At 45.5% G+C, this 121,896-nt stretch overlaps 3 protein-coding genes across 19 annotated transcripts; all 3 read right to left on the reverse strand.

Annotated features, from left to right (window-relative positions):
• Positions 1–6,889: 6,889 nt before the first annotated feature.
• On the reverse strand, positions 6,890–23,714 carry LOC308068536 (uncharacterized protein). Its single transcript, XM_080399323.1, has 5 exons — positions 23,553–23,714; positions 23,460–23,504; positions 23,329–23,355; positions 22,522–22,650; positions 6,890–21,546 (listed from the first exon to the last, which is right to left on the reverse strand). Exons 1-5 carry the CDS (start codon positions 23,703–23,705, stop codon positions 21,439–21,441), a joined length of 462 nt encoding a protein of 153 aa, XP_080255449.1. The 5' UTR covers positions 23,706–23,714; the 3' UTR covers positions 6,890–21,438.
• A 13-nt stretch (positions 23,715–23,727) lies between these two features.
• Positions 23,728–58,517, reverse strand: SLC25A48 (solute carrier family 25 member 48). 7 transcript variants are annotated; one of them, XM_080398481.1, is made up of 8 exons: positions 47,822–58,517; positions 45,894–45,937; positions 41,803–41,874; positions 40,996–41,248; positions 39,526–39,774; positions 38,158–38,291; positions 34,965–35,094; positions 34,254–34,392 (listed from the first exon to the last, which is right to left on the reverse strand). In XM_080398481.1, exons 1-7 carry the CDS (start codon positions 47,865–47,867, stop codon positions 34,972–34,974), a joined length of 921 nt encoding a protein of 306 aa, XP_080254607.1. In that variant the 5' UTR covers positions 47,868–58,517; the 3' UTR covers positions 34,254–34,392; positions 34,965–34,971. The 7 variants fall into 7 exon arrangements, with proteins under 7 accessions (XP_080254604.1, XP_080254607.1, XP_080254605.1 ...); XM_080398479.1 differs by having other exon boundaries at positions 45,894–58,517; XM_080398478.1 differs by lacking the exon at positions 34,965–35,094 and having other exon boundaries at positions 23,728–34,392; positions 45,894–58,517.
• Positions 58,518–65,459: 6,942 nt separating this feature from the next.
• On the reverse strand, positions 65,460–104,276 carry LOC308068246 (uncharacterized protein). 11 transcript variants are annotated; one of them, XM_080398522.1, is made up of 7 exons: positions 97,410–104,271; positions 89,157–89,230; positions 75,910–77,225; positions 74,495–74,571; positions 73,519–73,688; positions 67,391–67,684; positions 65,460–66,334 (listed from the first exon to the last, which is right to left on the reverse strand). In XM_080398522.1, the coding sequence occupies exons 4-7, from the start codon at positions 74,520–74,522 to the stop codon at positions 65,978–65,980; spliced, it is 849 nt and encodes a 282-aa protein (XP_080254648.1). In that variant the 5' UTR covers positions 74,523–74,571; positions 75,910–77,225; positions 89,157–89,230; positions 97,410–104,271; the 3' UTR covers positions 65,460–65,977. The 11 variants fall into 11 exon arrangements, 8 of the variants coding, with proteins under 8 accessions (XP_080254648.1, XP_080254646.1, XP_080254647.1 ...); XM_080398520.1 differs by having other exon boundaries at positions 75,910–82,815; XR_013929909.1 differs by having other exon boundaries at positions 67,391–68,143; positions 74,491–74,571; positions 89,157–104,276.
• Positions 104,277–121,896: the final 17,620 nt, after the last annotated feature.

Here is a 121,896-nt window from a genome sequence, read left to right on the forward strand (position 1 = left end):
TCTAAATTGAAGTACTTCACGTCTAGCAAAATTATGTTACATTACTCACTATGGGATGCAAAGCCAGAAAAAGGTTCCATTGGTTACAGAGCATAAAATTTTTACCAAACACGAATCCCTAATATTTACTGTGAAAATGTGAATGCTTATTTCATTCTGAATGGTTAAACTATGAACAGTATCTATTTTAAAACACAACTGAAGTTAAATAAATTATAGTTCCACGTGATATAATCCAGGTAGTATTCAATGAGAGGTTTACTTCACATATACCTCCAAAGAATGTGGAAGTTCCTGTCAAGTTACCAGCACCCTTCTGGTATCTGAACATCCATCCCACTGTTGAGTCATCCTGTATGTGTGCCTGGATTCCTTAACCAGAAGGCAGGGACGGGTCCCAGAAGATGAACTGACCTGTGAAGCCACCAACCAAAGAAAGTGTTCCGCAATGTCTGAGAGACCCACAGGAGTGACTAAAATCAGTTTGGGAACAAAGACTGAGATAAACAGTACCCACTGCACTGCAGGGCAGATGTGGAAGCAGAACTAAGGAATGTGACAGGCAAATTAGTTTTACCAAACATTACCTGAAAACTACTGTTTAACTAATGGTAAGGTGTAACTGTCATCACAAATCTAGTTTTTGCATTATCTACAATTTTAGTCACATCAATACTCTCATGCAACACAGATACACCTCTGGATTCTTGAATATTACCTATAGAAATTACAAATCTGGTTAAGAAATGTTAATTTTTTTCAGCTTACCATACACTAAAAACGCATAAATCAAAATAGTCAAAGATACGACATCTTATGTTTTAAAATTTAAGGACTCCTGGCTTTAAATGTTACTCACTTTTACTTCGTAGCATGTTTACTGCATCATAATAATCTTGACAGTAAACAACTATTTTGGCTAATTAAACTATCTGGGAAAAAAGATACCAATGATGTACGAGTATCCGCCCATATATAAATATGAAAAACCTACCCTGTATATTAGTGTGAAAGAGTATCTTGGTCTGCTATAAGAAAGTATATGCAAACCCTCCAAATTCAGTTACCCAGTTTACATTATTCAAAAATGGTTTAATGGAAAGCTATGGGAACAGCAACACACACCTTACTAAATCATGACAAACTTGAAATGAAAAAATAGATTTAGAAACTGAAAGTATTTACAGTGTTGTGTTCAACATCTTTAGAAACCTTCTAACACTAAACATTTTTATTTTTCTTTAGAAGATAGGAGACACGAGGCTTTAGATTCTCCCAGATCATATCATCATCTTTTGAAAAATTACCCAGTTAATATCAGCTTTTAGGTTGTAAATTCTAACATGGGTGTAATACACGTGTTAGTTATGAATACAAGAGAAGCAGCCCCCACCTCCTAAGCAAAAACTCAAGTCCCAAAATCTGTGCAAGTAATGCTGTTGGTCAGCTCACGCATCAGAAAATTTAAGAGCTGTGTCTTTAGTCATGCTTGCCTATAATTAGAAAGTTTATGTACATTAGTAACTCTGTAGATAGCATCTGAAGAAGTTTGTAATTTATGGTGGCCTTGTATTGCAGTCTACAAGTATTACATGTTCTGTGAAGTGAGCAGACTGTCTCTTTGCAATTTCTGCATGGTACACCAAATTCATTTGCAAAACTGCTGTCAGTCGCTAACACATAAAAGGTAGGTTTATAATGACACATGTAAACAGAATACATAAATAACACTATCCTTGAGAGGGCAAAACACTGAGATGCAATTTAAAGATTCAGCGCAGAAGTGCACTAAGTGTAAGTTTATAAACCACATGACATATTTTGAAGCAGCTTTCTTACCTGAAGAATGCTTCCAAGTTACAATAGGCAATAAATGAATGAACTGAGGCAGGTGCGGCCATGGGGCACTCACAAGCATCCGTTTGCTTTCCCCTCCTGTCCACATAAAATGCCACAATAACCTTCATTAGTTTTGAGAAAAAATAAACCTTGTGTTACATCCATACAAAAATGATAGGGGAAAATGCTGACATCAATGTAAACATTTTCTTGCTTTAATAAAAGAGCTTGAGGGCATCATCTTAACACAATGTATCTTACCTCACACTGCAAATACAGTGGGATTAACAGAAATGTGAGGTCAGATTAAGTACAAAACTATGGGAAACAAGTGTTGCAACTGCATTCATTGTACCGGCCAAAAGTACAATGTAAACTAAGTTATTCTATGTTTGCGTTATTATTACCATTAGTAGTGAAGTTTGGTAAACAATACTAGCTGTAACTACTGATATAATCTAAAAGTCATGGAAAACACAGGCGGGGGGGAAAACCCAAAATGTTTTTTCTGCCTTTTTCCCTTCATTGGCAAGGTTGTCTACTGGCCTAGGGAACTATGTGACAGATGATCAAATCACAGAGGCCACGTGTTACAGCCTCCTACCACCAAAGGTGCAGCAGGCTTCAGTCACCAGCTGGTACAGCCCTGGGCATACCGTCACATGGCAAGGAGCAAGACAGGAGCCACAGCCCACCAACAATAAACCACCCAGCCTGCAGCCTCCTCCCTGTTTATGAGCTCCCAGAAAATAGATGACAGTCTGTACAACCTGGCAGTGTATCACAAACTATCACATCAAGGTGGCTGAGATTCGAAGCCCCTTGTCTCCCTCCACATCATTTTCATTTAATACTGCTTCACATACAAGTTTGTGTTTCAGTGTCTTCCATCATAAAGTAATCCTTTAAAGCTTTACCCCCAAAAATATCACAAAGTTTGCTTTTATAAAAACACACCAAATAACTGAAATCTTCCTCATGATAAACTTTCATTCCGGGGGGGGGGGGGGGGGGGGGCACAAGAAGAAGAGTATACCCTTCCACCTGTCCTAAACTCAGGATTCTTCCCAACACCTCTCAGTGTGGCTGCAGGCAAAACAATTGTTAATGGTAAAATTACAAGTGAGAATTAAGAAATGGATAGTAATATCCTTTTATAGTAGGAAATGTATCAAATACAGTTCTATTAATGTAGTTGATAAAAACTAGCTACAATGTTCAGCTGGCTTCTAAATTTCACAAAGGTTTGGACTGGTTACCTGTAACAGCTGAATACTTCTTCCTAACCACAGAATACCTCCTGATGAAGTGAGCTTCTCTTTCACATACCTGTCCTAGAACCCCTCAGTGCAGAAGGAATTTTATACTTTCACATTTCAGAGAGAAGCAGCAAAACTTTAGATACTACATTTAAAAACCAAAAAAAGTTACTGAAGGTTCTTGTTAACAAAAAGACATTAAGTAGGTGTACAGTCTAATAATGCTTCCTCCAAGTGTCCAAGGCCAAAAGAACCATCCATCCAAAGCAGCTTAAACCATGTCAGCTCATATAAGCAGAAGTGTTTATAATTAATAACTAGTTATCAGAAATGCAATAAAATACAAGCTTCTTATGTAAATAACTGTTAGTCTAAGGCAGAGTTACCCAGATTACTATCAAAGACAAACAGCAACACAGTCATTGAATTGAAACATTTTGATGGTTTCTCAAATCTATTCATATCCTCACTTGTGTAGAGCAAAGTATCAAATATTGATGCACAACCCTATATAGCTGTTTTCCCCATAAACATTTTGATCTCGGTGTCCTGTGATCAAGTATTCTGCACAGCTGCATGTTACCCTACTCAAACAAACTCAATTCCACAAAAACCAACAGGGATGGAGAAAAATCCAAGTTAAATAACTGTTTCTGCAGCTTATCCTGGTAACAGAACCATAAACTTCTGCTAAAGTTAAGATGTTAACATCTGTCCCATGACATGGGGTCTCGGCAGGGGATTCTGAGAAGTGGTCAGCAGTGGCTCAGTTAAGCAAGCAGCTGCACACTACTTCCCATGCTACAGTGTCAGTTGCAAAGAAGTGGGTTTATTACTATAACCCAACATATCACAGATTCAAGCCACAAAGAAATAACTGCTTCCTCCAATTTGTCGATTTGCCCTTTCAGTTCCCAACACCAAGACTCAGCAGGAATTAATAAAACACCATAACACCAGGTTTCTAATAGAGACAGTAAAAAACCCCAGACAAACCAAAACCAAAAACCAACCACAAACCAAAACAAATCCAGCAGAAATGAAGTTCCCGAGAAGCAAGAAACCTTTCAAATAACTAAGCCTGGAAACTCACTGGGATAAAGTAAGCATTGTCATAATTAAGCTTTAACTTTCTAACACTTGGAAATTAATATTTACAGATCTGTCTTTAACAGCTGCAGCATTTGTCACATTAATCATAGTGTCTATAAGATATCACAGTTCAGTGAAAATATCAAGGTCACCCACTCACACCACCAAGGAATTCAGAGTCCGGCTGGGGAACAAGAGCAGCAGACACCGTACACGAGAAAAGCAGCGCTGGGAAGATGTTGCAGCTGCTGATGCAGCTTCAAATTCAGATGCTGAGTGTGGTTCAAACACAGATCAAAAATGCATTTTAAGCTGAAGCCTCAGAAGATCTAGTCCTTCAGTGTGACAGGCTCCAAGATTAAGCTTTTTTCTTTGTTTAGGACACAGCAATCTTGTAATGTGTGGCATTTTTGCTGCTGGACAGGATTATTGCTGGTTTTTTAAATCCATCCTCATTTTTCTCAAAGCTGAGCCTCTGTCTCAAAGGGGTTTATTACATTTTCAGTATGTGCATGGTAAAACCTCTAAGACTCAAGACTAACAGCGCTCAGCTGAACACCTTCATCCTTGCATTAGTTTTAACTGAAGAAATACAAACACATCGTCCCTTTTAGTCTTATTTAAGCAGCAGAATCCAGCAATTTGTGGTCTACTGATGTACTATTTTCAGAAGCCACCCACACCCGGCACCCACACCCGGAGCGCCCTCGGACCACGACCACCAGCCAGGCCCCCGCCCTGTTTTACTACACAACGCGTCTGAAGCTCCAGCTCTGCCAGTTCTCCTGAGGGCTTGCCCAAGCGTGACACCGGCAGGCAAAAAATATACATATATTCTACAAGTTCTCTAGAAATGTTTTGACCCGACTTTAACAGGCCATTTAAGTTCTTTACATTGGAAAAGGCCCTCCTCTTCCAACCGACGGCTGGGCATCCCCAGCTGCGATGCCCAGCGGCTCCCCCCCTGCGTGGGGACAGCCAGGCCATCTCAGAGGGCCCAAACCCGACGATAAAGCACATCCAGCTCTTCCTGAGGTTTGGAATTTCTGTTCCACCTGAAGCTCCAGCAGCAGGCGGCTCTGAGGGAACGCGGCCCGGGGCAAGGCATTACCTGTATCGGAGGTGTCCTCCGGCGGGGAGGCAGCGCGGCCAGCTCCCTGACCTCCCCTCAGGCCGAGGGCGGGAGTTTACAAACGCCACACGTACGCGGGAGCCCTGCCGAGGTCAGGCTTCCTCACGGCTCAACAAGAATTAAGGTCTCCAGGCGCGGCGTCCCGCCGCCCCCCGGCCGCCCCCGGCAGTGGCGGGGCCCAGCCCGGGCGCAGAGCGCAGGGGAGGGGGAGGGAGGGAGGGGAGGTGCCCCGAACCCTCCCGGCCCGCCGAGGGGAGGAGCCCCGGCCGCCGCCCCAGCGCGCAGGCGCAGTGCCGAGCCCCGGCCCCGGGCGGCGGGCGCCATTTCGCGCCCGGGCGAGCCTCGGCCGGCGGCTAAGATGGGGAGGGCGGGCGGCGAGGGGAGGCCTGCGCCTGTGGAGCCGGCTGTGCCGCCTGCCCGGCAGGGAGAGGTTCCACCATCGCCCCCCCGGTCGGCCAGCGTTCTCCCCTGCCTCCCCAGAGCCGCAGGGGTGGTTGCTTCTCCTGGGCAGGTCTCCTGAGGACCTGTCTCCCACTTAATTTATGCCTTGTGTATTGTGCTTCATTTTCCCTGACATGAAGTACCTGTAACCCCATTATCTTCCTTGAGCTGGGGCAGCTTTGGCCTTTGTAAAGTGCCCTGTGAGCCTTCTCAGACACAGCCTCCCGCTGCCAGAGCTGGGTCTGAGGCAGTGTTGTGGCCTGCAGGGTCAGAATGGATGTGGGAGCAACACTGTTTTGCTGACTGGATACCAAGCAAAAATGAAGTCAAAGATGAGAATAAATGTAGTATATTCTATTACAATACAAGGGAATATAGCATGCAATACGGTAAAGGGAAACTACCAGTTATTATGCACAATATGATAAAAAGCAATAGGAGCAAAGCATCAGATCATTCTTGCAAATGAAGAATCATTCTTGTTACAGAGACTAAGGAAGGGATTGATCACCAATTACCACTTTAATTAATCACCCAGGCCTGCACTTTGGCTGGGAGTCTCATTGTAGCCAGTGCCAGGAGTCTCTCGGTAACTGGGAAAATTCCTGTGTGGTGCGTCCACCCATAGGTGAGGCTTATGGCCCAGTCCCAGAGCTTGCCCATCTTTACACTCAGTGTAAAACAAAAATAACTTACATACCTAGTGTGTGTAAACTTTTTACGTTTAGGCTAAGTGCAGACGTGCACTATCTCGTGATCTGTAAGGTTCACACTTGCCAGGGACGTTGGGCAGATGTCCGAGCGCAGTAGACTTACCACCATGACAAGGCCACACACAATATTATTGTCTGGGTGGTCCTGCTCGTATCTCGCTTGCTCAGGGGGCACAGGACAAACACCACCTGCTGTCCTTGAGCTCCTCGAGTTCACTGTCCAAGCTAAATGATTCCTAATTAAAGATAATGACTTTTTCATAAGCAGTAATCAATAAATTTCTATCACAAACACCCTCTCTGCAGCCTTCCATTTCTGCCCCCCTCAAGGGAAGCCTCTGCCAGCCTAGGCTGGTCAGTCTGCAGCTGACTGCTTACACTTCAAAAGAAGTGTAAAAAAAAAAAAAAAAAAAAAAAAAGGAAGATGGAATACAAACACCTTTTGCTGATTGTTAGCTACCTGTTGGCCTAAAAGGGCCTCATTCTGAACAGCAAGGCTTTCCCCACTTGCTATGTGTATCCTCACTGCCTGTCTCTTCAAAACACCCTGCCAAGGGCAGAATGCGTCTTACGTCCAAACCAGAGATCCCAAAAGTATACCTCTTCATTTACAACCTAAATCATAACAAAAAAATTTTTGCAGATTTTATCAGTGCAAACATACTGCATAACAACCCATTGCTAGTCAGTGTTTCTTTATGATTCTAGTTATATCTGAACAATTGGGGGTTTATTACCAACTGCTGCAAAACACTCGCAACCACAGATTTCCTGGCTCTTGCATATAATAATAATGAACCAGTAACAAGCCTTTATAGCATCTTTTAATGAAGAGATAATACTAAACTCGTGAAGCATTTCAGTGGTAGATTGCATTCACCCTATATAAAACCAAAGCTGGCCAAATGCAACTGAGTATTTGTGTGACATCAAAATACAGTTTCTTCACAGAGATCTGGAAAACTAAGAAATGAGACCTAATGAAACAAACTGAAAGGAATATTTATCATACAGTAACTGTGACATCTTCAATGTATAGTTTCCTCAAGAATGACAAAATAACCACATACTTAAAATCAATTTAGTTTAGAAAATTACCAAAACTACTCTTACCTGTATGGTTTTCAACTGTTTCACTCAGACTCTAAAGGAAGTAGAAGATTAAGTTCTAGTTAATTTTTTCAAGTCTTTTGTTCCTAATATATGTGTTTTAACTGATTTTTCAGTAAATGCTACTACAAAAAGCACCTTTACCTTAGGAGTTACTAACTGTAGACAGTAATAGAGGATTGATTGTAAATAGAGATTAATGCAGATTTGCAGCTAGTATCTAAAGTCATGGGTTTCTTTGGTGCCTTGCCAATAACCGTTGGGCTGCTGTACAGGAACAGGTTCAAATGTACTTCAGAAAGATTCGTATAGACTAATCTCTGAGGCTTTCTGCATAGATAAGTTTCCTCTGCTGATCTAGTCTAGCAAAGACATTTTATAGCTAATTTAAAATGGAGAAGTATAGAACAGTATAAAAGAATACTATGCACTTTATAGCTATAGTAATTATTTCGGTAAAATGCTTATGGGTATATACAAACAACAACAAAAAAAATAGCTGTGGATTTGTTAGTACTGGAAGGAAATAAGCACAAACATGGGCACACACCAGGAGCTTCTGTCTTCTACTCATCTTCTAGGTACCACATTAGGTGCCTGGCACAGAGGTGCTGCGAGCATCTCCAGATCCTTCATCTCGTACACAAGATGGAAAGAGCTGAAGGCAAACTGCACTGCTGGATACAGGCCCTCCTTACCTAACCTGTTACTGGGGGCTGCTCCTGTCATCCAGCCTCTCAAAGTCAAGCTTAGCCTTTCTGCTGTGGTTGTCTCTGCCAGAGACAGATTTACAGAAAGAGATATTCTACTCACCTCTCACGTCTATGGTGGTTACAGGAATATTTTGCATAGTATTTCACACAGGTTTCATAATATACTCTTTCTGTACTTTGATCAAGAGTGATGTTCACATTTTTTATCATTGGGATTTGAAGTAGTAATCAAGATAAACAATTTGAGTAAACCCATGAGTTAATTTATGTAAGAAAGCTTTCAGGAAATCAAGTTTCCTGAGACTGAAGAAAGAATGTGTCCATTCAGAATCATGACACCATTGCACTTGGGAGATTTGCAAGAGCTGTGTGAAAAGTCAAGACTAGTCTCTTGAGATTATTGGCCAATTTCAAACTAGTTTTTAAGCAGAAGGGCTCCAGAAGCAAGAGGACAGGGGGTGGGGAACGGGTGTGGGTTGGGGGTGAGGGGAACGGGGGGGTGGGGAAGGGGGGGGGGCGGCAGGAATCATGAAGGAAATAAAGTCAAGCATGTTTGTTGTCAGATCAAGTAGGAAACCTGCACTATATTGTGCTGTACAATAGTTTACACAGGTAGTTCTCACCAAAAAAAAAAAAAAAAAATCACCGCCAGCTTTTTTTGATACGCTAACTTGGCATAACTGAATTTCATAGCAGGACTTCTACATTTTAATGCAGGCCCTACTTCGTTTTCACCATGACCATGACTCTGTCAAATCCACATAACCAAAGGATTCTCATGGTTGCACGCTTGCTATCTTGAACTCTTGACAGGTAACAGTGGAGGCCAGTTGCGTGGGCTTCGACTAAAGTTTTACACAGGCACCATCATTTCCATGCTGAACGATACTCAGAGCCAGGCTAGCTTATCTTTGAAAGTAGTTGCATTTGTATCAGTGTGCTAAACCAAAAAAGTACCATGTTGTAGCTTCTCCTTTTAAAAGATTCATTTTAGAAAGAACCATGTATTCCACAAACAGTATTGAAAACACAACGACATACTGTCATTCTTAATTTAAAACTCAGATACTTGAACTTTGTGATCAAACACGGCAGTTCTAACAATTTAAACGTCACGGATCAGACTAGAGCAGTAAATGATGATCATGCCCAGAAAGTAGGTTAGTATGTCATGTTTGCTGGAGGCTTGTGAGCTGCTCTGCTAGACACCAGCTGCTGCACAGGCAGGCAAAAAGAAACAACCTGTCTTAGGAATAGAAATCACCCAAGTTCCTTTGTAAAAGTTTCTGTAAGCTGCACTGAATATGAAATAAAATTAGTGAAAACAATAGCCTGTTTACATGCCTGCTTGCAGATGCCTTCCTTTATAAGAGATAAAACATGAGTTTATATGGACAAATCTTTATGAGACAATATTAAGCTTTTGGAAATGCAATAACAGTCTAATATTCTGTCTCCAGAAATAAGCATGAATCACTAAAGGGAGTAACTCCAAGTATGTTGTAATCTTACCCTTTTGTTTGATGGTGTGAGTATATAAGGTAGTTGGTTTTTATGTAAGATATATTATACTTGCTTTATACATATATGCTAGACCTATGTCTTTCAGGCAAAACTAATAATATGTAAAGTTAGCAGTGCCCATTAAAATGCAAAACAATTGTAAGAGTACTGATATAGATGCTGTTTGTACTTTCTGTGGAAAGAGCCACCACAAAGGCATACTAAGAATTTTTTACTTGCCTGAAAATAAATTATTTAGAATAGAGATTCTGTATTCCTGTGGTATAATACAGGCTTGTTATTAAAATCCCATTGAACCAGTGTTTTAATCTCAAAAATAAAAATACATGTATATGTCATCTTTCATTAGCAGAGAGTGGTTATTCAGTCATTGACATTTTGAACAAGTTTTCAGTCAAGGCATCATGAGGGCTGGCTGGGAGCCCAGGGGGTACCACAGCCAGCTGGGCAGGGGTCTCACCAACCAGCTCAGGTTGGTCCAACCAACCTTACCAACCAGCTCAGCGAGGCAGGTCCAGAGACAGCAGCTACATTCAAGCAAGAGTCCAACATCAGCGGGCAAGTCCCTGGTGATGAGGCAGGTCTGAGGTCAAGGTCCTTGGCCAGGCAGGGAGGTGGCAGAGCCTGCGGCATTGCTCAGGGGGCAGTAAGGGGCCAGGGCTGAGCTTCAGTGGGCACCTGGGGCCCAGGGACAAGGGTGTGGATGAGGCTGCTCAGGGTCATTCATTCCTATTAAGGTATTAATGTATTAGGGGCCTGACACTTTCCATAGGTAACTCTGCCCACTAATCCATAAAACAGAGATTATTTGATTCTTTGATTTAGTATTTTCTGAGCAGCATTAAAATAAATTGCCAGCTCATTTGACTTCTGTTTACTGGTGTTGATAATAGATTGTCGTTCTGGGGAAAAGAAAAAATTCTCTGATTCAGACTTTTTGTGTCATTAGCTGTTTGGTAAATACCACAGTGTGGCTGACTTGAGTAATGAAATCCTCAGAAATGACTGTACCCACTTAGGTTCTGATAAATGTCTTTGGGTTGAGCAGACAATAAATTGTCTTGAAGGTGTCGCCTGTAATAACTGCAGTTCTGATTGCCTGCTTTAACAAATAAGTGCCCTCCATGCTGAAGAAAACACAAACCTTGGAGGACTAAGGCTGTCCAAAGTAGGCAGCTGAAGGTTTGATTTGATCAGAAAAACAGCTGATAATAGAAATAACTGATAATAAGTTAACACCTGAAGTAGCAACAAATATTTTGAGTTTTAATACTAGAAAAAGCTTTGTAGTTTTATGGTTGAGTTATGGCTCAAACAGGCTAGCTGTGAAAGCTGTGGAACACTGAAAGATTTCAGAGGAAGCAAGCAAGATTTTGGTCAAGGATGATACCTAGACATACGAAACTCTGTTTGAGGTCAGAGGGATTCAATGACCATTTAGTTCCCCCTCGGTCCTATGTTCCGTTCATTCATGCACTCTTTATGTCCATATCTTCTTTTTCTGCTACTGGCAAGTGCTCGTTTTTTTCACAGATTTGAGAAAATCGGTTCACCCAGTTGGCAGGAGGAGGAAGTGGGTTTGTTGCAGTTCCTCTGCCAGGGGAGAAATCTATAACAACAATAAAGCTTATAAAAGGGGTTTTGACCAGTGTCCTCCAACCTTTTTATTTTGTCTGTGGGGCCTAGGATTCATGCATAGATAAAATAATATTTTAGCTTTAGCAACCTTATCTTCCTTTTTGATTCATATTCATGACAATCTTTTCCAGTGACATGTTTCTACTAATTCTTTTCTGTACTGTGCACAGATGGTGTAAAGTAGGGGGGGATTTTAATGTTAGGTCAATGGCCAGTGAACAAAAAAAATCAGAACTGACATGTTCTCTGCAATTTGAATTGGTTTTTTGCTCTCTAAAGGTCTGGGTGTTTTAATATATATATTGTGTTTACGTTCACATAATGCTATAGCATCACTTGGTCACAAGAGGGAACTCACATATCAGTCTCTACGATCTGGTTTTCCTATTAAAACTGAGGACTCTGCAGACTAATAAAGAGGGGGGTTTGGAATATGTATATGTGTGAGACATGTAAGTGTGCATACATAAATCTATGCATATTTATATGCCCATGCTTTTTAGTTACCAAAGAAGGGAAAGCATTCATAGAAATAAGGAACAATAACCCCAGCAAGCATGACAGCAGAAGGAGCCTTAGGATGGCCCCAAAATAACTTTCTTATACTCATGGGTATATATCTTACACTCATGAGTATATGCTCATGGGTTATGGCTTATCTGTGTTCCCACACTGTGGTTGTGTAAATCTCAAAACTAACTCTAACATACGGTATCAGGGCACAGACGGAGCAGAACATGTGCCCTCCCAGCAGAGCCTGACCAGCAGGGATTACTCTCACCGTTAGTTTTGAGCAGCCTTGAGTTTTAACTTTCTGTTTTGAGCCCAGGATTGCCTTTCACCTTTGCAGAGAGTCCCTTGCCAGCCAAAACTTGACTGTACTTGGGATCTATCCCAAAATTCATAGTATTAAATGTACATGCATATCATTTGGTTGTTAACTGTGCTTATTAAAGGAGAAGACTCAAATACTAATTAACTTGCAACTTCTGCTAGATGCCAGTGGCAGCAGCATGGATGGTATCCAATCTGTTCGAGGCTCTTTTTTTTTTTAAATAAATAAACCTATAAATCCAGAGCTTTCTAACCTTAATTACATTGTCATTGTATTAACATTGAATTAACATTGTCCTCAGAACTTGTTGTCACGTGTCTTCCTACAGTGATGTTCCCACTGGTCAAGCAACCAGCCAGCAATCCTGCTAGTGTATTTGTAATTTCCTTCCAGAAAACACGTAATAACTGGCCCTAATACACTGAGTACAGTGTGGAAAGTTCTTTGAAACATCGCTGGTGTTTCTGTACAACTGCTGGAGAAGACAGCCTGCATGCAGCTTACAAGATAACCCCTGACAGTTCAGTAGCTGAATTTGGATCTAGATTTGCTGACATTTGAGTTGTAGATGAGCAGTGTGGTTGATTTCCTAGGAATTGGTAGCCACCTTCCTGTGTGGAAGTGAACTACCTTGTCTCACTCACCCCTGCGGTGTGCCTGGTCCCTCACAGATTCATTAGGCACTGCTATTTCAAGCACAAATTGTAGTGGCCCTTTAGCTTATCCCATGGCTGTGAAGCAGTGCAAACCCACTACACTATGCTAGCATGAGGCAGTCCTGGTTGATTTATCTTTCAGATGTATCATCCATTTTGCAAATTTTCCGTTTTGTCCTCTGACCTTGTGAGTTCTCTAGTTCCCTTCAAGTTTTCTTGCTGTACAACTGCTCCCCTTCAGGTACAGCATCATGAAGAACATCCCCACTGTGGCTGATGGCACTGCTACAGCTGCGGTGGATGTTGGGCCACACATCGGTGATGTGCTGCAATGAATTTGGGGCCCTTTAGAAAAGAGGAGGTGTCCTGCAACATAGGGCTGATTCCTAGAAGAACTGTTAATGTATTTTGTTTTGCATCTGGGTGTAGATGTTTGGAGAGATGTGCAAGTTTCAAGAAGCACAGAGTGGATTCTGTGAAGCTGATTCTTGTTCATGCAGTGAAAGAAGCCATAGACAGGAGAAGGCAGCTCTCCTAACCTGAGCTTGCTTACTGAACCACGAATCACATGGGTGTCTGTCAGGTTTGATAGATGGTAGGGCTGCTGGTCTTGAAACTTCTAAGAGAAGGTGACATGTAACTAATCATTATCCATAATCTGCACGTCTGATTTATTAAACAATCTAATTATTAATTTAATTGCAACACACCTGCATACCATTGTTCTGTTTGTTTAACTTGGCGGGTTAAGAAAGTTTGCACAATCTAATTTTGAAGATCTTAAAAGTCTGGGGTTGGTCCAAGAAAATTACAAATAATAAGATCAGACCTCAAGCCAGGTGTACAGTCACGAACATGTCTCATGCTGTTAGGAGTTACCACATGGGACCGCAACCTGGATGTGAGCACAAACACACTGTCGGAAAGATCAAGACACTCTCAAGGCTGTGTCTTTTAGCTGCTATATTTTTGTGTGCTGTTGCTGATTCTGGACACGGTTTGTGTCTCAATATACTTTTAGATGCACTTTACAAGTGTATGTGTGTCTTTTTGTAATAAATACAGTCAAATTACAGGACTGGATGCTCCTTGGAAAAGAGTGTGTGATAGGATACTGTTGTTATTCTGTGAGGCTGGGCTCTAGCCAATGTAATCTTTGTGGGTTAATCTGCAATAACTGGTCTTCCAGCTTGATCAGGAATTTTGGTAGGGGTGACTGCAAATATAGTTACCAAAATGTGAAGTAAAACCAAAGCATGGTAATAACTGAACATTTCACAATGGAGCCAGAAGAATGCCAGCTGTGAACCATGAAGAACCATGTGGCAGTGTTTGGTTCATTCCAAGAAACTTTGAGGAAATATTGAATGGGAACAAAAAGCTTTTAGTCTCCATTATTAATTCTCTTCAGTTTTTTTCAGAATACCTCATTCAAAACCAGGAGTTTTTCCTTAGTTTTCAGTTGCTGGAAATTAAAAAAATGTTTTTGTAAATTTTCCAGCAAGAATATTAATAGCTAGATACTGCTTGGAAATATTTCTACTTTGAGGACACAGACCTTTAGATTTTACATTTATTATGAAAAAGATTGAGCTAGATCTTGTAAGAATTCATTGTAGATGCATCCATTATGTTTTTCACATCAGACAAGACTTGTAAGGAGTCATAGTTATGTCAGTTTTCCTTTCATTAGTGGTCAATATGAAGAAGATGAAGCATGTTGCCGCAAGTACTTACCCGGGTGTTGATTGAAAAGATACCTTTAATGAATACATGTAGAATTGGCCCTTGTGAACAGAAAAACTGATGTCTTGTCCAAGTACAAATTCGTGATATGCCTAAACTTACTGAGGGTACTCAGTGCGGGTACAGTCCTGTTCGTCTTCGCCCTCTTCCAGCTGCATGAAGAGTCAGATGGAAAATGGAAGATTATTTTTAGTCTGGACAGTTTTGCATCCCACACAGCCCTGTGATTCCTGCATAGGAGACTGTTTAGCACAGACCAGTTGTTCCAAAGCCCCAGGCATTTTCTAGTCACTGGATCACCTCCTGGGGACGGCAGGTAGCAAAGCTGTCAACACTGGTCAGGATTTCCTAACCACCACTTCCCTGGAGAATTTTTGAACCTTCTGTTGATGCTGTAGCCAGTCTACTTGCCAAGAACTTCAGTTACTTTGTTTATGTCAGGAATTCTGTCTGCATTTTGACTAAGTACATTTTAAATGTCTTCATAAGGTGTTTGTATTCAAGAGAACGACCTCTGCTAGGGCATGTCATTTTGATAAAATATCTCTAGTATCAAATAAGCATCAGACTAGACTTCCATATGCCTCTGCTGACTACTTTCTGATGCATCTCTTATAGATACAATCAGACAGAGGGTTTCCTCTTTCATTTTTTCATAGTTCCTCTTCCTTAAACAAGAGTAGGATAAAATTCCCTGTTCGTTTCTGTAGCTGGGATTGCCTTGCTCTCTGCAGTCGTGGGGCTGGCAGCAGAGCACTTCTGCCGTATTCACCTCTTGCCGTGCTTTACCCACACTGCTCCGCTTCCCAGGTGGTTTCCCCTCCTGCAAGGGGATTTCTCAGTTTACTTCCTGGAAAACTCTGTTTCCCCATAACCAGGTTGTTCCAGTGCCTAAGCATTTTCTGCCTGCTGGACCCCTCCAGGAGGCAGTTAGAAGGGAAGAAAATTATCAGCAGTCATTGGGATCTTCTGGTCTTCTACTCTGTCCTGAGGTTTGACACAAAGCCAAGCTGGTGCAGGATGGCAAGAACAGCTCCAACAGCAGTGCTGAGCGCTGGCTCCCACTAACCCAAGAAGTCTGTTAGGTTCTTGCCACTTTTTTCCCCTCATCTTCATGTCCTATGTAAATGAGGAATGAGGGCATTGTATTGAAATGTGCATAATATGTACTGTAGACACATAGCTTTTCCTAATTGCACATAGATCAATAAGAGGATTCTTGAAATGGTGAAAACTGCATTAAATTATCCTTCACCTGCCCATCTTGTCCTCCGTAGCCCATTGATATCACAGAGTTTGCAAGGAGAGGGAGATCGTACTTTAAAACAACCTACATTTCCTTTCCCTCTTCCCCAGAACAGTTGCACAACTTTTTCTGCCTCAGTCAGCCACCAGAGAAGGGGATCACTGGGCCCTAAATGCCTGCTTTTGTAAACCATTGTGTTTAGGGGTGCAGGTGATACTGATTAAATGCATTTTTTCACTTTTCCTTCCTTGGGAACACCATAGCCTTTATTTCTAATTGCACTATGCTGCTGAAAATACCTTGTGGTCAATGGGGATCTTTAAGCCTCATGCTTTCCTTTCTATTGCATTTTACTTGATAATATTATGTCAGGTGTATGGAAGCACAGCAGAATGAGAGTAAGAAAGGGTTTTTGCCACTGTGGAACAATCTTATATCTCAATGGCTGATTTATATCCTGCCTGAAGTCGATGTCAGACAGAACATCTCTCTTCTCTCCCACAGGCTGCTTGCAAAGTCAGAAGTAGGCTGATCATTATCTACATCTCTTAAGTCATGATTTCCCTCTTCTTTTGCTCTTTTACAATTCCAGTTTTGTGGGGAGTCAGGGGAAACTCCCCTCACTCCTGGGCTTGTTGTTGACCTATTACTCCTGGAAAATATTTATTTAGTCTGAAAGTTATCAAATTAAAAACTAGCAATATAAATGCAATAAAGAAATCAAGGGCATCTGTTTCTTGTGAGGCCTCTTGTTGCTCTTTCTGACATGAGTAAAAATAAATCTCACTGATATTTTACATGGAAAAATATCTTTAATGGAGTTTCTTACTGTCACTTTTTTCTAATTATAACCTGGTTTAAACTTAAGGATTGTTTCATGTATGATTATGCTACTAGATTTAAGATAGCAGAAACAATTCAGACACGTTGCTCATTTGTAAGTGTCTTGGATTTTTAAAGCCCATATGTGAATCAGGAAAAAAGACCATTATAGCAATGTAGGTGTGGTGTTAGTGAAGAAGCGTTTTGCCTTCTTGTTCCAGTCCTGTCGCTCCTCTGGTTGCCTGAGCCATGCGGCTGTTGCTTAGCTGTAATCCATCCTGTGTCCCAGCAGGAAGAAGGCAACATTTGTCTTGTGTCTTGTAACAGCAGTGTGAACATTTAGGCTTATTTACAGAAGTTCACTTAAGACAACCAAAAATTACTGTTTGACCTGGTGCTTGGTATGCAACTTCCACTACCGAGTGCGTGTCCATGAAGATGCTGTTATTTATAGATCACCATGGTTGCTTCCATGAGAGATGCACGTAAAACTCCTGGGAATTTTTAGTTCTAACTTTTGGAGATTTTTTTAGTTGATTGAATCAGAAGTGGGAGACCAACAGAGAAGATGGGAAGGGAGCTATAACCAGCTGTGGGCAGGTATAGATTTATCTGGGGGGGAAACAGACTGGAAATGGTAGTTACTTTGGCTTTAGTCTTCCCAGCAGCACCACCTGATACTGTGTGTGCTGTCATTTGTGCCTTGGCAATGTTAAACCCTGGTGTGTATTGAGCCCTGCAGGCAAGTGCTGTCAGTCTTCAATTGTAAAATGCACAGTGATGCGGAGGAAGATTTCTGTCTCCTCAAAGTCTTCTTTCCTTACTTTTCTGTAAAGCTAAGAAGAGTGAGGCTTGTCCACATGCCTCAGGAGGGTGTTGTGAGGATTAGCCAGATAAGATCAGCTTTCTTAAACAAATATGTAAAACTTCCTTTAAATACCGTGTGTGATTTATTACTGGGGAGCGTTAAATGACAGCCCAGTGCCTCTCCTTCCCATAGCATGGCTTATACCAGGCTTGTTCTTACAGGGGTGCAAGAAGCCCAGGAAAAAACAAGAACATAACAGATGCACTGGGGCAGTTCTAGTCCCTCCACAAATACCTTCTAAACCAGTGTTCACCTGTATGTCATTGGAGACAGCTTCTTATTAGATTGTTGGCACTGCTTAGGGCTTGGGCTTGTCCTGCAGCGGGTCGTGGAGTTATATCAGGGATAGCGGACTGGAGCACAAGAGCTTTGGCTCAGCTGCTGTACTTCTGCCTTGGTAAAGCATCATAGCAGAGACTCAAGCATATAAAGCTGTCCCAGCCAGGTTTCTGAAGACAAGACTAAAAGTTTTGTAATAGCAATGCTACTAAGTGGATGCCTGAATGAAGAAAATACTCCTGTGGAACTGCAGACCTTGTGAATGGGTTTCTGGCTGACTGCTGTTCAGCAACAGAAGCTTTCAAAGCAAGGGTTGTGTGCTGGATGGTGCAGCAGAATTGGGAGGATTCTTACTTGCTGAACAGTAACTTCTTGAGTGCCTTTGGGTCACTCATAGCATACAGTTTAGCATTACTTCTTGCTAATGGAGAAAATCATATAGCTGTGGTGATATGTGGTGTGGAATTGCTCTGCACATCCCCAACACTTAATTCTCATGAGACAGATGTTCCTGAAGAAAGATGTCTACAGAGGTAATGGTGCTGCTTTCCAGTATGAAGAAAGCAGCCACCCCTGCCCTGCATCCTCAGATATCAAGGGTTTCTGTCTCAGAAATCATAAAGCAAATAACATTCAGAGCCTCCTTTTCCTGATGTGAGCTGTAGAAGCAAGGCAAGTGGGGAGCTGTACGTACTTGAAAACAAGCACACGCCTTGCTGTGGACACGAATGGTTGGAAGAAGAGCTTCTTCCTAAAATCACAGTTGATTATCAATTCTCCATTGCAAATCTCTTCCACAATATATTTTTGTTGTGCAGACAAGCCATCTTGTACACCAAATGTCTGACCTTCTTCACATCCTCTCCATCGGAGTGTAGCATGTCATGTCTCTCTATAGAGAGCTGCTAGGGAAAGATAATTGAGATAACAGGAAAAGGTACTTGTTATACTAATTGAGTAACTCAATGGTTACATTCCTTTTGGTTTAATCTGGCAGTTTTACACTCCTATTATGAACCAAGCTCAAGAGAGAAAGAAGAGGCCCATGAGCATCTGCTGGGTCCCACATCTGCTCAGGGGCTGGCCCAGGGCTGGCTGCAGGGGTGGTCGGTGCTGCCAGGAGACATCCCACCCTTCCCCCAGGGCTTCCCTGGGGCTCGCAAAGCCTCGCAGGCTGTTAGAGTCCCACAGAGAGAAGATCTGAATATGCCTGTGGGCAGGCAGAGGGCTGAAATACTCGAGGATGGAGGACTACCATGTTTCCTGGACTCTAGATCGCAGGGGTTTGGGGGAGGTCACCAGTGCAAGCAAACAGTTTGCACTAGCTCAGAGATGCAAAGAGTAGGTGTAGAGACAGCTGCAGAGGCACTTCTTTCAGGCTGCACAATTCTACACCGAATGTTTTTGGCACATGATTATCATTTCTCTCACGCAGATTACAAACCGAGCCATCAGATGAGCAGATATTTTGCAGATGTATCTTCTGCAGTTTAGTAAGTTTGGTTGTTTTTTTCAGATTCTGTGCAAGAGTTTCCTATTACTGGCTCGCAGAAGTGATTTGACTGGAATCTGACTGACTACATTTGACTCTTGCCAGCTTATGCTGGGTAGAACTGAATTTATGTAGCTTTTTCTTGTGTCACAATTTCATAATTACTGTATCTATTTCATAAACCTAAGTCCTTTTCAGAGTAGAAGTACTAGACAAAGAATTTTCTTGTTCTTTAAAGTTGCTGAAAACACAGGTTAGAACAGCTGTCTGCAGCCCTAGGACCTGGGAATTCTTTTGCTCATCTATAAAAATAAATCAGCATTTTTCAGATTTTACACTTGCTACAGATTATGATTAGACACAGTGCTGGTAAGCGGCACACACAAAGGTATGAAAAGCAAAGCATCATGGAAACACTGAAATAGCTTGGACTTGCAACTGGAAAATAATATCAAGATGGAATGTCAGTATTTGGTGAGGCAATATTTGGAAACTTTAGATCTGAAATCATAGATTCAATTAGATCTATGGATGTTAATGAGCCTTTTTCTTCTGTTCAAGGCCAGGAGCATGCATAAGCATTCTGTTGATTTATCAGAAATGTGGATGACTCTGCTTTATACTAGAATACAAAAAAATGGTTATTTAGGAGAAAGCTGTCTGAGCTGAATTTGGAGCAGAAATTGTAGGAAGATATGAAAACATGAGAAGAGTTAAATAGTTGTTTTATTTCTTGGTTTCATCTGCCTAGGCATTATCACAGAAACAGTCTTTGTATTTTAATATTTATTATCTTCTTGTCATAGTTGAAGCAGGCGGCATAAACACATCAAGAAATGCATTTGATCTGATATACTTTACAGAAGTTTAACTCCTTTTATGTAGCTGTATCAGATGCATTTTCTGTGATCTAGTTCTGTCTTTTCCCCCAAGCCCATATTAATGGAAGCCTTAAGAATTCTAATGTAGTTGATGAGCATTTGTCATGCTTTTGATCTTAGAACATGTTCATCCCACCAATATCACACTTTACGCTGCAAAAAGAAAGGGAATTATATGCTTGCACTTGTTCCTTGAAGTCTGAAAAATCCAGTATATTCCAGTGGAGGTGGCGAAGAAATTACTTTGTTTGAGGTCTTTTAAGATTCTCCATCTCAAAGGCCCTGTTAAAATGCTTCGTATCTTTTGTTCCTCTCTGAGGCACAAAGGAGATGAAGTCTGACCTTCTGTCACCTGGTCGGGATTTTCCCTTGTGTGGAGAGATCTAAGAAACTACTAGCAAGGCTGGAATAGGTGGCAGAGGTGTCTCCCCTGATATGTGGGGGTTTTTTCCGGTAAAGCTCCCTTTTTGCCTCTTCTCTTTCTGTTGAGCTGAGTGGAGAGGTGGCAGAGTGTATCTGAGCTCCTGGCATTCTTCAAAGACAGCGTTAAATACATCCTGAGAAAGAAACAGTTGTGCACAATGTTCCAAGTACACAAACCCATTAACTTGTAATTAACCTTGGGTATGGTCTTGCTTTTGTATGTTAAGGTGTTCATGAGTTCTCTACTACTGACTATTTAGAAGAGAAAAAACAAACAAGGCTATGGGCAGGAAAATCTGCAACCTTGCAAGAAAGAAGCTAAGTGACTTATTCATGGTGTGCAGTTATTATTAAAAAAAAAAAATATGCAGGAAGAAAACCCAGAATTTCTGTTTGAATCTCAAGTCCACAAATATTCCTGGGGCTACCATAGTGGGCAGAGTGTGCATTTTGCTGCAGCATCTCATGTGAGTGAAATTGTTGTAGCAGAGCTTTGCAGAAGCATTTAGACATCTGCTGGTATGATAACGGGATGTTCAAACCTTTCACCAAGTACAAAACATATAAAGTTAAGATTCTTGAATACTTTTGGTGTTCAGGTTAATTATGGCTTAATTGGTTTAGCAGTTGTTATTTCTATCTTTTATATTTCAGGTGGACAATAAATACAATAAATAACATTTCTGCTCCCCCTTCTTATAAAAGAATTTTGGGTTTTTAAAATTTTTTTTAAGCTCTAGATTTATTGATTTCTTGATAGGTTGTCAGGATTTTATTCAAAAACTCCTTCACATTTCCCTTGGTCTTGTACTGGCATTGATTCCCGCGTGCCAGGCTCTGTGATAGAAGCAAGAACAAAGATCAGGTTACCAATGATTTTGTGAAAAATAAAGGATTTACTTGAAGCAGATAAAATATACATTCTCTGGAACCAAGCAAGGATTTCAAAACCAGTTCCTAAAGAACTGTTTTTTGAGCAGTGAGTGTAAGAGTGGCTTTTCATGGTGACTAAGAAGGTGACAGGTGGAATGTCATATGGTTATAGCTGAAGTAATTTAGATGGTTTCAACTCAGAAGATAGGGCAAACAGCAATTTAAGAAGCTGGGTAGGACTAGGGCAATGGGTCTGCTTGGTGTTGCGATGCCATTCCGACAATATTCCCCCTTGCAAGATTGAAGTAGTTGAAAGGAGCTTGAGACACTGCAACGTTAGTATCTTCTGTGTCTCATTGAATTAGACAGCAGTTTTGCTCATATGTAAATAAAGGCTATTTCCCTGCATCTGGGGATCCAGGACTCTTCCTGAGCATCATCACAAGTCTGAAGATGCTGCAGGTCGCAGCAGTGTTTCTATCCAAGCATCCTTGAAGAAACTGCAGCTTAGGTAGGATTAATGCTCCAGAGGAGAAGGATGCCTCTGCCTGCCTGTTCCCAGCCATGCAGCTTCTGCACATCTACTCTCCGGTTTTATATCATTACTATTTAGTATAGAAACACATTTTGAGAAAGGAGAATAAAAAAGTAATTTAAATAAAGCTCCTCTCCCAGAGATCTATGTTTAATGGTCCTCATGCGGCTGGAGAAGGGAAAGGGCCCAGTGGGGCAGAACCCATCTCCCTGCATCCTGTGCCAGTTTTCATGGCTTTCCATCGCCTCCTGCATGTTGCAGCTATCATACCTGCCTCCTGCATGAGGTGAGAATTTAAAACACATTTGAAATTAATCTAACACTTGGCTACAAATGTTGAAATCACAAAAAAAATCCTTTCTTTTGTAAAAGGTAGACAAGGATCTAGAGAAATGTAGTCTTACTTCACAGAATTTTCTGTCCAGCTGAATCTGAAAGGTTAGATTAAGTCTTGCAATTACTGCACTTGAAGATACGTTGTTTTTCAGCATGTGTTCGGTTCCTTCCACAAAGCATGCCAATTCATGGCCAGACTGTTAAACCAAGGAGGCATTAGAAAAAGTTAGAATTCATTTGGTGTTTATCTTCAGGAAGAAGAAATAAGTATTGCTAAACATGGCAGCATGGCACAATTAAATGTAACATATCTGGCGTCTATTCAAAACTTTGGGGAGGTGGGGGTGGGGTGGCTGTAAAACACCAAATCATCGTGTATGGTGTAAGAAACACCTGTCACAGCTCTCAGAAAACCTCAGACTGTGACAGTAACCTTTTTGAAGTATAGTTTTAGCTAATGCTGGGTTTTACATTATCTGAGGAGGCTTTAAAGAATGAAATAGTGTTGGAAACACCTAGAGCTAAGCGTCCGAGGCCTGACACCTCTGGCCCAGGTTCAGTCAGTTGTTAGGCACCCAACCATCAAACAAGGTCTGGCAAAGATTGTCAAAGCGAGAGCCTGTATCTTTTGATTTGTAAGTCAAGTCCACACAGGACTCTTGCCCGACTCTGGCTTGGTTCTGATTGCACTGATAATGGGAGGACTTCTGCTTCCCTCCCCACCACTATTCACCAGGCTCAGTTTTGGTGCTACTAGTGATTAAATTTTTCCTCATAACCAAAAGCAAAAGTTACACAAGGAACAAAGTGAACAAACTTAAACTCACTAAATCCCAGACTTCTTTAACACCTACAATAGTTAAAAAAATACTTACCTCAGCGATGGGAAGACACGAACATGACTGAAAATGAGAAGAGTGAGCGTTAAAATGCAGCCCTGCTGGCATTCAACACACAAGTACATTTTTGTTTAGTTTCATGATATTCTCAAAAGCGATGTACTCACACTGGCAGCTGTCTCCCTACATGGGCAACTTACGGAACTTCCCTCCTGAAAGAATAACAAGCGAGACATCAGTATTTATTATAATCTACTTTACAAGCACGCATTTTTACAGAATGAAGGTGCTAAACAGCGACTTACGAGCAGATGTTTTGTATACCGGATAATTTCACGGACACTGCAATTCTGTGCTTGCACAGAGAGCAGCAAACAAGAGAAGAGTATGGATGACAGCATGCTGGCATTCATGTGCAACTCAGTCTGATGGGTGACAGAAGAATAGGAGAACACTCCTTTTAATAGAGTCTTCACAAAATTCCCATTCTAATATGGAAAAACCCAATTATAAAACTGATACCAAGTGCCCACCCACTAGCTTGGACAGCATTTTAGAGAAATCAAATGTGGAATTGAGTCACCTACTGCCGTGACTTTCTTTAGCACTGCGGAAATTCACAACTGCTCCTCAGAAGTGATTAATTTGAACATTATGATATCCACACCGGCAGGAAACAATAGTTAAAAATCTATGAAAGCTTTTTTTTTTTTTCAGATGTGGGTTTTGTCTCCTGTGCTTATGTAAATTATAGTTCCATGAAAGCAAAAACACAAGAATGTTCAGCATTGCCAAAGTTCCTGAGAAAACAGAGTGACAGGCTGCAAGCTGGCTTCCCCGTGGATTCAAAGCAGGACCTTTCTCAAAGAAAGTTGGTAACACCGCAGGGGTCTGTTGAGCAGCCAGACAGAGTTGTGGAGTGGTGCCTGTAGAAGCTGTTACACTGAATTACATACAGCTGCTGCCTTTGGAGAGCTATCAAGGACTCGGGACACAGTCAAGGACTGTGATCCCACCTCGGCCAAGTGCAAGTACACCAGTGTGCAGATAAGGGTCAGGCCCTCAGAGTGCAAACATTGCCTGCGATGTCGCATCCCACCCATTCCCTTCTAAGCAGAAAGGAGTGGATGCAAAAAAAGTGACCAAAATGGTATTAACTCAGAAATTCTCTAACATGGAGTCTCCAATTCATGTTGAACGTCCACTAGAGCTTTCTCTGGCCACAGAAGTTTCCTTTTTCAGAGTTGCACACCTTGGCAGAGCAAGTGGTAGCCTTTCAGATTTGTTTTAGGTCCCCAGTGTTGACTTTTAAGCTTTCCTCCTGCTATGCCTTAAATCCTGCTACACCCCAAAGATCTTCTCCAAAAGCTTGAGCCTTCTGCTGGTCACTCTGGCTAGAGGACGAGTGTAATCCCTCTGGAAACTGTCCTGGAAAGAGAAAACATTGGATTGCAATTGGCTGTTTTTTCCCTAGCATTTGCCTACCGGCAAGGGATTCATCTGGCGGAGCGCGGCTCGGCTGCCTGCACGCCAAGGGGAGCGGAGGAGGACCTGCCTGCTGCTCCTGCCTTGCTGCCTCCTTGCAGCACCAGCTCTGGGTTGGGGCGGATGCTCCCTGCCTTTTATTTGAAGTTGTCCTCACGTAATTTAGTGTGGGAAATATGCATCCCATTAGGCAGCTACAGCTTTCACACGGGCCCCAGGGAATACCTAGAAAAGCCAGAGACCCTCCCTTGGCAAGTTAAAGCTGGCAGCAGGCTACATTAAGATCAACAGATGCACAAATGTGTGTCATGGGGATGGATGGCACACGAGCCAGGCAGTGTCATCTTTCAAGGTACTGGCTGGTTAGAGAAGGGCTAAAATCATTGATTTGTGATCGACAGCCTGCGATTCCCTGAAAAGCAATGAAGAGACTTCTGTGATAGGTATGTCGTCCTTGAGGAAACAGCTTTTTGCTCAAGCAAAGCAATGGGTGTGCTGCTCTCTATTTCTTCAACCAGTAAAGCCCCGCAGCAAGAGCTAGAACAATTAGATTGAAACATAAATCCCTGAAGGAAGTAAACTACGTGTAACATTTGTGGGACACTTGGTTTCTCAGATGGTTGAAAAAATGATTTTACATGATTTAAAAGGAAAGAATTCACAAGCATCTTTGATTTAGCCAGGGTTGTGCGAGGAATATGATAACAAGCCATGGGGAGAGTGGGGCAAGGGGCTCTTCATGACATCCAGGAGTTTCTACTGCTTCTTTGTTTTAAGGAAAATATGTTCATTAGAAATCCTGTTTTGGCCAGTAACTGCTACGCTCTGTCTTTGCAAGGATTTTACAAAATCTGATCTACTTAGCAGGGTCTCTAGGGCCTCTTCACCTAAGGAATGATGTCTCAATGCATCTGCCATGCTCATTAAGTGAAAACAATTGGGGCGTAAATCATATGCAGGATATATAATCAGGACCTTTCCATATATGAGACGTAATTATGTTCACTGGACAGTGAGCAGATTAGGTAACAACTTCCCATGCCTATAGCCCAAAAGGACAAGATCTGTATTTTTGTTATTAGTTGAAAATCAGAATGGCAGAGCTTCCAGAGCTGCTCCCTGAGCCTGTGGTTCTGCCTCACAGCAGTGCCAGCACTATCTCTACATCTCCCAATTTCTATTTGATTGCTCAGTGAGATCCATCTCATGCTGTTGTTGCTCCAGGGCAAGCAGGTCCACTAGAAGCTGTATTCAATTTACAGTGAATCAGAAACCACCAGAAGTGAAATTGGCAGAGAAATAACTTGCCATGAGTAGCAGTGGATCAGGCACAGAAGCGAGTGGCACCAGTTATGGCTTCTCTTTGGAGAGTTTAGGCTCAATTCCAGCATTTAGAGGAAATTAGTATTTGCTGCCATCCCAGCAAAAAGACCATCTCTTTTATATAATCATTAAACATTTAGTTTTGATATTTTAAAAGTCTTCATTTTGATGACCAGCTGTGGCAATGTATTTTCACAAGTATGTTGTCATACATGTGTGAAATCACCACTTTATTTTCTTTCCTCATGTCCAGGTATCTGATCTCCCTCTGTTCCTCTCTTTAATCTCTCTTTTAGAAACACAGGCCAAAATAGAGTAGGAAGGAAGCACTGGTTTTTCAACCTTGGCTCAAAAAACGTGAAAAAAATTGTAACAAATTCAGTAGCCAAATTGCAGTAGGTAGAAAGGTGACTGCGTGAGTCCACTTCTCTCCCAGGTGGCAAACCCACAAGCCTCAAAAGACCAGTGGGGTGCCACCAATGCTATGTCTGGTCTTTCTGAGGCTTTTTGTTCCCTTTTAAGTTTTCTGGCTGGAAAAATAAAGTAATAAAAAAAAAAGAGAAAATGAAGAACTGAAACCCAGGATTTGTAATAAAGGTCCCAAAGCTCAAAGGTAGTGAGTGCAATAGCCCATAGAAATATCCCCTACACTGCCACCGGGAAACCTGAGCAGGGAAACTCGCTGTGGTCAGCCTGGGGCAGAACCATACATCAGCAAATCTTATATCCCCGTACTTCACATCACTTCGCTACAGACTAAAGGATGAGCAGAGTAAGGAAGGGGGCAGAGAGCTCCATCAGCCAGGGACACCGCCAGCACCAGGACAGCACACCAGCCAGGGGTGCCTGGTTTGGGGTCACACCTTTTGAGTGATAGGGTTGTAAGATTCCAGCCCAGAACAGGTATTTGGAAAAGGCGAACACACAAAACTCCCAATACACTTCTGTGATCCCTTACAGGCAGTTCCCTCTGGCTCCTTTGAAAATCCTCATCTAATGTCCTGTACATTTTTGGTTTACGTATAAATACTTCGGTATATATTGTCTTTTAATGCACCTATTTTGATGGTGGGTTGATCAACTGAAAATGCTGTGCAAACATCCAATTTCCAGATTGGTATTTTAACCTGGTAAGCATTAAACCTCCAGGTCTTCTGAGTTCTCATGAGATAATTTGCATCCCACTGTAGTGTTTCCAAGAAACTCTGTACAGTTTGGGGTTTTTTAATGTAGGAAAAAAAAGATTCCCTGTGGAAGAAAAACACCAAGATAATGTATCAGCTTGTTGTACATTTGCTCTATAGGTTGACCAAGATGTAAGAGCTCGCAAAGACCGCAAATGAAGAGATGCTATTGATGAGTTTCATTTTCCAGAGATAACATGGCTTGGAGTATTTTTTTTTTTTTCCTTTTAGATTAAGAAGATATATGCCAGTTGTGGCGGGTTGACCTTAGCTGGATGCCAGGTGCTCACCAAGCTGCTCTATCTCTCCCCTCCTCAGCAGAACGGGGGGTGGGGGTGGGGGGGGGTGGGAGGGAATAAGATGAAGAAAAAAAAAATACAACTTGTGGGTCAAGATAAATGCAGTTTAACAAAGCAATAGCAAAAGTTGTGGACATGGAAGTGAAGGAAAACAGAAGATGGTATTCTCTACTTCCCATCAACAGGCAATGTTTGGCTGCTTCCTGGGAAGCAGGGCTTCAGTTCTGTGTCCCCTCCCAAGATCTTGCCCACCTCCAGCCTGGGGAGGCAGGGGAAGGTTGGAGGGACAGCCGTGATGCTGTGCGAGCACTACTCAGCACCAGCCAGAGCACTGGTGTGCTATCACCACCTTTCTAGCTACCGATCCAAGCACAGCCCTGTGAGGGCTGCTATGGGGCTCAGCCAGACCTAATACACTAGCGCAGAAATAAAGGAAAATAGGGTCATTCTAATTCCTCCCCAAAAGGGTCAACCACAGCATAGTAATAGCAAGATTGCCTGTGACAGAAATGTGTAAAATCCAGATGAACTCGGGGAACATTTTGCATGCCAGCTGGGAGAGGGCAGTGGCACCTCCTGACAGCCACATGCTCTGCTCTGCCCTAGCAGATGAACCATGGGACATCCTCAGGACTCGCATTAGCTTCTGTAGGTAATGGAGCTCCCCTTACTTCCATTAAAAATGTAATTAATTTGAAACCATTTACAATAACTAAGCAAAACTAGCAGTGCTCAGGAACCTTGAGATGGGGCAGCACACCTGAGAGGGACCTTCAGAGCTGCGAGTCACCCTTGTTTCATGCAGTAGTACAGTCACCAGAGATTTCCTGGGTTTTCTAGCAGGGAAGCCAAGCTTTCCAGGTTGCAATGATATTTAGCAAGAGCCGAGGCATCTAAAAGCAAAAAGCCCTGACAGAACATGCCAGCCATCCTGGGTGTTGCATGTATTGCATGTCACAACCAACAGTCTCCAGAAGCAAGCAGAAGAAAGAGGAATTGTCCACAAAGATCACCAGTTCTCTTTTATTTTAAGGTTTTCCTGATGCCGTTGCTGTCAATTCAGCATCCTCTTTTGTGGGCCTGACTGCTTTCACACCATGAAAGAGAAACATTGCAGAGTTCTCAGATCATAAGCCCACTCACCCTTCCTTGCTTGTCCCACTGTGAGATGATCCTGGGTGCTGGATTTCCTCAGTGCAGCATGTAGAGGAGGGTTGAAGATGCAGGACAGACAGACAGCACTAGGCATTCACTCCATGGCTGCGTTAGAGTCCTCCACCAGCCAGACCTGCATTGCAGCTTGCTTTTCATGCTGAAAAACCATCTGCAGACTGCTTGATTGAAACACGGCAATCACAGTTTCATCATGAAATTAGCACGGATATTAGTTCATACCTAGCTGCATGAGTAAGAATAGGCTGGCTCTCTTCCATAAGGGTTGGCAGGATTTTCTGTACTATGTGCAAAGTAGGCTAAGTTAGTGCTAAAACGTTTTGAAACATGGGGGAACAGACCATGAGCTAGTCCAGCCCATGAAGATGAGCTGTGTAAGTCCTGGTGTTTTTACAGCCAGCACCGCGGAGGTGCCAGTCTGGAAGCACCGGGTGTTGGTGACAGGCCAGTCTCAGCCTATGCTTCCCCACTTGTAAGGTTCTTGTTTTTCCAGATGTTTCTCCTTGTGACCCAAGGATAACCATTGCTTTCTCCATCACTCAAAAGGACCTTCATATTCTTTTCAGACAGTTGGTGTTCTACAGTCCAGTAGCCTTAGTATTTCACTTATAATAAGAAGGGATTTCTTGATGTATCCAGCATTTTATATCTCATTAACCTCATATGGGACCTCTGACAACCCCTTAAAGAGACACTCTCCTGCTGCATGCATGGCTCTTAACAGGTGGGTGGTTCCACTGGTGTCTGATTCTGAAGCTGTAACAGGATCTACAGTTTAGGAAAACTGCTTTGGAAGTCAGTGTAACTACTTAAATTTCCCCTCACTGCAAGGTTTAATTGCTTTCAGAGCCCATCTCTGGAGGGATGCTTTACATACCGCTTACCCAAGTTGGCGGTGACCAGCCTATGCACCACTATTAGGAGCATTTAAAGGAACAAGTTGGCTTCAGAGAAGGAAGCTGTTCTTGGGCAGTTTATATTCAATTTAGCTACTTGAACTTCTTCCTCCTTGTCTCCTTGGATCTCACCATTTCCTCTGACTCTGCATTTTACCTTTCTCTTCCCAGGCACAAGACAGGCATTGGCCTTCTTGGCTTACCTGAATGCAATATCTAGGAGAGAAATCTCTACAACAAAACACAGAACTTCAGATGAACCAAGGAGATCTAATATATCTGAATGCCTGCAAAGATGTCACCTACTCCTCTCAGAGTACAACCGAGAAAGAGAAACTGAGATGGGACTGTGATTTCGCCTTCGCCTGAGGTGTGGATGCACAAGACAGGGAATCCCAAGGCATGAGAAAATCTCAGCCTGGCTCAGAGCCATCACAGGCAGGGAGGGCTTCAGCAGGCACTAAAAACACTGGGGACAAGCTCCTGCAGGGGACGTCAGCTGCAGCCTGCCTGGGAGAAGGACTCGGGGACAATGCAGGTGCCCAGCAGCAGCAGGGATACAGAAACAGGGAGGGGAGGTGGCCCCCTCCTTGCCCCTGACTGGAGGGCAGCCCCAGCCTGCTCCCATCTCACCTCCCATGGACATCATGAAGCTTCTCCCAGCACCAAAGACCTTCCCCTAGGTCAGGGGTCCTTTCCAGAAAAACAGCTTTTCACCGAGACATTGGTTCCTGTTTGGTTTTGGGGTTTTTTTTTTTGTTGTTTTGGGTTTTTTTTTTCCCCCCTCTCCAAATGGGGAAATGAGCTGCTGCTACCTGTTTTTCCTTCCACAGCACTACATAGTGTATAAACTGGGAAAAACAGCTACACAGCCAGAATCATCTCATTAAGTAATATGGGGTGTTGCAAGAGCTGGAACACCCAGCGACATGAAAGTCAGGTAATTACAGACTTATTTGAGGCATGACAGGTCTGAGTATGCTTTCATATTCCAGGCAAGAAAAGCCTAGGAGTAGGGATCCCTCATCCTTCTGGTCTCCCTTCTTGTTTTTTACCAGTGTCTGGATTTACTGCATTTATCTTAGAAATGTGGGGCTCTGACCATCTATGAACAAGCTATCAAGCAGATGGCTTCTCCCACTGCAGCGTGCACAGTGCTGGGAAACGTGCCACTGACAGCCACACCATGGACAGAGGAGCAGATCTGTATCTTAAGTTCTGTTGACAAGGGGGATTTTTCTTTTGTGTAATTCAGGGACAAAGTCACCAACATATGTAATCAGTGCCCCACATGAGGGATATGAATCAGCTGTACGTTTGGCTGTTTGCCTGCCAGATAAGGCACTGTTTTAAGCTCCCATCACCAGGTCCCTGAAAAGAATTCCTTAGAGATCCTAATTTTTATCAATGGACAATTGTCACAGCACAAACAAACTAGTAGGCTGCAACAAGGCTTTTACCACCACATACCAGGTTAACTTCAATAAGTAATTAGCACACCTTGCCCCGGCACAGCCACCAATCCCCCATAAGGTTTCCACCCTGCTTCTTGCCTCTGCTGCATCGTCTCCTTGTCTCTTCTACATCCAGGGCATGCTCTCTGCTTCTTCCAGGTCCCTCTTCATCCAGTACTGCTCTTCCATACCCCTTAGAGCTATTTAACTACTTAGCAGGAACCAGCCACAGCTGCACTTTATCCACATCAGCCAACCCACCGCCCCTGAAGCCAGCCCACAGCTGTATATTATCAATGTTAATTAACCTGCCTTTATTTCTCTGTAATTCCTCTACAGATAATGATATTATCTCTAAAAATTAATGCATTTGATGTATGATAAAGAAAATCATTCACAAGACATAGACCTGTCAAGTCTCTTGTGTGGATAAATTGTAATTGCCATCCCTCATCTTCGAGACATGGGGCTGACCCTCTGTGGTGTCACCCAGCCCCACACCTGGATTCTTTCCTTGGTGACACAGCCACACGCGCACTACTTCAAAAGCAAGACTGAATTATTTATTGGGCTCCATGTGCCAAGATCAATCACAGCGATGGGTACAACTGTACCACAGTGCTGTGCCTCAAAAGCTGCTTTTCCCAGTCCTGCTGTGTCTGACCCAGAGTCAGCCCGACCTCCTGCACGAGGACCAGGGCTGCTGCCACCTTCAAAACCCTCCTGGTCCAGCCTTGGTGTTGCTTTGCCTCGCTGGTGGTTTGTCTATGGATGCTAACAGGGCGAGGCACTCATGAACCAGCGCATCCAGGGTTTGCATCCCACGCTGCCAGGCTCGGGAAGCCATTGGCAGGGCAGGGTCACCCCAAAATCCCTGCACGCTGCCCAGCATGGGGCTGCGCGGGGCAGGGAGCTTGTGCTGGTCTGCAGCAAACCTGGACTTGAGGCTGAATGGAGCAAGACAGGAGATTGCCTGGCAGCTCCAGCCAGGGGCAAGGGCCATGCTCTGCCACAGACGAGGATGCCATCATGTGGCCAAAGCTTTTTAGTCACGTCTCACTTGCTTTTCATGTTTTTATATTAAAACCTTCCTGCCCTCTTGCTCCCTTTCTACACCAGGTAGTCCACAGCTCTCCCTGACAGCTCCTTCTGGCAGGTGTATGTTGCCAAAGAGTTTTGTCCAAGCAAATCCTCGGCATCCATCTCAAAACTTGTTTAATTGGATGAAGAATATCAAAAAGAATCACCCACTCCAACATGGGTCTCAGGGCTTTATACCCAGGGGGACACTGATCAGACCAAACCTGGGCACCACGAGGGCAGGATCATTCAGATGCACAGCTTGTTGCAAATCTCATCAGTTAATTCACGGTCCATTTTATATAATGCAGGCAGATAAGCAACATGATTTATTTGCACTGAAAAAACATTCTCCCCTAGTATTACCCCTGGAGACACAAGATCTTATGCATCTAAAGAACATGTTTTATGTATATGCATTAAAATAGGTAGCATGGAAAGGATGAATCCTTAAATACAGCCAGCAACAAATACTTGTGTGAAGGCTCATCAATTTTATCCGTAGTGTTTATCAAAACCAGTTCTCTGTGCTTGTGCCAAGCTCAAAGGTACTGTGAGCCTCCTTGCCTGCAAGTCCTGAGATGAAGCAATGCCAGCTGTTTCTCCCACTTTTTAAGGCCAGTTCTGGGGGAAGCCACATTTCTGGTTTTAATTCAGGCCCCAGTGAAGAGGAGCCCAAGGTTGGGGACCCCACTTCTGAGTACTGCTCTAGACCCGAGTTTTTAGGCACTTTCTGCTGAGGTCCTCAAGTCTTGTTGCTGATTCCTCCATTCATCCAGGGAAGAGGATACAGCAGTTTCTTTTTCCTTCTCCTCCTTTTAATGGAGGAAAGCTGCTCAGCTGCTCCAGGTTGTCCTCAGAAACATTTATTGAGGTCATCTGCTGAAGTTTCCATTGCTGGGCTTTTTTCCCAGAGCTCTTCTCCCAAGGAAGGTTGAGGGGAACCATCCTTTTCCCAGAGGACAATGTTGTCGCAGACTATTCCCCATGCCGCATGTCCCTCTGCATGTGAGGCTGTTACCCCTCAAGCCTTTCCTACCAGTACCACCAGAGTCTTCTCGTCCCAGCACAGCTGGGTGTTCTTGGTTTTTGGCATCATAAGCTCCATGCTTAGAAAATAAAGCATTTAGATATTTAACAACATAAACAGAAATAACCATGATGCAAAAGATCTTGGAATAATTGAAAGGCTGAGGTAGACCAAAGAGAGACCTGGGTCTGCCCCAGTTGTCTCAGTGGGATTGCAGCAAAGAGCTGGAGGTCTGAGGCTGGCCTGTGTATTTTAGAGAATAGTTTGGGATAAACTCTGCATCCCTTAAAGAGACTCCCTTTGGTGATGGTGTCTCAAGGCTGCAAAGTGATGCCAGCGGGATTTGGTAGTTGGCAAGCTGGACTGTCATGTCAGGGAGATCAGAAGGTCTAACAAAATACCTCTAACAGGTCCCTGGAGGGCCACACAAGGCAAGTTCGGTAAATTAACAGGCAGCCATCTATGTGAAATGTAGACTGGTTTTATTGTTTTCTGAAGAAAAAGAGCAGCTTAGTCTCTAAATTTAACATCCCTCTGTTCCCCAATTTAATTTATACCTTGGATGACAAATTGAAGATGAAGCCCTTTGCAATTTTTCATGACAGAGTGTTAAATTGTGGCAAACTGGAGGGTTCTGTGATGTAAAACACAAGTATCCATTCATACAGGTGGAGTCATGCATTTCTTTGATCCTGAAAGCAAGCTAGGATTTGGTGGGACTCCAGATCCTGCAACACAAAAAGCACCTGTGCACCCACATCCTTCCTTGCTTACAAAAAGATGAGCATTATACACAGTGTTGTACAAAAGCTGCTCCCTCGGCCAATGTCAGGTGGGCTGGATTTGGGGATGTCACTTGTGTGGGTAAGGGAAATAAGTTGTTCTCTTGGCTCAATGGGAAGAAGGTCGTCAGTGAAAAAGCCCAACACCTCCACGGGAACTACTAAAGTGCTCTTACACAACAGAGTGACAGATCTGATAAGAAAATGGTCTTTGGATTTGATTGAGCTGGTGCGGTTGTCAGAGTCCTCCAGGGACTAAGTCCGTGGCAGAAAGGAAAGCAGATGCTGTAGGTGCAGGACGGGCGGCATCGGTCAGTGCAGCTGAGCCCTCGCCCATACCACACTGCTCATCTGGCTCAGGGGAGTAGGAGACTTTCAGGTCTTCTTGGTAACACTTGAAATAAGAAAGAAGGAGGTTTATGAAGTACTACAGAAAACAGCAGACTGCCAAGAATAATCTTGAGTATTTAACTGCTAAAAAAGTTCCTTTAATGAAATATTTTTAATGCTGCTCCTTTATGCACCCCTAGGTTTACGAGGGAAAGAGTAAAACTGTGAGCTGATAGTCAAGACACTTGGAAAGGGCTTAATTTCAGGTCTTTGTGGATGGATCAGGGGAGGAAAGGATACCGTGCAGGGATTTTAGTGAGATATTTCAAACCTTATAAAATGTTAGAGAGTATTCTTTCAGATTTTCTTTTCTGATTCATACTAATCAAAACAATCACAACAATCAGAACAGATTGCAGTGAAATTCCAGGAGATCTGGAATGAAACCAAAATCCATCGGCACATCTATTGTCTGCTCCAAATCCCACTGACCCAAATTTGAAGTGTTTAACTATTCAGAGGTAGATACCCATGTAAGTTACCTGACTTTCAGAGGATCTATACAATTGCAACTCCATTTGATTCAAAGATTAATTCTCTAATTTTAAAAAAGCTAGAGGGTCTTTATGCGCTGACCTGGAAGTTAAGGATTGGTCTCAGTTTGGTCTCTTTTCATTGCTTTGAGGGAAAGTTCATAGCCAAGAAACATGGCTGAACTCACTGGGAATCCTCGCACTGCATTGATCGTGATGCCCCTAAAAAAGACCTGTTGGGGATGGAGAAAGGTTAGAGCATAGGAATATACGGGCTATTTTAAGAAGAAGAAGAAAACATTGAATGAAGTCATGGTGGGATTCTGAAGAACCAAATCTTGGTTTGCTCAGAAGATAGCTCTCACTGCCGATCTTTGCTGAAGTCTGCACTGGAGAATGGAAATGTGATGGCAAAAGTCACTGGTTTGGTGTCATTGTGCTCCGTGCTCCTTATGGACCCTATCTGTATCTGCCAGCAAGAGCTACAAGAAGTACAGGGGAAAAAAATAGCCTCATGCCACTGGTGTAGAGCAGAAAGCAAGAGACCTAAAATGTCTTCCAATGTTGTCCTACCCAGCTACAGTCCCTCCTTCCCTTTGCATACATAAGCATGTGGGGATCACGCAAACCCCAGGGTACAACAAGAAGACTGTTGCTTTCACGCAGCAAATGCTCTGCCTCCCAGGGCTGGGTCCATGGGCACAGAAGACATTTGGGATGCAGAGAGGGAGTGGTGTCCTGCGGGCCAGCCCAGCCGATGTGGGCACTGTGCCACATGGACTGTTTTGCAGGCTTCAGCTTTGAGGATAGAAAGAATTTCTCTATCAAAAGGAAACTAGACTTACTCCGTACCTTGCTGAGAACTAGCTCTCACCACCTGCTTTGGGAAAAATAGTCAATAGCAGCTCATATTTTCACATTGGGTCCCTAAGGTCAAGCTTTGGGGCTCATACATATCCCAGCATTTTCTTTCATTAAGATAATGAATATCTGCAGTCAGGCTTCCTCATTCTGCTCAATATATATTTTTCAAAAATATGCTGGCACTTACAAGAGCAAAAGACCCTGCTGCTTTTAAGTGCTTGAACAGTAAAGTGGTTTCTGGAAAGCGGAGAGGGGCCCTTGTCGCTCCTGACGTTGGCTTGTCTCATGTTGACCCCCCTCCTCGCTCCAAACACTGTTGCCTGGTACGTGCAAGGGGGTGAGCAGAAACCCCTCACTCTGAGCTGAGCCTATTTATAAAGTGATGGTTGCGGGGGCTATCTCTGGTGGCCTGTTTCTCACAAAACACTCCGTTAACCACCCAGGCTAGTCACCATGGTCACTCGTCTAAACACCAGAAGTTCAGAATAGACGTGAAAACATCAGCAAAGCAAGCCCCCTTCTAGGCTTCACAAAGGCAAAGCTCCCACGGCTGCTGTAAGAAAGAATGGAAAAATCTCAGCTCCAGGACCAGAAGCCCATCTAGATTTAGTTGTCTAACCAGTATTTCCCCTGAAATATTGAGCTCTGCTAAACACCACCAGATCTTGTATCCAATAGATCCAGTGCAGGGTGCTAACTTACACGAGACAGAATCGAAATATGTTCACATAGTTTGGGATGGAGTTTGCATCCAAGTTTGCAACATGAAATTGCAAAATTGGGATATTTAGGATATTACTTGATTTATTGGGGTGTTTATTTTGTAAGGGAAGATAGAATTTTCTGGGAGGAAATTCAGATTTTGCAGTATCCATAAAGTAACAAGAGAGTGCCAAATTAAATAATGAAGTTTTATGAAGAAAAGCCCAGAGGTGTAAGTTTTTCTCATCAGAATGAACGCACCTGACCGTGGAGAAAGAAGAGGGCTATATTTACATTTTTTTAATGTACATCAAGCAGTTACTTCCAGCACTGCAAATGCTGTTCCTTTGTCCCAGAATAAAAACAACCAGACCTGGTTCTGCCATTTATCAGTTGTGTGTCTCCCAACATCCAAAAAGATTTTCCTTACGAGAGAAGGGTCAACTATTACTCAGTCAAATTGCCGGCTTTGGTCCGGGTGCCAGGCATAATAGCGGAAATACTGCAAGCAGCTCAGACCTCAACCACAAAATATAAGTGCCTGAACTAGTTGTTAATATTCAAGCAGGACAAGGAGGGTAGGGGGTAAGGATGAGGATGGAGAGAGAAGGGAAAACACACGGGAATTCCCTTTTCAGCCACACTATGCCTCCAGTGAAACTGCACGCCAAAGCGAGCACACAGAGCAGGCAGCCTGCGGAGCCTGGTGCACCCTGACCCTCCGCGGACCCTCCGAGCACGGCCCTGCGCATCCCTCCTGCTGCCTCTGCCTCATATAAATGTGACTTGCTTCACTCAATGGCAAAAACTGATCCAGGCTGCAGGTTCTGGGATGGCTGGCATAACACAGCAGCATGTTGGCAAATATTTAAATCAGACCGACTTGTGATTTTGCAGGTTATTTATCTTTTTGTAACTTGTTACTTTTCCCTCAAAATGTGAAAACACTTTGGAGCTAGAGCCTGCATGATGTTTGGATGGCAACTGAAATACAGATTTGGTTTAACATCAGAAGGCGTTGCTTCTCCTAACCGTGCACTGGCAATGCAACAAAGCTGCAAACCCTGGGTCTCTGCCATTCACATTTAACTGAGGCAAAGTTTGCAGGTAGAACAAACATCTTTTATGATCCTAATAGACAAAACCAGGAAAAGGAGATAAGGTCATTTTGGCACACAGCCCTCCTTCACATTTGAAAACAAGGTAGATCTGATTTAAGAATATTTTCAATCAGCTGTACTTTGGTGCAAAATGAGGGTGGGCAGTGCAAAGCACAGCATCAGTTCTACCAAAGCATTGCCCAAGGCAACCAAACGGAGCCAGGGTGCCAGCACGGTTCCACTGCAATCATTCCCATTGACTTCAGTGCCAATGGGAAGCATTTGACCTCTGTGTTTTGTAGAAGCAATCACAAAGGCAAGATTTTCTACCTCTGATTCATGAGACAGATCATATTCACAATTAAATGTACTGACATGAAGCATTATTTTGATTACACCATCAGACCATGACCCCCAGTCATTCCTTTTCTCATTGCTGTAAGGCACATTACTACTCTATTATGTTTTAGAAAGAATTTGCACTGTAATTACCTACTGTCATTATTATAATTTAGCAGTAACTGGTTTTAGCTGTCTCTCAATGCTGCAGACAGGTTTGTAACAGCCATTGTATTTTCCAATTGAAAATTAAATGCCTAATACCCAGATTTTACTTCAAATATCACTTACTTTTAAGCCCTCGTTCTGGTAGCTCTGCAAGATACAGTCAAGGGTCCCTTTGTACTTGTTTAAATAAACTCCATCTGCCTGAAGTCGACTTTTCACAACATCCATTGGAGTAGCAGTCCCCCAGGAAATGACTCCTAGAAAAATGCAGAGGTATTTGAACTATTTCTTCTCTATATTTCCTCGGACGAAGGTCAGTGAACTCAGAAATTCACCTCTCATCTACCACATCATATCCATGGGATTTTCCTTTCAGGGCATTCACCCTGCTCAGGCACAGGAAGGGTATTTCTGGGAGCAAAGTTCCCTGTTTCTGGAAGAAGCATTGAGATTTTGGGGGTGATGCTGGTAATCAAATGCGGGCAGCCCAGGAGGTGCTCCCCCAGATGCAAATACTTCTTCTGCCGTGCTTCTGGTGGACATGGACATGCCATGGGAGAAGCCCAAGCTGCAGGGAGCTGCTGCTTGGGGCAGTTTCAGAAAAACCGGAGGCCTCAGATAATACCGTTGAAAAGCAAAGTTTGAGCTGGGAATACAAGAGGCAGGTCCACCTCATGCAACCAGGATTAAGCTCCAAACCGCTGAGATGCATCGTTGTCCCTTTAAAGCAGCTGCCTATTTGCACTGATTAGCCTGCAGCTGGGTGGGATGTTTTGCCTCTCTGGGGAGGTCAGTGTGCAACCACAACACCTGGCCCAGCTGGACAGACCAGAGTTTGTTTGGACCTACCTGGGTGTTGGGGCACACTAAAGAAGCTGTCCAGGTGGGTCAGGGCTCTGTTTATTTGCAGAAGAAACAGAGAGAGCATTTTGTAATCATTACCTGAGCTAAGGACTGACTTGCATTTAGGGGTCTGCAATTTAGAAATGGCCAAGAAATGGGGAGCGGGTGCAGGGGAGACCCCGGACACGTAAGCGTGGCGGGGGACGCACATGCCAGCCTTGCTTTGTGTACACAGGGAAAAAAGATCAGTAACAGTCAGCTCTGCTTCTGGTGTGTGCAGGTAGGGTGCACACCCTCCTGGTGGGCAGCCAACAGGTTGAAGTTCTCTTCTGGAGGCATCTTGGCTGCCATATATCCCTGGCAATGCGATATGCAGGCTGCCGTGAGACATCCAGGGAGATGAAGGTGCTGGCTGTTTTCCTTCTCGCTGACGTTGAGCCTGATGAAGGTCTGATAACACGATCCATAAAGTTTGTCCATAAAGCGCAGGCGTGGTGCCAGGGGACCTGGCCCTGGGGGAGGAAGGTCGTTCAGCCCCATCTCCTCTCCTGGTGACCAGGAGGATGTGGTGGCCCCCAAGCCACCCCTGTAATCTGCCCTGGGAACCTTCCTTGGTTTGCCAGTGTTGTGGGGAAAAAAGGTGCTTACCTGCTACACCCCCTGCCAGCCAGACGGAGGAGGGATTAGGGGAAATGCATCCATCAGGGGTAATCCAGTCACAGAAAAATGTGTAAGGGATGAAATAGAGGCAGTACCCAGGAACATCCCTCAGAAGCATAGCTCCCATGCCTCGGTATATTCCTGCTATCCCCTCTTTCTGTAGGACTGTCCTAAAACAGTGAATTGGGCCTCGGTACACAGGAAATCCCGGAACTGTGGGCTTTGGGTTAACGTTTGCTGCAAAAAAAGATACAATCATTATAATATATTGCTACAGAACTCCTTGAAAGCCCATCGCCGTTGAACAGAAATTGCTGCCATTAGTTTTCTTTCGGAGGGGTCAACATGTAGCATGGGAAAAAAAAGAGATTTTCAGGAAGAAAACTTGCTCTGTTTTTAAAAGATGTTTAGATACATCCAGACAGATTTTCCTTAGATGCCTCCCAATAGGCATGTGCCCAGTGAGATTTCCAAATGGGTTTAAGGCTATGTGCCTGATTTTTCATGGATTTTAACCACATCTGGTGCCAAGCTGCATCTTTGAAAACCTTGACATCTTCAGAGCCTGGCCTTTCCCGTGTAGACCAAGTTTGTTTTGGAAAGGGCATTAGGCTGCTAAGCTGCATGAAGGCCTTTAAAAATAGACATCATATTATTTTATCAAAGCAATAAAAAAAAATAAATCACGATTTAACAGTTAAACACCACAAGTGTCATCATGAGAAAGGTGCTGAACTGCTGAATCCAAGCTGCTCAGCTCTGAAGCTGTGCCGTGCCTCCCTTCGGCTGTGCATGTGCTCCGGTGGGGTTTGCTGCCCGCCGGCCGCCGGCAGTGCCAGCAGTGCAGTTCAGCCGCCGTCTCCAGCAGAAGCAGCTCCTGCCTGCAGCTTCTGGAGAGGTTACGGCTGCCCACTGCCATCCTGCCAGTGCCTCCTCCTGACCCAGCGTGCCTGCGTCTGGGTTACCTTGCCCCAAACAGCCAGCGGGTTTTAAACATACATGTGAAATTTTTGCTTTTGAACAGAGGAGGGTGGAGTAACAGAGCAGGTTTATGGGCAAATATATGTGGGACTGAGCATGCAGCAGATGGGGAGCTGGCATTACAGCTGGAGCTGCTGGTGGGATCTCCGTGGGACTCCCCAGCCCAGGGACTCGGCTGTTCCTGCCCCATGGCTGCATGGGGAGGTGGCACCCGTGGCTCCTGATCCTGAGCAGACCTGCCCCTGTGTTTGTTACAGATCGCAATGCACTGCAGAGATCTGATCAATGTCATTGATAAAAAGCCTCCCCTTGAGCTGAGCAGGATGGGGTCCATCCTGAGGCAGAAGGAAGCATTTTCAGCTGAATTGCGGTGGCACACGGCAGCAGAGAGCCGAACCTTGAAGCAAAGCCATCCTAATGCTCTCAGTAAACACTGAGGACAGGCAGAGAAAGGAAAAAGAAACTCTTGCTTCCTACCTTTGCTGTATGGCTGCGTTTGCATCTGTAGCCTTATCTTTACCAGGTCCACAGGAGTGCCGATGCCCACAGAGACGAACCCTGCCATCATGCTGGCAACGGCCACATCGGTGAGTGCCGGTGCGTGGGCCGGGTCCCCTTGGCGGAGCTGGCTGAGGAGCCGTTGCGTGTTGCTGAAGACACCGAACACCACGGAGCTGTAGACGGCGATGCTGGCCAGTGGGAAGGACATGCCTCTGAAGAAGCCAGCCACCTGCCCAGGAAAAGGGACCAGAGCTAAGAGAGTGAAGGGGACTGAGCAGCGTCAACCTCAACTTGTCTATTGGGCCAGAAATGCAAATCCAAGTAGCAGATGTTTTCTGGATCCAGCCATTTGCACATGCTGAGCAAACGAAAATTAATTCATACTGCTAAGACCTGTAAAGATTGTGCAGAACACAGGATATGCTGAAAGCACAGGAACCCACGTAAAAGTCCTCCTATGGACAGCTTCTGTCCTGGCATCACCGAAGTCAGTAAAATACCTCCAGCAGAGCTTTGCCAGCAGATACAGGCAAAAGAGCCACTGTGGAGACGTTTATCATTCCAGGCCAGGGATCAGTCTTTTCCCTATAGGAGTAACCATGAGTTACCTTAGAGTTAAGCAAGAGAAGGCTGTACGGATTTGCAGGCTCAATTGCACCAACTTAATTGGTCATTATATAGCTGCTGGTGTCAACAGTGATTTTGTATAATTGCTTTATGTATTCATCTGTTTATCTATTTGCATTTTCTACCAGCACGTTTTAAGTAAGACAAAGTACTTACAGACTCATTTCTGTACACAGTGAGAACACAGTTGAGTGTATTTCCATATCCGTGTCCAGCTTGCAAACGAGTCTGCAAAAGACATTCATAAAACGTGATTAAAATCCCATGCTTCCAGCCCAGTGAAAGCTCATGCTATGTAAACAATGTGTACTTTGCTTTGAGAGCAAATCCTTCCTCGGTTGTAAAGAAAACAGAGCAATAAAATAAGATACATGTGCATCCACCCGCCTTGAACTTTGCCAGAAGCAGGGCTAAACGAGACCTCAGAGGGGTCCGTGAAGCTTTCTGCAACATCTGGAATCAATGACTGTCAAATTGCTCTGGAGTCCAGAGCAGCCACCCTGGCCCGGCAGAGCGTCACAGCAGACTGCTGGTGTGTGGTGCTGTCATTGGCAAGATCCTGATTTAGGTAGAAATTGGAGAGTGACGTGGTCTCCTTCCCATCGTGGGGGCTCTCAGTGGAGGTTGGGATGTGTTATGAAGGATGGAGAGGAGAGTTCCCCTGGGAGGCTCCCAGAGCCCTTCTGATCCAAGGTGGATTTTAAGATATAGAAATACTAAATGGAGCCAATGTAACTCAGCTTCATCTCAGAAATTCTCCATGTTTCACCCGAAAATACATTTTTACATAATTTCCAACACAGACATTTTGGTTCTGGACAGCAATGATTACGTGCCTTCCACAAAATGCCTATAAGAGCTGTAAGAAATGGCACGTAAGTCACGACAAAGCCCGTGTGCCACAACATACTCTCCCCCTCTCACATTTATATACCTACACAGATATATATATACCCATATATATTTAGATTATCTTCCATTCAAGCTGCTCACAAGTTTGCGCTAAAACCATCCTAACAAGGGATGCATTTTTGGGCTTAGAGGTGTGTGAGGAAATGGGAATGCTGTTGGCTTCGCAGGACCTGAGGCTTCAGCAACTACTTTAGGCTGAGGGCAGAGCCCATTTTTTATAGGAAAACACTCACACATGCTCTATCAGGGATGTTTTTCAGGAATGGGATCAGCATATCTGATCATATTCATCAGCACGACTGCTAGCAGGGAAGATGAAGCCTGGAGGGACAATGCCAACCTGCACTGGAGGGACGGTGCCCAGACCCCTCCCATGGCTCAACCCTGAGTGAAGCAGGAATTTTATTTGGGAATTTAAAGCCCGTAAGAGTGTGTGTCCTCCAGAGCTGGTGCCTAAGGAGAGCTTTTAGACAGCAAATAGCAGGTTGAATGGCACAATCATTTGGCCCAGAGCCCTGCAAGAGGCTGGCCAGTGGGGCACCGTGGTGGGACCCCCCTGGGGAGCGGGAGGGACCGAAGCCCAGGCTCACCCCAGGGCTCTCGGTGCAAGACACCTGCACACGCCGAGCACCACAAGAAGGCAGCAGCAAAAGCAGAATATTTACTGAGCCCTTATAAACAAGCTGGTACGTGACGATGCCGGCTGCGGCTCGCACAGCATGCATTGTGCAAGGCAGGCAGGCCCGGGCGGCGGGTGCTGAGCCGTGCGTGCCGTGACTCACACCGGGGATAACGGAGCCAGAGGGACTGGTGGGAAGGCTGGTGGCACCCCGAGCAGCCCAGGGCAGGGTGACCGTGGTACACAGCCCTGCATTCCCTCCTGGCTTCCTCTGAATGCTTAACCCAGACATTTCCATTTTGCCTCCATGGGGTTGTTTTTTTTTTTCTTTTACACAGTAACCAGGTATTTAGAGGCTCAGGTTAATACATGTTTTGAGTAACTAAGGGCAACTAAGTGTCCTCACAAACCACTCCTCGCACACATGCCCCTTAGCTAAGCTGTTAACACCCGGCGCTGAAATCCCTGCTGGCATCTCTGTCAAAGTCAACTGATACCAGTATGGATATTCCTTGGGAAAATTCTCCTTTTTGTTACGTTTTGATTAGGTAGGGCTCTTGGGTGATACCAAGAAACTGAAGAAAGTTCTGGGGAAACAAATGCAATGTGGAGGATGAAAAGTGAGTAAATGTAAAGCTATTTAGAGTTTTGCAAGGCCCTGATAGAAACAGCCACTTGGGTTTGAGGGGAGCTGCAGCGCTGGGAAGGGGGGAGCTGAAGGAGGAAGCCTGTGTGATGGGAACCTGGGGGTGGGGGGGTACGTTGTACCCACCCCACCTTATATTCAGCCCTGCCTCCTCCTCCTCCAGGTGGGGAAGGACCCCCATCCCCTGGGGGCTGTGAATGTCACTGAGCTGCCCCTTTACTGGCTTCGTGCTGTGTAAAAACTCTCCCCTTCCCCTAAATTAGGAAAGGGAACAAGTCTGCCTGCTTGGTATTCCCAGGCAACGTCCAAAGCCAAGGACAACAGAGGGGTCACCCTGACAGTTGTTTTTATAAGCACTGAGGGATGGGCTCAGTCTTTCTTGGCATCCAGACACTGGATGCTTCCCAGCAGGATCCTCTCTCAGTTGTTGCCAAACTCCCCCAAACTGGCACCGATGCCCTGACCGCCAGCCCGAGATGGGCACTGCCTTGGCAAGCTGGGCAGAGCCTGCCTGCACTGCCCATGCCCTGCCCATCGCCGGGGTGCTGCAGGCAGCCTGGCCTCAAGGGAGGTGATGCTCCCCTCTGCTCTGCCCTGGGGAGGCTGCCAGAGTGCTGCGTCCACTGCTGGGCTCCCCAGTTTAGGAGAGACAGGGGGCTGCTGGAGAGGGGCCAGCGCAGGGCTACGGAGATGATGGGGGGACTGGAGCATCGCCCTGGTGAGGAAGGGCTGGGAGAGCTGGGAGTTCAGCCTGGAGAGGAGAAGGCTGAGAGGGGACCTTAGCAATGGCTACAAATATCTACAGGGCAAGTGCCAGGAGGAGGGGGCTGGGCTCTTTCCAGTGGTGCCCAGCGACAGGACAAGGGGCAACGGGCACAAACCGCATCACGAGAAGTTCCAGCTCCACGTGAGGAAGAACTTCCCTGCCCTGCGGGTGACGGAGCCCTGGCACGGGCTGCCCAGCGAGGCTGGGGGGTCTCCTTCTCTGGAGACATTCAAACCCGCCTGGACGTGGTGGGTCCTGCTCTAGGAGAGCTGCTGCAGCAGGGGGGACAGGGTGAGCTCCAAAGTTCCCTTCCCATCCTGACCATTCCTCCCGTGTGGGATCTGCACCCCTCCTCACACAGCAGTGCTTCTGCAGCTGGTATCACCTTAGCAGCTCAGGAAAGACAGGGCTGGCAGGTACCTCCTGATCCCAGGAGAGCCAGGTGTGTGCAAGGGGGTGGCTGTGATGGCTGGGGAAGGGACGTGGCGTGGACTGCGCTTGACCCTGCCTCCTCCCCATCACCCTCCAAGGGTCTCTCCGGTGCAAACAGGACTGCTGGCTCTTGAGTTTGCCTCATGTGACAGCCCTACCTGATGCCAGCAACCAGGCTCAAAGCAGATCAGAGCACACGGGCAGAGCAGCTGGAACAGTGAAAGCTGGCCAGAGATGCCCACCCCAATGTACAAAAAGCGAAAGGTACAGGGTCTTCCTCTATCTCTGCATGAATAGCGACAGTCAACTTGGTTGAGTCAGGCTGTATTGGTGTGTGATGGGCTTGTCTGCGTCATGCTAGCAAATATCTTCTTACATCTCTAATTCCTTTCCTCTGAGGAATAATTGTCTTGCAGGAACAGTAAATACTGCATCTCATAGCCCTGGGATAACAACTTCAGCCCTCCACCTTTGCAGCGCTGCCAACACTAGGAAAACAAGCAAAAATGCACCGGCAGCAAAACAAATATAGTTCCCCCATTGCCCTTTGAAAACTTGTCAGTGGCAAAGTTCAATAAAACATTGGCAGAACTGTTCAGCAAACCACACATTAAGTAAGGCCAGGTTTAATTTTCAGCATTAATCGTCACCAGAGGAACTTGCACGTTACCAGCCAGTTCTTTTAGTTTCGCATTCAAAATCAGCATTGGAGAGGAAGCAAGTCTATGAAAACATTTCTGCCCTGGCTAAATTCCCCCCTGGGGTGACGGGGGAGGTGAAGGTCTTTTGAAGCGTCATCTCTAAAGAGAGGCCACCTCCCCATCAGTGGGGTTTTGGGTGGTGACATCAGAGCACAGTTCAAAGTGGTTTACCTTGATTGTGTCCAAGGGGTGGCCCACGACCACGCTGGCAGCTCCTGGGGATGACAGAAAAGTATTACACAAAACATTGAGGAAGCTTTTGTGATGGGGAGCGATGGGTTTGTAGGAGAGGAGGAGAGATTTCCACAGGAACAGTGGTACTGGGCCAAGCCAGAGCAATGCTCCCCGCAGCGCCCTTTCTCTAACAAGAGGTAAAAGCTGGGCAGAAACATTTGCACATTTTTCCTTGAACACCCTCCTGGACTCCATCAACTTTACATCTCAAAGGCATCTGAGCAAGAAGAGAAGGTGTTGTCTTTGTGTGTCCTGTCCACAAACAACCCCTATTGCGTGCTTGTAAGCCCATACAACGTTTTAGCCTCAAAATGGTGAGATTCAGGTTAGCTACAAGGGAATGCTTTATCCTGGCTCAGATGGAGATGCCCTAGAGCTGACTGCTGATGGGACATGTGAACCCCCATCTTTTTCTGTTTGAAGAGCAGTTTATATAGGTAGCTGTCAGGGATGATTCAGGTAAAGAGGATCCTGCTCTGTATTGATCTCTACATCCAGCCTCATTCCCCATGGCTCTCCGGGAGAAACTGGCCCGTGCCCCCTTCCCATCCTGCCCACCTACCCACGCTGCTCACTGCCAAGGAGGCCCTGTGGCCGGGCAGAGCACAGCTTGCTTTCCCCGTTCTCCAGGAGGAAGGAGCAACCCATGTGCTGTGGCCAAGATACAGTTTTGTGTGTTTGCTGCAAACACCACGGGCAGTTTTTAGGGTGTTTGTGGAGATGGTGGGTAATTTGTGCTGCTGCTCCATCTGCAAGTCTCCATGCAAACCAGTATCCCCAAGTGCTTTAGAGGTGACATAAAATTTCTCACTTGTAGTCAATTAGGACTGAAAAGAGCACCGTGTCCTTGGTCAACACATTATGACTTGACTCAAAAACGTATTATAAAATGTCCCCTCTCCTCCTGGACCTTAACCTGAGACCCCCTGTGGTCCAGCGCTATGCATGAAAACTGGCCACTGCCACTGACGCCACGATGGTGGCTGCCACCCACTGGGCCACGCTGTCCCACCCGCGGGGTGTGCAGCAGGAGGGGCAGTGGGGCAGAGGAGTGCCTGCGTGCTGCACAGCCTCTGCAGGCTGCAGAGATCCAAAAAACAGCTGCTCACTTTTGGCACAGGTTCTGGGGTTTTTGGGAGTCAGTTAACCGATTAACCTCACCTGGCTGGCCAGGACCCGTCAGTCACCTCACAGCCCCTTCCCCAGCCTGGTGCGAGGGGTAGCCTGGGGTCTGCGGTGGCCCCCCTGTCCTGCCGCTCCCGGGCACCCATCCAGCTGTAAGCCACATCACCGCCCCCCCTACGGATCCTCACGTTTCTTTTTCTTTCTGCTAGCTGTTGTCCCGGGGTGTGCAATCAGCATTCTCAGCAGACCGGATCGATACCCCTGCCTGGCCACTAGCCTGTAGCGGGACGGCGGGGTCACAGCCAGGCGGTGCCTCTCGCGGGGGGATGCGTGGCCGGGGGACCCCGCGGTGGCTACGGCGAGCCCCTCCTGCTCGCCTCCGAGCCCGGCGGTGATTCCTGCCGGGAGAGTGAGGGAGGGAGAGAGAGGGAGGGAGAGCGAGGGAGGGAGAGCCGGAGGGGGCTGGGGCCGGGGGGGTGGGAGGTGGGGGGAGCTCTGGCAGCCGCCCCCACTTCCCTGGGCGCGCAGCAGCATCAAGCGTACCGATACTTAAAGTTTAAGTATCCCGCCCGTGGAAACCGGAGTAAACTGCACTTCTGAGCCAAAGCGCAGCAAAGCGCAGCAAAGCGCGCACCCGCTGACACGAACACGCCGGGGGGCACAGACCGTAGGTGACACGCGGGATTTAATTCCCACGCACGTTCCTGTGCCCCCCACCCCGAGCCCACAGCATCACTTACCGCCCACCCAGCCCGCCGCGAAGTCCTGCAGCTGGAGGCTGCCCATGCTGCGCTGCCGAGCCCGTCCCGCCCGGCTGGGGGTCCCCACTGGGCAGCGATCCCCTCCGTGTTGGGGGTCCCCACCGGGCAGGGGTCCCCTCCGGGCTGAGGGTCCTCACTGAGCGGGGGTCCCCGCTGGGCTGGGGAATCCCTCCGGGCAGGGGAACCCCTCCGGGCAGGGGGTCTCTCTGCGAAGCGGTCCCCTCCGGGCAGGGTGTCCCCACCGAGCAGGGGGATCCCTCCGGGCGGAGGGTCCCGCCAAGAAGCGGTCCCCTCCGGGCAGGGGTCCCCACCGAGCGGGGCTCCCCTCTGGGCAGGGGTCCTGCACGAAGCGGCGCCCTCCGGCCGCGCAGCCCCGCCGCCCGTGTCTCCCGGCCCGAGTGACATCACGCACCGGGGCTTAAAGGCGCCGCGGCGGGGAGACACCGCCCGGGCTGCGGCGGGGGCGGGGGGGACAGCGGGGACCGAGGGGCACGGCTGGCTGCCAGGTAGCGGGGGTCGGACCGGGCTCCCCTTTACGCCGGGGTTGGAGGAGCGGGGCAGGCAATTTTCTTATCCCTCTCTTACCTGCTGCTCCCGCACTCCTGTCTTTCCCAGAGTCAAGAGCCCTGCTCTGTTTCCTTCCCCTTTCACGCAAGATATTCCTTTTCACCCTTCTCGTCTGTTTTTTTTTTTTTTGTTGTTGTTGTTTTTTTTTTAAAGTCTTTGAACTGGGCAGCCAGAATCTCAAATGATAGGAACAAACCAGGCACTCAGCAGTGTAAAGATATTTTCTGTTTTCATCTCAAACCCTCTTCTGGCAATTCCTAACATATTTTTCTGATTGACACTCAAGACTGGGCTCTCTTTCTCAAATGGTAAATACCTGATTCTGAGCCTAGCCTGGCTGTTATGCCACCTGTGTGGCACTTCCAAATAGTAAATCTAATGCCTTAGCCTGAATGGCCCCAGCCACCAAACAGCAGGACATCCTTCTGGCCCTTCACCAGATCACTGATACCCTTGTGCTCACCAACTCCATCAGAAAAGTCCTTTTGTGCTACAGGGGCATGGCTTTGCTCTCCAAAAAGATGCGCTGGCCCTTCACCACCATATGTATACATCTGTCTCATCTGGCTGTTGTGTAGGGCAGCTCAAAGTGAATTTTGTTCTGCAGAGATCAGGTGTCTGCAGACAGCAGTTCCTTCGATCAGTTTTGGAGGCTTTCTAAAAAGATTGGTATCGGGTTTGCTACATTGCCTTCCCAGAATACCAGACTGGGGTTTGTTGAAATGTATTTTGTCTACGTATTCTGGTAACTACAGAAAATGTTGATAGTTCATAAACAAGAAATCCTGAACGCTGAAATACTGGCTGAAAAGATAGATATCTAATTTATTAATTTTTAACTTAAATAATTAGTATTCTAATTTCCATCAATAAATGAATCAAAAAGACCTTAAAACAATGTCCCCTTTTGTGCATGCACATACACACAAGAAACCTTATCACCAAGTTGGCTGAAGGCAGCTTTTGTCTAGAAATTGCTTATAGAAATGTGATATTAGGAGCACGGTTATCGGCTCAGCTAATCTACACCTGAAACTTTAGATTTTTCAATGTGTATAACAATGCATGTTCTCCATGAGGAGGGTTTTCCTCAAGCAGCAGGTCTTTAATGCTGCAGAGTGGGTTTCAGGGGGGCTGTGGTCCTGGATAAATCTTGGAGACAACATGTGTGCACAGGCACTGTGGAAATTTGCCAGTTATTTGTTTTCTCAAATTAATTTGCTTTTTTCTTTTTAGAAGAAATGTGACTCCATATATACAGTAATACAGAAAAAGTCTTCATGTCTCATGCGTATTTTCTTGCGAAGCCAGAAGAAAAGCTGGCTGAATGAGGTAATTATTCATTAATCATATGAATACTCTTTTACTGCGAGTACACGATTCCATGCCAGATTCAGAACATCTGCTAACTCGGGGAGAATACTGGAAATGGTCTTGGTGGTCGAAGCCAAATGTTACGGAGACTTCACTGCAAACAGCTCCTAGCCTAGAAGAGGAAGGTAGAGAAGCTAGGATGGGTACAGCAGGTGACCTGGGGTGCCCTTGCAGGGTGGACACAGGGTGCAGGACACCAACAGCTCTTGCTATCAGCTGCTGTTAGCAGCGCCCACAAACCTATCAACCAGCCCCAGGGCGGGCAGAGACCTGTGCACAAGCTTGGAGTGGTTAATATCTATATTAATATACAGTTGGGCCCCTCCGTGCCCTGCTCCTCTGTGGTTTGTGAGGGTGTGTTTGCCCCTAAAGTGAAGTGGCCGCAACTCAAAAAGTGAGTTTATCCCATCGGCTATGGTTTGTGAGTAGATGAGGCACTTCCACAGAGGCTGCAGCACCTCATGGTTCTGCACAAGTGAGCCTGTGCCGCTGCTGGGCTGGCTGCAGGCTCTTTGCCGTGGTGCTGTTATACTGGAGTGAACTGGGACCCATCAAAGCAAGGGAGGACTCCCCTGCTTCGGGCAGCAGCACTAGCAGGGGTGTCTTTGCACTCAGAAAGACCTTCCAGCTTGCTGCCAAGCCATGCCCATGGGCTGAGAAGCTGGTGGCTCTTCTCTTCAGCCAGCAGTGTCACCAAGCCCTGCACACAGACCCCCATCCCCCGGCTGCCGAAGGAGCTCCTTGTGCTGACAGCAGGCAGCAGTGCCACAGGGAGAACTGGGAAGGGACCCACCCTCTCCGCTGCTCTGCATCCCAGCCTGGGCTTGTAGCCACTCACAAGAAGTACTGGTCAGAGGGCGATGAGTGTGGTTTCAATTAGGAATGAGGAATCCTCTTCCTCCTGCCAAGAGGGGGAACAGGGAGATTGTGTTATCCTGAACACTCTTGAGTCTGCTTCCTCTTCAACCACAACCCCACTGTTTTGCACTACACCACACTCTTTTGACCAGCTTACATTCTTCCCACAACAGGTTTATAATGCTACCGATAAAAGGGAAGCGATGTCCCACCATCTTACCAGGAGACGTATATTTCCTCTGTGTGAGCACTGCAGTGTGGGGACCGGGGCAGACTCTGTAGCTCATGGTAGATTCACACTTAACTGCTTTGGGAATTAACAAAATGACTCAGCAGGGACAGAGTATGCGAGAGATGAAAAGGGTTTATAAATTTCTTGTCCAGCTGTAAAAGATTTCTGGGCTAGGATGCATTTCACTGGAAATATAGTTGGCACAAGGATAAATTCCCTTTAAATATTAACCTATTAATAACACATAGTGGCTTAAGCTGCTGGGCAAGATAGAAGTAAACCAACATTAAACCTCGCTGCTGCTACCAGTCACTAGTCGTCAGGGTCCAACGCTTGGTGTCTCTTTGAGGGCTGAGTCCCGTGAGCAGAGGCCAGTAAGTTGGGAGGCAGTGTACACCAACACCCTGCGGCAACGCACGAGCAGTGATAGAAGGGCAATGTCACAGGCTATGGCAATCGGGCAGATCCAGGCAGCGGGAAGACATATCAGGGGCCACACAGCAGAAATAGTTATGCCCTCCAAGAACTACTGAAAAAGCTCATTTCTGTGGGTAGAAAAACATGAGAGCTTTCTCTGCAGGCATGTGCGTGGAAGATGGATTAGGAACTACGAAGACACCAGAAACGAGCATGGAGAGCCCCACTGTGAACAGCTGCCAAGCTCTTCTCTGCCCTTCCTTGCCCAGGACCTGGGTGGATTTTACTGGAGGAATAGTGTTCCAGGAAGAATTAGGCAGTGAGGGGAATCCTTTGGTCTTTTCATCACCCATTTGCTCACGCACCCATATGCTTATACAGCAAACGCCCCTAACAAATGCCTGGAGTAGCTGATGTCCCATAAGAAGATATGTCTCCAGACCTACAGGCAGGACTCGGCTGATGCAATTGCACAATGCTGGAGCTGATCTCCTGGGACAGGCTGCTCTCAGCCAGGAGATTTCCAAGTTACATCCAACATGTCCCCCTAGATCACAGCCAGGCTGAGTACCAGCCAGCAGTCAGGGCAAGTTCCGCAAGCGGCTCCTAGCACCGTCCAACTTCACCTGAGGGCCATGAACAGCCCTCTCCAGTGTACCGAGGTCTTCCTCTGCCAGTTTCTGAAGAGCAGGAGAAGCAGCAGCACCTGGAGCCTGGTGAGCTGTAGCCACACTCCCACCCAGGCAAGGCTGACCCTCCTGCAAGCCACAGAGGTTTTGGCTGAGAGGAGCCAGCTCAGTACGGACATGCTTGAAGCTGAGAGCAGAGCAAGGCTGCAGCAGGCGGTTACAGTATGGAAGAAAAGGCATTTTTCTGCCTCCTGTCAGGAGGAGACAGCCAGCTGTGACTCATGCTCCCTGCTCCCATCCCCCGGGTTCATTTTCGACACAGCAGCTATTGATAAGACCTTGAAAGAGCAGGAAGTTTCCCTGGCAGAGGCAGCTGGGAGGGCAACGTGTGGTTATACTGCTAATGAGCCTAAGTGGAGCACTTTGCTCAAAGGCATGAACAACTTTCCAAGCTTTGACTGTATCATCAACAGCCGCCAGCTCCCAGCGCTCAACTCGGACCCAACACATTTCATGGTCAAAGGGACACCTTCACCAGCACCACCATTACATTAATGTCGTTACAGGGAGAGGAGAGAGAGAGCTGCCAAAGAGGAGATCAAGGGACAGGTTGATGTTCAACCAGATCAGAATTCAACAGCACAAGCTGTGCTGCCTGCAATAGCAATGTGATGGTCCCGGGAAAAATACTTTCCCAGATCTCTCCGGGAAACATTGACTCCTGTGACCTGCTCTCCTACACATCAGACCCTCCACACTCTCCCAGAGGGAACTGGGGCATGTGGAAAGTGGTTGAGCAGGGAGGAGGTTTTCTCCAAGGTTAGAGACAGGAATGTCTCTGGAGACTACAAGCAAGATGCAAGCTCAGGGAGCTTCACGCTCCATCAGGCAAGCATCTGCAACAGCCACTCCAAAGTACTTGCACCACAAATAGCTGCAGGAAAGATCCTGCATTTGCTGCCCTCCGACCCACCTGTGGTTGAAAGGCAAAGCCCTGCCCAGGCTGCTCACACTCTCTTTCTAAACCCGAAAATGCTCCAAGTATGACCCTGACAGTGACCTCCTGATGGACAAAGGTCCTCGTAAAACGGCCTTGGAAGCTTGCCATGCTCTCTATATTTTCATTTCTTCGACAACGGTTAATGTTTCAAGCAGAAAATTGAGCAATTTTGGTCAAACACATGAATGAGAAAACCTGAGCCTTAGCCAGCTTTTATTGGAAAACAACAGTAGAAACATGGAAAAAACTTTGAAAGGTGTGTGTAGCCCTAAGAGGTGTTTGTCAGCTGTAACGGTTGTCCTGCCCTCTCCAAGGGTGGAGGGGAGCTGGGAGGACTGGAGCCAAAGCAGGGTCCATGAGGGTGGGCAGGAGCAGAAGCAAAGGGGAGCAGAAGGGGAGGTGGAGGCAGGAGGCAGGGCACAGGTCTGCAGGGACAAGACGTGAGAAGGTCCTGGAGAAAGGGATGGTGGTGGGGAGGAATCTTCTCAATATTTGAGACAGTACTTGTCTCTTTGAACGTCACGTTTCCCTTCTGCAGTTGTCTGCCTGAGCTGGTCATCTCAGCACCCTTGGGCATCGAAGTTGAGCTGTGGCTTGGGATCCAGTGGGAACCTAAGCTCAGATGTACATGTTTCCACTACAGAAATCTACATTTAGGTAAAATTATTCCCATTCTTGGCTTTCAGGACTTGTGTCAAGTCAGACACCAGACAGAGACTCACCAGATGAGGTCAGTTCTGTTTGGTCTCCAGCTTCATGTGATCAAACCCCTCCTACTTATATGCATATGCTAAATACCACATCTGTAATAGCAGCACATGAAAGCACAGCTCCTCACGCAAACCCCACTGGCAATTGAAAATTACAATAAATCATTCTTTTCAGCTTGTGGAAGCTGGATATCTAACTGCCTAGAAATACAAATTTGGACCTTGGCTTTTGTAAATTGCCTTGAAAATCTCAGTAATTGTAATTTAAGTATTTAGTCCTAAAATGTAGTTTGAATGGGGTTTTGAGTGTGTATGATTGTCTTCAGCTCAATAGTTTCCTCCGTGTTTGCCCCTCCAAACATCTTTCCACCCTTTTTTCTATTTTTTTTTTGTTATTATTTTTTTTTAGGATTTTGTTAGGTTGCCAAGCCCAGCTGGGCTGGGGTAGAAGCTCGTCATCAGGGAAAGAGGAGCAGGCTAATTTTACAAGGTGAACACTCATATTTGCGTGGAGACATCTCTGCAATCAATAACATTGGGAAGAAGAATGGCAAACAAGAGGGTCGAAGTGAGATCTTCGAAGTTGCAAATACTAAGCAGAGTGCTTGAAAGCTGCAGGAAAATTTACATGAGAGAAGCAAACACCACTTCTTTGTTGGCAACAGTTTGGTTAAACAAGCACAGTCAGACGGTTTCTCATTTGTGTTAATGGAGAAGAATCCTTTGTTTGTGTTCAGTCCCATTGATTCCCTGCTCACAATGTCCTGTTTAAGCTCCATTAATTCACTGTGGAGCCTATAGGAAGAATTTGCGTTCATCCTTGCTGGCAGGACCCGCAGCATCAGTGCTGGTGAAAGGAAAAATCAAGACAGCAGCTGAGAAGGGCTCAGATATGAAAAATCAGCAGTGAAAACTGGAAAATTAAGAGGGGAATCTTGGGTATGCTGAAGAAATCCTGGCAGTTATCTGAGCCAGGAATCCGCCCTTTGCAAACTTTTTCATGACAATTGTCTAACCTTATAAATCAGGACACATAGAAGGTCCCTCTGGAGGCTGTAAGTCCCTCCTCAAAGGCCAGTAAGGCAGGGAAGAACACCGCAGCTTTAGCTGGGGCTGGATGCTCCTTGAGCATCTTGGCTCTACCAGCTATTAAAGATGAGAAGCACCTCAAACACTACCGCCTTTCCCTCGGACATGTGTGGGACCTGCCTTAGTGCTCAGTGAGAGGCTGCGGGATTAAGAGCTACCCATCTCCAGCTGCTTGGATAACCAGGGAAAGCAAACACGCTGGAGCAAAGAGCCAGGTCTTCTGCTGGGCTTTAACAGAATGAAGCTGTAACACGTATTTCAAAGAAAAAAATAAAGTCAACGTAATGCTGGCAAATCCAATTGCTCATCAGACACAGTCACACTGGCGACCAGGTAGTTGGGTCTCAACAGCCTGGGTGCCATGAAGGGTCACCTTCCTGCACACCAGCATCTGGTGCTGGGTTTTGGTGCTGCCATGGGACACGGGGCTGTCTCAGCACTCGTCTCCCCATGCTGGGCTCCACATAGGTCAGGCTGATGGGCCTTCTAGCAGGGGCTGGGGCTTTGTGTGGATGCTTTTCCCTCTAGAGGTACACCATTCAGAGCCCAGATGTAGTCCATCAATTTTGCGGGATCCATCCAAAGCTTATGGAAATGCTTGTTCCTCAAAATGTGTTATTTTTCTAAGTGGCTCATGACTGTGCAGCCTTGCTGTCATTTCAGAGTCCCCATCGGTGTGACCACTACCAAAAGGAAGTTACACACCAAAACTTCAGCTGCAGCCTGGAGCAGCGTTTACCCAGTGGATATTTATTGCTGCTGCAATGCTGACTAATAACTTAATGGTGTAGATCAACACCTTTCCTCCAAAATCTGTCGAAGCAACAGAAACAATTTGCTGCAATATATTTCCCCCAGCAGCAAGAGTCGCATTTCTGTCCCTGAAAGAAGCCAGACGCCCAAGGAAGGATTTCCACCTAACAGCCGCTGAAGATTTGATAATATTTGGGCAGACAGTGCCACCAAAAGGAAACATGATAAACTGCCCAGGCTAAAAATGTCTTTTGCTGGTGTTTTTCGGGCAGTTGCCATGCCTACCCTCCCTCCACAGACCTCTGCCTTGTTCCCCCATCAGCTCCCCAGACGGTGCTTGGGTGCATCAGTCTCTATCAGAAACACACACCGCCCTCCGAAGGCACCGGGGCTGAGAAATTAGTGTTGTAGTCATTCCGCTAAGGGAGAGTCTCTTTTTAGCCTAACAGCTACACATTTTTCCAGCCCTATACAGTACAATCTTACAAAATTGCTTGAATACTAAATTGCAACACATAGAGAAATCTTACTCTTTGAGAGTTTTTACATAACGTATTCCCCTACATTCTGCAAAACAATGCTTTATTTGCTTGTGATGACCTGGAATATTTTTCTCATTTTGTTTCAAAGCAGGCACTACCAACAAGAAATTAAAGGTATTCGAGCGTGGCTGGATGGGAGTGGGCGCTGCGGGCGCTGACCTGGCCCCAGGACACAGCGGTCACGGTCGGTGGCCTGGCTGGCCACAGCCACATCGCCCGCTCGCCACGGCTGCCACCCGCCTGAAGCCTGGATCTGCCGGGGAGGGATGAGCGACTTCACATCAAGCTGATAGCACAACTGCAAGTTTCTCTTCAATTAACAAGAAGCCAGAATAACGGTCCCCATTTATAGGGGAAGATGGATTAAAACGCTTCTCGAGGCTGGTTTTCCCGGCTCTCGCGGCCGGGGTGGCTGCAGAGGGTGCTGTTAACCTGCGTACACCCGCTCCGAAACCAGGACTCAGCAGCAGGACAGACCCCGCTGCAGGCTGGGTGAGCCTTCAGGGAGATATTTAAGGGGTTTACTTTTAGGATGTCAAGTCAGGCTCTGCACGGACCTGTCTGCTCCAACCCCACCTGAAGACTTTCATTGAATATGACAGAGAAAGGCTGGGTCCTGTTGGCACATCCCACCCAGCTGCTTTGAGTTGGGAAAAATCTTCAAAAAAACATTGTTCTTGGGTTTGCTACTGGGCGTAGAGGAATCTTTCAAGCCCCTGCTGGGTTTCAGCATGCCCTGGGTGTCCCCAGACAGGCATGTTTGCGGAGGACAAAGCCAGCAAAGGGAGTTTGGTGAGACCAGGCTAATTGCTTGGAGCAGAGCAGACAGGATCAGTGAGCTTCACACAAGTTGTGTTTTCTTTGCTGGTGGGGGAGGCTGTATGTCTGTATTTCTTTTTAATCTGCTGATGAGGAAACCACAGCTTGGCCTCCCTGCTCTGCTGAAGTATAAAAATAGTCCTTTATCACTGTCCTAGGGATCCTTGTCCCTTCCCAACATTTGAATTTCATTAGCGATGAGAACAGCAGTTGTTATTTATTTTACCAATCTGAAAGTGACGGGTTGGTTTGTGGGGAGCCACCCAGGCACAGTGTCAGTCCTATCCTCGTGGCTGAAGGCTGGAGTTCTCCTGCAGCATCACGTCTCAGGAGGCAGTAAAAAGTATATCACTCCTTTGGTATGACCCAAAGCTTCATTTTCTGTTTTCAAAGGCAGCTTCTTGCCCTAAGTAATGATAAAACCAGGCTGTGCACCCACCACCAAACGCTGCCTTGTGCCCTTTCCTTTGATTTTGCCTAATTTGGAGGAGATCGCTGCCAGGCTGAGAGCACACTGGAGGTTTCACTGCCACGCTTGCGGGGGGCACCAGGTCAGGGCAGGGATGAGGACATGGATGTGGGTGGTGGGTGGTGGTGGGGGCCGTGAGCCCTCTCCAGCCACTAGACATCTTGGAGGAGCTTTCACAGCACTCAGCAGCTGAGATCATTTTTTGAAGATGGCTTTTAAATCCATTTCATTTCAGCATCAAATGCACATGCCTTGCTCATCATCAGCTAGGCGATGGTTTAACAAGCTGTTTTCTTCTCTTAAAAATCCTTCCATGGTTTTGCTTCTGGTTGCTCTTGGGTTTCCTCTAATCTTGCCACTCCAGCAAAGGCGGCTGCAGCTCTCGCATGCCTCTGCTCTGATGCAGACCACCTTGAGGACCATGGTTTTCAGCATTTGGCTACCACCTATGCAATTCTTTTCCATACACTGAGTACACGCAGGTGCCAGCTAGCAGATGCAGCCTACAGACTCATCTGAAGGGGCCAAGGGCGCCCTTTTGAGTTGGGACAGTGATGTTTTTACATATAGAATATTGTTACCTTCTTAGGTTCCCTGTGGAGTTTTTTTGGGGGGTCTGGGCTTTTTTAAAGACTAGTTCCAGGATTATTTCTCTGGCTTTCTGCCTATACCTATCAGGAAGAGTAGTGTCAGAGGAGTCAGTCCAAAGCTGACTGCATTTTTGTTATTGCTGTTGCGTGAGGATGGGAGGAGGAATAGACACTGGAGAATGAGGGCAGGCTGGGGCTGTGTGGGGAGGAGGCAGAAAGCTCCTTTTTCCAGCCTCAGCATCCCTCAAGTCCTGCCTCTCAAACCACGGCAGTTTGATTGTAAAAAGGCAGAGAAGGAAGGTAAGAGGGAGAAAAACGTTCCCAGCGAGGGACTTACAGGAAACATCAGAAGACTAGTTCCCCAGTTATCCCAAGATCATCCCACTCCATCCACTGCTGCTGCTCAGTGGAAAAACAGTGAAAAATCTATAAAAAAACATTCCAGAACTATGGTGCATGTGAAGGCAAACAGAAATTTTCAGCTTGTTTTCTTACCCCATGGCTGCTTGCTGCTGCACAGTGTTTTCTTTAGTCTGTGTGACCCAAACCTCAGAGCTGCACCTGTAGGCACCATGTCCCGATGTGCTTTGACTTCATCCCCTTCACTCCTCAGCTATCCCGGCTCCAGCAGCGAAGGCTCTGGGGAGCACAGAGGGAAATACCTGGAGCAGGTAGCGCTGTGGCTGCTTGCTGCGAGCCCCAAAGTCACACAGCTGGTGCAATTTATGCAATTAGCAGCGTTAGTGCTGTTAGCACACACCCATGCTGGGGCCAGGATTGAGGAACCTGAGCTGCTGCTGCTCCCTGCCAGCTCACCTCCAGCATGGACCTGCAGCCTGGGCTGTCTCCTTTCCTTTCCCTTCTATGTGTTTTTATGGTTCATTAAACTTCAGAATTTCTTGATGGTCCATAAGAAGGATCATTCTCATCTCTGTCCCCTCTCTCCCCCATGAGACAGCAGCAGTGATTGCTAGGAGAAAAAAAAGAAGAAGAAGAAAAAAAAAAAAGTAATTTGTGGTTTTTTTTACCCAACTATTTCCTTGCTGGTGATTCAAGAGTGCTTCAGCTCCTCTGGAGTTTTCAGTAGTTCCTTCTCCTGTCTGTTTTCTGTGATAACTCAGTCTGAGAAACATCTGCACCCCATCAGGAGCAGCTTTGGGTACATAAAGCTGAATACAAAGAGTAAAAATGTTTGATGGCCGAGTCACGCTTTCATCCAGGAAGCAATCTGGCAATCGACACAGGGTCCATGGGGTATCCAAGCTGAAAAACAGGTTCGACCCTTATTTCTAGCACACCACTGAAGCTACTTACTCTGTTAAAATACTAAAGCTGCTATGAATCATACCTACAGCATGAAGAAGGCAATGTCTTCTGTCACTAGCAATGTCAGCTTCCTTTCTAATAAAAATCACCCGGTGAAGTGCTATGGCAGTGCCATCACCCAGAGAGAGGGCTTTTGTGCCCAATTTCTAGCTGCTACAACAATCAACTTCACAGTTTTTTCCTAAAAAGCTGGAACAAATTGATGATAGAAATCTGATTCGTTGTCATGGGGCTCCAGGTAGATCTGATTTGGGTCAACTGGGGGCTATTTGGCAAATTACCCACCAGACAGCAGTGATGTGCCAGCTGTGCTTTGTGGTTAATCTCTCATGGCTGTATATCTGAATCTTATATATAGGATCTTACATATATAATCATACAATCTCATTATCTTCTTGTGGCTGTGTGTCAGAAGCCAGCACGGTGCTTTTTAGGGACCACAAGCTCAGTGTGGGACCGGCAGGGTGCGTCTCCATAGGACTCGAGTCTTGAGATCCACGTTTTCCCAGGTGCTAGGGCATTTCCATCGCTTCCTGAAGAAAACTCACAACTATGCACACAACTATGCTTATTTTTACATACAACCTGTTCATGCTTTCTCTGGGCCCACCTGGTTTAACAACTTCTTTCGGAAAGCGTGACTCTAAGGTTGAAGTCTTTGCAGGCTGAGGAATGCTTCAGGCACAAAGGCTGACCGTATTTTACATCCTCATCTGCTGATTTTCTTAGTCTTTACATGAACGTAGTTGTAAGATTCATGTTCCTACTTTCAAGTGAAAGCACAATCAAAGAAATCACATCCAGCCAGCCAGGGTTCAGGCATGGCTGAGGAGGGTAATAAAATATTTTAAAAATGGAAAATGTTTTTCATGCTGCCTATTGCTGCAGCTGACAGCGCATTGCTGAGAGCGGGGAGGAGATTCCTCTGAATTTAATAGCTAGGGCTTAGATGGATAACTAGAAATAAATCAAGGCAATCATAGACCAGAGCCAAATGGTTTGCAATGGTGTAGAGAGAGGATTGTGGTTTGGAAAGCACAGTGATTAATTTGTTTTCATAGAGTAATTAGCAATTAATCATTTGGCTAATGATGCTATATTATGAATTAGTTATAAACAGACTTCAGCCCAATCATAAGGACTCGACTAGATCATTTAATTGAATGTTTATTCTTCCGAAAGTGCTGCACAAGACTCTTTTTTTTTAGCAGCTGAACACATAAGTCTAACTGGAAAATGGCACACATTTAAAATCACTGGCTGCTAAAGATGCCTTAAATTACACCGTGTTCTAATTAGGAGGCTCAGTGGTGTATCCATAGCTGAGCTTGACCTCTGTGATAATGCCAGTTGTTTAAGCATGTAATCATTCTTTTACATCAGAACCTCTTTCCTAAGAATATTGGTATTAAGGTTGGTTGTTGTTTTTTTTACTTCATCAGATGAGGGGGCCTAAAATAAACATTCTTCTCTAAGCCAACACATGACAGCATTAACAATGAGTTGAAAATAAAATTGCACATAATACGCTGTTTAGAAGAATATCCTCAAAGTTGCTGCAGAAAATACCAGCTGTACATAGCAGACTAATACTTAGCAATTCAAGTTCCCCCTTGGGGGTACATCTGCCAGATATAAATATTAATGAAAGAGAATTGTGACAGAAAGATTAAGATTCATTAATCATTATTATTATCCAGCATCAGGTGCTAACGGGGCAGCTGCTTGGAGTGAGTTACCGTCACCTTGACCTAGCACACACATTCGTGAGGATGCTGTAAGAAAATGAGGTCTTCAAAGGAAGCAATAAGCAGGCTTCTGCAGGAGTAGGGAGCAAACGCAAAGTGTGGTGGCTGTGGGTGTGCGCCGGGTCCCTGGGACGATGTGGTGGGACAGGGGCACGGCCTCTGGTCGAAGCAAGTGGCACCGCAGCCACTGTCTCAGCATCGCCGGGGTGATTCCCTCTGCTCTTGCCTCTGCAGACGGGACCCACGCTCACCCCACACGCTGACGGGAACTCTGCTGTCCAGGGAAAATACAGTCAGAGAAACCAGGAAAAGCTGCAACTCCCATGCTCCGGTGGGATGTAGAAGATTTTACAAACTTTCCCATCTGACACGTTGTTCAAACGCTCTGCAGCTGTCAGAGCCCTATTGTTCAGGTTTATATTGTGTTGGGGGTTTTGATGTCTCAGCCATTGCAGAGCTTTCGAGTGGGAAAGAGAGGCCACTGCGTCCTGTCCTCGGGCTTCCCAACCAGGTTGGTGTCCGTTTTCACAGCCCTTTGTCCAGCCAGGCAAGCTTAACTCCTCGCTCCCAGCCACACTCCCTTTGCATTGCATGTGTTGCCAGTTGCCTTCAGATCTTGCTCCATCAAGATTTCCCATTTTAGCTGCTTTGACTTGATAATTTTGCTCAGCCCTAGCCACCGTGGAGCGTGCTTGCTCCTTGGTGCAACTGCAACAGAATCAGTTTTGTGCCACCTCTCATCTTTGGCATTATTTTTTTCTTCCCAGCTAATAACACAAGAAGGTGCCCCGGTTTCACCCCAGACCACAGGCAATTGCCACGCGGGTTGCTGCGCCCCAGGCAGTAACTGATGCACGAGAACACCCTGCACAGGAGGGAGGTGCTCAGAAAAGCAGAAACACGCTCATTCCCCTGCACAATGTATATATTTATTATAACATTAACTTGGAGGACTCCCACAACTCAGGTGATCCTGTTGTAAGGCTGTCCTGGGGAATTCATTTCTCCATTTATATTTACCAGTAGCAGAAACTAGCCCAAGGACACCAGCCTCGATAAAAGACTGCTAACTAAAACACATAGCACATGCCGTTTTTCCATGTGTGAGAGGCTAATGATCACTGCAGAAGTCAAGATAAAGGCTACATAACTTGGATCAGGTGCTGGCCTTTCTGCCTTACCCACACCTGCAGATCCCATCAGCCTGCCTCCCTGGGAAAGGCGAAAGTGCCCCCAGCAGCCTGGGAGCCTGGAGGGAGTTAATGAGAACTGGTAGCGCTGGGGCAGGGACAGGGAGATTTATGGGGCATTATGTAGGTCAGTGGGCTATTGGCTTTTTCACCATCCGTTCCCATCTGTGTCGTTAGCCCAGAAGGATTACGGGCAGGTCCAGCCTGCGCCTCCATCCCAGCGCAGCTTTCCTCATTGTGTGCTGAGGAACAGTCACTCTGGGCAGATGCCTCACTCAGGTTCCACGCACACTCCTTCTGGTGAGGATTAAGATATAGCTCTAGATAGATACAGGAATGCATCTCTGTGTCATGATAGGCTAATCAAATCTGAGGGTCCAGGTGTGACGCGAAGCACAGCTGCTTCCCCTCCTGATGCACCAGCTTCCATGTGGAGCAGTGGAGCTTGCATCCCTCACTGCTTCATCCCTTTGTATTTCCATTTATTCCCCCCGATGCTTAGCATTCAGCACAGCCTGCAGGCACTACCTTCAGCCGATCCCTGTTCTGCAAAACACAGTTCCTAATATCTGCTGTGGTTCGTAAATTGCATTTGCAAAGCAAAGAAGCCTGGATTAGACTGTCTCAGCAGGAGGGCTCTGTGGTTCCACCATCACTGGGCTCACCCGGTGATGTGTGTGTGCTGGTTTTTGTATGGGAGGTGTATGTTCGAGGTATTCTCTAATCACTCACCATAAATACAGTTCTGAATGGAAGCCAGGTTGTTCCATATTAATGAATCGCTTCCATTCCTCCCTGTCACATCGTTGGGAAGAGACCTGTTTAAGCTTCTTTGTTTAATGCTGGGTTCTGCTCCGCTGTGATAAGTGCTACTTGCCAATAGCTTCATTTCTAACAGAGTTCAAAGTAAAGTTATTAAGTCATATATGTCGACGTAGTCGGGATTTTGGAGAGGAAGGAGAGCTTAGCTAATCACAGTCCTTGGGGCAGGATGCATAGCAATAGAGTTAAACATCGGTGAGCTAATTTTCTCCCTAAAACAGCATGTGGTGGAGTTCAGGTTTGCCAAGGGAACGTTCCAGCCTGCTGCTCTGCACCAGAGGGGGCGGCTGGAGGCCCAGCCCCACCTTGCTGAGGCTGAGGGGGGGGGTGTCTTACTGATTTTAGGAAGCTTTACGTCTAGATCTCAAAGGCCCACCGTGTTTTAGTAAAGAAGGCCTCTTGGACCTGATCTCAGAGACACATTCCATGCCCTGCAATGTCTGTGTGAGTCTTTTTATTGACTTTGAAGTAGGTTTTTCCCTAGGGGTACACAGATGAACAAATACTGTGACTAAGCCCTTTCCCCCCTTTCCAAATGAAATCTAACATCAGCTCTTGAGAAAGAAGAACCTGTGTTATAAGAAATCCCCAAAGACAGTGATGGTCATCACCACTTTTCTTATCAGAAGGCATCTTTTGCTGTGGTTTGTTTTGTTTTATGAATTAAGTTTGTGAATTCAGGAGATTAAAAGCTTAAATGGGATCAATGAAGACTACACAGCATGCATCAAAGTAATTGCAGATTGTTTTTCAAACTCCAGAGGACCACTAGTACTGAAGTACTAAGGGTTTAGAGCAATAATCATTAATTTTTCAAATGAAGAGATGAAAGGAGATACATTATCAGTATATGAGGCTAAACTGAACTATTTGTTGTTTCCAGTTGACTAGGACCTCTCCTGGGGTAAAGGTACATGATGTCCCCTCTAAGGTAGCAACCTGATCTATGGAGCAGTTTGAGAAAAATCATTTGCTGTCTGTGTACAGGATGTTAACTATGTGGAAAAGTAATAAAGCAGCGTAAGCCTCTGAGAGAAACACAGAAGCTTCCAACATTGCCCTCCATCCTTTCCTTTCTACCTCTGAGCAAGGCTGTATGGAAAATATATTAAAATCATGAGGTTTGTTCAGCTCCAATTTCCAGATGGCAACATATGATACAATATTTGCCAGCTTTTGATTAAAATTAGGCTTTTCTGATCCATAAGGGTAAAGCTTGTAATATTCTCATCTCCCAATTCCTTGATTTCTGATGTTCGTTGTTCCCATAAATTATCAAGTACAGCCAATAGAAGGCAGCTAATTTCTATCTAGTGGAAGTCAGGCAGACTTGTGGATTTGATGCTATGTAGTTTAAACTATTTTAATATGCCAAATTTATGGAAATGCTGAATTTAATATTCTCAGAACGAATCACACCTGCTTTTCAGACAGAACTCCCTCCCTCCTCTGCCTGATCCCTTGAGTTTGGATAATCTCACTATATTTTGCATGGCTTTCTTTCAACGTGCCCAAGACGCAGGCCTTCTTTGTGCTTAAAACCAGAAGCCATTTCAGACAGCCTGACCTGGTTCATCCAGAGTCTGAGTCATCTTGGTTTTTAGTGAGAAGCTGCCAGAATGATACTGAGGTGCCCATAAGGGTGCGGGGATGCAGGGGGCACGCCGGCTGCTCTAGTCATGTTCCTATTTCCAGCCAGGGCAGCTGTGCATGGACATTGGGATGAATTTTCTACAGTTTGGCTGACCCCAGGTTCCTTGAAACAGAGGTGATGCTTCACTTCATCCCGAGCAGTCCCTAGTGGAAAGACCGGGATCGAAACTCCTGTCCTCTGCCTGGTCCCAGCATCCAGCTAAAAGCCCTTCCCTGCCAGTGCAGTGTGACCAGAAATTACCAAAATAATGATGTACCTTACATGGCTGTAGCCTTCCTGGTCTCAGTGTCATGCTTACTCCCAGGGAAACTGGTCTAACTATGGAGATGTAAAATTACTACATGTGATGCATTTTGCTTCTTCGATCACTAAGAGAAAATAGCTAGTGCTGGTATGGTTAGGTGCAGGCTGTCAATACCCATGTGTAATCATTACAGAAGCACTCAAAGATTAACTGACTGGTTGGGGTAAACACATCCATTTTGACCAGAAATTGTCCACACACAGAGCAGGAATGGGAAAGAGCCGTGTTTCATCAACTTGTGTGGCATCTCAGAGAGGTGACATAGTTAGCAGTAAGGAGAGTATGCTGCAAGATTTCACAATTGCAAAGAAAACACCAAGCTGACCTTTTTTTTTGGTCAGATCCTTATCTGGTGTAAATCGGTTCAGATTCATCAAAGCCAAGTTGTTCCTGGATGCTGTTGCTCAGTTTTCCAGAGTCAAAACTGATGTTTTATTAGAAGCTCATAGCTGCACATATTAAAGTAATCAGGGCTATTTTCATTACTGACTGTGCAAGTGAAACGAAGACAGACATAATGGAAATGTGTTCAAAAAAATTTACTGACAAAGAATTTAAATAATATTTTTTTTCTCCAGTGTATGGCTGTTGTGCACTGTAACCAGGTCTAGCAGATGCCATTAATACAATGGAAGGATTGTAGTGAAAGGGAGAGGAAATGTATTTCCCAATCCCTACTGGAAATTATGTCTCTGCTTAATTCCTCCAAGCAGCTAGGATTTAAATAATTCTTACTCTTTTCCCATTGGGCTTTCCCCATAGCTGCACATCCCTCAAGTGAGCATCTAGCCTTTGGGATTACCTGCAGAAAAACACAGTTCTCTTCCTCACCCTCCTCCTTCGGGATGTTTTATAGAGCAAGTTTACCTGGATTCCCCCAGATCAGTCATTTCCCTCTCTGCTGCTTTCTGCTGTCATTACGCAGTCTGGGTTCTCTTCTCATTTTATTTGAAGCGAGGTGGATTTTTACTCCATATTTATGCAGATTTTCTTCTTGTAGGTTTAAAGAGCTTCTCATTCATGCCTGCATTGACTCAGTCTTTCACTGACAAAGACAACCCCCCTGCTTTCTTCTCAAGCACATCAGGCAGCTGGCACTGAGACTCCAAATAGTTGTTTCTTCCCCTTGTCCTCCCTCCTTGTTCTCCCAACCTTCTGTCCCGGTGAAGAACCTGTCCCCCAGAGCTGGGCCACTGCAGAGCCCTCCCTCTGTCCTGTAGTAAGGAAGGTACCCACTGGAGGGACAGGGCTGGTTCGGACCTGGCATCCCGCTGGGGAAGGAGGTGGTGGCCAGGCAGTGTTCAGAGGTGCTGTCTCTTAGGAGCTGGTGGGCTGGTGGCTCTTCATCTGTCATAGAAGAAAGTACCCTCTTGTCCAACCCCAAACTTGGTGGCATGGTCTGAAAAAAACATATAGAGGACTAAGACCTAAGGTCTTAAATGCATGAAAAAGCAGTGATGAGACATTGGAACTTATGTTGCCTTTGGGGAGGTGGCTGTCCCCCACAGCAACGGGGCAGATCTCATCCAGAGCCAGCCATGTCCCCCCAGCAGGAGACTGGGACCACAGGGCTGTTTCAAGGGACAGGGGCCTTGCCATGGCTGCTTCGAGTATCTTCTCCTCACAGATAGCTCTGCTCCTGCATTATGTTTTCAGAGCACAATTCCTTATTTTGTCCTTAAGGGACTAATTTTGGGGAACAGTATGGTGTGAGATGTGCCCACCTCCTTTCCACCCTTCCTCCCCCTTTCAGAAACACTACAGGTGAGTTTCACCCCAACTACTTTGCAGGTATTTAACCCAATTTAACCACGTAGACATTGAAACAGCCTGTGCAGGGTGACAAGCACCCGTAAGAGAGACCTTACACGACAGAGCGAGCCGAGGTGCTTGCTCAGAACAGGGGGCACATCCCACCACACACACCTGAAGGCAGCTGCAAGGCTTCCTGCTCTCCCCTTTGGCTTAACCTGTTTGGAGTTTTTCCCCAGCTATAGCTCTTCCTGCCCTTAAAGTATGTGTTCATGCAAAGCACTGCCTGCACCAATTCTGTGTGCCGCTGTGCGTGACCTCAACTAAAGGACGGTGCAGTAGCAATACCCGGGCAAAGCACGTCACCATGTCTGGTTCAGGTGAAGTGTGTCTGGTTCAGCTGCAGCGCTGGTGCCATCGGAAAGGCCACTGAAGCCCTGGGGCAAGCGGGATGCGCTGAGGCTGGTGGGGTGGGTGCTCCCGCTTGTGGCAGAAGGAGCATTCCCTGGCTGTGCAATCTTGGGGAGTGATTTAGCAATTACCCTTGCAACTTGCTGTCTCAACATCTTTGCTTTCGTCTTTCTCATCATTATCAGGCTTTTCTCTCTCTGCATTTAACCCATATGTGAGTGGCTGGCCAAGAAGCTCTTCATATATTCTGTAACATGGATAATATCCTGTGGAGACAGGGCAAACAACTCACTGTCTCATCCTGCTTAGTGTTAAACTTGTCCTCATTGAAGCTTTCTTCTCTTCCTGTTCTGATGTGCAGTGTGGTGAGGGAAGATGGGCTGATCAAAATGTGAGACGTTCTGTAGTAGGGCAGGTAGGGAAGAGCAAACGCCAGGTACTCGGGGGATAACGGGTCACTGCAAAGCGGGAGCTTGGTGTTCAGATCTTCAGGACTGTCCCTGGTCAGCAGGATTTGCTCCAAGACTCCTGGGCTGGATGGTGGGGGAATGGTCCCATCCCTTGTCTCCAGATCTCCTAGAAGCTCCTTGAAGAAATTTATATTTAATCAAATATGGTAAAGTTATGCTATCAATGGGCAAAAGCCACTAGCAATGAAATGGTTTCTCATATAGGGTTTTCAGTTAAATTTAATGCCACGTTAGCTCATACACTCTCAGTCTCTAGTAGTTCACACAGGAAAAATATGAAATTCCATGTTTTCCCTGTGTTGATGAAGAGCAGCAATAACCAGGCTTCAGAGATAAAAACTCGGTCTCCATGCCCTGCTGCCTGACTTTTTACAGCCTGCTGGTTGGCACCAGCTGAAACCACAGCCTGCGGAGACAGCGTCTGTACCTGATCCGAGGTTAAACCTGCGTCTGATTTCATGAGCTGCCTTGGCACGTCCCAAGACAAAGAAATGAGACTCCCACAGGCTTGGGCTGCTTAGGGTGATTTACAGCCTCCTGAAAATCTTGGTAGATCAGCGGTGCTTGTGAGCATTCTGAAAATGGAAGATCAATAAAATTTGGGTAGAACCTGAAAAAATATCTGTAGAACCCTCTTTTCCTCCAGATATTCTCTTTTCGAGTTTTCCATACAATCAAAACTGGCATACACAATTCCAGTCTTTAAAACAGTTTGGACTTGATGTGTCAATTCAGCTCCTGTTTTATCCCTGTCTTTATTTGAAAAGCTAATTTATCAGATCACCACTGCTACAAGACACTATTTCATTGAAAAAAAAAAAAAAGGTCATCTTGCTGTTATAGATAAACACACACTAATATATTGCTACTGGAAAAATTGTCTGCCTCTTGCCTGCTCGCTACTGCTGTTAAATCCACATCCGCATCAACTTTCTTCTGTTTTTTTCTGATCAAAAGACCTGTCTCTAGGGCTTTTTGCATTTTAAGGATTTCTTACAAATATCTCGTTCAAATAGGCCTGAATCTACACATTGGGTAACATAACTGCAACCCACTTCACCAGGGAGAGAAAAAGGATATTTTCTATAGTTACCAGGTAGCCAAGAAGCACCCAAGAAGGGAAAGCCAGTGGGGAGAGCATCGTCCTGGATCCGCCTGGCTGCCTTGGTGACAGGGTTCCAGGGCAGCATCACAAATGGGAGGACACCCCACCCACCCACCCCATCTCCCTGCTAGCAGAGCTCTCTCCTTCCTCCTCCCCAGTACAGTCTTGTAGACATCCTGGGATTACTGGGAGGCTCACAGGCAGCCTGGCTTCTTTCTAAGGAAGCATCGGTTGCTTTTCTCCCTGCCAGTGAGGTGACAAACTGCTGATCTAAACCCCAGCAAACCAGTCATCCCCTTCCTGCACCTTGTTCTGCACTGGCACGGGAGAGCCTGTTTGATGGACTCCAAACCAAGCAACCAGCAGCCAAAGTGACACATTCAAAAGGATAAATTTCAATAGAAATGGCATCAGATTAATGCATTCTTTCATTTTCAGAACAATCACTGCAAAGACGGTGATACTGTGACATAATAATGCATCTCTCCCTGGTTTATAAACACAGAAGAAGGTAGGGGAATGCCTCAGTCATCCCTCAGTTGTGCATTTTTAAAGCCATGTATTCCCATACTTTAAAAAAAGAATATATCCTGTAAATATATAGAAACCAACAAAGACTCCTGGATATTCCACACTGCAATAGTTATTATCTATTTTCCTCCATTCAAGCTTCAACTATTTTGTGCTAAATGACAGATGATTTTATTACTGCATCAACATGTATGTATTTCAGCATTTAACTGGCAAGTGTAATAGAGCAGAGCAGCTCCTCTGACAATACATTAAAAATGCTCGTAAATACCCGGGTAACAGAGAAATTCAGAATAAGATTCTTTCCCACATAGTATTTTATCTGTTTACTGAAATTCCAGCGCTCTAAAGCACAGAAATGATTTTGAATGGACTATATTATTATTCATCCCATTTATTATCCTGGTTGCTGCCTGCAGTAAAAAGTGGTTTCTGATAATGTGATTTCTCAACTGCATCAGTATGATATACCGGCTGCTAATGAAGTGTTCAGGCACCCAAAACCCCAGCCTCATTGAAATTCATTACCACAATGATTCTGCCAGAACTAATTGCTGTCAAGGCTGCTTATGCATATGTCTTAGTTTCATTTCACAAAATGACAGAGCTAATGCTGGTACAAACCAACGTAAAAAAACCCCTGGAGCCTGCAACACACTCAGCATGTTGCAGGAGGTTTCTCCAGTGAGCTGACACTCCTGCAGGGCCAAGAACAGTCTGAGGATTTGGATACTTTTTTCCTTTAAATTGAAATATGGCGTTAACGTGCAGAGGAAATAGTGATGGAGTATGGGAGGGTCTTAAGGAAAAGACATGGGGAGGTCTCTGCTGCCTCCAGTGCGCCCTGAATCACTGGGCTTTGGGCAAGGCACAGGGTTTGGGCCAGAGGAGGACTCAAAGACATGGGATTCGAAGACAGAAAAGGCGTGGGTGGGCTCCCTGGGTGCTGAGCTCCCATGACACTCACAGCCTCCCCCAGCCAAGGCGCAGATCCTCCCTGCGTCCCCAAATTCAGACCCACACCCTGAAGACCAGACCGTCTTCCTGAGCTGCAAACGCTCTTATGCAAACCAAGCATATCTTTAAAGATGCTTTTACGGCCATAAATGCAATTTGCTGGGAAGGAAGGGAGAGGAACTACGGAAGTTTGTGAACCCTGGGACTGACTTGAGCAGATTTGCTGAACAACTCCATTTACATGATGTTTGTGCATTCCTGTTTCAAAAGTCAGCCTACGCGAATTGCTCCAGATACGCCTTGCCAAAATACTTGGGACTGATCCAAGGGAATGATCTTGACTGTTGCAGGTGGGTTATGGACCCCCGAGAGGTGCCGGAGGTGTCAGGGAGTTCACTAATTATGGCTCATTACGGCTCGTAGGGGAAGGATGCTCTCAGCGTGGGGAGCTGGGGTGCTTTAGCAGGACACCTTTTCAGACACCTCCTGATGTGGGCAAGATGAACAGGGGTGAGGGTTTTCCATTTCAACCTTCTGGAGTTACATTTTGCTGCTGAGATCGGTGGGAGCAAAGCTGCCCTTTCGTGGAGCCTTTCAGTGTTTTCCATAACGATTTCCCTGCGACTTCAGACCTCTGCAACCGGGCCAGTTAGTTTCAACAAAGACAACTTTTATTATCTTAGTGAAAAGCCTGGATGTGCTGGTATGTTCTGCTTGCTACATACACGTTTTCAAGCATTAGTCATGCCATAACATCTGCTTTTTATTGGTAATTACACTACCCCCATTTTAATAAGAGGTAATTCTTAAATTTCTCATAAAATATATATGACTCCAGGGAAAGAAGGTGAAAGGTTTTGCAAGCCTTTCACAGCCACAAGACCAAAATGAGTGGAAATAAATCCTTTCTGAGCAGAACTTGTCCAGCCACTCATGACAGCGCGTCCAGGGATGCCTGTGTGACTCGCTGTCCCTATTTCTCCTAATTGTTCATGCTCTGCGAAACAGACCCGCAAAGCCCATGTGCCGTGGCCCTTCTGGGTGCTATTAACGTGCTCAAAAATGGGGACCTGCTCCTAAAACTGCACGTACATGGATACCCCCTCCCGGGTGTAACTCAACTGGAATTAGTGTGAAGGGGGTTCTGCGAGATCAGGTCTGAACTGGGGAACAGTAAAAGTTTGTGGGCTGTTTCCAAGTGTTTTAGACACTTTAGAATTGCAAATAGGTGTCCAGATTAATGGACCGTAGCTTGTTTGCATTCATATTTATGGTAGACTTGGTATAAACCGAGCTGACATAGTGTGCCTGAAAAATGAGTCACATCTGAAGTGGAAGACCAATATCCAGATAAAGCATCATGAAAAAAGTCTTTTCAGGCTCCTTCAAAAACTTCCAGTTTGTTATTTCCCACTGTCTGTCTGTAGGTAAGTGCTGCTGCACTACTTCGGCAATGCGGGCACTGGGCTCTGCGATTCCATAGCGTGTTTCCAGGGATTTTTCTCGTGATTCTGGACAAGGCAGTGACAAATGACACTTTTGCAAGGTCATCCCTAAATCTTTGAAAGCCAGGGCACTTTTTCAGTGGCTCCTGCCATTCACTGAATGCCAGCAGCCAAACCCATATGGAGCATTGTGTGCTGAGCTCATTGTTGATGCAAATGCACACAACTAGTTTTGATTAAGAACAAAATGCAGAATTGACTCAAACTGCTTTTTTTGTTTGAAAAGCTTCAAGCCTCTCATTATCATCAGGGTTTCTTTCAGGACAGGAAATCGGAATTTCCATAAAATAATGCTGAAAGGCACAGGGCGAAGTCAAAGAACATTTATGTTCCTAACGAATGGAAGGATAAACATGCAAAACAAATTTGGGGACACTCAACTAAACATTTGGGGGCATGTTATGACATAAGGATTGTTTAAATTATTCAATATATAATAAGCAGCCACATACACAAATGGCACAAGGACAAAGCAGTGGGTTTGAGAGAGGCCTTTTCCCTTGGCACAAAGCTGCCAGCTATCGAGGACGTGGTTACTGCGTCCAGTAGCCAAGGAGGTTTGCAGGGTAGGGTGCCTAGGTTGCGTGGTTTTCATGTGAACAAGGAGCTCGCTCCAATACAGAAGAAGGTCCCGTGGCAGCATTTGTAGCCCTGGGGTCATTGAGGTGGGATCAAAAAAGATCCAAAAGAGGTTTTGTGTAACCTCAGGGCTGTTCTGCTGTGTTTGGAAACTGGTGCTTGGAGGGACTCGCCAGCCGCTGAGCACAGCCAGCATGCAGGTGGTCCGGCACCGTTTCCCATTCTTGGGATGTCTTGGCTGATTGGAAAATCCTTGTGCCAAAGGAAACTGGAAAGTGGCAACCACTTTCTTCTCTTTTTCAACACCCCAATAAATCTGGCCAGAGAGTCCCTTCATTTTTATGGGCATTTAGATCATAGCCAGGGCTGGCAGTGTTCCTTACAAGTAAGGGTGTGTGGTATGTCCCAGCACAAGACCAGGCTATTCTGCGTACGATACCGCAGGGTGGGTTTGTGTTTTCTGGGAGGAGGGAAACAAAGGGAAGGACATTTGTACCAAAGATGATGTTAAAAAATCTATATTGCAAAGACAAGCTCTCCAAAATTCGAAGACTGGGGAACTGAAGTTGCTTTGTCCCTATTTCTGCACACCTCATCATGCAGATTTCAGTAGCAAAACCAGCTCCTGTCTCCTTGTGTTGCCTGCCTGCCTTCCCAGGTCTGCAGCGAGCTGTGGCACGTGGAGTTCGGGTGCATTGAGAACTGTTTTCAAGGCACGGCTTTGCAGAGAATAAACTACCTGTGAGCAGGCGAGAGTCTGGCCACTGCTTTACTCTGCTCCCAGGTGACAATACTGGGAAAGAAATTGAGACAGGTACTTACAAACATGAGTGTTGTTTACAGAAATATCCTATAAATAAAGAAACAAACAGACAAAAACCTTAAAATCATTTAAAAACCTAAAAGCAATTAATCTGAGGGAGATCAATGTCAAACTATCCAACTATCTGTTGGCGAGGCTGGTGATTACCATATACTGTCTTCACAGCAAATGCTCCCAGTGTAACGTGGTTGCTTGCACCACTTCGAACAACCCAGTGAAACCATCATCCTAAACCACACACAGACTGTTCCTTTCCTTTGGTGTGACAATTCGAGCGGCACCTCCCAGCCTCTCAAGTTGTGGACTCCTGGAGCATCAACAGGGGTCAGAGAGAGTGGGATAATCCTAGAGACACGGGAATATTCCCACCGTTTGGGAGTTGGTGGCATGGTGTTGGGGAAGCCTTGCAGAGGAAAGAGGAAAGAACAAGAAAGGAAAAAAACCACAAACCTTGATTTTAGGGAGAACTGGAAAAAACTTGTGGTGGATTGAAAAAATACCAAAAGATATCTTTTCTTTTGGTTGTATCCCCTCAAATGAAATATCACCGTATCTGTGCAGGACAACCCCAAATGGGGGAGAAGTGTTACAGCTGGCAACATCGAGGAACCAGAAGAAGCCTAAAGCAAAAAGCAGAGGGAGGATGTGTCAGGGAATGGCAGCATAAGGTTTTCTTAAAACAAATCTATCTCTGTCTTCACACTGGTAGGCAGCAGTGGAAAGAAAACTCATTGTTGTGTTTAAAAAAACAGGTCATCTTCAAGAAACGTCATGGAAACCTGAAGTAGACATGAGCAAACAGCCCTGGGGGAGTCATTTGTCTTTGCTGTCAAGAGGAAAATTAAGACTCCAGGGGACACAGAGGCTGGGTTTGATGGATGCTTGCAGCAGAAGGCAAGTCGGTCAGCATTCCTGTCCGCCACGAAATCGGGTTCTTTCCCTGGAGAAAAGTGACTGTATCAAGTGTACACCTGGGGAGGAGAGAGGGGATGGGAAGATAAATGGTGGAAAGTCCCTAAAATGATAACTGTCTCTGCTTCTTTGGTATTGACAGGAATAACCTCACTCTAGAAAGGCGAACTGGAACACTGAGCTGGAGGCTGATTATTGCTGAGTAAGCATATTCGTGGGCAGAGCACGGTTAGTGGCTACACCTGCATTAGCTTTAGCAAGCAGGTCTGAGGAGCACTGTCCATGCTAGATGTGTAGGTGTCCATACTGAGTGACATTAGTGACCCGTGCATTTAGGTGACCTGGAGCACACTGTCTGCTCTCGCGTCCCCCAGAAGCCGCCCAGCTCACGTGCTGCAGCACCACTCCACGGTGCACACTGAATTGCAATACGTGGAGATGACTGGGATATTTGCTTCCAAATTCTGCTCCTAACAACAAACTTTACACAGATATACTGGGATACAATACCTACTGATTAGGAGAACATTCCTGTGACGCATGACGCTGTGCAGCTCTGCAGCCCCCAAACCATACTATGTGAGACCCAGCCTTAAAGAGAAAGAAAAAAAATGCAATTTCTGTTATAGTCAAAACTCAAGAAAATATTGCCTCTGGAATATCCTTGCAGTTCTTCTAGAGCAAGTATCTTGTCATCCTCTTAACACACACAGGAGATACCTGCTGATTAATAGCCTGGATCCATTTCAGTGGGCAGTCATGCCCCAGTCAGCTGTGCAGTATGTATTTCTACTCGAAAACAGAGTTCGACTCCCATAAGCAACTTATTTCAGTCATTGAGGCTATGGTGAATCATGGCACTACTTTTACTGGTTGTCTTTTCCTGTTTTCTTATCAGATTTATTTCAGCCATAAAACACAGAATTTGGTGATTAATGTTCAGCACATTTCAGCTGAGCAATCTGTGGTCTTGGGTTACTAATATAAAAAAAGGGGGTGGGAAATTCTGAAAATATTTCAATATCAATAACTGCCAATGCTGGAAAAAAGCTGCAAGTGAGGCTCCAAGTCTTGAGGTCACCTTAAATAATATTAAAGGTTTTCAACTTCTTAATTAAATTAGAATTTCTTCCTCTACTTTTTCAGTTAAGGCATTGAGGATGTACTGAAGTCTTTAAACTTACTTTTCCTGCAGTTCTCACATAATCATGGGCTGCAGGAGGGGGAAAGCACCACGTATAATGAGACATACTAGTGAGCTGCAGAGTTTGGCAAGCACAGAGATCTCTAAAGAGACTCAAGGTGTTTATAGACATTTCAGCCACAACAGATCTTAAGGAGCAGGCTTTAAATTCTCAGCATCTGCAGCTGTTTCTGAGCAGGTAGAGAAGAAAAGGTACCAGTGACACAGGGGTAGGACTGGAAAGAATTGCCTGGACCCTGACAGCAGTCCCTGAACACGGCAGTCACCTCCATCAGCAGGTCCCCAGAAAGGGACGAGCCCCTGCTTGGCAGCAAACCTCCTCATTATAGTGTCCTCTTAGAAACACATTAAATTTCCATTGCACCCTGTGACATCCAGCCCTGGAAAGGGAGTAAGGAAGGAAAAAGCTCTTTGAGTTGCCAGCCCCATCACCAGCGCCACGTGCATATGGCAGCAACCGGAGGTTAGTACTTGATGGTCTGGTTCACCATTCAATTTATTTTAGAGAATATATTCTTCATTTGGCAGCTGTGACTGTTTCCCATCAGGGAAGGATTCATGGGTGCAGCAGCTCTCTAGCTTTGCATTCACTCAACCTTCAGCTTGTTTGCCTCTAGCAAACTTTCGACGGTGCAGCTGGAAAGCAGGTCTGCAACCGCCCGCGGTGCCGTCTGAGGCAGCTTCACGCTGTGGGTTTCTAACATGGCTCTTCACTCCATACTTACTGTTTACTGAAGAGGCAGCTGCAGGCAGCTGTGCTCGAAAAACCAGGTGGGAAGAAGGTCTTGCCCTTGGGTACGGGTCCTTCCATGAGTCCCCTGGTCCCTGGCGCGAGGCTGTGGCTCCCCGCAGAGCCGGCTCGGCCAGGGGAGCGAGGGAGGCCAGTCCCAGCAGGATGGGCAAGGAGGGAGGTGGATGCAGCGTGTCCAGGAAGCGCATTCCCGGGACATGACGGCACATCCCGGGGGCCCGGAGGCTGCACTTGTGCTGGGAAGGAAGGACTGGGCTTGCTTTCAGGTTCCCCTTCTTGCTGGGGAGCAGGACTCCAAACACATTTTCTAAAGCCACTTCTGTGTTTTTCCCAGATTCCCTCCTCAATACTTCCACTATGATTCTGAAGAAAAAATAATCGGTAAGCAAGGGTTTGGCTGCAAACTGCTGAGAGCTGGTGGCACGGCCAGGACCCGCACCTGCCTCACTCCCTCTGTGTGTGTGCCCACATCTCGCCAGGTCAGGGGAGAACCTCTACGGAGAAGGGACATGTTGTCCCACAGGAGGTAACGCAGGGTCCCCACTGAGCCATGGCATTCCCCAACACCAGGCTAATGCATTAAATAAAACTTCAGTAACAGGCAAGAGGGATGTGCCCAGGCAGCCCCCCCGCAGTCTCAGCCCATGTGAGATGGGAAGGAGATGGCAGGGATCAGCCGGACACCCACTGTCCTCACGCGCTCGGCAAGTTCGTGGTCACTGCTGCAACGAGGGCAGGACCTGGATGTCTGACCTTATTTTAGCTGGATACACTTGGAAGTTGTGCTCACTTTTGCCCAAAAAGGTGCTTTAAGGGAAGGAATCAAGCTCACCCACACAACACCCAGGTGATATTTGAATTCACCTTCCACAGTCTTCTTGCACTAGAAACCCGATTTCAGTGTTCACACTTACACATTCAAGACTAAAAAAATCTGCCATTTGGTCTCCTCCACTGAGCTACGCTGGGCAGCACAACCAAACTCCTGAAAACTATGAAAATGAGATTAATTATTTTTAAGTCACACATTATGTTGAAAGCAAATGACAAACGTTGGAGGGAGCCAAGGCAGAGCGTGATCACACCAGAAGAGAGATTTGGAAATGTACCTTCCAAACCGATGCAGGCTCTCCTGTGATGATGGGCTTGCAAGCTTGCAGCAGAGCTCTGAGCCTGGAATTTGCTCCAAGGGAGCTGTGGTTGAATTTCTTTTTGTCGCTGTTGTTTTGCAATGCCATAATAAGTGTTGGTGAATTTACAAATCATAAAAGCATGGACCATGGGTGGGTGCTTTCATCCAAGGACGAGAATAAACATTTTTGGTGTCAGCCCATTCCAGAGAGGATTTCAGCGTTATAAATTAAAAAAAAAAAAAAAAAAGGAAAAAAATTTAAAAATGCTAAACAAGCAACAGCTGTTTGGAACAAGGCCCGAAACCCAAAGTATATAAATGGTGTTCAGACAAATGCTTGGAGACAGTGACAAGAAAATGCTCAGCACAAGAACTGCAGGGTGATTTCTAGCTCTTCTGCTCACAGGGCACTGATTTTTATCCAGCCACAAGAAATTAGCCGTTCTCAGTGATGAGAGGTGCTTCAATGACACAGCCATGGGCACATCTACCTGGTGGGCTGGACTGGTCAGAGGCCCCCACGGTCATGGGGGGCAGTTTCGGGACGCGTCCCTGGTGGGTGCACAGGGATCTGACACAGCCTTGCACAGCAGATTGGGACACATTTACAACAGCTGAGCTGGGAAGCTGTCCATTGAAATGCTAACATTGGGGATAACGAACCGGAGATGATAAGATCATAAGTATCAAAAGCAACCAGCAGTGCTGGACAGCCGTGGGTAGCCTCCTACAGAGGACCGCAGACATGCATACTCTCCAAGCTGAATTATGAGTATTGGTTTGTTTGGAAAGGTATTTGCCCTTTGGACAGCCATATTTGTGTTTTATGCTTCAGAAACATAAATTACAGTCATTTAAACCCCAGGCTTACATTTTACTTCAATGACGTAAATGAGTTCCCAACTTTCAAAGGCCAGCTGTCCCTTACAGCAAGAGGTAGCAATTATATAAAATTCTTTTATTGCATGGAGGTATTTTCAGTCCTTTAAGTTTATGTGCCCCAGGTGAAGCAATATAAACAAACTATAGCTGTCACAATTGTGTTAATAATGGAAACTGCATTTGGGAAGTTTTAGGGATAAAACCTATAACTTTATACTGCTAAGGTGTCAAACCTTTCCAATGTAAAACAGAAGTGCAGCTGTGTGCAGTGCCGAGAAACATTTCTGAGAAGCCAACATTCACAGACTCTTTAGGTATATAAAGGCAGTTGCTTCCAAGCCATTAATAAGAATTGCAGGGAAAAATAAGGTTAAAGAAAACATTTAAGTGGATTTTTTGTAAACTTCAGATACACAAAGCGAAATCCACCCCTAATGCAGCCTCGCTGAAATCCATATTTTACAGATGTGCATGTGTTCATGGCCGATGGCAGCAATGAAATTCTGAGGCATGGTATGAGCATGGACATGCCGCAGTCCAGTCTGGCTCTCGGCTCAGGGAATTGCTCCATCAGCCCCAGTGCTGGAGTTTTCCATTGTGGATTCCTAATCCCTTGGCTACAACTTCAAAAACAGACCAGGCAAGGCAATTGATTGCAACAGTGCAGGTAGTTGTGTTTGGGGTTTGTTGGGTTTTTTTCCCCAACCCCAGTGGATGAATGGAGAAATGTTACTACATTAAAAGAACTGCTTAAAGGTTCAAAGCCAACAAAACCCACATCAAAAAGTACCAGTGTGCCTATGGATGGCTCTAATTTGCTGCCCTGTCCACCCCAGAGCACGGTGCAGCAGCCGAAAGCACACGGTGTTCCAGCTGTGCACGCATCTGGAGCTGAGCTTGTTCTGCTTTCCAGCTTTTCATTCGGTTGTGTACAACAGTGACATACTGAGCTACGTGGAAGGCAACAATTCTGCTCCACGGCATTTTTTAGAACCAGTTTTCATTTTGCATTCAGAAATACTACTTCCCTCTCACCCTTATTCAGGCAGGGTGTGGGAAAATTGGCCTTCCTAAATCAATGGCAAAGATGTGCCCACCACGCTCCAAGTGTGCACACAGTGCTGGCGTCAGCAAACTGGGGGTCAGAGATGGTGCAGGAATGGTTCACAGTCAGGAACCCACCGTAGTTCCCCCATTCTGCTGCGGGATGGAGCAGAGCTTGCAGGCCCTGGTCCCAGAGGGGAGGTATGAAACCTCCTGGTGAAAGCACTGTTGAAACCAACAGCTTTTCAGTGCTACATTGCAGTGTTGACATGTGTATTCATGAAATTTTGCAATCTGCAAAATGCAACTTTCCTCGCCCCCCGCCCCTTCTTTGGAAAAGCAAGAAAAAAAGAAGCAACCAAACATTTAGTCATCTGGTTTGATTTGGGGGCTGAAAATCCAAGCGCATTCGCATCCAGAGAACTGAGTTCACATTGGGATGGGTGTCCGAGCTCTTCTGCTAACCTCCCTCCACTTTCAGCGGTCACCTGGAGACATAGCTAGTTTTTAACATAACTTTTTCTGATCTTGTCCCATGAAAAAATCAGGGTATTTACTATAAGGCAAGCTTCCAGCAAGACAAGGCAAAGGTTTAGAGTCAGAGGAGGGAAGGTTTGGATGCAGTTCACGTCTCTTGCTTGGTGAACCGACAAGGGGGAGAATCAAACTTCAAAGGCTTCCATTGCACAGCTGATGACATTTAGGAAGAAAAGGGAAATTATTGCTTTTTCAGGAGATTTACAAATGCCATCCATGTCCATGGGTGTAATTTTCCATTAAGGAAAAAGAATTTCAGAAGCAACATATGGACCATGCAGTAAAGAAGTTACCATAGCAACCAGCCTCCTAAAGATCCCTATACATGTATACAGAAATCAAATGCATGTAATAATTATGGCCACGTGTCTAAAGTAATTTATAAGTCCCATCTTCCTAGCATTTTTTTTTGTCTATTAAAAGTCTAATTTGTGCTTCAAATATCAGCTTACTCTGCTGCCTCTCAAACCTGCACATGTTTTGCAACTGAAAGTCAAAAGCATCGTAACTGACAGTCGCTGACAACAGAGTGAATTCTAATTTAGCTAATTCAAAATATATGCTATAAGCATAAAAAAATGGTTATGGGACCAGAATGAATTAAGCTCTAGGAATACAGCTGAGATGACATTTAGGATCAGAAAATGTTAGCTGTTAAAAATAAACAGATGAAGGGGTATGAACGTCAGAGAAGTATTTCAAAAGCAGGGTGGTTTACTAAGGCAGAAGGGAGTTTGGGGCGTTACAGCCCTCCCTCCCCTCTGCACTGTGGTCCCTGTGTGGAGACAGATGGGACCTGCCAGGGACCAGCCTCTCCCCACAGCCCCAGTGTTCCCATCATGGTGGGCTCAGGGACATGTACTTCTGCTCTATTTTGTTGGAATCTTGGAATTGATCTTAAAAAGATTTCATGGCTTGGCACAGCATGTTCCCACATTTCTCTGTGCTTTGGCATTAGGAACCAGAGATCGTCCTTCTTGTCTGCTGGACACTCTGGAAATTTAGCAAAGATGGAATTCCTAGATGGGCATCTAGGAAAAGAAAGCCTTTGCTGCTGAGAGGAGATGGGGATATGGAGTAGTGCCAAGAGGAGACCTCCTTCTGATGCAATTGACTGTGGGATGAGAGGCCATCAGGTGCACTGATGTTGTCTTCCAGGTCCTGCTTCAAAAGATGCTGCGAGGAGATGTTTCCCCCTTGCCCCTGTGGCACCACCATGGCCTCTCGGCTGGCTAGTGGGGAGCTTTAATCATGAATTAAATGCCAATTTTACAGACAGAAATCCCAGTCTTCAAGCTGACAATCTGAAATGCTGAGGCCCAGAAGCCCCAAAAGGGGTTCAAGTTCCATTTTGACATATCTTCAGCCAGGAAACAAATCAATTCAATGGATAACAAATGAACAGACTCACCCTAACTACCTGTGTTCAGAAAGACTCTCAGTGAGCTTCAAGGCATGCCCTAATCAAGTAGTGTTGAGCTTAGTCTGCTAAAACCGTTTTTTCATCACACCTGGCTCTTGTTACTGCAGGTGGGAGCTGTCTCTGCACCATGCCAAAATCTGCATCCCTGTTTGAGGGATGCTGCATTCCTGGGGTACACACAAGGCTCCCGCCGCCACAGGTCTGAGGAAGACATGCACTTACTTTTCAGAACAAACAATTTGAACTCTCAAGTGAGTACCTGCACATGGCTAGGACTTTTCACAGTGCCTCCTTCGCCCAGCTGCTGTTCCCCTGCCTGCTCCGAGCATCAGCTGCTGCACACTCCATGCAACTGACATGCAGCCTTTGATGAGTTTTGTGTATTGTCTCCAGTTGCAACCTCTTCAAAGCTCTTCCAACTGCTCATTCTTTCACTCTTCCAAAGTGAGTTGAGCAGCTGGTGAGAAGATTGGGAAGAGAGAGGTCCTGCAAGTGTCTCTTTTAAGGGAATGCATCACTAATGCTCTTCAATGGACATCTATCCGGGAGGGAATATTGACGGAAAGTTAACAAAATCACATTTCTAAGCCGCTTGGAGCACTTGTTGTTGATGAGAGTTATTTCCATCGCAAGCCTCTGGCTGATTTGCAGCAAAGTTGCTCAGGACTGAGCCATGATTCTTCTCACGTGGACAAAGATGTATTTGTTCTCCCTGAGTGGAAATCAGTGCTGTTAGAGAGCCAGAAGACAACCTGGGTTGAACTTAAATCCTTTTAGTGTGAATGGATATAAAACTAGCGTTCTCTCCACATCATTTCACTCTTTGGTTGTGCAGACACTTGATTCCACCTTGCTCAACCAGAAAATAAAAACCATCTTTGGATGGGAAAGGTGCTCCCTGTTTTCTACAGTCTTGTGGGACAGTAGCTGTTCCCTTCTGCCTTCAATGGGCACGAGGGGTTTTCTGTCCAGGTGAAAATCACTGGTTTGCTTGGCTTTGCTTTTCTGTTCAGGCACCCATGGCGGTCCTCCTAAGCAACAAGGGTTGTAAGCCCACATCACACCTGGACAGGACTGGATCACCCTGCACCTTGCCTGCTGGGGAGGAGGTTTCAGTAAGTTACACCCAGCGTGACATGCTGAGGCTTACAGCTCCTGCCTGGGGGGCAAATGAAAAAGACTCCCGAAGCCTGGTGGTTACAGGAAAGTTTTCCATCTTGCTTTGTGTTTCCACCACCTTGGTGCCCACCTCTAGCAGCCCTGGTGCCACCCCCCGGCTCCCAGCCTCAGCCTCGCAGGGATCGTCCTCCCAGGCCATGCGGTAGAGCCAGGCACTGTCCTCAGGGGTGAAAACAGCTTGTTGCCACATTTTTTCTAGCTCGCATTAAGTCATAAATGGCAAAACAGATGGCTTTTAGGAAACCTGGGCCCGTGCTGGCATGCCATGGGAAGGCCACACTTGTCATTCGCAGAAGGATGACAGTTCCACCCTCGTCCCATGGAGAATGTGCACTTTTGTGGATGATACAAAGTTTGGTAAATGTTTCTTTGAAACAGCCCTTCTTTTCCCTTATGGACATACAATATTCTTTCTGGTGGCTGGACACGTAATACTTTTTCTTAATACTTTGCCCATAAAGATTCACTTACCACAGGGAACTCCACATGCCTTTAGGACTCTAACTGAGGGTACCAATTCTGAATAGGGTAGAAACAGAAGCATTTTAATGTCTGGCAACAACAACAAAGAGCCAGCAACAAAAAGGGGACAATGAGCAATGTCTTAGGGCTGGGTATTTGCTTTCTTGCACTGCAGCCCTTCTTGCATGAAACACAGCACTCCTGGGTCCTTAGCTTGGCACCTGTAAGAAGTAAAGATAAAAACGTGTATATCGCTGCATCCCCTAATTTGTTGTGAGAAATGATTAGAGGCACAAAGATGCCGAGGCTGCATAGATCCCTCTAACACACAGAGTATGTACTGAAACTGGAGGGACCTTCACTTCTCAGAAGAAATTATTGTACAGAGTCGATGGGTTTTTACAAACTCTGGCACCTAAAGATGAGCCCCACACTCTGCACGTAGCACGCCAAATGTGAGGCTTGAACAACTTGGTTCTTGTCTGTTCTGCATATCCCAGTTTCTCCCGCTGAAGGGGAATTTGCCAAGGCTGATGCTGTGAGCTGTGGGTTGTATGCCAAGAAGGCAGCGTGCAAAACCTGCTGCCTCCTCCTGACCTGCTGGGCAGAGTCTGTCCATGCTCAAAGCACAAAAGCCTGAGGGTCCAGACTTGCTGGCAGTATCGGGCTTCCTGGAGCTCATGGTGCGCTCGTGTCTCTACCCAAGTCAGTGTAACAACTTATGTCATCGCTTCTGGCTGCTGTTCAGGAAACCATCTCTAGGAAAGGTCTTACACTCCTTTGAAATGAGACTTAACCAGATGCTCAGGTGCCTCCTCGAGCAGAGGTATCTATGCACATGATACAGGTGAGAAGGTGGCACAGTTCACCTGGCAAAGAACAGGCAGCTCTCCTGCCAGCTGGCATCTTGTCCTCATCAGGCCAGCATCATGGTGCCCCAGATCCACAGATTTACGCCCTTAGGCTTGAAGGGTGGCCATTCATGGGACAAATTCCTGTGACCTTTCCAAAACTCTCCTTAGGCTAGAGATGCCAGGCTTGAAAAAAGCAATTTGCCAAATGATTTCTTAATGTTTGTGTCTTTGGGTGAAATTTGTCATGCTTTTAATTTACTACAGAAGAAAAGTGGCAACAGGGAAGGCTTTATGATTTTTAAATGTTCTAACATTTATTTCAGCGTTTCAGTTTTTATTACAATTATGTTTGTGGCAGAGGAAATTTCTCAAGACCAAGAGCTAATGTTGCTTTCAGCCACTAATGCATTTTAAATTAGTGTCAGAGAATGCTAAAACTATCCTTTTGCTGGTTCAGAAGTGAAGAAAAGCCTCTGGCACATGAGTGTGCAACATTGTCACTCCAACTAGTAGTGAATGCTGTTCAAATACACTTTCCTTTTACTATCCATTTGCCTTTACTGGGTCATGATTTTCCTCCGTCAATTTGCTTTTGAGCTGGATTTCCCTCTGCAGGCTTCTCGGTGAGCATTTTTCAAAAGTCACATAGTTCTTTTCAGGCTGGCATATGAGAAGAAATCCGTTCTTTTCACACTGTTCTGACCAGAAATGCTGAATATGCATCTCTTGCAAGAGCTATTTTCCTTCCCTGCAACTGCATCTCTAAGTGCCAGGTTCCCCGTTGATGCAAATCAGTGTGGTTCCAGCGGTGGTACCAGCGATGTGCAAACTGGCGTCGTCAGACGGTCTGGATCCCATCTCAGGGCTCTGTGCTCTTCCGTGTGACATCTGAACCTCAAATAAAATGTTTAATACAGTCACTTAATTCATGATCCCTGGATTTCCTACCTCAGCATTGTTAATAGCTTACATCCACTTCTGGCATTATATGATACTTATTATAGTTGCTGATACTTATATATAGTCACGCCATCCAGTGAGTTAGATCACGGTACAACACTTCTTTGGCCTCTGTGTCAGCACAAGGGTAGCAAAAAAATTGATTGTTTTAGGTTCTTTTACCATTGTGTTTCAAGTAGAAAAATTTGCATGAATTTCAGATCTCAAAAAAATAACCTGAAATGTAAGTACCGACAGAGGAAAGGTGGGGTTTGTGTTCTGAAGTTTTGCCTGTATAACGCTTCCCCCGAGAACACCTGTTACTTAGTCCTTATGTTTTTCGTCTCAAGAATATCTTCCCAATGCCTGAAACCTGCGGCTGGGTTTGTGGCTGCGCTCCGTCGCACCTTGGCTGGTGCCGGGTGGAGGGGGGCCCTGCTGACCCCCCAGCAGATGTGCACGGGGCTTTGATGTGCCGGTGCTGGCTGCAGGCAGCCCTGCCCCCCCCCCCCCCCCCCCCCTTTCATCCGCGGAGCCGAGGCCCTGGGGAGCGCAGATCCCAGACCTGGCCGCACAACAGACGCCGCTCAGCCAAGGGAATGGAAACCCGTGAGTAAACAGCCTCTTCTTACTGCTTTGTGATCACCTGGAGTATTTTGATCCCTACTATTATAGGTTGTTACTACACAAAATAAAACGAACACATGTGGTGTTCTCAGAGATGCATGATGCAGAACGCCGCATCTTGATCACATTAGGTAGGGCGCGGTGTCTATATGTGGTGCATTAATCCACAATCAGCAAGTTGGGAAGGAGCCTCCTGGACCGGGATGTGAACTTTGATATGATCCTCTCTTGTGACGCAGAGCCGTTTGCTGCAGTACGTGCCCAGACACACTGGGCTTGCTAAGGTTTTATTCCCAGGCATGTGGATTGGCGTAGATGATGGGAGGTGAAAATACCAAGAGCCTTGCCTGAGTGCCATAATGTAAGTAAAGAAAGTAGGGACTAACAGGGGGATGAAAGCAGGACTCTGAAGGCTGAACAGCCATGATGAGGAAAATCAGGATGGGGAAAAATGTATCTTACCCTGGCAGTAATAGAAACTTATTATATCAAAATTATTTTTTAATTTTACATGATTAAGATTAATGTAAAAAAAAAAAAAAAAAAAAAAAAAAAAAAAAAAAAAAGCTACAGTGGACCAGACTGAAGGTTTAACTACCCCAGGAGCCTGTAGCCAACACATGTCTAAGGACCGTGGAGACCAGGCTGCAGGAACAAGGTGAGCGTATGTCCCCCTGGTTTACTTTCCCAGGTTGCAGGCAGGAGTTTTTTTATTATTTCATTTAAAACCCCCACATCTGTTGCTCTGTTGTCTTCCTCTGCTTTCTAAAAACATCTTAGGTCACTTCAGGCACCACGGGGTGCTGGAAAGGGAGTCTCACAGGTGGGATAACCAGCCCAGCCTGGTAACTAACCCCATGCAGCACAGCACGGCACGCCCAGACTCTGTTCCCTGTGGCTGGTCACAGAGGGAGGGAGCTGGTGGGGCTTGGGGCAGCAGCATTAGCCACCTCCGTACCGAGGCCCTTGGAGCTGTTCTCTGTTTGTGAAATGTTGCGCTGAGAGTTTGGTTTCTATTGGTGACATAAATCAATCTCACTGCCTTGGCGCTACTTTTCCAGAACAAAGAATTCCCAGAAAAGGGGAACCCCACTGCTGGGTTGTATAATACAAATGTACGATTCTGTTGGCCACATGGTATTTCCAACACTGGATATTTTTTTCTCCAGGATACAACCAGGATGCTAATGAAAACAACACATGGAAGACCTTAGGATAAGCCCCAGTGTCTGCAGAAGAGTACGTGGCTCTGGTCTGGGTCCTAAAGCAAACCCAGATGCATCTAAAACAATTATCAAAGCAAACCAACATGCGACCCCAGAAGGAAAGTCTGTATGTGCCTGCAGACTGACGGCTGGCTGGGCTAGGCTGCAGGATTAACTTCCAGGCTTTGCATATAAAGAAGCAACACGGAGCAAGAGGAACGGGAGCTGAACGTACAAGCAGCCACAATAGGAGTGCTGAGCGTTCTTCCTCCTGCTGAGGACAGAGAGGAGCTGCTGTTCCCTCTGGCTGGGCAGAGCTTTCCACATCCCCAGTTTGCTGGCCGATGAACCAGAGCGAAGTGCCCCAACCTTCACAAAGCCGACCCCACAGCCCTCCTGTTATCTCGATGCATTGCAAAAGCTCCCAGCAGGAAGGTGAATTGTGAGCACCGCAACCAAAACGAGGGGAAAAAAACCCTCCAAACCCCAAGCTTCTGTTCCTCAAACCAGAGCTCTCTCGTCTGGAGGGAATTAAGGAGCAGACTGTTTCTCCTGCTGTGAGTGCTGAGGGCAGCCCTGGGCTAAGACCTCCATAAACACCATCAAAATATTGTGACAAACTTTAAAGTGCAATTTCTGCGGGAAAAATCCCTTCTTCCAGGTTAGATCACAACAAATTACAAACATCTTTCTCAGCTATAAAGTTGAATAAGAATATTTCACGTAGCTTTTTGATGTGCAGATTTTGTACTGATCACAGGCGATACAACACAAATATCCAGAAATATGTCCAGGCAGACAGATAAGGAAAAAACATGATTTGAGGGGGAACAATTCATTTGATGGAGAAACCAATGACTGGGCACAGAAGTACTGCAAGGAGAAGGTTTAAAAGCAAGTCCCCAACCTAGCAGAAGCCTTCCAGCCCAGCTTCACGCTATTCCGTGCGCTGGGTGGCACACCTACCGCCGCATGCTCTGGCAGCCTTCCCCCACATTACTAATATGGGTTTAATTATATCTGTTGGTTTTCATTCTTCTAGTTTTTCAGAAGGAAGCACTAAGGAACTATAAGTGAATAGGAAATTATTTGGTTGGGAGTTGGGATTTTTATTTTCTTTTTCTTTATTTCTGCCTCAAAATATCTCTGGCAACATATAAAGTACTTTTCCATTGACATTGGCCATTCAGTACATTCTTATGAAATTTCAGTTTGCCTTGTGATATTTGCCTGTTTGCTCCATGGAAAACTATATTTTTGGGCAGGCTGTAGAAATACCCAAGAATTCAGAACATAGATTTCAACATCCCCCAGCTGGAAGAATTTTGGAGTGACAGCAGCTCCATTTGCCAGTCCCCACAGCAAGCTGCACTGCCATCCTACAGCCAGCACCTCCCTACGTTCAGCCTTGTTGCTGACACACCACCCAACACCGGAGCTAAAGCCAGCCCAGGTGTACTCCTGCATTTCTGTGCAGCAGGTCTGATGCATGTGGGGGCAAGACGCTGGCCCAGGAGCCAAACTCAAATTGCCACAAAGCATATCAGATACAGACTATGCTGAACTGCATGGGAAGTTATTTAGCAAAATCAAACTTTAAAAACAAACAAAAAAAAGTTATTGCTGGATTGTACCTTCTTTATTCTAATACAATTTGTTTTCTTTTACCTACTGGCAACTCCTGCTGTTCTGGTGATGCACAGAGCAGAGCATAGTCTCATGAATTCTGATTTCTCTGAGTGTATTTTCAACGTTTTCCTGTTTTCCCTGAATCAAATGGTATTGTAAGGAGGCTGCTGAGTGGAGTAGTGTCTGGGGTGGAATATTCCCAAATGTCCAGCACTGGGTCCCATTTCCCTGTCCATCCAAGCACTTCTGGGATTGCACCCCGTACACCTCAAACATGCCCTGCGTAGCAATAGACCACTGGTGCCTAATTCACCAAATTTCCTAGAGCCTGGACTCACCCTGGTAGTGGCTATGCTTTAAGGGTAACCAATTATCTTCACTCATCACAGAAAAACAAATTTTGAGTGCCATCCATCATTTATCCAAATACCTTGTTCCTGGCATTCGTGCAGGCACCCTCCCCTGCCAAATAAAACTCTGCTCCTCGAAGGCTGAGGCCGGTGATGAACCTGGGTGTCTGTTTAACTGCATTACAGCTGCCACAAGTGATATATCCTAGTAAAATCATTTCATCCTCCTTTTCTATCTGTTCACCAGTACTCAGGCAGGTAACGAAATACCGAAGTACTGGAGCAGCTACAGGTGGGGTTGGGGGTGGAGAGCTCCTTTAACTCAACTTCTTCAATGGAAATTCTTCAATGTTTGTTTTGGGTTTGTTGGGTTTTTTTTTTTTTTTTGGGGGGGGGGGGTTGCATGCCAAGAAGTCATAACTGCACAAACCCAACCTTTCTCAAACTTTGTTTAGGATTAAAATGAATTTATTCTTCCCAACAGATTCCTGTAGCAAACCTGTCTCCTCTCCAGTCCCTCACCTACAAATGTAATTAGTGACTGGGGAGTAGGACAAATTAAGCTTGAGATAGCAGGTAGCAGCCTGTAAAATGGAGTCTGCCCAACTGACTGCTCACAGCAGACACTTCATATTTTTGAATACTCATGAAATCCCTCTCATCACAAGCTTAATCTCTGAGGGTCTGATCCAAAGTCAACAGAAGTCAGGAGAAAACTCCCCTGGACTGACCTCCGTGGCCATGCGCTTTGCTCATCATCTATACGATTTCCAAGCTTCAGGTTTTGTGCTGAACATTTTCTGTGTTGCCTGTCTAAGCCCTAGTGATGTCTTTTAGCTTCAGCTGAAATGCTTCAGCCACATTTAGGAAAAGAGACTCACTTTTGTCCAGTACCCAAAAGAAAATAAAAATGTGATTTTACTACGAGTCCCTGAGACACCAACCTTTGGAGACATACCTGAGCTGGGATGAAGAAGCCACTCAGGGATCAGGAGTTGATGCCATAAACATCAGTGTTTCTCAGGAGCAAGTCTGAAAAAAACAAAACCCACATGGCTGAGCACTGAGTTTTGAACATTGGGATTATCAGGGGACAGTCCCCGAGGCAGCTCATGGCACATATGGGTTGGGGCAGCACAAGGGCTCTGCGGGCTGAGGCAGGAGATGCAGGTGGGCAGCATCCCCGGTGTCACCACCACAGCCAGAAAGCGACAGTCGATTTTTTCAAAGCTTCCAAAAGAGCCATTTATTCCTCTGCTATCTAAATTTTTGAGAGTCAAGCATCCAAATCCCTAGGATTTGTTAATGCCCCACAGAGTATGCGCTTTCTGGCCAGACTTTGAATATCTGAAATGACTAAATATTAAAAGCAGGAAAGTGGATTGAATAGAGACATCCTAGTCTCATAAAAATCCCTCCTATGCCTCTTCCACCCATGAGCTTTAGCACCATATAGCTTTTTCTTTTATAAAAAAAAAAAAAAACTGTTCCCATATTTAGGTTCCTCTCCTCCTATGAATCATACTCAGATGATTTTCAAGGGCCTTTCATTCTCTCTCTGCCTCACATGTTAATCTAAATCTCCTTTCTTAATTAAAGTTTTATTCTACAAGAGTCTTTAACCTCCGTTTCCAAGTGGCAAAATCAAATCCATCTCCTCTTGATAAGGAAAACTCATTTCTGGTTGATTGACAAGTTTAATTAAATACCAATATTTTCTTTTAATTGCAAGACAGCAGCTACAAGGATTATTACGGGTGCACAGGGGAAGGGTACCTAAAGACTGAGCTGCACAACTATTCCTTGTTTTTTGCCTTCCCTTTCCCAGGAGAGGCTGTATCTACTTGGTGTTACATGGAGGAGCAGAGTATGGGCAGGCTCCGAGCTCTGATCCTGCTTGGTTAAGGCCACTGGCCTTCCTGTGCTTAGTTGTGGTCCTGAGCATCCCTATAGGCACATACGTTATACACAGCCTCTCTCTGTTAGGATGCTGAACACCCCGTCCTGCTCACGCGGCCTGCACCCCCGCTGAGCTTGCTGGGGCTTGGGGTTTTTTTAATTTGCTGAGATAAAGATGCAAGCAGCCAAGCCTTGGTCCAGATATATCCCTGTTTACGCTGAAAATTGCAATTAATAACCGAGAGATGGCAGGATGGAAACTGAATTATGAAAAACATCCCGTCCACATTCCTGGGGCTTCTCCATGTTACAACACTCTGCAGTGTTGCAACACTGCTTGTCTCTGGAGAAAGTGGAAAAACCTGGTTATGGGTCTATTGCACCACTGCATGTGCCAATAGTCATTATCTTTCCCAAACCATCAAATGCCTAGAGAAAACAGGGTGGCCATCGCCGACCAGGGATTCTCTAATTAATTCAAACTTCCTTCCCGATGAATCATCGCTTATTTCAGTTGCAGTCTGCAAAGAGGCATAGGAGTAATCATGTACATATGTGAAGCCTCATTTTCAAGGATTTATTCTTGACACTGATTTTAATAAATTATTGGTGAATAGTAGGCAGTTACAGCTGTCTTTTTTTTTTCCTTAGGTACTTACACTTCACTTTTTTAGATTGTTGTCACAGAAAACAACCTAACCATAATAAAAGAGGCTAATGGGTCTTTCCTCCAACACACCACTAAGCCCTTCCCCTGTTGTACCAACGTGATTTGTGGGCTATGAGTCAGACATTTGTTTTGTATGAAAAATAGAGGAACAGAACTGAAGCACATGAAAGGTATCACGGTAATGATCTCGGTGACAGGATAAAGCCCCAAGAGCCAAGTCAGATAAACTTCCCTAACAAGACCTTCTACTGTTCTCCATAAACCATATAATATGGCCTCAGATAGGAAAGCTGCTGAACAGCTCATTCAAAGAGCAATTAGATCCCAAGGCTCCCTATCTTGACAGAGATATTGTCATAATGCCAAACCATTCATCATACCCTGTTCAGAAGTCAAAGCTGGAAATTCTCTGGAATTTGTTTATGTATCTTAGCAAACTTTGGTTTCCTTTCTGTTAAAAAAACACTTCAATATGTATTAGCTGGGCTGTAATTTTCACATGGTCTTTAGCATAACGTGATATACAGGAGTGAGATACGCTGGGGGGATCCATAGGCTTGTTTCTGACCAGTCAAGGAAAACATCAAGCCACAAGTTCACTGAGGCAGGAGCTGTGGTGAGGCTAACACTGCTTATCACTAAAAGCAAAAGAGCTTGGCTTTCTGCCTGGTTCACCCCGACACGGGCTGGCAGAGAAGGGCAGTACCAAGTCCAGGAATATCATTCAGAGAGCCATTCCCTTACATGCAGCTTTGAGATCTACTTAATTTTTCACACACTTATTTGAAGGATGTCTTACAGAGAGATTTTCAGTTATGGTTCTCACTAGGCACTTTCACCATATTTGCATCCCCATAAAATCACTATATGACTGTGATGAGGTTATTATTTCATCTATTCTTGCTTTTCGCAAATAAGCTTGAATTCGATGCTGGCAAACGATTCCAATACTCAAATATTGCAAAACTAAACCTCCTCCTGAAATTCTAAGACTGCCGCAGCCTCTGGGCTATTCCTCCACATCAGCGTGCCCACAGTTATGCCAAGCAAACATCACAGGCCAAAAGTAGTCATTATAGTATTTTTCAAAAGTTAAAAACAAAATCACTGGCCATCAATGCTTTCCACAAAGAGCAACCTTGACACCACGTGATACATTTCCAAGGCAATGGAAGGGATTTCAGGTATAACACTCCCATTAAATTTAACAAAAGCCCTGAGACCGGCTCTCCATATACATCACAGACTTTAAGATGATCTAGAGGCTCAAAATTCAGCTTTCAATTTAGGTGGTTTATTTTATGACGCATTCCCCATCCCATAACTCCATTCACATGCTGCTGGTTTTCTGTTTCATGTGCACTGTGGGCTGAGCTGTGAAGCATTTTGGAGCATAAGCATATATGACACACTAGGAGGGGTGATCTCCATACAACCACGCGGCTCCTCCTTTTTTCAACACATCTAATCACTCCTTTTCCACTGTTTAAAATTTCCCTTTCATTGCCAAGAAGGGACTGGCTTCAGCATCTCAAGATCCTTTTTCTTCCTCCAGCTTCCCCTATCCCGTCGGTGATGCAGTGCTCAGCACCGGTCCCTCAGCTGGCACCTGGGCTGGAGGGTCTCTGTGAGCCACCCTGGTTCCTGGGCAAGTGCATCCCACCCCCTTCCCACGGGAGCCAACCCCACCCTGCAACCTGCAGGCGAAGGCATTGCCCCATTTGGATGGGAAAAGGAGTTATCGGCACCCCGAGCTCTTGCTCAATACTGCAGGCGCCGAGTGTGTGAGAGCGGTACCCGATATGCTAATTAGGGAAAATTGTTTCCTTTCCAGCATCCTGCTATTTTACCCACATGGTGATTTGCTGATGTTAAAAATTGGGTTTGGCAGGTGGAGTCTTCCTTGCTGCTGGTAACTGCCAGAAAAGCAGGTGTCTTGTTTCTGGTTTTAAGAGGCTTTTTGTTTTTCTTTGCCTGGATACTTTTTTCTTTTTTAATATACCTTCCCTTCCTACATGGCTTTGTTCATTGCAGTTCGTATCTTTTTTTTTTTTTTTTCCCCCTAATCTCTGATTTTGGATTGTTTCCATATTTGACTGTTGCCGGTATTTAAACAACTTCCTAATCTCTAGGATTTCCTTTCATCTGTAAATCACCTTTAAAAACCCAACAATCCCTTATTATTTCCTCTTTCATTTTCATTGTTTCATTTATAACAAGCAACATTAAATCCAGAGAGCATTTAAGACCAATTTCAATTTCTGCATGAAAAAAAAAAAAATTCTTTTTCAAGCATGAAGGAAAATTTTTGCCAGAGGGGATATTTGTTCTCTCTAGTAACAAGGTGACATGGTGCCAGTTCAGTCTAATTTCATGTGGGGCCAGGAAAGATTCATTTAAATAGCTGCAATATTCATTCAGCATTTCTTTCAGAGTGTCCTAAATCAACCAAGAGCTGCGTGATGTCCGCTGAGTCGTTTCCTTCCTCCCAGGGAAATCGGCGGACTGTACTTATTTTCCCAGGTAGCCACAAAAGAGACCATCTGCTTGTGGCTATTTTATAATCAGCTTATTTACCTGCATGTGGTCACTGCAGGAGGCTTCCAACATGCCCCCTGATGCCGGCGGCCGGAGGGGACCCACCATACCCACATGCTCCTGGGGACGGGCACCAGCACCCACCCCTGCGCCGCCCACCCCGCCGGCAGCCCCTCTGCCTGCACTCCTCGCCGATGGGATTTGCACGCATCGTTATTTGCAAAAGCTGGGCTGAAACCCAAAAGGGCAACAGGTGGGGTGAGAAATCAGCCAAGTGGGCATTGCAAGGGGGAGGGAAGGGGGCAAGGAGGTTTCTTGGCAATTGGCTGCCTGCAGCCCTCATAGATGGAAGGAGCCTGGCGGTGTCAATAATTGCGGTAATCAAAGTAAATCCCATCTTACCACTTGCCTAGATGACATTTTTCGCCCTGTACATGAGAACAGAGACGAATTTTCTGGTTGCATTAGAAGATGACAGTTTCAGAGGTTTTGCAGGAGGATTAGTTACACATTTCAGCTTTCAGTGCTGGAAAAGGAACTCATATGGAAAAGAGAAATTCGGAGCTTTTTGTGAGATTTTGCAGAATGCTATGGAGAGCTGGACATAAGTCAGGGCGAAAACGGACCCCATGTATATCAAATTGTTGGTATCTTTGAAAGAGCTATTGTGCTTTGAAGTACAATAGGAAAATAGAGATTTTTATCTTGATGAAGTATGAAAATAATTATACTCAGGCGCTTTAATCAGCATGCTTCAGATTTAAGCAGATGGATACAGAGGGCAAATCTGTGAAGGATGAATTATTTATTTTGGGCACACTAAAACTTTTTCTTTTAAAGGTCATCAAACTTTCAACAGAATTGACAAAGTCTGCCGCATATGTGAATGCGATTAATCTTCTCATTAGTGAGAGGCAACATTTTCTTTTGAACTTGATATGCCTGGTAGGGGAACAAAAAAAAACAGAACAAAATCATTTGTGGAAAAGTACAGCTGAAGAGCATCTGTTTGTCTTAAACCAGTGGTTCTGCCCAATTGCTTACAAAAAAATTAAACTGGAAACCTTAGAGCAGAATAACATGTTCTGTCCAGTGAGCACAGTTATTTGACATATCCATCATTTCTAATAGGATTAGAAAATTAAAAGCCCCCCTAATCAAGCAGAATTTGTCAATTAGTTGATGCCTCTTCAGTGGCAGGCTAAGGGACTTTGGTGTCAAAGACAATAAAAGAGTCATTTACACCCTGTACCAGAAATCAGCAGTGAATAAAGAAGAAAGAAATGCCATTGTTCATAACTGACTTCAATGAGACTGCTCGCATGGGTAAGCTTAAGCACATGCAGGAATGGCTTTAAATGATTTACGATACTTTGCATTTAAATCAGACATGGGTCAAAACTGGGCCCCCAGCTTGAATTTATCCATCTGGATCTTGAACAGTGGGGCCAAATTCTCATTTCTGAGGTTACGTTGCATTTCAGACACCACGTGATGGTTGTCCGCAGAGGGCTGGGACCACGGTTACGCTGCCAGCACCCACGGCTGGAACTTCCAGGGGAATTCCATGAGTGAACTTGGTGCGTGCCCACATGCCAAAGGGGTTTCTTGGCCAAGGTAACTTCCCAATCAGCACAGGGAATCAATGGAGAAAATTAAAGAGAGAAACTGCATTATAAATGTGGTGAAATAAAGAGATGAAGGCTCATGCGTGATTAAAATATTGTGTCATTCAGTGAAAGAGGTATGCAATGGGTACACTGTAATGTGGGACCACAGACAGGAACATCTTCAAAAAAAATTCAGATGAGACCTCACTGTGTTGAGGATCTGTTCCCTGGGCTATCAGTGCCCCTAGAACAACTCAACAACTCATTTCATGGTCTTCCCCCACATATAAAATGGGGATAATAATCATCTTTCATTTTTTTCAAAGCTCTTTGAAATACGCAGATGAAAAATGCTCAAGGTAAGTTATGTAGCACTAGCTGTTTCCAATAAAAGTTTATATTACTTTTATTAAAGTAACTTTTTTGAAAAGACCCTATTTAAGAAAACATTTTACATGATTGCTTTTGCAGAAGGCAGAAAGTGCTTTGCAATTTTTCAGTCAAAGACCTAAATGAGCTAATTAGGGACACAGGACAAGTGTTACTCCATCAGGCTTAGCACATTATAGTAATCCCAACATTCAGGACATCTGACATTAACAAATGCCTGAAGAAATCCTTCATGGAGGGATGGAGAAAGAAGTGGAAGAGCTGCACAGGCGTGGGCATGGCTCTGCTTGCAGGAGCCACTGAGGGAATGTGACCATTTTTTCCTGAAGATGTGCCCAAGGCTGCAGAGCAGCATCCTCCCAGGTTGGGCGAGCACTTTGCTCTGGGCACCAAGTTACCCAGCAGTCAGGTCTGCCAGTAAAACCAGCGTTACTGGAGGCAGAACCCAGCTGGCTATGCAGATTTAATGGAAAGATGTTTATTCCTTCCAAAAGACTAAATGAGCAGGAGCTGATTTGGTGTCTAGCTTTCATTCTACAACTTAATTCCTCTGCAGAGAGTAAATGTTTAATCCTCACAGCCTAAACCAGAGCTGGCCTCCCTTTCTCCCCCATCTCCTACAAAACACCCGCCACACACTTCCAAGAGGGGAAGGATGAGGACACACCGTGTAGGCAGCCAGAGTTCAAGCATAAAGATAACATCTTTATGCTGCTGTCAAATTAAGGATATTATGTGACTACTGTATGTGAAGGGGGGGCAATTAATTTAATCAAATAACTGATAACACCTCTTAAAATTACATCTCTTCTCGTCATCTCCCCAGCTTAAAAATCAATAGGAAATTACAGTCTAATGTACCTGAATATTAAAACGCAGAGACTCATGTAGAATAGGAAAAAACCCTGAGATCCTAGCAATTACTCAGATGACACAGTTATTGAGTTAATGACACAGACCTGAGTTGATTTTCACTCTTGGAGAGGGGCCAGGATGATATTAACGGTTACTTTTGCAACTAATAACAGCACAGAGTCTTCATTGTGCTCAGAAAAGCAAACATTTTAACAAACGATACCTTCTTTTTAATTGCATGGACCGCAGCCTTGCTACCTCAAAGCACAGCACATGTTTTAGTGTAAATTCCTCTCTGCTCACAAAGTATTTCAAGATGCACAAAAAGTACCTTTTTTCATCAAGGAGTGAGCAACATAAAAGGCCACGTTGATGCACTAGTTTGCCTTTCATAAATAACTACTCTGCAATAGCTTCTTAAATATCGTTGCACAAAAAAGGCTGCGGCTCTTTCAAAAACCTGTATCCAACCTAAGTACTGCCATCCAGACAGCCTGGTCTGAAACCTGACCTCCTAAGAGGAACATGTCGCAGAAGTTTTTGGACTTGGGCTTAAATGAAAAGCCCTTGGGCGCTTCGTTTGCCATGGTGTGGTTCAGACAGGGAAAAACCTCAGCAAAGCACAGCGACAGCCTGGGCACCCCAGGGGACAGGGCAGGGTGAGGTGGTGCAGCCCAGCTCTGCTGCTGGCGCCGTTCAGGTCGGGTGTCACACGAGTACCTGCAGCACCTCTGAAGACTTAAATCAGCCTCAAAATGACAAAACCGAGAGCTGCAACATCATTTGCAGTGGAAAACCGGTCTGAAAGGTGGATGCTGAGCATCCTCCAACCTGGAAATCCTCTAGCCCCACGGCAGGGCATCGGGCAGGGATCTCCCTCACCTGCCCTGTGACTATCCATATTTATTTACAGCACAAACCTAGCACGGAAACACTCAAAACTCAACTCTGAGGTGCTGTGCATCTACCAGGACCACAGCAGTAATTAAAACAGTGAAAGATCTGCTGCCAAATATCAGGGCGTGGGGTTATTTGCACAGTGAGGGTTGAGCAAAGCAAGCTTCAGAGGCTGTGTTCTTTGCAGAGATTTTCTTTCTTAAGAGAAGGTCGTAACCAACCTACCCTGGGAAGAAAAGGGCCTTTGAACAACATACTTCATAAAATTCTAAATTTAAATTTAAACACACACACAAATCATTATTTCATTTCACAACGGGAAAATCCCCCTTCCTTTGGTTAGAATTATTACCTTTTAATGGGTACCAGAAGATTTGTTCGTTGCCATAATTTTTTCCAGGATTTTTCTTCCTCTGTGTGCCGACATTGTTCCCCTGGTTTGCTCTTTACAGTAGTCCCAGGAACGTGCCCTGATTTCACTGGGACAAACTGGGCGGTTTCAACAGCACCTGAAGTTTCCAGCCAGGTTGGAGCAGGCAATCTAGGCAGAGAACTGGGGATTAGAAGTAAAACAGAGTGGAAAATAAAGGAATAAAAGCCAAAGAGTTGTTGTTGTTGTTCTTAGCTATTTCTTTGATACAAGCTACTGGGCATCGTAGAGAAAGACTTTATGTTTATTGGCAGTTAGAGGTGCCGCTCTGGGACACCTCACATTCCTCTCTTCAAAAGTAAAGACAAACTGGTGCGACAATTTGTGGACTGAGGTGATGTACAGCTTACGATTTCTGCTTGTGTTTTTAGCATAACCGCCAGGAAACATGACATGTCCCTGGTGTAGGCATGCAGATCCCCCACACTGGAGAAGACCTTCAGCCGCTGGGCTGGGAGCACTACAACAGTCCCTGCACCACCGAGGGGCTGAGCTGGGAAGCCAGATTGACTTAATTTATTGCATGGAGGAGGTCTGGAAAGTGGAAAATTACCCAAGGCTGAATAAAGAGGCTCAGCTGTAGCCATGAGGACACACAGAGGGACTGAGCACCACCCAGGACGACTCGGTTGGGAGGAAGGACGCACAGCCATGCTGCTGTAGGGGGGGAGCTGATTCTGCCTTCGCTGGGGAACCAGCATGGTTAAAGCAAGCTGAGCTGGGCAGGGACAGAAAAATTTAGCTATTTCAAGAAGTAATAAGCTGTAGGGTAAATATTATCTTGGACCACCCCAGAAAGGTTTGACCTCTGTGAACACTCCAACGCATGGGTCAGCAAGTACCGTATTTAGGGACCAGAAGGATGCCCAGATTTACCCCAGCCCCACAGCTGAGAGCTACAGCAGCAAAAGCAGCACATGCAGTTATGGGAAGCCTGGTGGAATATAGCCAGGGCCCCTTGTCTCCTTCCATTTAGATGAAGTATTTAACTCTCCTAAATCCCCTTCTCACCTGTTTACTGGCACAGAAAGGACAATCCCATTTATTCTGTGAGAAACCCAAAACCGTGATTTAAAGAAAAATTAAGGATCTTTACCCTTATCTTGGTGCCGTGGTCAACCCCAGCACTGTAATAGGATTTCTTTGGATTGCTGGAACAATTTCATTTCTTACTGGTAAACCAGACTTCCCTCCAGTTACCACCTGTTTATCATCTGTCTGACACAATATTTTTTTAATCAAGAAATACTTTTTAAATTGCTTTTTTCGGTCCAGGCTATCTTTGCTTATGCGGTTACAAACCCTTGGAAAATGGGCGACAGGAGATTAACACTCTATAAAGGATGAGCAAATGCATGGGGACCTGTTAAAATGGTGGGAAACGAGGAATTGTGAACACATGCCCCAGCAGCATCCAGAAATTTGTTCTTGACCTCCTTTCATCCCTATCAGCAGAGCCTCACCACGCCCCGGTACTGAACACTTCCACAGCCGTGCCACGGAGGGAGAGATTTATTTATACTGCCGGGGAACAAATTCCCACCCCTGCTTTGAAGTCGGCTGCCCTCTGCACAGCCGCAGAACCAGCTCCCACAGCCACATCCCTGAGAGCCCTTGGAGTGGCTGGGATCTGGAGATAATCTTCCCTGCCCCGACCCACTCCTAGCTTCAGGAAGAGCTTGCAGACATGGTATGTTTGATTTTACCTGCTTGTTTTCACTTCAGAGGCACAAAAGAAAAGGACACCCAAAAAAAGCCTTTTGAAAGCTTTCTCTTTTTTGGTGGGGCTACTGATGTCAGGGTGTTACCTAAAACTGGATCAGCCCCCACAGAAATCTCAGACGTACTTTATCTGACATAGATACATTATGCAGACCAGCAGCCAAATTTCTACTCTCTGTCAAGTTGATGTAAATCTGATTTTCTACAACTAAAATATGGTAGAAAGAGAAATTCCCTGTGTGCACAAGCTTTAGTGCTGAACCTGGAGGGAGAAGCCGCCTGCACTTAACTAGTCTGAGACTTGATGTCGAAGAAAAGCTTAAACACGGAGCATGTCTTGTTTGAGTGAGGGATGGTGCTTAAAAGGCAATAATTACAGTGCCGCTCTGGTTGAGCTGCTGAAGTTTTAATCACTGCTAGGAGCTCAGTTAGTCACTGTTATTAAGCAGCCAAACAGACTGGATGTCAAAGTGGAAACATTTGACGTTTTCTTAACAACTTGAAGTATTCCAAAACAAACCCGTTTCAGCTATATTATTCCTACCAAGTTGCCAAAACCCCTCAGCTATCGCAGACATGCCAGGAGCCTGTAAGGGCAGGGCCAGGTGATCTCAAGCCCACACATTGACAAAAGCCCCAGGTGATGCCCTGGGAACCAGGCAAGCCACTCCCATCCCTTTTCCACTGGCGAGAGGACCCTGCGTTTTCAAGAATTTAAGGAACATGTTTTGAAGCCCTTTGCTCTTTACGGTTAGAGGCTTACTGAGACAAAGGAACACACACTGGGTGAGTGTTTCCCCCAGCAGCCATACAGGAGTGAGATCCCCCGGGAAAAGCAGAGCGGTGGGTGCTGCGGGAGCCCTGATGGACTGTGAGCAGCTGCCCCCACTCTGCTCCCTGCTCCAAGGTTCCTTCCCAGCTAATTCGATCTCCATGTAATCTCATGCTGGCTGATGTACAGGGTGTTTTGGAAGCCTCACCAAACCCACAGGCTGAATTTTTCTGGCCCCAAAGAGTTAATTCATACCAGGGCGGGTGCAGGGTGTGGGTGGTGGGACACCTACACTGGTGCTGGGTGTCAGGGAGAGGCAGAGTTGTTCCTGCAGCTCCATTTCTAGGAGATGGTACATCCCAGAAGCAAGGAAGGAAAGCTGAGGGAAGGGAGAACACTGCAACCTGCCCAAGATCAAAGAACCCTGTGGAGCCCAAGCACAGGAAGCCCTACCAGGGCTGTGATGTCTCATACACAACCAGGTTTTAATGGTTTAGGACATCACGCACAAAACACCTTCCTTGTCCCACCTACAGGGCACCAGGTTGTCCCCATGCTTTGGGGAGCCGGCAGCCCAGGCTGCCAGAGGAGGCATGTTAGCGGAAGGACTGCACTCAAAACATATTTCCTGGAAAATGATGATTCCCACATGGTCTCAAAGGCCTGGAGAAGCTCCCACTCCCACCTTGCATGTTCCTATAGTGCTCGCTAGCTTCAGCATGGGCAGCATGGATGCTGAGCTCCAGTACCTTTTTGCAAGACCAGGATGAGCCGAAGGGAGGAACTGGTCTGGGGTGCTTTGTTTGAAGTGAGCCTCTGCTAAAAATGAGCATGCAGATCCAAGTTGGGATGTGGGACACAGCAGCGGGACCACACAGCCAAGAAGCCCACGTTTCTAGCACAGCTGCTGAGACGCCTCCTCGCTGTGAAGGTGACAGAGAGGAATCCACAGCTGACATATACATCTTTTTGCTGGAGCATTTCATGTCTTTTCTCAGGCACTGTGACTAATTATGTGAATTTAAAAAAAAAAAAACAAAAAAAAAAAAAAACACACACACACATTTTGCCAGCAGACATTAGACTTAAAAAAAAAAAAAAAAAGCAACAGCAACCTACCAGGGGACAATTCACATGACTGACCAGAAAAAAATGGTAAGCAGCTGTGCCTTAACATCTGTACTGCAGTCGGACTCTGCAAAAAGGAGTAAATTACCAGAATAAAATTTGCCAGTAGCTCCTCTGTTCAAGCCCAGCACATGCCTGGGGGCAGGAGGGACCCAGGAGCTGGGCAGGCTCCTTTCCTCCCATGGGACAGGGAGTCACTTAGGGTGGGACTGATTAAAAGTCAAATTCGTACTCAGAGTGCATTTGCCTAGAAAGGTGCTGAGTCCAGGTGCAAGGGATGAAGCTCTCCTTTGGTCCATCACCCAGCTGCTGATAGCTCCTGGACTGCCAGTCCTCACAGCGACATGGCATTTTGAGCTGCAACCAAAGCTATGGCAAGTGCCTGTACAGTTTTTATCTTAAATTACAGAAATGGAAATTTATGACATCTGTTTGCTTCTTGCATTTGCTCCTTTAGGCTAGCTCCCTCCCAGATGGAAAAGAGCCCAGTGACGAGTGTCCCAGTGGATGCTCCTCACTCATAGGAAGCTGCATTGCTGTGTGGGACCCTGTTCCCATTGCAATCAGTTAGAATTGTCTTCAATTTCTCAATCTGGAATAATGACATTACGTTAGGTCCTGCGTTCTCCAACCATTTTAGTTGAGCAGTGGAATTCTAGACTTCATTTGCCTGATGGCTCAAAAACAAAAGATAACCAGCCTCTCCATTTATTTTCACAGTTATTAAGTCCATCTCATGACAGTTAGGGCACGACTCCTCAATTTTGACTATTTATGGTTTGTTTTGCTAACAGGACAGGGAGAAGGATAAGCTTGTGGATCACTGGCTCCTACTGCTTGCATTTACAGAGCAAGGCCAATACGGATCTGCAAAACACACTGATGTGGCTAAATCGCTCCAGCCGAAATTAGATCTGGGCTGTATTGCCCCTAAAGGATTTCTTAATATTGACATAAATGCCTGTTGTTTTTTAAATAACAATTGCAATTCCCACGTGCTGAGGCTGCATCCTGGGGGTTGCCGTCTGCGCAGGGCAGTGCAGCAGCATCGTGCCGCACAGCTGGCACCCCAGGGCTGCAGGGGGCTCCTCCATCATGTCCCTAATAGGTCTAAGCTTTGCCAGCACCTCTTTAAAAAAGGTATTTTTAAGCATCCAAAAGAGCTGAAGGCATGTTTACACCCTATACGCTTTTTTTTTTTTAATTACAAAAGTAGTTAATGCCCTGTCTGTTGAGAGGCAATAGAATGTATTTACTGAAAACTATTTAAGCCTATTTCATTTCAGCTCAGTTAATTAAAACACTGACTAAATCCAAACAACAAACATATACGGTATTCAACCCAAAGCAATCTGAAACAGCCAGTAAATACTTTCTCATTAGCAGCAGGGGAAGTTTTTTCTTGGACTCTTCTAAAACTGTTCTTGAAAATAGATGAATATATTCAAATAACATATTCATGTTCATTTGGCAGTATGTCTAAAAATAAGTATTTCCAAAATTGACTATGTATTTTTTTCTACCATTTTCTAGAAGGGATAGGTTAAGTTTTTAAGTGAAAAAATACTTCTTTTTCTTTCCTTTTTTGAAAGGGAAAAAGACCCTATCATTTGAAATGCCTGGAAACAATTTTTTCAGCAATGTTTTAGATCCTTCAGCTAACTAGAAAGGTTGTTAGATCTTCGCTCAGACTCTCTCTAGAGAATGTACTTTGATATCATTAATTAAAAAAGGGGCTGAAGACCAGACTACTGACTTTGCCTCAAAATCTCAGCTTGCATAAATCAAAGGAGAGCCATAAAAAGGCAGCCGGTGGTTTACACAAGCTGTGAATCTGTCCCATTTTTGCTATAAACGTGCACTGGAATGTCATGTACAGTTTCACGTGCTAATGGCAGTGTCATATTAATGCTGTGAAATCACACCTGTGAGCCACAGATTTAAACGTTACTTGGATAAAAGGTTTTTACAACACAGCGCTTTGTTTGAAAACTTGCTTTGGCTGAAGGATGAGGAAAATGGACAGTCCTTTACACTTTTATTTTTGACTCCTCTGTCAGTGCTGACTTGCTGTGACTTATCACGTAACGCGGCTGGTGACTCTCCAAACCCTAGTGAAACCAACTGAGAAAAATCACCGTGAACATTTTGGAGCTGGAATGATGGGTTTTGGTAATGAATATTTTAAGCTCCTTTGACATTTACAGCACTTGTTCCCAGAGCAGAGATGGATTTAAAAGACAAGTTGAGGATCCTGGCGGGGTCTGACATCACTTGAGCAGTTGCGCTCAGCAAAACCTCTAATTACATGAGTGCCAAAGTCCTGCAAAACCTGCTGTTCCTGCGGGCTGGAGCTTAGGAGTTAACTCAAGTCTCGCTTCAGATCATCTCTCACTTTGCATTTTGCCTGTAGTGCTTTTTGTTGTTCTATGTCTGGATGTATTTAATTAATTACCTTAAGTGCTGTTAGCTTCCCATCAGATGGAGATTTTTGGTTGCTACATATGGCTGAGCTGCATTGCCCTGTCCACGAGCAGTGGACGAGGGTGTCTGGCTATCTGCATTTTGACTGTTTTCCATTATTCCTGTGATCCATTGAAACACCAAAAGGAAGGAGAGCCTTATCTGAACCTTGGACACTGTCTCCCACAGCACTGCCGATTGCCTTGGTAAGCGTCCATCGTCCCCAAAAGGGAGACTGTATCTGATATCCCATGGGCTTTGGCTTTGATCCCCAAACTTTTATCAACATTTATGCCATTTTACATTGTCATAATTCAGTTCTTTTGGGTTTTTCCACTTTGAAAGTATTCACCTAAATTCATATATAGACTTCTAAAGGCATGGCCCGATTTTCTGCGGACTTAAGTGCTGCAATCTCCGTTACTTTCCACATTAGACCTCTGAAAATCGGTGGCCAATGCTCCTCAGCTCTGTATTTCTCCTTGTCTTATTTAAGCGCGAAAGCAGAAGAGGAGGGAAACATCTGTCTACTTGCCTAACAGAAACCGGTACGAGTAACTTTACCACGTTTGCATCGACCCTACCATACTGCCCACCACCATACTCAGCATGCTGGTATGGACTTTTCCAAGCGGAACACACCATGCGCTTCCCAAGCCGTGAGCCCACTTGCCACATGTAGGAAGCAGCACTCAGGCTCACAAGCCTCCATGCTCTGGTCGTCGTCCCCCCCCCTCCCCCAATAACCTAGAGGCTATGACAAACCCAACGATGCATGTCACCAGAAAATAGCGATGGGAAGTCTGGGAGTGGGAGAGGTGTTTATGCATTGAGCCTCAAACAAGACCAAAAAAAGAAAATGAACTCAAAATAGAGCTTGAGATGCTCCTCCCGCAGAGATGGCAGATATTCCTCCCTGCAATGTGGGAGTCATCGAAATGGGAGGAAGAGATCTTGCACAAATCTTTAGGGTTGGAACTGATCTCATATTTCAGCTCTGTAATCTAGGACCATTAAATATTTATACTGTTGGGATACACACAAAGAAAATTATTACTTGTTCAAATGAAAAGGATCAAGCTGGGAAGGAGGTTAAAAGCAAAAGGGAACAAAATATCAAGCTGGATTTTCTTTCCATTTTTATTCTCAGCTTTCCTTCTGCTAATGTGTTATTTCACCCTCAATACCTCTGACAATACCAGCTGCTTTGATCCCAAAGGCTTATTTGCTCCCTAAGTCAGCAAGTTTGCAATAGCTTAAATAAACTCCAAAAAGTTCAAAGCCCAACAGAGAGAGATAAAATACACTTTAAAAAGACTTGAAGTCAGGAAGGCATGTGTTCCTTAATGACTTTCCTGGAGGCTAGATCTCATCCCCCCCCACACTCCTCCTCCTCATCTACCTCCCTTCTGTTTCCTGGCTTAAATTAGACCGTAAGATCTTCTGGATAGTGAACGCATCCTTCCTGTGCAATGGGCCATGATCTTCACTGGAGCCCCTGGTCAATACTGGGATTAATTTTCCATCTGTTGTCAAGGGTACCTCTTTGGTCCATTAACAAATAGCAAAACAAACAAAGCAAAAAAGGCCAGTTCACACATGATGTATTAACTCTCATCACCACACTGCTCATTTCTCATCTCCAGAGACTCTTTGCAAAATGCAGCGGGTATTTTGTGTGTGTGCCAATGTAGTGGAGGCTGTGGACAATCATAACAAGCCCAAACAAGTTATGGAAACTGTGAGGACTGCTGTTACACAGTGTAATTTATTACCTGTTGCATTCTGCTAGTGGCAAGATTACGTCTGTCACAGCCTAAGAGGAGGAATAAGGAGGTGCCACACGAGTAGGATAGAGCACACGTTACTGAGTGTCCTAAAGCTGCAGTTGTAAAAAGCAACTTGTCCTGAGTGTAGGTGCAGGGAAGGAGGAAAAAATGCAGTGGAATTTATTTTCTTTGAACGCAGTGAGGGTTTTTGTCCATGACAGAGTGAGATCAAGGCCATGTTTTACCCGGAGTTATAGCCCCTTCTCACCCTCCTTTTGGACAGCGATACCAACACTGCCTCTTCCATACGCTGCAGACTTCTGCCCTTCCCAGGACTTTCTCAGAAGTTGAACACTGACATAACCAGATGCTTTGCCAGGCTCCCTGGGCTTCAAATGCCTCAGGTGAAGCCACAGTTTTAAAACATGCCTTCTTCAACATTGCCATCCTTCAAAATGCCCAGGAAGGGTTAATGCTGCGATAAAGCCAAGACTGTGACTTTCCCACCAAAAGGGCTAAAAACAGAAGATTTGAACGTTACGTTTGCTGCCAGTGCTCCAGCCTGGCTTAAGCTGCTGGTCCCACTGTATCTCGTCCCTGGCAGTCAGTCCAGAGGGACTGGCCAGGCTGGGCTGGTGGCACAGCAGTCCCCACGCAGTGGTACCCAACAAGCAGCAAGATGCTGATGTGCCATCACCTGTTGGAGCCCCCCCAGCATCCTGTCTGCCACAGAGTCCACTCTCCCATCCCCAGAATGTGGGGAATCTGGGTCAGATTAAAATAAATTCCAGCAATTTTCTCACTAACAAATCCAGGAGAACCCTCTGTTTTGCTTACTGGCAGAACATGGATTGTCAGATTATAATTGTGTGCATTTCAAATACATTGGTTTTATGGGGAGAGGTTGCTCATATTCCTGAAGGAAGACAGCATCTTCCCTTCTCCTTCTCCTCGTGGCTCAAGGGGAATGATCTGGGGATTTGCTAAATCACTTAATCTGGCGTTCAGCATTTTGCCATGTAGCTCTGCCCACACACATTGCTGGTTACTGTGACTTTGATTCACTTCACATATAACTTCTGGTCATTCATTCTGCATAAAAGAAAACATTGACGCCTGCGGGGCGGGAGGGGAGACAGGTGGGGTCCTGTGTTCACAGCAAGGCTTACAAATGTACAAGAGAAATCAGCAGCCCCAGCTAACACCAACACACACCTGGGAGCAGCTGCACCCACCAGGATCACGCACCGGAGAGCTATAATTGGGAAGCAGGTGGCGATTTACCTGTCCTGCCTGGGTATCTGCTTTAGGAAGACTGGAATAGCACACAGAAGTGTCTGCTTCTGTTCCCCGATTACAAAGCAAGCTTGAAACACCAAGAACAAATGGGAGTGCTGGTTTTTAACCAACTGCCACCCCAGGTCACAGTTTAGCTGAGAACTGGGCACATAACTGTTCTTTACATCTTTACCTTTCCTTTGGCCTCTGCATACCCTGGTCTGCGCAGGTCAAGGCACAGAGCATCCAGGTCACAGCGACAAAACCCAGCCCATTTCTGCACAAACCTTTTCAAAATCTACAGAAAATTCAGTGTGCTTATATATATATATATATATATGTTTACCAAGGGAACAGTCAGAGGTGGATCTGAATGCAGTACAGTCATGCCCCTGTGTGCAGCCTGCCTATTTCCAAGCATCTTTAGCAAAACAGCCGCTGATCAACAACCGCACAAAATCTTCTGCGTGTCTGACTGCCTAATTCTCTTCTTCTAGAAGCAATTCCTGTAGCTGATCTTAATCCAAGGCCTTCCAGCAGTAGAAAGTTACTATGTATTAAAAACACATGTAAATCTTTGGTAGCTTATGTCAAAAAATACTGAGAACAACAAACATTCACGTTTGACCAGTAGCCACCAACTTTAACTGTAAATATTTATACAGGAAAACAAGCAGAAAATCTCTGTTTACTGCACATCAAAGTACTCACAATTAAGGAATTTTTAAGCGTATATGCAGCATTCATTAGCTGAAAATCTGCACTTGAAGTGACAAATCCTGGGTTTAGTTAGTCAGACGGTTTGATTCTCCTGAATTGAGTTCAAGGACTCTATGTCTTTGCTAGCAGCAAAGAAGAGCTCTCGTGGACCGTTCCCACCAGTGGCCATGTAAATGCACTAAAGGATCACAGCTGTACATATATTAAATCAAAATGTGACTGTACAGCTCCAGCTTTACCCAGCCTCATTCCTTGGGTTTACATTACGTTCACATCACAGATCTTCACAGCAGACCAAAAGTTCTTCATTGGCAGGACCGTACCCTTCTGATATTTTCGTAAGGTACTTACGCATTATATTAAATGTGGACAAAAGTAATGGTCTGGAATATAAAGGGAGCCAGAGCCGGCATATGCTTCCCAATTTGCTCATTTTCCATGTGCCTTGCATGGCCTGGCTGCTGGAGTGAGCTTCTGGGGTAACCAGGGCTCCTCAGGACCCTGTTCCTGTGGTCTGTGCCATGAGCTCTCCCTCAGGCCAGGGCCCCTGCACTTGCCCAAGGTGTTTTCAGAGAAGGTACCAGCCCTGCTTGCCTCTCCCTTACTGCAGGACAGGAGGAAAAAGTCTGAGGACCCAGTTCCTGATTCCAGCTTTGCAAAGGAGTTAGAGATCAGTCAGTGGGATGGCAGGAGATGAGCACCTCCCCAGTGACAGAGAATCAAGCATAAATCCATGCCGATATCTGAGGGCTTTACTGGTTTCTCTCCCTTTTTCTCAGTCTGCTGGTAAAACAGAGAACTTTGTGAATTTGTATTGTTCCTCTTCCCAGGATCCTCAAGGAGCAAGAGATTGGGGGGCAGATATAATTGGCTTGCAAGCCATCAACCAAGTAAACACCTAGGGAGAACAAGGATTAGAGATCAACCCACAGATGGGCAATTTTTCCTTGAACCATCAACTTTTTTCTTTTCATTTCTAGGATCTTCCCTACAGCAAGATGCTTTGGCAGATCCCAGCTTTACTTCTCCAAGCAATGGGTATGGATCCATGCTAAAGCACAGAACACGTCTCTTGGGGACGGGGATGTGCCTACAGTCACAGCTGGGGTGACCTGGGCAATGCCCTGAAGAACCAGCTGAATCAAGAAGTTAGACTTTCATGCATATGAAATTAATGGAGAAGGGAATATTTTTTAACCCTTCATTTATAATTAGAGTGCCTTTAAATGAACAGCTCTCCCCTGAATACTGTTCCCAGGAAACAGCCAAGTGAACTCAGCCCCTCAGAAAGAGAGGGGAGAACACTGATGAACATCCGATCTCACATAGCGACAGGCTAAAACAATTAAATCTTTCTCCAATGGAGCAAACAATGAACTGTAAAGAGCATAAAATAAGCTGCAGATGATCAAACCTGGAATATTTCACATTATATGTAAGGAGACAAGGTTTGTTAAAGGATTTAACCTTTCCTCAGTACCCTGTCCTACCTACTTACTTTCTCTATTTCCTTTGGCTTTCATAATCTAGATAATTTCCTATTTGGGATGCAAAGAAACAAGTAATAGTCACTGAGGGAAAAATGTATCAAACATAGGAGAGGATTTTTTTTCACTTCTGCTGCTTAATAACTTTAGGAATGTGGGTCAAACTATTTCTTTCTCTTCTTCTATTACATTAGTGACACATATAGATTGCAGAGAGCTCCAGTCCCAGCATCTTTTTAAATTGCATGAACTTAGGGCAAGCTTTTTTGGGACATCCCCGAACCAGCGTTGTATACTGCCTGGCATGGGATTAGGTCATGCTTGAAAAAGCTCTCTGAAACCCTCAGGCTAGAAGAATCCCATGAATCTGAAGCATTACCAGCCAGTCATTGTTCCTAACCTTGTGGCCAGTGTGGGGTTTGGCCTACTGTAACTGTTGAGACAAAATCCTCGAGCATCCCAACAGCAGCATGCACGAGGGAAAGGGAGAGCAGGAACTCACAGAAAAGCAGCAAAAGAGAAAAAAATCTGCTGCCTCTTAAAGACAGCAGAAGAGCTCATCTTCAGGGAGGGTGCAGAGGGTATCCCAGAGGCGCTAATGCTGGCACACCAGGCACCCAAGGTGCTGAGCGGGATGGCAGAAAGCCACAGGCTGCCTCCCTTCTGCAAGGGGAGGCAGGGCAGAGCTGGATGGAAAGCGAGTCCCTCAAAAGCATGCTTAAAGATTAAGTGCGTGGGATTAAATCCCACCCTTGCAAGAAACAGCCACCTCTCCCTCCTTGTATCGTTCTGTGGGGAGCATTTTCTGTCAGAAATACCTACTAATCCTCAGCCCGTGCTAGCCAAAAGGACGATGTTAGGGTAAAGGAAGAGCTCGAATTAAACCCAGCTCCCAGCCTAAGCCGAGCCCTGGTGCAGAGGAGCTATATCCCCCGTATGCTTCTGCTCAGCCTAACCCCCGGGACCCCCCAGAGCAAACCCTGCCACCTGGCACAGGCAGCTCCATCCCCATCCCGCCCAGCTACAGCCCCATTGCCCGCCCCAGATGCTCCTGGAGATGAGAAGGGAACCGCTCTCACGTTCCTCCTCCCCACAAATCTCGATGAGCAGCGGCAGGGTGGGAGCCGCGGGGAGCCGTTCGCTGGCTGCCTTCAAAGCAAAATTTAACAGTTATTGAGTAATTCAGTAACTCATGGTCTGAGCCCTGCAAAATGAGATCTGGCCAAGTCCTTCCATGGTGGCAACAAGATGTTAATGAAAGAATTGTATCAACAGCTCTCGGGTTGTCTCTTGTATTTATACTAGAAGCTGGCGATAGACGCAATTACAGCAGATTAACTTTGGCATAGCTTCAGCATGAAAACAATATACCAGGGCCAAATTTTATTCCAAGCATAATATATCTCTTGCCCTGCCTGCTCTTCTATTTATTTTGTTTGGACTGACAAACTTTAATTCAAAGAATGTAATTACAACATAACTTGCCACTAGGTTTTTTCAAGACTGTATTATTCATTTGAAGGGAAAGTAAGTTTACTTCTCATTGAGTTTAAATACAAAGGTTAATTTTCTTTGAGCTAAAGGAGTTTGGTTTTGACTTGATTTCTATGCATTTGGGGCAACCAGCACAGCTGTGAAAACATAATTGCTCTTAGAAATTTAGGGCTGCTCGTCCTCATTTTCAACATTGCTCGCTCTTTTGTGTGCTTTCCTAATTTCAGCGCTCTGAAGCAGCCGCTGATTAGCTGCCACAGGTGCAATCCTTCTGGACTGTTTGCTACCTCCAGCTCCAGCATTTCCAACCACATTCCGCATCGCAGAAAATAGCCTCATTAGAGGCAAAAAGCTGATCCGTTAAAATAGCAGAAAGGCCAGCAAGAGAAGCAGGGAGAGTTATTTGTCCAATCAAAGTCAAGGGGAAATTCGCCCTTAGCATCAGTGGGGAGGGGGCAGGCCCAGGGAGCTGCAGGGGACATGCAGCTCTATGCACCCATGGTGCTAGATGGCAGGAGTGAATGAAGGGCAGAAAGCTCTTATTTATCACCCATGAATATAACTAATAAATGTATAGCAGTGGGGTCCCCAGGACCTCACCTCTCTGCTTCTGGACAGGACGGAGGATTTTCTCTACGAAGGCACAGAGGTGAAGCAGGGTGCCGAGGCTGTGGGGACACACCAGCAAAGCACAGGGCAGTGTCCGGAGCTGTGGCTGTAACGAGCACATAAATCATCCCTAACGACCCCCTCCACCGGCCAACATGTGTGCAGGGACAGTGAGCCTGGCCCACGCCTGGCGGTGGCTGCGCGAGAAACGCTTCGGGTTGCAGTGAGCACAAATGGCTCTTTCACACGTCTCAGCAGATGTTACTCATTTTCTCCTCATCTGACTTTAAGATTTGGCTCCATTCTTTCCCTGCTCCCGAAGCCCAGCAGTTGTCCTAGAAACCTCTTCTGACTTGTCCGTGGGCAATAGGCTACCCCGGCTATTCAGCAGGAGCCGGTGCGCATCTGCAGGCATCCCACCCCTCCAATTTCTCATCCGGATTGCTTCTGTCCTCCCCACTGCAACTCGCCTCATCTACTGGCCATTTCCGCTGCTCCACTGCACGTGATGCTATTCATCAAGGTGCTTGTCCTCCTGCACAGTGACAAGCACTCCAAAATACTTAAGGACAACTTGCAAAATTTGGATGGGGGATAGTAACAGCAAACAGGACCAGATGTTTGGTGGGAAAGACTAATGATGCACCTCTGTAACACAGCATCCAAGGTTCAGCCCTGGACCACAGGAGGCTGAGCAGCCAGCAGCTGGGACAGTGCAGCTCACCCTGGGGTGGAGACGCACGGGGGCAGAAAGGACTTCCAAAAATGTAAAAATAATTCACTTGATTTGGGGGGGTTTGCCTGTGTGTGGATGCACAAGCAGGGTTTAGGTTTGCAGAAGGTACCGGCATGTTTTCACCAGAGCGCCCGCTAGAGCAGATGACTTCAGGGTGTTTAATCCCATTGGAAAACCTGGTTTTATAAACAAAAACCTACTGTGTTTTGCTTCCAGTTCTATCTACCACTTGGTTCCCTAGCTCTGCATGAAAATCAAAGCATCTTCTGCACAGCCCTGGCAGCGTGTGGGCCATACTGCTTTGGCTGAACAGTCATCTGTGTGAGTGGAAGTCTGTAATTCACATGACACCTTCCTAGAGACTATATTTTAATTTATTCTAAGGATCCCAGAAGAAATGAAGAAACCTTAATAGGTGCTTCAAATTTTTGCCACGTCAATTGTTTCAGCTGTATTGCAATTTGTAAAGGAAAAAGATAATACAACCAAATTCTTAGAAATGGGTCACGGGCAATACGTGTGTATGGGGTTTTGCTCAAATCAATATACCTGTTGTGCATCGCAAGACATAGAAGTCACTAACAAATCTATAACTCAAGATAAATAACATTCCCTATGGATTCTGTTTGTTTTATTAAGCACACAGATCACCCAAAGTCACTTGTCAGCACCAGCAGGAACTGACATGAAATAAATCATCAGGGGGAGCTGCAGTGCTGAGACTGGGAGCCCAGGGTGGGTGGGGAAGGGTCCGATTCCCCTGTGGTTTGGGGGACACGCATGTGCCCAGCTTGGTCCTTGGACCCCTCACACTCCTCACCAGCAAAGTGGAGGGAACCTTCCCGGCCCAACAACATCCCCAGCACATTCTCACCAATTCACGCTTTCACCAGAAATCCCGAGATTAAAATAAACTCCACGGTACTGCAGGTTCATGGGCAATGCAATTAAAGCATTAACACAGAAAGAAGAAACCCTCCACGCAAAGTACGTGGTCTACCTTGGCTCTAAGTTCATCAAAGGCAAGTTTAGAAAAGCCTTGCGCAGTAAAGTAGTAAAATAACAGCGATCACAACCAACGGTTACTCACTACGTAACTCAGGTTTGCAGTACTGTTTTCATAGGGATGAAGCAGCTTACCAAGTCGCTCAGCATTATTTGCTACACACTTGTATAAATAAGAAAAATATAAATCAAGAATAGCTTCAGGTAATCAAACCTCAGCCATTAAGACTGAAAGCTACATCCAACCAGCGATTTGTTTTCCTCTGGGAAGAGATTTGTGGTGATCCTTGACACGAGAAATGTGCCCATCAATTACAGGATTTATGAGCGTGCCTCCACGCCATCATAAACCCCGCAGCCACCAGCTGAGGGACAGCACGTACAGCTTTCATCCCTGCCATATTTCAACAAGGAAAACACCGAGCAATGCCTTGTGGCCATCATTTAAAGAAAACTTGTGAATATTTTGCAAGCAGTGTAGTAGACGTTGGCCACGCTGCGTTGGCTCCCATCACAAGCCCAGCAATTAGGGATGCAGGGAAGGTGAAAGGAGCCGTACACAAGAAAGTTCAAAATACTGCCATGTGTAAATACAACTGCTCTGCTCCAAGAGCACCCGTTTTTGATGACAGCCCCCAGCCTAGCTGTTGCCTATAGAAACTCATCACACCCCACCACATTATAGCACCAAGGTGCGTTTTGTGGCAAAGGCGCTCGCCGCCGTCTCACAGGTGCGGTCCAGGCAGCTGCAGCCCCAGCACAGGGAAACACCAGCGGCAGAGCTGGGCTCCGAACAAAATGAATTACAAGGGAATGATTTCCCCAAACAGAGGCTGGGGGGAATCATCAGAAACAAATTAAAATCAAAACAACTCTTCAGCAGGAAACAATGGAACAGATGTAATGATATTTATTACTGGAAACTGCTAAACACGCCAATTAATTTGGAAAGGACTTAAATTAAGCCCTTTTTTACTGGAAAATACGAAAAAGGCATGAATCACAGCAATACCTTCAGCAATGTAAATGTGTTTTCCTGGAAGCCTGATCAGAAATCAAAGAAAATAAAAAAGCTGAGAAGTACCAAACTGGACAATAAACTTTCTGTGGCATTAATTGTGTCAATGCCCCCATTACTATGCCTAGAAATATTAGGGGGAAGCAAAAATCAAACCATTACTTCCATACGTCCAGTCGATCATTTTGGTCCGAAGCAGAAAAGCTCTTGACTGGGGCCAAAGTTAGCCGTGTAAGTATTTTGTAATGCTCTTGGCACAGAAAGAGTTTTAAGTTCATGTGGATGCTGAAAGTGGTACAGATGATTAAATGCTTAGCTAGGCTGGGGTGTAACCCACCCCTCCTACTGTGTAGAGGTAGAACTATTAAAAGTAGGAAGTAAGTAGGCATCTTTATTTGTTCATTTTGACACAAGAACATGGAACTTCTATCCCACAAAAATGTATAAGATTTAAAAAATGTTCATCCTGCATTAGGATATAAAGTAAAACATGAACAAAAAAGCTATAATAAACCAATTCAATTTCAGGAGCACTGAGGGTAAATTTTTTACTATTTTTTGCATGCTCACTTCGAAGACCTCTATCCACATTGCTTCCTGCCAGTGTGCAGAAAGAGAATTGAGAAGTGCTTTTCCTGTAGGATTAGGAAATCAATTTAGTTTTTTCCAAAAGGAAATTAAAGGTACTTCACAGCACTGAAATTTGCCCATTGCAAATGTTGATTTTGCAAAGGGACATTTTCCTGCAGAAAACTATCTGGAAACATTCTGCTCAGCTCCACTTATCATCATTGCCTTCCCTTCCTTTCACATTTTATATAGCACTCCATGTTTTCTTATGCAAAATTGTCATGTTCCTCCCAAAATAGTACTACGTTTAGAGAGATTATAAGGAGGTACTAATAAAATTGTGGTTATTTAAAGAGTACAAGATAAATATGACACACACACTCTCACAAACAGAAAGCAGATGGAAGAATACTAACAATGTCAGGGTTACAAGTAAACACGCTTTTCCTATCAAAAACTATGGAAACAGAAAACGAACTGAGAAAAATTCACTGTTTGCTTAAGCTGAGACTTACGGCTGCTGATTCTGGATATGGCTCCTACAAGACACAAATTGCTTCATGTTTCCAGGCTTTGCTATTCTGACCTCAGCAAGAAAATTTTGCTCTGATTTCCTCCCGAATAGCTTAAATGTATTTTCTTTGGCAGATTCATTGCAATTGTGAAAATATTTTGTCCCTAAATGTGAGCAGATTTTCTTTTCCACAAAGTGACCTAAACCCCTGAGATTTTGACCCATTCATATGTACTGAATAGTTGTTCAGTGGGAGCTTTGGCTTTGCAAGGAGCCTAAGATGAGACTTTTGCACCAAGGGCATGGTGGTATTTGAGCCATCCCTGAAGAGTCCTTCAACAGGCAACAGGGAGACAGAGACGCCTCCAAAAAACAATTCACCCTAAAACAGTTATTTGGGAGGAAAGGAGGGAAATGGGCCATAAATTCAGTCCAATCTTGCTCATCCCCATGTAAAGTCAGCCCTAAATGCCAAACATTGCCATCATGCAATGGCCATGGGAGCCATCCTTGTGCAAAGGGTTAAAAAAAAAAAAAAACAAAAACCTCCAGTAATGAGAAGCGAGCTGCCTCAGGGCATTTCAGCTGTTGAAGTGCAGGTGTCACTTACGGAAACCTCACAAAATACGATCTTTTTCCTACCACCAATACTAAAGCCCACAAGGAATTACTCTCACACTTACAACCAGATGCTGCAATCAGCCGCACGCGGAGAGCAGGGGGAAGGACCCACCGCATCTCATCTCGCAGGCTGGCTGTCCTCAGGCGAGAACGCGGAGCCAGATTGCACTCCCTGTGACACTGGCGCAGCCGGCCGTGCTCCAGCGGTACTGAGGATGCTGGAGCAGGAGCCTACAACAGGTAATGGAAGTGGTTTAAATACTGCTCAACATGCGGTATTGCTGGATGTAAAGCCACTGAGTCATCAATCCAGTCAGCACTGTCCCATTGGAAATTCAGCCTCCATGGCCAAAGTCAACCCCTTCAGGTTGCTTTTTTTTCCCCGTGGCTTGCATGAAACACACCCACGGGGGAGGCTGGATGCTGCTGGCCTGGCAAGGGAGACGAGCGGGAGATAGAAAACTGCTTAACAGCATCCAGCCATCACTCACTGGCACCTTCTGGAGCTTTAATCTGGACCAACATCGGTGATACCCAGTAATCCCATCTTCACAGGTCTGTCCATCCCCATTTACAACCCATTCATACCCCTGCGGCCATGACTACTCTCAGTTGTTTGTGCAACAGGTACAAAGTTAAAACAAATCTTTCCATTTAAAGCAAGCTTGTCTGTGTGTTCCGTGGCCTTGTATTACCAGCAAGGGGAATAAAGGACTCCTCTCTCTCCCCTCCTCTGCTGCTCCCGGCTCAGCCCTCTCTTCTCCCAGGTGATTTAGGAAGCCTGCAGCATCGCAAGCCGAGAAACCTGACCATGAAACCTTTGAACCTGCTCACCGATTTCTCCCCAGTTCAGAAGAACAGGCATGTATGTGCCTGTTCAAAGAAACACCCCAGAAAACCAGCTTTTTTTTCCCATACCAGCATCTCCTCGCTGGATAAAAGTGTAAACCAGCAGACTGTAGAAGAACTAAGGAATTACTTTGGTTAAAAAGGGTAATATTATTCATCACCATAAGCTAATATTCAAATTGACATTGTGGTAGAGGCAATAAGGCATGAGTTGTTTCCAGCTCACACTTCTTAAACTCAATATGCAGCAAGGTGCATGGTGAAGAGGCTGAAGGCACCCATCGCCCTTGTGGTGCCCACACCTTTCTGCTCACATCATTCCCAGTTTAAAGCAGGGCTGTAAAGAAGAAACCTGTGTGTACATGGGAGAAAAGCAAAGCAATGTGATACTCACTCAGCTCAGTCCCTGGAGAGGTCATGTTTTACTAAATTAATAATCTATTTAGATCTCTTCAGCTTCAGCTTCTTAAGAAACTAATCCAGGCAAACCCAGAAGTACTAATAACGTTTCAGTCTGGGCTTGAAGGGAGATTAGAGAACATTTATTTTGCTTCCAGTATTTTCTGTTTGCTCCCAACCTTTCCTTGCCCAAGGATCTAAATGAGGAAATATGAACAAAAAGACTAAGTAGTAGGGTTTATGTTGAATTAAATTCCACTGAAAAAAAAAAAAATCAAGCCAACCTCAGTAAAATTGATCCACTTAACATTCATCAAAACAAATATACAAGTACATGCTTGGCTGTACATGTAGAAAATTAGGAATTTATAGCTCCATATTTCAAAACTACTGCAATGAACTTCTTCATCCACCACTTAAATCTGAGCTCCCAGCTCACCTGCAACTCACAGCAAACTGTCATACTTGAAGTTTCCTGCTTTGATTGCTTTTGGGTTTGAGTTTGGGGTTTTTTATCCCTCAGCATGAGCACATTGACCCAGGTGATGGAGAGCACCCCCTAATCCAGAATTTTTTTTAACGATAGAATAAAATTCAACTTTCTCCTAAATTCCCACCTTTAACATGAAATCCAGCATAAATATATCAAGGCAAAGAAAACTGGGAAGGCTCAGAAATTCAGATCTGGAATTCAGATCGCTCTGACCCCTCTGCCCGTGCCCAGAGGGCTCAGGGAGAGGGCAGAGTGGTTTATTACCCCCAGAACAATTTATGAAAGGAGAGTGGTTGTACAGGAAATGTCACAAGGTGAAAACAGCAAGTAGTAATGGCTGGGGAATAAAAACAAACCAGGTTCACGGAGCGGGGTGGGGGGAGAAGCAGGGCGAGATGTGTTTGCTTTAAGCATCGCTGCAAAAATACAGTGTTTAGAAACTGCCTTAGTGACACAGCCCAAGATAGTGCCTGGGAAATCAATACCAGGAACCAGGGAATTCACCTTATCCACTATTTGGTCTTGCACAGATTTATTGGCTGATAAGTGGATCATGCAAGTAGGTATAAAGCCGTAACAAGATTATGTGTGAACGATAAGGAAGTTACAGTCTATAAGGAAGCACAGCGCAGCCCGGGAAAGGGCTGGGGTGATTAATGGCAGCGAGGCACCACCGTGGTTTACATCGCGCTTGGCAGTGGGACAAAATGCAAAATCTGGATGAGGTTGTGTTAAAGACAGGAAAATAGAGGTGTGGGGCCAGTTTCACTCAACCTGCAATAAAGAGAGATAAATTATGCCTGTCAGCACCCACCAGGGCCTAGGACTAGCATGTCTCCCTGTGCCCCTCATTAGGTTTTCCCCCTGGCTGGTACTTGCCCCACAGCAGAGAGCTGCAGCCGCTGCGTTCCATGGGGGCAGACCCACAGCACACCTAACTCCTGCATGTGAGAGAGAAGGGTGTTTATTGGGGCTATTGCACTGATCATGCAGATTTCACCCTGTTCAAATTATTTCAAAGCCTTAAAAATCCACAGTAGGATTTTTAAAAGAACCAGTCATGTGGTTTTGTCCCGATAAGCCCATGGTACAGGATCCAGGAGCACTTCCCAGCCCTGGATGGGGACATGTCACCTTTGCCTCCCTGTGCACCTTGTTTCCTATTGAGAAAGAAACCCAGGCAGGTAGGTCGGAAAGGAGCTGTGATACCTGCATACATACATATATATAGTTATTATTATTGTGAGTCTATGACTTGGGAAACAAATGTTTATTTGCTCTAACGCAAGGAAGGTTCATGTTAATTCTGAGCAATTACACTAAATGTTTATATATATATACACATACATATAAATTAGTTTATAATCATTGTTTGAAGCCACTAACCCTCTGCCTATATTTGGAAGATAATTGGCACTGCTAATTTACAGACGGGGAGAGCAAGACAAGAGGACAGTGTGTGATTTGCACCCTGAGCAAGCTGGGGGGGGGGGGGGGGGGGGGGGAAGCCATGGCCCCGGGCTGTGCCCCAAGCGGGGTCTCTGGCAGGGTGCTGTGCTGCCAGCCCCCAGCCAGGGCTCTGGAGCATCGTGTGGGCTGGAACAGCCCCGGGGGGCTTTGGGAACCTGGCAGTGACAGGGTGGAGACAAGCAAAGAAAGATGCCATGGACATCACCCTGGGAATAGAAAGAGAAAATCTTTTCTGTAGGGGCAGGAAAGCATAAATGAATGCAGAAGATGCCTTTAGGGCTTTTTTTGGCCCTTGCAGCCTCCACCTCTCTAAAGGCAGGCTCCAGGCAGGACCACAGGCTGTTCTTCAAACTCCTGTGGAGGTGAATACCCGCATGCAGAGCACAGCGGTGTTAAACAGCTATTTCAGACCTTCCCTGCTTCCCACATGCCACACAAAAATCAGCCAGCTACAGGTACCAGTGCTGTCACTTGCAACCCATCAGAAATTATCTGTGTGATATCAGCCCTCTGTTAAGCTCAGCTGGAAATAGCTATCAAGTTTAAATATTCATTGTGGGAGAAGAGAGAGACAGTGCAATCACATAACTTCATTTCCGTAAGAACATGGCTAAAAACTGCTCACGTTATCAGGTTACTAAAGCGTTGCCTTGGTGCAGGATGCCTTCATCATGGCTCAGATAATTGCACATTTAACCTGCTCAAGAGAGGCAAAATTTATGGAGGTATTTAACATTGCTGACATCTGTCCTACTCTATTATAAAGCATTTTTTAATAAATCAAGTTCTTCACTATAAGACACAAGTCTTAACATGAGAAACAAACAGCCGAGGAAAGGCATCTGCATGGACTCAGGCTGAGCATACATCAAACCCACAGGGTCCTGGGCAACAATAGCCAGAGCTATCAGCAGCCTACCCGTTGTCATAAATAATGTTTTGACAAAAATGAGTACAGAAAGAGATTTGTCAAGTTAGTTTTCCTTCACGGGTCAAAATCAGGGATGATTTATAGCATGCATCTTGAATAAATTAGGGAAAGACTCAAGATTTGGCCACTGAGTTTGTTAAAACTATGCACTGAAAAGAATGAGAATATTCTGTAGCAGAGCTTCAGCTGATGGAGTTATGCTGAATTATACGTCCTGAAGATCTGAAATACGGTTTATGCTGTTCAAGGCATTGCCCAAATGACGTGCAATACTCTGTCAATCCCATCAATCCCACATCCAGCAAGCTCTACCATGGAAATCAGAGAGAGGAAATTGCTTCTGCTTAGTTGGCTTCCACCAGCTTTTGGGCAAGCGGGACTAACCACAGTGACATTAGAGAGTTGAATGTTTAAGTCTAAAGAAGAAATTGGTTTTAATGCATCTTTCTGTTTAGCCCTGGTAAGGAGCAGCAGCCAGCCATCTCCATGCCCGCCACAAGCCAGCATAGCTGGCAGTTCAGGTGATGTGGTTTGGATATTGAAATGTTCAACAGCAGAAACTCAGGACATACAAAGCAGAAGCTGACCCTGGAGAGCACCCAGGGGACCCTTCTGAAGCATAAAAGCACATCAGAGCACACGCCTGCCCTGCCCTGCCGTGCCTGGCAGCGAGGGGCTGCACTCCCCGAGTGGCTGCAGGGGTGGGAATTCCCACCCGGTCTGTGCTCGTTTCTACCTCAGTCATTAGGAGCGCTGTAATTTGCACCAAGGTTCTCGTTTTGCTTCTCTTCCCACTCTGACTTGTCTCTATAAATGCTTGAACTATGGCTACCTACAGCCTTGATTTCATTTTTAATGTTACAAATTCTGTACAGGTTTGAACTGCAGCAAGCACTGATGCACTGCAGAAAATGTTTGCTCTTTTTCCTTTGAGGCTAAAGAAAACAAAGCAAAGTGCGTTACAGTAAAGGCTGCTGTAAACCCCTACCAGTTTCTTCTTTTCTTCCCCACAATGACAGGGAATCCTTTAAACTTGGAGCCTAATGTGCATCGTGGCTGCATCTGCCAGAGAAAGACTACGTGGAATATCCAGCTGCCTTGCCCTGCAAATTATCTCCTAGCAGCACAAAACAGAAGATAAAGAATGCTAAAGATCAACTTGTCTTATCATGCTTTAGCTCTGTCTGGATTTGTGCAGACAGAGGCACAAATCATACCTTAAAACAACAGGTTGTTGACATCGAGACAACAATTACAGCACCTTTTTCCCCTGCTCGGTCTCATCAGCCAGATTCCCACCTCCGCAGCTCCAAGTGTGACACCAAACCAAACTACACACGAGGCCAGGGGCGAACTACAGGGCTGGAATGGAAATCCCTGATGTTAGTGACACTCAGTGGACAAATCAAGCCCAGAGGTGTGTGAAAGTTAATATAAGAAGATTTAAAGTAACATTGGTGTGCTATACCTTCAGCCGTCTGCTGCGGCTGCATCCAGAGTTTACAAAAGAAAATTTCTGAGAAACTCAGCGTAACCGCAAATGCCCTTGAACATAATTATGGGGGGGAAGGGGGAAATGGTCACTTCGCTTGAACTGAACCACTTTGAGACCTTCTTCAGGAAAACCAATGTCACCCTGTCCTACACATAGGAGTCAAATTAGCAATTACGTTCTTGGCTGATAAAACCCTCCTGCCCAGCTAGCGTGGCTGTGGATATAAGATCAGGCTAGTGTCATGGGAAAGGCAAACCTACCCTGCCTTTGCTCTCCACAGCCAGCCTTACCCAACAGCTTTCTCGGAGCTATTTACGTGCTAAAGGAATTAGCACATTGGGTACAACGTGGGTTTGTTTGGGTACAAACATGTCTAAAGGCTGTGTGGGCTGCTTCTCATACTTAGAAACTGTATTTTGCTATTCAAGAGCATTAAAGAATTCCATTTTCACTTCCGGAGAGCGTTTCCCAGGCGACTTTCTTCCGCTGCCCTGCTCCGGTGAGGAACATCAAGAGCCGCTGCAGATCTTTGAAGAACCAGCCAATAATTTCAATGTCTCCTTGGCAAAAACAGACCCCGCAAGGCAAACGTCCCACCTGACAGCTTCGGAGCGAAGGGGTGGGCTGCACGGGGAGCGGGGGCACAGCTGCGTTCGCAGCAGAACAGCCTTTCCCAAGCCAGGCACTAAATGCAATTAGAGAGAACAGAATACCCAAAGTATAAGATATCAAAACAAAACACATTCAAATGCTGGAAGCCAAGCGTGGGGCAAGGCTGGAATTGTTTGGAGCTGACCTCCTTTCTGCTGGCACCCACTGCTCGCAGACACCGAGAGCAATGCTGTTTAAAAGCTTTTTAGTGTTGT

The sequence above is a fragment of the Falco punctatus genome (assembly GCF_963210335.1).
Source record: "Falco punctatus genome assembly, chromosome: 8".
NCBI classification, from domain to species: Eukaryota; Metazoa; Chordata; class Aves; order Falconiformes; family Falconidae; genus Falco; species Falco punctatus.

Bases quoted from the DNA above. Each gene is read 5' to 3' on its own strand.
- LOC308068536 (XM_080399323.1), bottom strand. From the start codon at position 23,705: ATGAATGCCAGCATGCTGTCATCCATACTCTTCTCTTGTTTGCTGCTC. The intron at 22,651-23,328 runs GTAAGTATTTTT...TTGGTTTAACAG, and splicing joins CGTGTCTTCCCATCGCTGAG to TCTGGCCATGAATTGGCATG. The intron at 21,547-22,521 runs GTAAGACTACAT...CTTCTATCACAG, and splicing joins TGGACAGAAAATTCTGTGAA to AGCCTGGCACGCGGGAATCA.
- SLC25A48 (XM_080398475.1), bottom strand. From the start codon at position 46,151: ATGGAGTCCAGGAGGGTGTTCAAGGAAAAATGTGCAAATGTTTCTGCC. The intron at 41,249-41,802 runs GTAAGTACTTTG...TTTCCTGGGCAG, and splicing joins CTGTGTACAGAAATGAGTCT to GTGGCTGGCTTCTTCAGAGG. The intron at 39,775-40,995 runs GTAGGAAGCAAG...CTTTTTTTGCAG, and splicing joins AACGCAGCCATACAGCAAAG to CAAACGTTAACCCAAAGCCC.
- LOC308068246 (XM_080398522.1), bottom strand. From the start codon at position 74,522: ATGCGTCACAGGAATGTTCTCCTAATCA. The intron at 67,685-73,518 runs GTTTGTGGTTTT...AATTTCTTCAAG, and splicing joins CAGTTCTCCCTAAAATCAAG to GAGCTTCTAGGAGATCTGGA. The intron at 66,335-67,390 runs GTGAGTTGTTTG...TGTTTTTTTCAG, and splicing joins ACACTAAGCAGGATGAGACA to ACCATGCCACCAAGTTTGGG.